This window comes from Budorcas taxicolor, chromosome 7, assembly GCF_023091745.1.
Source record: "Budorcas taxicolor isolate Tak-1 chromosome 7, Takin1.1, whole genome shotgun sequence".
Taxonomy (NCBI): domain Eukaryota; kingdom Metazoa; phylum Chordata; class Mammalia; order Artiodactyla; family Bovidae; genus Budorcas; species Budorcas taxicolor.
In genome coordinates, this window is record NC_068916.1 from 43266371 (window position 1) to 43402273 (window position 135903).

Consider the following 135903-nt stretch of genomic DNA (forward strand, 5'->3'; position numbering starts at 1 on the left):
TTTGAAGGAAAACCCTGGACATTATATCCTTTTATCTGTAGATAATTCAGCGTGTATCTCTAAAGCTGTGATTCCCAAGTGGAGATGTGGGGTGGTCCTGCCCCTCAGGGGTCACTGGGCCACCTCTGGGGGCATCTGCAATTGTTACCGCTTGGGACTCTCTTGGCATGCAGTGGATGTTGGCATTCACACACACACACACACACACACACACACTCATACACACAGAGATGCTCATACACACACACGCACAGAAACTCATACATACACACACAGATGCTCACACAGAGACGCTCACACACAAACAAATGCTCACATATACAACATGCACACACAAACACACAAAAGGTCACACACACATACACACACAAGTACAGGCTCATACCACTCCAGGCCAGCCTCAGCCATGATCCTTACCTGCCCCCTGGTGGCCACACTAGCCCAGGCTGAGCCATCCCCTAACCAATGCATGCTGGATTCCTGGTGTTGGGGACTGACCTTGATTTTGGAAGGACCCATCTGACTCCCAGCATTCCCTGGTGGCTCAGATGGTAAAAGCATCTGACTACAATGCGGAAGACCTGGGTTCAATCCCTGGGTTGGGAAGATACCCTGGAGAAGGAAATGGCAACCCACTCCAGTACTCTTGCCTGGAGAATCACATGGACAGAAGAGCCTGGCGGGCTACAGTCCATGGGGTCGCGAAGAGTTGGACACGACTGACCAACTTCACTTTACTTTCTCTGACTCCCAGGGGCCTCATTTCTCAAGTGGGGGCCTCAGCTGGGCCTCTGGAAAAGGGGTGGCCCTGGGGCCAAGAGCTTAACATTTCAGAGACCTACCAACTGGGAGGAGAGCCAAGGTGGGGCAGTCAGCCAGGAGAAGGGCCAGAAGGACCTCTGCCTCCTCGGTCCTTAGGGAGGGGGTAAAAGGGGACTTGGCATCAGAGGGAAGCAAGGGGGTCAGCCAGAGGAATGTGAAGGAGCAGACGGGTCTGGGGACCAGCTGTGCATGCATGTCTGTGAGAACTGTAGGGGGTGGGAGAAATGATAGGTGTGAGGGATGGGGTAGGCAGAGAGGATGACTGAGCCCTAGAGGGGTGTGAGTATAACCTGGCTCTCCCTGTAAGTTACAGCTCTCCATTTATAATCTGAGGCCACCCATATATACCCTGGAGTCCTCCACCTGTAACCAGGGCCCCCTGCTATGGCCTGGGGATCCAATCTATAACCAGGTGTTCCCCACTTATACCTTAGCTCCCCCAGCTATTACCTGGTGCCCCTACTTATAACCTGGGGTCTCCAGCTTAATCCTGGGGCCCCTCACTTTTAACATGAGCCTACAACCTTGGGTCTCCCAGTATAACCTGGGGCCGCCATCTATAATCTGAAACCTCCCACCTGTAACCTGGGGCTCTGTACCTATAATCTGGGATTCCTATCTATAACCTGGGACCCCTTGCTATAACCTGGGCCCCCCATCTGTAACCTAGAGCCTCCACATGTAACCTGGGGACCCCACCTAGAAACTGGGGCCTCTCAGTGATAACTTGAAACCCAACCCTGGGGCCTCCAACCCATAACCCAGCATCCTTAGTAGAACCTGAAGGATGGAGAGGGTGAGAGCATGCTGTAAAAGCTGTTTTTCTCCAGACTTACCATAAATATTCATACTTATTGCCTATGTCTATTAGTAATCCCATTTGTCACAGTTTACCGTCCCAGAGGTCAGGCTGCCTCTCTGGATCCAGAGTGTCATCTCTGACTGTTAAGTCTTTCCTTTTTATGGTGATTCATAAAGTAATAGCACACCTCACTTCCAATGGCCTCTTATATTTCATGACATAAGGTACTCGTAGGAAGCCCCATCCACATCAGCAGTGACCCGCCCCCACCCCCACCCCAACTCCCATCCCCACCCCAGACACTGACAACCAGAAATCCACTCTCCCGTCTCTGTGGACTTCCCTGTTCTGGATGTTTTCCATCAGTGGAATCACACACTATGTGATTCCTTCTGTCTGGCTTCTCTCACTGAGCATCGAGTTCTCAAGTTCATCCATGTGTGTCAATGCCTCTGTCCTTTTCATGCTGAATAATATTCCAGTATGTGGATATGCCATGATGAGTTTGTCCATCATCTGTTGCTGGATATGTGGGTTGTTTCCACTTTTTGACTATTGTGAATTGTGCTGCTGTAAACATACGTGTACAGGTTCTTATGTGGATGTATGTTTCTTCCTCTTGAGCAGAAATCTCAGATTGGAATTACAGGGCCGTATGGTGATTCAATGTTAACCTTTCAACTGGTTTTCCAACCTGGCTATACCATCTGTATGAAAGTTCCAGTTTCTACTCTGTATGTGAGACAGCAAAAGAGACACAGATGTATAGAACAGTCTTTTGGACTCTGGGAGAGGGAGAGGGTGGGATGATTTGGGAGAATGGCATTGAAACATATATAATATCATATATGAAATGAATCGCCAGTCCAGGTTCGATGCATGATACTGGATGCTTGGGGCTGGTGCACTGGGATGACCCAGAGGGATGGTATGGGGAGGGAGGAGGGAGGGGGTTCGGGATAGGGAACACGTGTATACCTGTGGCGGATTCATGTTGATATATGGCAAAACCAATACAATATTGTAAAGTAACTAACCTCCAATTAAAATAAATAAATTTATATTAAAAAAAAGATTTTTAAAAAAAGAAAAAAAGAAAGTTCCAGTTTCTTTACATCCTTGTTGATACTCCATTTTTAAAAAATCATAACCATCATAGTGGGTATGAAGTGGTTTTGTTGTTGTTTAGTTACTCAGTTGTATCAGACTCCTGGCAACCCCATGAACTGTAGCCCACGAGGCTCCTCTGTCCATGGGATTTCCCAGGCAAGCATACTGGAGTGGGTTGTCATTTCCTTCTCCAATGAAGTGTTACTTTTATGTTATTTTATTTATTTTTTTGTTTGAGCCCTGTGGCTTGTAGAATGTTAGTTCCCCAAACAGGGGTTGAACCTGGAGCCAGGCAGTGAAAGCACCCAGTCCTAACCACTGGGCCACTGGAGAATTCCCTGAAGTGGTTAATTTTAATAATATATTTATTTTAACCTTATATATCCAAAATTTATCATTTCAATAAGCAATCAATATGTTATTGAGTGTTTTCATATTACAGTTATTAATAAGATATACACATATATTGTTGTTGTTGTTTAGCCTGCTAGGCTCCTCTGTCCATGGGATTTCCCAGGCGAGAATACTGGAGCAGGTTGCCATGTAATCCTCCAAGGGATCTTCCTGACCCAGGGATTGAACCTGCGTCTCCTGCATTGGTGGGTAGATTCTTTACCGCTTAGCCACCAGGAAGCCCCATACATAAATATCATACATACTTTTTTCCCCTTCACATTAGGCCTTCAAAATTCAGTGTGTAGTGCTTCCCTGGTGGTCCAGTGGTTAAGAGTCTGCCTTGCAATGCAAGGACACCAGTTCAGTCTCTGGTCCGGGAAGATCCCATATGCCAAGAAGCAGCTAAACCCATGCACCACAACTACTGAACCTATACTCTAGAGCCCGTGCTCTGCAGTAAGAGAAGCCACTGCAGTGAGAAGTGCACACACCACAACAAAGAGTTGCCTCCACTCACAATTAGAGAAAGCCCGAGCATAGCAACAAAGATCCAGTGCAGTAAAAAATAAATACATTATATATATATATATATCTCCAGTGTATATTACACTCACAGCACATCTCAATTCCAGCAGCCACATTACAAGAGATTAACAGACACATGTGGCCAGTGGCTGTTGTACTGAATGACATAGCTCAAATTGCTGAGGACACAGCAGTGGCCAAGACATATCCAGCCTCAGCCCCAGAGAGTTCCCAGTGCAGTTCCAGAGACTAAAGAAATATGGGAAAAGAAATATATAAATAGGATAATTTCTGCTGGTGACAAGTGTTAAGAAGAAAACTAAACTTGAAAGGGGCTACATTCGAGGGAATGACCAGGAGGACTTCTTGGAGGAGGTCACATCTGAGCCAAGATTTCACCTTCATGTTCTCTTTCTGCAATGGTCACCAAACATTTCCTATGTCCTTCCATGTGTCCTGCACATCAGGAGAGGGGTGGAGTGAAGGAGAGTGGGATGCCAAGATTATCAAATACCCCCAGATTCTAAGAAAGTTGGGCATAAGTCAGCAGTTAAAAACATAGAAAATACCAAAAGGAATTTGACTTGGGCAGTGTTGCCTCTTCTTCATTTTCTGCAAGATTGTTTAGAACCAATGTTATTTCTTCTTAAAATTTTTTTTAAAAAATTTTGGGGGGTGCCCTGGGTCTTCATTGTTGTTCATGGGCTTTCTCTAGTTGCATCAGAGTCGGGGATACTCATTGTCAGGGGCTTCCCATATTGCAGAGCAGAGGCTCTAAAGTGCTGGCTCAGTTCTTGTGGCGCAGGGGGTAAGCTGCCCTGATGCATGTGGAATCTTCCTTGACCAGAGATTGAACTGGTGTCTCCTGTATTAGCAGGCAGATTCTCAATTAACCACTGGACCAGCAGAGAAGTCCTTCCTAAAATGTTTGATGGAAATTCATGAATGAAAACATCTGGGCCTTAATTGTCTTTGTTGAAAGGTTTTTCCCTACAGATTTAATTTCTCTAATAGATATAAGACTATGCAGATTATCTATTTCTTCTTCATTGAGTTTTCATTTTAGTGCCTTTTCAGGTGTTGGTCTATTTCCTATTGAATTTTGGGCATAGAGTTGTTCCTATATCTAATCCTTTTAGGTCACCTAGTTTTCTTGGTTAGTCTGGACAGTTTTAACAGTTGTTTTGATCCTTTCAATGAATAGTCTTTTGGCTTCATCAGTTTTCCTTGTGTTGTTTTTTTTGTCTATTCTGTTTCATTGGTTTCTGCTCTGCTCTTTATGATTAAGGAAAAGGAATTTGGGGCTAATCTACATGTTCTGATTAGGGCTGGCTTGTATGTTGGTGTGACTTGTGGTCCCCCCGCCCCCAAAGCCACAGCAATCCGCTTTCTGTGGGTCTTTTGAGAATCTGATGAAAGTCCTAGATGTCCCCAAGAACACACACAAGGACACACTCAATTTCACGCATAGATTTAGGCAGTCCACAGGTGTCAGGCTCAAAACTCGCAGCCTGGAGCCCAAATCTGACGGTGTCAGACAAGCAGTTTGTTCTGGCAAAATAATCAAGTGATAAAAAACAGACAGGTAAAAAAACCCCACAGGCCCGGAGGAATTTTCAATTTCATCAAGCCCTAGTATTTTACCATCTCTGTATTTTTCATCCAAAGCACTTTGCTGGCACTATGCCATCTGAGTACTGCGTTTTACCCCGTGAGATTCTTCAGGGTAGAGACGGTCCAACGCACTTCTCGCCCCGTCTGGCCTGAGAGACGCTTAATAAAGGCTTTCTGCCTTCAATTGGCCACTTTCGGCTACTTTTTGACCCTTGACCTCGCTTCAAACGAGATTTCGGGGGACAGGCCCTAGCAGGCGCCCACCAGCATCTGTTAGCCGCATCCGGGCCAGCGAGGGCTGCGCTGCCCCGACTCCCGGTTCCGAGGTGACCCTCGGCCTTCGCGAACTCCAACCCCAGCCTTCAACCCCTCCCAGGTCAACGCCACAGCCTCACCTTCCAGCGCCCGCTTCCCGCCCCCTCCACTTGACGGGCGTCTCCGCGGGCCAATGAGCGAGCAGTAACCTCCCCTGGGACGGGGCCGAACGAGAACCAATCCCCGCTCCGGGGCCCGCCCGGGTCCAAATGGCCCAATGGGCGGTGGCGGTAGGGTTCGCTGTGGGGGCGGTGCTGGTAGGCTCGGCCAACGGGCGTGCACGTCGGCGCCGCGGGGGTCGGGCCCGCGGCGGGCGTGCGGCGGAGAGGCGGCTCAGGGCGGGGGAGGAGGTAAACAAGATGGCGGCGGCGTGTCGGGCGCGGAAGGGGGAGGAGGCCCGGGGCGCCCGCGACTGAGGCGGGGCGCGGCGGTAGCGGCGGCGGGCGCCGGCCGGCAGAGCGGCCGCCTTGCATGGGCTGGGCCCCCGCGCCGGCCCGCCTGCTCCACGCGCGCGGCGGCCGCGGCGCGATACGCGCCGCCCGGGCCCCGGCAGCCCCGGGAGCCCCGGTCCGGGGCCTGCGGCCTGCGCCGCCTCGGCTGCCCGGAGCCCCGCGCGCCCCACTGTCCGCGACCGACGGCGTTCGGGCGGAGAGCGAGCGAGGGCTGCCGTTTGGGGCGGGGCGCCCGCCGGGGCCGCGCGGTCGCTTGGTGTCCCGGGCCGGTGTGCGGGCGCCCGAGCGGCGGCTGGTTCGGACGAGCCTTACTCCTTGCAGCCGGCGGGCCCCGGGCATCCCCGGCGCTGGCGGGAGCCGGCCGAGCTGGACGAAGGTGCCCCGCGCGCTCAGGATACGCACCTGCTGGCGTCTCAGGCGCCCCGGACGGCGGGAGACTCCCCCGAGCTGCGCGCCCTGCTCCCGGCAAAGCTCACCTGCCCAGCTCCGGGAGCCCCAGAGCTGGCCTGTGCGGGGCCCCGGGCGCGCGCCATGGCCCGCTGGTAATGGACGGAGCGGAGAAGACTCGGCCCGGCCGCGTCCGTGTTCGTTCGAGGGTCTAAAGTCCCTGGAGGATGACCTAGCACTTCCCAGCCCCACCGGCCTCCCGAGGGCCCCCGTGGACGCGCCTGCCCGCCCCAAAGCTCCGAGGTCGGGCGGCCCCCAAACTTGGGACGCTGCGCACGCCCGGCTGCCCGGGCTCTGGACCAGCCGCGCCTTTTGAACTTACGTTCAGTACAATCGTTTCTTTTCCAAGAGGGTTTTCCTTTATTATTATTTTTTCCTCTCTTTCTAATTTTTTCGATTTTGTTGACTTTAAATTTTGGAGAAGGGAATTTTGAGGCGGGACGGAGGTGGGGAGAAACAAAAGGAAGAACAGCTCCCCGTGAAGTTCACAAAGGGGATAAGGGGCCGCCTGCCGGAGTCGGAGGCCTGGAGTTCAGGATGGAGGTGGCGGACCCGCAGCAACTGGGTATGTTTACAGAGGGCGAGCTGATGTCGGTGGGGATGGACACATTCATCCACCGGATCGACTCCACCGAGGTCATCTACCAGCCCCGCCGCAAGCGGGCCAAGCTCATCGGAAAGTACCTGATGGGGGACCTGCTGGGGGAGGGGTCGTACGGCAAGGTGAAGGAGGTGCTGGACTCGGAGACATTGTGCAGAAGAGCCGTCAAAATCCTCAAGAAGAAGAAGTTGCGGAGGATCCCCAACGGGGAGGCCAACGTGAAGAAGTAAGTGCGGGCTTCCTGGGTGGGGACGCGCGCCGTAGGGCGGTCCCCTTCTTCCCCCTTCCCTCCCTTCCTCTTCCCTTCTCCTCTCGGTTACTTTCTTCCGTCCTCCGTTTCCTTAAGCACCCGAGTCGACCAGCCAGGAAGAGTCGTGGGCATCTCTTGGGGGACTTCGGTAAAGTCAGGATCGCTCGTTGCGGCTGGGCGTCCTGCGCTCTCAGCTGCTGCGGGGCCCTCCTCGGAAGGGGGCGCCCCTCTCTCCCTGTGCCCTCTTAGCTGTCCGGAGGGCTCAGGTACCCGGCGGAGGCGGCCAGCGTTGGTTTAGCTTCGGAAAACCAAAAGCAGTTGGGTTCCGAAAGGGCTCTGTCTGCCGCCAGCAGGTTTCCTCCTAGCGTGAGGCTGTTACTAGGGCCGGAACACGCCATTTGTTTACCCTGTTGGAGGGCGAAGCTGCGGTTGCCAAAAATAATTGTTTGCACCGGTTTATCAGTCTGCAGGGGCGAACTTGGCCCTTTCTCACTCGCCTGGGATGTGCCACAGGACACATCCACGACTTGCAGGCTCGGTGGCTCCTGAGAAGTGGGGGTCGGCTTGTGTCCAGACAAACTTTTTACACAGATTTTTTTCACGCGCCTGTCTGGCCATAGGCATCCCCAAGGCGGTGGGAGCCCTGCCTCCGTCCTTTTTGCTGGTTCTGGGAGGGGACACCCTCTCCTTATCTCTGCTGCCTGGGGATCCCACCCTACCCCAGCCCAGGGCTCTATCTAATGGGCCAGGCGGCAGGACTGGCTGGTGACCTTGGCCGGTCCTGGGAGTGCTGCTCCCTGATCACTCTCACCCCTCCTCCCAGCCCCCCTGCTCTCCGGGCAGTTTGACAGTGAGTGCCCAGCTGCTTCTGTCTGCTGTGGGACACCTGGAGAGCAGGGCAGTGGGGCCAGACCGGCTGCGGACCGTGTCCCAGCCACGGACCCCCAGCAACGGCAGGACCAGGCGTCCCAGGGCCAGCCCAGCCAGTTCTCTGTGCCCATCTGCCACCTGCGTGGTGAGGGTTAGGCAGGGGCCACTAGTGTCCTGGGTGAGACAGGCCAGGGGACAGTGGGTGCCAGTGCCCTCCTGCAGGCTAAGTTAGGCCACACTTCTGATCCAATCCCCACTCCCTGTTTCTCTGAGTCACCTTTTCTCCTTAATCCAGAAGTGTATGGGGGAGAGGTGACCCTCAGGCTGCCAGTTGGCCACCACTGCGGTTTGAGGGGCAGTGGGCTTCTGGATGCTGCTGGCAGAAAGGGAATCCCCCCACACACACATTTTCTCCAGGGCTGGTCCTTGTCCTCCTGGCTCGTCTTAGGCCTCATCCCTTGGTGTGTCCCAGGAGTGGGGTGCTGGACTCTTCCAGCCTGGACAAGCCCTCCTGGATGGAGTTGGCGCAGGTCACCCTAGTGTCTGGTGCCTTATGCTTTGCCGCATCCCAAGCTGGGAGGGGCCAGGCTCATTTCCAGCACCAACTGATATTTGGTTAGGGCCGCCCCAGCCACTGCTGGCCATCCTGGGGGCTTCAGAGAAAGTGGGGGACCAGAGGCGTGCACCCAAAACATCTGCAGATGCCCCACCCTGAGATGAGGGAGAGGTGTCAGGTGGATGAGTGCCCAGTTCTTCCAAAGGGTGACACACACCTGAGGAAGCCCCTCCCCATCTGCAAATGTATGTGCCCAAGGTCAAGATAGAGGGCGATCACCACCCAGGATTCCCTCCTGCTTGGCCACCCAACGGAAGGTCACGGCTCCCAGTTCTGGTTTCCTGAGCCATCAGCTGTGGTCTCAGGAACTGTGGAGACAGTGTCCATTGGAGGAAACCTTGGGGAGGCTGAGCCTGGGGAGGCAGGGTGGTTGGCATCCATGGCGGCCTGGGGGTCGCTGTGAGGTGCCACAGCTGCAGGGTCGGGCCCTTTTGTCCGTCTCAGCCCCAGAGGCTGGCCCCGAGCCGGCCGGCCACCTGCGGGCTGATGCTGAAAGGGCCTGCTGGGTGTGTGCCTTCAGGTTAGAACCCCCGCACCTCCTTTCTGAATGTTGTGAGAGTGAGCCCTGCTCTGAGCACCCTGTTCCCTTGTCCTGAATCCTGACGATACGCGCTCTGTGCGGGCGCTCAAGCAGGGCCCCAAGATCCAGGCTTCTGGGTCAGCCTTGCTGGCAGGCAGCTACAAGGGAGAAAAAAGGCTCCTTTGTCTTGGAGAGACTTAATAAACTCAACTCCAGACTCTTCTCATGGAGTGAAGTGTCCGGAACTTTCCAGACAAACCTCAGGAGTCCCGCAGCTCCAGTTGGGATGGGATGCATCCCTTAAGAAATGCAGTGTGTGACAGAGGAAGTCTCCCCTCCTGTGGCTCCTCCCAGGAGGGCTGCTGTGGTTTGTGCTTGTCCCTCTTTGTTCTTTTTTTTTATGTGTGTAAGTCACTCAGTCGTGTCTGACTCTGTGTGACCTTATGGACTGTAGCCTGCCAGGCTTCTCTGTTCCTGGGTTTTCTACTGGAGGGTATTGTCATGCCCTTCTCCAGGGGATCTTCCCGACCTAGGGATTGAACCTGGACCCCCTGCATTGGGAGCTTGGAATCTTAGCCACTGGACTGCCAGGGACGTCCTGCTAACTTGTTCTTGTTGTAGAATAGGAATATTCAGAAAAGCATCAAGAAGTGAAAAAGCAGTCGTCGTTTTAACATTGACACCTTCGAACTTCTCTTTACCAATCCAAGGACTTTTTAATGAAAAGGGTCATTTTCCATGTAAGTTGTATCTGCTTGTTTTTCTGGTCAGCCACAGAGGCCACGCTGCTGCCTCCCTGGCCGGGGGCAGCCCTGGGGCTTCATACCTGTACAGATGGTGGGTACATACCCCTCTGCCCCGACCCCAGGGAGGGCAGGTGGGCCCAACTCACAGGATTCTCGCCTGTCACAAGGTCCTATTCTTTGTGGGCTTTTCCATCAGCTGTTGAGAAGCAGGGACAGTCTCCGTGCTCCCGCCCCACGTTCCCTCTGTAAGAGTGCACCTCAGGGCCTGTGCCTGCTGTGTGCCAGATGCATGTGCTTGGTGAGCTGTGCAGAGCCGGGACTGGCAACTTGGGGCCCTGCCAGCCTCCTTCCTCATCAGCGTTCCTGGTGGTCTTGCCTTGCGTCCTGGCCCAAGTGCCCAGTGCCAGTCTCCAGGCTAGCAGTGGTGATTGGTGGGCTCTTGGACCCAAGGGTAAGTGGTTGGGATTGTAGCCTAGCCTGGACTTTCCTGGCCCTCGTTCCCATCCCAAGTGGCCTCTGCCAGGTCCTGGCATCTGCTGGTACCCCCACTACCCAGGTATTGGTAAAGCTTCCTCCCTGAGGCCAGCTGGCATCACCAGGGCACGGCTGCTCCTTGAGGCACCCAGGATCTCATTTTACATCGTGACTGAGGGGTGACTATATGCAGTGGAGCTCGGGGGCCATAGGGACACCCCAGGTTGGGGCGTGGGGGACGCTGGCCCCTCACCCAGAAGCCTGTTGGAAGTCACAGCCCAGTCGCCCGTTATCGTGTGTCTACTACACAGCTGGAGGTGGCATGTTCTCTGAACAGCTTTAGTGAGACACGTTTTACATGATGTGAAACTCAGCTGTGAGCAGGTAACTCAGGGTCAGGTACTTTACTGGAGAGTGCGACCACAACCTATCTCTAGTTCCGGAACAGTCCATGTCCCAAAAGGAAGCCCCATCCCCATCAGCAGTCACCTCTGCTCCCCCTCGCAGCCTCTGACAACCAGGAACCCACTCTGTGTTTGTGGATCGGCGTGTTCTGGACGTTTCCCATCAGTGTAATCACACGGTATGTGTTCTGTGTCCTCTCTGGTATCCTCAGGGGTGTCCACGTGGTAGCAAGTGTCAGAGCTTCTGATGCTGCCCGTGTATGTGTGGGGGGGGGGGGCATGTGTATCTGACCCCATCAGTGGATGTGTGGGTCATCTACTCCTGTTGCCCATGTGTGTTGACATGTGTATCCATCCCCATCAGTGGACATATGGGTCATCCCCTGCTGATGCCTATTAGGAATTGTGCTGCTCGGCAGTTGTGCAAGCACACATTTGTGTTGAACTTCACTTTTCTTGAGTTTCTCCTCATTTTCGTCTCTTGCCCCTCGCCACATGATTGGAAGCATCAGCAGAAGGACCGAGGGGTGAGGGGGTCTTACTCAGTGTCCCTCGGCCAGAGCAGCCATCACCCCTTCCTTGCTCTCTCTGGACCCGTCAGCATCTAGAGGGAACGAGGTGGCAGGTCCCGGGGCCCTGAGGTGGGTGGCCATGGGGGCAGCTGCCCTTCTCTGTGAACTCCAGTGCTTTAGGACCCGGCTCTTTCATTGCCCTCTGCTTGTGCGTGGTCAGCAAGCCCACCCTGAGTCCACTCTGCTCCCAGCACCACAGGCAGGTCCCTGTGATGCCCGCCCTGAGCAACTGCGGCTGGACCGGAAGGCTTGCTTCCTCTGATTTCACTTCCTGCATCCTGGCTGAGTGCCCGGCTTTCCTCTTTCTTTAAATAATGGTTTTCTTTTTCTCTGGCCAGTGGTGCTATTCCTAGGTGACGGGAACATCTTGGCCCCTGCAGGGCATGTTTCAGGGATCCTCCTGCATCCCTTCACCCACTCGGAGTGTGTGTCTGTGCTGTCTCTGCCGCGGTCCTGGCCTTGTGGGTGTGCAGTTCCCTTCTCTTAGAGTTTGATACTGTGACCCCTTCCCTGGTGTTGTGTGGCCCCTTTTTGGTGTTGACAGCAGGCTCACTCCCTCAGGAGGCTGATCATGTTGATTGAGGGCCCTGCATAGGGCACTCCCTCCAGAGCTGGCTTTCCTGACGTGGGGTGGGGGGTAGTGCTGTCCACTGCCTGGGGGGTCCCTCCTGCATTAAACTTTTCCTGCAGAGGAGTCTTACCCCTGTGGCAGTGGGCGGAAGGGGAGGCTCGGCTGGGTGGATGGTCCTAGGATGGGTACTCACTGCACAGAAGGCAGAACCTGGGCTTGTCCACGCCTGGGCAGGCCTGGGGCACCACTGCGCGTGTGGTTGGCAGCCACATCTGAGTTTGGAGACTTTGCACACTGGGACTGGTGGCTGCTGCTTGAAACCTGGCTGTGAAGCCTGCCTCCCCGAGGTGGGCACGTGTTGGCTCAGGTGTCAAGCGCTCCTTGTCTCCACACGTGGGTTTATGTAGTGTCTCTTTGGATGGAGAGGGGGCAGGCATTCACCTGGGCTCTCCTGTTGCCACGGAAGTCACGGTCTGGGTTGGGCCTTCCTTCGTGTCTCCCCTCCCGTGTCCAGCAGGAAGGCTGATGAGGATGGTCACCTGAGCTGTCTCCATGCCTCAGGAGTTCGGTCTGCCCTGGGCCCTGTGTCCCATCCCCGCCCCAGCCTGTGGGCTCTCTGTTGAGCTTGCCGCCATGTGCCGCTTTCCCCTCTGGGCTTCAAATCCCGTCCCTGCGGTGGGTGCCCTTGCTGGCCAGTTAGTCCAGCAGGCATCAAACACTGAGGGAGCTGTCCCGGGACCCCTTCCTGGGGCCCTCTCTCCTGGCACCTCTGCAAGGAGCTGCTGTATACTCCGACCAGGCAGCACGTGGCAGAGACCTCTGAAGGCCTCGTCACAACTGTCAGGACAAAGGCTTCCATTTGGGCAGCCTGGGTTGTCTACCTCTCTGTCGGATAGAAGGGGTGGAGAACTTATAGGCAGGAGGGGCCCTGAGTCACCACGGTTGAGCTCTGGCCCTGGGGAGCTGGCAGCAGGCTGGGAGTCAGAGCTATGAGGTGATGGGGGAAGGAAGCCTGGGAGCACAGGGCCACTGCCGACGAGTGCTGACGGGCCTGGAGCGTCTAAGGGGACCCCCAGGACAGGGTGCTCACGGACCCAGTGCCTGGCACACAGCAGCCTACGAAGGCCCATTGCAGGAGTGAGTGGGACCTACTGGTTCACAGTGGGTCCAGGCTGGGCAGGTTGAGGGAGGCCCTGCCAGAGCCAGGCTGGCGAGTCTGCTCCCACCCACCAGGACTCACCACACTGCCTTGTCCCCAGGGACACCCAGAGATACTGGGAGACATCATGGTGGTTGTGTCACAATGTAGGGGGATTCTTCACATCAGAGTCTGCTCCCCATATACCCACAGAGCCTGCACAAGCAGGGTCAGTGCCCAGGTGGAGCTGCCGTGTGTGTGGTCCCTGCTCACGCTGGACAGCAGGCTAAACACCTGGTGGTCAGATGGTGTGAACCCGGGGCCCAGCCTCTGAGTCACCTCCCCCCGCTTCAGTTCAGAGGAGAATTTAGATGTGCAGCCTCGGCCTGGAGGGGACCCTGGGCAGGGACGGAGCAGCCAGTGAGCTTGCGAGAAGCCACTGTGAAGCTGTGTTTCCTCCTGCGAGTGGAGGGCCTCCTGCGCACTGGTTCTGGGGAGCGGGGGCTCTGAGTGTCGGGTCATGATCCACGTGGAAGGAGGACTTACACTATGAGGGCCCAGGATCGTGCACTGGTCTGTGAGGGTGGGGTGTGGGTTTTCTGGAATAGCTGACCTTTTCATGAAATGTGGACAGTGGGAGGGGTAGGAGCTGAGTCTCAAGAGGACAGACCCTCACCGGCCCTGATGTTCTTATGTATCACACATGGGCTTCCTGGTGAGGACTTTACAAAACCTTTATTGAGGTATCAGTCACATATCATGCAGTTTCGTGGCACTTGGTTTCTTTTTAGTAATGGTCATCTCTGTGTAGGTCCAGGACATTCCATCACCCCAAAAAGAAGCCCTGTCTCCTCTGTCACCCTATCCTCTCCCCAGCCCCTGACAACCAGGAACCCACTCTCTGTGTCTGTGGATCAGCCTGTTCTGGACATTTCCCATCAGTGGGATCACACCCTGCGTGTCCTGTGTCTGCTTCTCTCACCAAGCATTGTGTTCTCAGGGCCCGTCTACATGGTAGCAAGTGTCAGGGCTTCTCTCCTTTTCAGGGCTGAGGGATGCTCCTGGGGGTGGAGGGACACTGGCAATGTGTTCACCCTTGGGCTTCCATGGATGGTGCTGCCATGAGCACATGTGCACAGGTCACGTGTTCTCAGTCCTCCAAGGCACATACCCTGAGTGGAGGTGCTGGGTCAGTTGGTGACTCTGTTTAGCATTCTGCGAAGCCTCCTCACAGACCTCTGACTTTTCCCCCTTCCCTACCACCGGCTCCTACAGGGAATCCTCAGGAGCTGCACTGGCAACAGGGTGGGGGTGGAAAGGGCTGTCTCTGGAGTCCCAGCTCCCACACCCCTTGTGCTGCCCCTGTGCGCCCTTGCTGTGGTCTCCATGCATCTTCAGTCCAAGTGTTGGATGTTCCTGGTCTTGTTGCCATGTTGAAGCCCTGCTGGGCTCTGGCAGACCTGGCACCCTCCGTGCAGTGCCTTCCACATGGTGGGTGCGGCCTGGGTGCCGGGACTCGGCTGACTACCCGTCCTCTCTCCAGGGAGATCCAGCTGCTGAGGAGGCTGCGGCACAGGAACGTCATCCAGTTAGTGGATGTGCTGTACAACGAGGAGAAGCAGAAGATATATCCTGCAGGGGGTGGGGAGGTGGGCATATTGTCAGTTTCCTTGGCCTTCCCCTCTCCTCTTGGGCTGCGACTCCCAGAGGCTAGGTCTTGGGGCCTGGGGTCCTGCTGAGGGGTCTGTCCCTGACCCACTGGATCCAGAATGACTGGGCTCTTCTCCACAAAGAGGTGTGGCTGGGGAGGCCTCGACCTGACCCTGGCTCCCACCCTTCCTCACTCCCTCCCCCTCCCCCCCACAACTCCAGCCTTCTCTTCCCCGGGGCCCCCATGGGCCTCTATCCCTCGCTCCCCTGGGGGCAAGGCTTAAGCTCCTCCTTGGGATGAAACAACCAGGGGCCTTCATGCTGGGCTGTGTGGGCTGAGCCCAGAGGCAGCACAGAGCTCCACAGGAAGGCCCTGGAGGATCCGTGGAGGGGTGGGGATCCACTGCAGTGCCCATGATCCCTCCCGGGTGCTCCCGCTCACTGCACTGGTGCAGCCCCACCCCCAGCATTTGTCTGTGTCCCAGGGTCTGTCCTGTCCAGAGCAGGGTGCTTGCTGCATATTTTCCTTAGCACAGCCCACGTACATGGTGATGGAGTACTGTGTGTGTGGCATGCAGGAGATGCTGGACAGCGTGCCCGAGAAGCGCTTCCCTGTGTGCCAGGCCCATGGGTGAGTGAGCTCGAGCCCCGCCGGTGCCCCCGCCCCTGCAGGTCACTCAGGGCCAGGGCCTTAAAGGACCTGGTCCTATGTTCAGAGAGCTTATTCTGAGCATGAGTGAGATGGAAGTTCAAGTGTGTTTTAAAACTCAAGGCTTTGGCGCCCAGTTTGCGACTGTGTAGCCTGGCTGCTGTGCGTGCCCTGCGGCAGCCCACCGACTCCTCTCTGCACATGCACTGCCCTGCATGCCCGTTGCCTGAGGCTGTGGGGCCTCCTGGTGCTGGGGGAGCCCCTGACTGGGCCTCACTGCCCCAAGGCCAAGTTCCCCTGGAGAGTCAGCCCCCAGTTGCTTGTAGGACTAGCTGGCCTGTGGGAGGAGGGGACAGGGGGCAGGGGCGGTGAGCAGCATGGCTCTTTCCAGGCCAGAGACTAGGGTGACAGCACAGCCCAGGTGGCTGGCCCTGGGTGGTGATCACAGAGCTGTGCCTGCAGGTACTTCTGCCAGCTGGTGGACGGCCTGGAGTACCTGCACAGCCAGGGCATCGTGCACAAGGACATCAAGCCCGGCAACCTGCTGCTCACCACTGGTGGCACGCTCAAGATCTCTGACCTGGGTGTGGCTGAGGTGCGTGGGGGGGCCCCGGGGCGGACAGGGCATGGGGTCCAGCCCCTGGGGCCACTTCCTAAGGGCTGCCTGGCGCTGCCACAGGCACTGCACCCGTTTGCCGAGGATGACACGTGCCGGACCAGCCAGGGCTCTCCAGCATTCCAGCCACCTGAGATTGCCAATGGCCTGGACACCTTCTCTGGCTTCAAGGTTGACATCTGGTCAGCGGGAGTCACGCTGTAAGTGCCCTGGGCCTGGTCCCTTTAGCCCAGGGTCTCTCTACCTCACCCACCCCAGCCCCAGGCACTCGGTTCAGACTCTAGGCCTTCACGACCTGCCCCTCCTGGCAGGTCCCCTATGTCTGGGGAAGCCATGGAGCCAGGGTCAGGAACTCCTGTGGGGAGGGGCACCATGCACTGGGACCAGCTGTTATCTTGCCCACCTCGGCCTTGTGCTGGTGTTCCCCTGTGCGAGTCACCCATCGCTGTTGGGGTGAGGCTTTCTGTCCTGACTCTTGGGGCTGAGTTCTTAAAGATACCACAAGTCGCCAGTGATGCTTGGCTCCCACCCAGACTGCCTTGCAGGCGTCTATCCCTCCATAATCCCAGCAGCAGTGAGGAGGCATGTGTTCTCCTGCCCAAGGCGAGTTGGCGCTGCAGCCCCATGGGGCAGCCAATGGTCTGGGCGAAGAAGCATCCGTTTTATTCCACTGAGAGCTCATTGACAGATGTCCCCTGACCCATCCTGTTAGAGCGCGCAGTCCAGTGGCTTTCCGTGTCTTCACAGTGAGCCAGCAGCACTGTGTGTTCAGACCATTGTCCTTACATCCCATCCCTGCAGGGGGTGGGGGGTGTGTATGTGCATTGGGGGTGGGGGAGTGTGGCAGAGGCTCCAGGGCCACAGGGCAGGCTCTGACTGGTCTGTCCTCCCGGGCCACAGCTACAACATCACAACAGGCCTGTACCCGTTCGAGGGCGACAACATCTACAAGCTGTTTGAGAACATCGGGAAGGGGGACTACACCATCCCGGGGGACTGTGGGCCCCCACTCTCAGACCTGCTCAGAGGTGAGGCCCTCAGGGTGAAGGCCAGGCTGCAGGTGTGGGGGCACCGAAGGGTCTTCCATAGACCACTGGCCTCTTGAGAGCTGAGCCATCTCTGTGCCGCAGCCGCCTGCCCCCGCCCTCCCATATGGGAGGTGGGCACAGCCTAGCCAGGCTTGGAGAGCAGCCTGAGTGGAGCGTGGGAGGGGTTGCTGGCTCCTTTGGGCTCTGCCACCTGCCCTGGGTCTTGGTTCCACCCTGTCCTGATTACCCATCCATACAGGAAGTAACAGTGAGGGGGGCGGTCTCCTGCAGGACCTCTTTCTGCTGCAGTTCCCAGGCTGCTCAGCAGGTGGCACTGTCCCCGCACACAGGGGCCTGACCCAAAGTGGCCCCCATAAAGCCACATCAGCATCCTGGGGTTTGGCTGAAATTAGTGTTTTATGTTTTTGTACACCACATGTGGCTTATGGGATCCTACTCCCTGACCAGGGATTGCACCCAGGTCCACAGCAGTGAAAGTGCAGGGTCTTCACTCCTGGACTGGCAGGGAGGTCCCTGGTGAAGTTAGTTTTGATGATAAACAGCACATCCAGGATATTGCCTGTGTGACTGGTACCGTCCTAGGTCCTCTGCCCACAGACCCCGGGCCTTGTGTAACTGACCTGATGCCCGGCTTGTGCCGGACACCTAATCCGTGCTTTAGCCTGTATGTGGCTTACAGATGAACAAGCAGCTTCACAGTCCTGCATGGCTCCAGAGCCTCCTGATGATGGAGTCACGCCAGTTCTCTGGTTGTTAGTGAAGGTGAAGTGAAGCTGAGCAGCTGCAGTTCAAGTGCTCTGCAGTGGTGCAACCCAGTCCTGCCCTCCGCATCAGGGCCACCCTGGCAGCCAGGCACTGGGGTCCCCCCCCCTTCCCAGGGTCTTACTGGAATGTGGGAGGTGACAGCCTCACCAACTCAGACCTTGCCCTCCCTGCCCAAGTGTTCCTTGAAGGCTCATGGCCCAACCCCCCCACGCACACACAAACCCCCAGTTCTAGCAAGGACTGATGTTTCAGACCCTCCTTCCTTCAACGGGGACTGATGGCTTGGAGTTCTCTCAGTTTTAAGCTTTCTTCGCTCCAGTGACACAGATGATGACCTGTTATTGCCTTCACTGTCATAAACACTTGAAACAGTCCCAAGTTAGGGGGACTTCCCTGCTGGTCCTGTGGTTCCAACTGCAAGTTCCCAATGCACGGGGCCCTGGCTCAGTCTCTGGTGAGGGAACTAGATCTCATGCCTCACCTAAGACCCAGCGCAACCAAATAAGTAAGAAGCAGCCCTAAGTCTGGCTGATGAGATGGCGGAGGGCATTGGTGTCCCTGTCCCCCAGGTCCAGGCAGTGTCTTGTCGTCTCTGCCTGGGCCTGCCTAGAGGTCTTGCATAGCTGGGCGGCGAGCCTCCTGCCCACAGGTCTCTGGAACACCGCCCCAGCCCTGCCCTCACTCTCCCACAAGAGGGCTGTGACCATGACCTTTCCTCTTCTGCACCACTCAGGCTCAGCTCTGAGTGCCAGCATCCCCAAGTTGCACTTTTCTGAGAACAAAACCCAGCAACACCTACAGGGCTGCCTTGCCCCTTCTGCATGTCCAGGTCCCGGCCAAAGACCTTCACACAGGTTCTAGGGTGTGTCCCTCTGGAGGCCCCTGGTTCTCCTCCTGCTGCCTTGGGGATTTCGGGTTCCGGTAGGAATTGCCGGTCATCGGCTTTGCTGGCCAGAGCCGGGCAGGCACTGCAGGGTCGACCCCTGTGCTTTGTCTTCCTGGGACGTGTGGACAGGTTCAGGATCCCTGGGGTGGGCTCTTGTCCTGTGTTCCAGCCTGCTCCGGTCTCCTTCCTGACCTCGCTTTGCAGCGGGGGCGGGGCTCCGCTCACAGGCGCCACGCCCTCCGCCCCCACCCCTCCTAGGCAGGGGCGGGGCCTCTGCCCGCGCTGACCCCGCCCCCGGCTGGTCTCCTGGCAGGGATGCTGGAGTATGAGCCGGCCAAGCGGTTCTCCATACAGCAGATCCGGCAGCACAGGTGAGTCCCTGGCCCAGCTGGGTGCTGGAGGGGGAGGGTGAGGTACAGGGATCTTGCCGGCTCAGTCTCTCCTGTTGGCCCCACCCTTCTCCATCTCTGCACGCTATGTAGTTCTCTGTGGGCATTGAGGGTGGGCCCATGTGGGGAGCCAGCCTGGACACCCTGATGCCCTGCTCCCACAGCTGGTTCCGGAAGAAGCACCCACCAGCGGAGCAGCCGGTGCCCATCCCACCCAGTGCGGACTGCAAGGACCGGTGGCGGGGCATGACAGTGATGCCCTACTTGGAGGACCTGCACGGCTGTGCCGACGATGTGGACGACGAGCTCTTCGACATTGAGGACGACGTCATCTACACTCAGGACTTCACAGTGCCCGGTGAGCCCCGATCGAGGGCAGGGCCGGGGGCTCTGCCCGAGGGTCCGGTGGCCCTTTTGGCGCCAGTGCCCTGCTGATGCCTGGCCTTCTTCCCCAGGTGGCGAGGAGGCGTCTGAGGCAGGGCTTAGAGAGAGAGGCCCACGGGAGAGCCCGTGCTCAGAACTTTCTGGAGAGGAAGCTGAGGCCAGGGCCTTGGAAGAGCTCCAGGCAGAGCCCAGGCCCTAGTGTAGCACCGCCCTGCCCGCGCCCTGTGCACCATGGGCTCTCGCTGACCCTGCCCAGGGTCTGAGGGAGGCTGGGCCACTGCCCCACCACCGTGTCTGCCATTCTGTGCTGCCCCGGGGCTGGTTCCACTAGCTCTGCATAAAGGTCCTGCCTGCATCGTGTGTGAGGTCCTGCTTACCTCCTTCTGGCTCGTCGGCAGGGCTTGGGTGTTTTCTGTAGAAAGAGCCTGTGTGCAGGGTGGGGTGTGGGCACGGACCCAAACTCCCAGGACATGTCAGGCCTCTGGTGCCCATGGTGGCTGGCTGTAGCTATTTCCCACTGGGGTCTTGGGGTCAGGTCAGAGACCCTGCTCTGGGAACCTCGGCCACAGCCCAGTCCAAAGTCAGGCCTCCTGGACCTCTGTCCCTGGCAGGATAGGATCAAGGTGTTCTCCTTTGGGAGGCACTGGGGCTCTGGGACAGATGTCTGGCTGGCTGAGTGTGGACCCTGCTGGGCCCCCCAAGCCCCGCTGGGCACTGACTACACGCTGTCTCTTCAGGCCTATACCAGAGGCCTTGGCTACTTTTCCTGCGTACGGAATGTTTGTCCAAGAGCAGTTCTGTGGGTCCAAGCTAGACCCCTAGCCCAGAAATGTCCCTACTCCAGATGGGGGACAAGCATGCTTCAGGATCAGGCAGCTGCCCCTTGCCGAACTGCCCTAGGCCAACGGCAGGCTGTGTTGGGGCTGCTTCTGCTTCAGTCCCATCTTATGATGTGCTCACCAGGGTCTCCCTAGTTTGTCCCTCGTCCTGCCACCCACCCTGAGGGGTTTTGCTTGGGCCAGTGCCCTTGGTGCCTTGAGGGCAAGTGGAGCAGATTCCTTGCCTACCGGCCACCCCCCAGCTCTGGTTGCTGTGCTGGAGGCTGAACCCTGGTGGTCTGAGCAGCGCTGTGGTACTCGGCGCCCGCCCACCCTGCCATGCTCTTGAGTTCTCACCTGAGTTGACGCCTGTACACATGCCTAGGGGGCTTCTGGCAAGGTCCAGAGGCCGAGTCAGGCCCCAGATGCGGCTGGTGGAAACTCATTCCTATGTGAGGACCAGACAGGCTTGAGGCAGCTGTGGTGGTTTCCTGGTATCCACGGGAGGAGGGTGTGCTGTGGTCAGCATGGGCTCCTGCACCCCTCCCTCAGCCTGCATGCAGCAGGGCCCCAGGACCAAGTGAGGGCTGGCAGGCCGTGCAGGAAGGCATGGGGTATGGAAGGCGCCCGAACCTTCCTCTGTCTTCTTTCGTGCCTGGCATGGAGAGCCAGGGTGGGCTGTTTCGAGAGAGAGATCGAGTCTGAATGCCTGGCCCGAGTACAGTCCTTTGTGTTCCACAGGGCCCAGTGGGCTCTGGCCTTCACCCAGGTGAGAGAGCTGAGACTCAGTTCCCAGGCCTCTGGTCCTCCACCACATTCCCACTCACCTGAGTGCAGAGCCCTGCTCACAGCTGAACGGGCAGGTGAGCGTGGGCTGACTCTGGTCGGTTGGTTCGAAGGCCCACCCTCCCGTTCCCTGGATGAGGCCCTGTGGCAGGTCAGATGGGACAGGTGGTGGGGGCCCTGGGTCCGGGCAGGAATGATGCAGAGTGTGTGTGCTTTGGGATCCCCAGTCAGCACACTCTGGCCCTCTCCCCTTGAAGGTCAGGTTCTGGAGGAGGAGGCTGGGCGGAGTACACAGAACCGGGTCCTTCCCAAGGCTGTGTGCGTGAATGGCACCGACGCCACCCAGCTGAATACCAGGTCGAGGGCAGAGCGCCGGGCCAGCGCCGCCTCCAACCCTGCCCGCAAGGCCTGCTCGGCCAGCAGCAAGATACGCCGGCTGTCGGCCTGCAAACAGCAGTGAGGGTGGCTGCCCGCAGGTAGGATGGGACCAGGACCAGAGGGGTCGGGGGTGGAGGAGGGAGGGCACATCGTGGACACTACTGTCTTGGTTTGTGTCATTGTTCCTGGGGTCTGGGTTGAAGTTGAAGGAAGTCACTTTCTGCAGAACACTGGCTACTTGGTGTGGGGCGGGGGCTTGGTGGGGGTGTGTGCAGGAGGAGGGCCCCTCAAGCTGACAGCCTGTTTTGCAGACCCGAGGGGCTTGCCTCCTGTCCAGCCCAGGCTGCTCCTGGCATTGGAGGAGTTTGGGGAGTGGAGGGGTGCAGGGGGCTGTGCTCTGACTGAGGTGGTCGTTTGTTCTCCCTGTTCCCTCCTCCCAGCCCTGACCACCCAGTCCACAAAGGGCATTTTGGGTGGGCCTCACAGTTGCTTCACCCCCATTGCCACTCAGGATATGAGCAGTGGGTTGGGGGCCTGAGGGTCCAGCCCCTGTCCATCCATGCCACCTCTCCCCGGGAGCTGCCCCTGAAATGGCCCCCACAGAACTTACTGCCGGTATCAGAACCAGTCAGGTAGGGTAGAAGCTCTTTGCAGGGAGGCCTGGATCTGTGGCACAAGGGCCCTACTTAATCCCACCAGGCGACCAGAGATTGCTGGGGTGGCCCCTTGAGGCAGCACAGCTCTCCCTGGCCAGTGGAGCTGTCTGACAGCACTGCATGACTAGGTCTCCATTTCCCCAACTTCTGGAGGGATCCAGGGAGAGCATGCTGCCTGTGATACAGGACCTTGCTTGGCCCAGAAATGACCCACCTGTGTCCTGGTCTCAGTCCGTCCCCAGGAGCCCGGCCAGGTCCTGCTCAGTCTTCCCGTCGACAGCTGGTCTGCTGCCCACCGCCCAGGAAGGCTGCCACAGCGCCCTCTGTGCTGACTCCTCCTCTGGAAGCCAGAGGGTCCTGGAGGGCTGTGGCTGGGGGACAGCAGGGACTGGGATCTGGCCTGCCCTCGGTGGCCGGTGGACACGACCTCCTGCTGACTGCAATCCTGTGCTGAGCCCCTTCCCCCAGCTAGGGGAGGAGGGAGAGGGCCCAGCGTGGCCCCATGCCAGCCTTCGCCATGCACTTTACGTTGAGACTACTGGTTCTCGTCCACCCCAACTCCTCTTTTTACTCTGCCACTGGTTAGCACCTCCCACACCTGGTGATGTGTTCATATCAACCGCAGCAGCGGGATGGGCATGACGTGCAGGCCTGCCTACCCAGATGCATGCCCATGCCCAAGGGAACCAGGTGGCCTCCTTGTGTTTGTTGTTTGGTTGGTTCCTTTCTATTTTTATTTTTTAAACAAAAAATAAAACAGGTGGATTTGAGCTGTGGTTGTGAGGGATGTTTGGGAACTATGGGTGGCAGCATGCTGTCAGGGGATCTGAGCCTGAGCCTGGGTCCCTTTGTGGGTCCCACAGTGGAGGGGCTGGCCGGGCTACCTGCTGGAGACCTGGGCCTCCTAGGCATATTTGCTTCTAGCCATGCTGGATCTCTCTGCTCTCAGCGGGAGCCCAGCCTCCCCAAAGCTCCCCAGGCCCCTCTGCTCAGCCCAGGGCCCACAGCTTCACAGCATCGTGGCTAGAGGGTGCCTCATCCCCTTCTCCCCACGACGTCTGCGCTCTCGGGTCCCCAGAAACAACCCAGAGCAAGCAAGAGTATGCAGTAAATGTTTATAATCAACCAGAAAACAAAACACAAACTCCATCACTGGATGGTACAGACTGCAGGAAGCTTCGGAAGGAGGGGCGGGGCAGGGCGACTCGGCCGCTGGCGAGGACTGCCCCATATTTTGGCAATAAATAAAGCTTGGGAAACTTGAAACCTTGACCATTTGGGTTTTATGTCTCAAACACTGGTGAGTCCTGGCAGCTCTTTGGATGGAGCGGTTACGGTTACGGGGCGTGTGGCCCGCTCAACATGCGGAGGGCGGGTGTAGGGTGCAGACACTAGGAAGGAGCGAGGTGGGAGGCGAGTGCAGGGCTGGGGGCGGCGGCAGCGGTTATTGCTGGGGGAGTGTGGGGGTGCGGACTGCCGCGAGCACTCGCCGCGGTGAGGTAAATGGCTTCGAAGGGTTGGTGGCTGCGGCCCTCCCAGCGAGGGACGGCTCAATCAAGAGATGAGTTTCGGCGACCTGCGGTCCTTGCGCTGTGTCTTGGCGCGAATTGCGGCACGTGCGCTTCGAGCGAATCTCGAGGCCTCAGTGGTCTCTGGAAGAGGCGCTGTGCACATGCGTGTTGCGCAGTAGGCCCGTATCACACCGTCTGGATGCAAGCCCTGCGCATGCGCTTTCCGTAGCTATGTGCCAGAGACGCGGCGCCGTGTGCTTGGCAACCCCCATCAACACCCCGAGGCTATAGTCTGGGACCAAGGGAAGTTGAGTGTGGCCCTCAGGACCCCAAGATGAGAATCCGCCACACTCCCTCTAATCGACTCTACCGAAGTGCCTGGAGGGGACTGTGCGTGCGCTCGTTGGGGCGCCTGGGGAACCGCGCTGGTGCTCCAGGCCCGCGGTCCCAGCGCAGGCGCGCCGGGGCGTCACACCCCAGGTATGTCCGGCACCGGGGCCCCGCCGGTGCCGAATAAGCTGACGAGGTGGGCGCGGGGCGCAGGCTTAGACCGGGCTGTGGTCAGGGGAAGTGGGCGCGGCCGTGGCCAACGCAGGGGCCACGCCGACTGACTGGGTCAGCCGTGGCGGGAAGAGCCTGTCGTCGAGGCTGGCCGCCAGCTTGTCCAGCAGCGCACCCGGGGTCCCAGCGCACAGGCCGGACCCCGGGCATCCACCACCGGGTTCCTCCTCGATGACGGGGATGGAGGACGTGGCTGGGTCGTCGCCTGCTCTGCCGTCGGGTGGGCAGTCGACACTGTCTCCGCGGCGCAGGGGTGCGCGTGCGGGGCGGGGGGCACCAGATTGGGCCGTGGATGGGGTGGAGGGCGCAGCGCGTGCTCCAGGGTCGCTGTGCTGCCGGCCCCGCTGCTGCCACTGCTTGCGTGCATGGGGGTGCGGGTGCGCGCGCGCCCTATGGCGCGCTGTGGCAGACAGGGCGTCGTCGAAGTGCGGGTCGTGGCGTAGAAACTCATGGAATAGCGCGTCTGTCTTCTCGTCGATGCTGTAGTCGCGGCGCGGGGCCCGGCGAGGCCAGGCACGCGGGCTGCGGGGACGGACGGGTGTCTCTGGCGCGGGGCTCTCGAAGCTGCAGCCCACAGTGGCCTCGCGGCCTGCACTCGTAAAGGAGGAGCGCTTCTCGGGCGCGCTGAGGGGCCCATCATCCCCCACGCCGCGGCCTTCGATGCTGGCATAGCCGCTGTCCATCTGCAGCAGCTTGCGTGGTCCGCCCGTCTCTCCATCCGCTGGCCGCGGCGTGGGTGTGGGTGGCGGCGAGGACGGTGGAAAGACGGGTGCGGCGCCCCCGGAGCCCGAGCCCGAGCTGTCGCCACTGCGCACCGAGTCACGGTCGTTGCCGCTGCTGCTGTGGTCTGAAGAGGCAGCCGCGTGCAGCTCGAGCGAGGCGCGCAAACTCCAGATATCGCGGTAGATGGTCGGGGCCTGCTCGAGCCCCGCGTCTCGCTCTCCATCTGAGTCTTGTAGCTGTTCAGGCCCCGCGATGATGCCACGCTCTAGGGGGGACTCAGGGCTCGCTCCTCCTGCAGCGCTCACCTCCTCGGCTGCCTCTAGCCTGCAAATCAGGCCGCAGTCAGGAGGCTGCATTGGGCCCCCTCCTTACCCCCGGCCCCGTGTCCCCTCCCCGCCCCCTCCTGACCACCCTGCTTCTCGGTCCAGGAGGATGGGCACAGGTGGGAACCCTCCAGGCTTGGCCGGGCTGTGGAAGATGATGTTTCTGAGTGCTGCCTGTCCACTTTGGCCTGGATGCTCTTGGGTTAACCCGGAGCCGTCCTGGCGCCTGCCAGTTCAACCAGGGCCTTACAGGAGAGATGGGAGGGAGGTTCAAGAGGGAGGGGATATATGTACAATATGTATATCTATGGCTGACTCATGCAGATGTATGGCAGAAACCAACATGATATTGTAAAGCAATTATCCTTCAATTAAAAATAAACATTAGAAGAAAATGTGACCAGGGCATCCGCTGGCAGTGCAGAGGGTTGGCCCCTCACCCTGGAAGAGTTAAGGCTCTTCTCAGGAGATGCCTTCTTAATAAGAACTTCGTGTACCAAGCGGTTGCTGGGGTTGGATTGGACCAAATGGAGTCCAACTGAGCCTGGACACCTGGGTGACCCCCCAGGGGACCGCCCCAGCTCCCCCACCACAGATTGACAGGGACCCAGGAGGAAGATAACACATAGAAAGTGTTGAACTCCCCGACCAGGAAGCACCCAGGACTTGGAAGCCTGCCCTGCTCCTTGGGTCCAGTTGTCCATCCTGCTGACAGGGGCCCAGAGTTTCCTGAGAGTTGCCCTTGGGCCGGGGGAGAGGGTGGCACCCCCAGAAATGGTCACAACAGTTTCTGAGTAGCAGCTGTCCAGCCCCAGGAGCACCAGCAAATGGGAGGTATCCTGGGTCCACAACAGAGACCTTCACGCCCTAGGCTTCAGCAGGAAGCAGTGGTTCTTTCCCACTTCCCTTCTGCGGTCTGTGCTGGAGAGATGGCCCCAGTGAGGCAGCCTCCAGGAGACTGTGGAGCCAGAGGGACTTGACCGCCCATCCTCGGGGCCACCTATGAGGGATGGGATGGGGCAGGGGCCCATAGGTCCACCCCAGCACCTCTATCTACTGAAAAATACCTGCCGAGACTGGGGGGCGGGCTGGTGGGGCTGGCCAGAAAGGGACGGGGGCTTGGGAAGACCATGGTGTCGCCCGCGCTGGCAATGTACTGGATGAAGTCCACGTGGGGGGCATCCCCTTCCTCCTGCTCCATGCTCTCGCTGGCTGCCCGCTGCCGCTGGAAGTGGTGTCGCTTGGGGGAGCCTGTGCAAAGGAAAGCCGACCACCTGCCTAAACCCCTCCTGGCACCAGGCCCACTGCCCACATCTGAGCCAGGCCAGCACACACCAGCCTGGGCCAGGTGAGTGTCTATCCCACCCTGTGGTACAGCTGGGAAACCAAGGTGCCAAGGGCCGGAAGACCAGGACCGAGCCCGGCAGCCAGGGTGGGCATGCGTGAGGTGCCAAGGCAGCAGGCAGGTGTGGCCAGAGTTAGGACTTGTCCTGGTCATCAGGTAAGACACCACTTGGCTGAAGGGTGAAGGTAGGGCCAAGTAAGGGACAGGAGAGGGGGAGAGGTGACGCTCTCTCCTGCCAGGTCCAGATCCTGCCTCACTGGTGGGCCAGGGAGACCTGGTGGTAGAGCCTCAGGGGTGCAGATGGTAGTAACCCAGCAGACAGGTTCTGCGTGCTTCCTGCGTGCATTTGCCTATAATCACCTCTGTAATTACACCAGAGGCCTAGCTCCACCTAGGCTCCCAGTGGGGCAGCAGGACAAGCCCTCCCCTTCCCAGCCAGGAGCACTCAACCAGAAATCAGCCCTCCCTCGCCCCATGGCGCTGGAGCCTGGCTCCAACAAGGGGACTCATGCTGTCCCTAATCCCCTCACCCTGCCTCCTGGCACTGGGACCAAGGGCAGTAGGTGCCCTAGCAGCCTGGCCCTGCTGAGCTCCAGTGAACAGCATTGGTCCCGGGAGTTGGTGCCACACCCCCCACTGCCACTCCCCCACCTGCATGGCCCTTGGGTTGAGGTTTAGAAGCCCTGTGTCCAGGGCACCATGAGCAGGGGTCTGCAGCATCAAAGGCCCACCACTTGTGGTTGTAAATAAAGTTTTACTGGCATACAGCCATACTATAGTACATGTCATCTAGCACATCTCTAGTACATCTCTCACTAGCACAGCAAACTGACTACAGCGCTAGAAACACACTGTACGAGGCCTCAGGGGAGAAGCTCACTATTGTCCGCTCCAGCTGGATAAGCCTTGGCTTTACTGGGGCACTGTGTGCAGCCCCAGGTCATCCTCCTGACCAGCTCATGGGCCAGATGCCCACTGGTGAGCAGATGATGCTGGCCAGTCTGGGGTGGGGACTGGGGACCACCTCCCCCCGCCCCCAATGGTGCAGAGCCACCTGCTGCTCCACATCCCCCTGGGACTCACTCCCCACCAGGGGCTGCAGCTCACCTCTTGTGTCCAGACTGGACGCCCGCTGGCTGGGCTCCAGTTTCCATTTCTTGACCTTGAAATAGGGGCTGGCCCCGTCCAGGCTAGCATGGCGCCTCAGGCGGGTGAAGAACTGCAGGACGGGGCCTGGCCCAGGGCCCGCCTCCCCAAGCCCTGCTGCAGCCCCCTGCACACCAGGCTTGGTGCTCCTGGCCCCAGTGTCCAGCTGTGAGAGAAGAGAGATGCTCTGAGACCTGCTGACTCCTCCCTGCTGCCCAAGTGCCCGCCTTGCTTGGGCCACTTGTCACTCACTTGTAGGGCAGAGGAAGAGCAGAGAGCTGGGGCTGGGTGGGGGCCACGCTAAACCAGGGGAGCTGGGCCTCCCCTCAACTCTCAGACCCTGCCTGAGAGGCTCTCCAGGCACAGGCCAGCTCTGTCTTGCTCAGCCCAGAACTAGACAGGGTAGGGGGTGTCCTGTCCCACAGCCTGGGATGGTCCTGACCATGCCCTCTCCAGCTGCTGGACAACCCTGGAGGAGGTGAGCCAGGTGCATGTGGGCCCCATGTATAACCTGCCCCTCTTCCTCCCAGGGTGGGGACCAGGAAGAGGCCCATAGGCTGACCCATGCTAGAGGGGGACAGAGGACGGGGGGGAGGCCTCACCGAGCTGCCTTCCCCGGAGTCACTGGAGGCCGAGGGGCTGATCCCGAAGTTGGCAGGGCCCACGGCCGAGTTGTAGGGGTCACCTGGCAGGGCGGAGCTGGGGCCCACGGAGCGGCCGGTGAGGGCCTTCCCCGGGGGCTGTGGGACAGAGCCAGGGGGGAGGAGGAAGCAGTGACAGGTCAAAGAGCATGGGTGGGTGATGGGGCGTGCTGGACCCCCACCCACTGAACCTGGCCAGGCCCCACTTCCCACCCTGAGGTGAGGGGCACAGCTGGGGGAGGGTGTGGGTGGGCAAGGTGGTGCCTGCTGGGTGGGGGTGGGGTTGTGGTCCCACCCCTGAGCTCCGGGCCACCTGACCCCTGACTCACCTGGAATATGGCAAGGCTGGCTTTGGGGGCAACCGTGGGGTGTGGTGTGGCAGTTGCACTGGCCTCGCCAGAGTCGCATTCGTGAATGGTGACGATCTTGAGGGGCGGCAGGTGCAGGTGGGTGAGGCGGGCATTCTTCAGGTGGTGGAAGTCCCCCTCCGTCAGGGTGTACCTGCGCCCAGCGCGCCTGCCTGTCACCTCGGGCAAGCTGGGCCCCCCCCACACACTCCAGTGCCCTCTCCAGCCCCACTGTCACTGCCCACCAGGTGCTGGGGAGGGCGGGGGCAGCAAGGCGAGTTCCCAGGTTAGCCGCTGCACTGGCCCTCCTTACCGGCGGCCCTTGTCCTGCGCCTTCCGACTCTGCTCAAACAGGGCTGCTTCATTGAAGGACACTCGGCGGCCGGTGGAGCTGGTGGACAAGAAGCGCTGGGTCTCGGTGTCTTGACCCTCCGGATCCTCCCCCCTGAACTCGGGGTCTGCGAGGAGAGCCAAGAGAGGGTGGGCCACAAGTGGGCCGGCAAGCGGCTAGGGAGGGGAGTGGTTGGGAAGGGAGCACAGAGGGCCCAGCTAACCACCAGGGGCGGGGCAGGGTGGGAGGGTGGACGGGCACTCGCTCATCCACTCACACACTCACTCACGCAGCACGCGCCTGTGAGCACCTACGCGTGGGCTTAAGGAAACAGAGATGAGTCGGAATCGAGCCGCGCCCAGTCTGGTGGGGGAGACAGACAGACACAGATGGTCAGGCGGCCCAAGGGGGGCAGCTGCGGGGTGGCCAGGTGTGGGCAGATAGGCTGGGACAGGGCCTGGCAGGGGGCCTCACCTTGGGCAGGGTGGGCACCGTTGTCCAGGTAGGTGGTGGTGGTCTTCTCTGCTTCCTCTGGGGCTCTGGGGAGCACAGTGAGAGAGCACAGTAGGCCTGAGGACCCAGACTGGCTGCCCTCCCTGGGACCCCAGCAGAGCTCCCAACAGGCAGCATCCCGAGTTCACAGGAGCCTGGGCACTGTCCTTTAGAAGTATGCCTGCATGCCTGCACCTGCTCTTAGGGGGGCTCTCATGGTGACCTGTCCCAGTTCCCCGGGGGGTGGGGAGGGGACTGCGCACCTGTGGAGGCGTCGGTGCGCCTCCCAGCAGCGCCTGCAGAGCAGCAGTGCACCCGACAGCACCGCGAGGGCTCCCCCGACAAACAGCGCCATCACCACCATCAGCAGCAGATAGCTGTCCAGGACTGGGCCGGGCTCTGCCTGCGGGGCCAGCAGGTCAGGGGGCAGGGCCAGTGGGCATGACCTCTGGCAGCCCTGCCCCCCCCTTCCCCCCCATCCCTCACTCACTGTAGGGCGATCCGTGGCGTTGTCCCACGTCGTGGTCAGGGCAACCGTGGCGGAGGTGGTGGAGGCGGCGGCCGTGGCCATGGTGGCCGTGGGCTGCATGATGAGGCTAGGAGGAGGGGTGGGGAGGCGGAGGCAGGGCCTGCTCAGCTCCAGCTCCTGAGTCCCCCCTCCCGCCTTCCTTCCCGGGAGCGGGAGCAGGGGCAGGGGCCCACACAGGGCAGTGACTCATAGAGTGGTGGTGGTGGGGGAGCCCCGAGGCAGCCTCCACCGGCTCGGATCAGACCTCCATGTCCCCATCTTTGAAAAGGAGGAGGCGCGTGCGTACCAATAGCCAACTTCCCCAGCCGGTGGGGCCGGCCCGGCAAGGTGGCGCGGGCTGGGAGCCCTGCCCAGGAGAGGGGAAACTGAGTCCCGAATCAGCTCACTATCGCCAGACCCCAGGGGTCCGGCCTGCCCCATCCGGGGAGCGGGAGGGGCTACCTCGGCTCCAGGAGCCGGTTTCCAAAATAGCCGGGGCTCGGACCATCCGCGGGGCTGTCCAGCCAGGGGAGGGGGAGGAGAGGCCGAGCCCCGGGACCCCCAGGTCACGACTCCAGGAGGTTCAGGACTCACTCCGCCCAGCGCTAGTGGGAGTGACAAGGCCAAAGGAGGCGCATCTGTTCCCAACCCTCAAGAATCTGGTTCCCATGGTGACTGAGCTAGCAGGCCGAGCTGGAGGGGGGGGAGGGGAGGCGGGTTGCCAGGGAGCATTGGGGAGGGGAGGGGACGCGGGGGAGGGAGGCCTCCTACAGGGGCGGCTGGAGCCAGCCCGGGGCGGCAAGATGGCTGCTGCCGCCGCCGCCCGCCGGTGCCGGCCGCCCGCGTGCCCCCGCCGCACCCCTCCCTGCCGGAGCCGGCCGGCTCCACGTCTGCCTGACGCTGGGGGCGCCGAGACAGGAAGGGTCTCAGATCTCAGCAGAGGGACTGCCTGGACGTTGCACCTGACCGCCCTCCCCAACGCGCCCTCCGGGTGGGAAGGACCGACGGCCGCACTCTGGAATGTCAGGGAACGGAGTCCGGAGCAAGGATGACCAGCAGCTCTGAGTGGGCACTGCGCGCGGCCCCTGCCCACAGGAATGGGAGAGACTGTGCACAGGTTCCAGCGCCCCCAATACATCGGGGTTTTCACCCTACTGGACGAGGGGAGGAGAGGACCGAGGCCCATAGCAGGGGAGGGGCATGGCAAAAGCCAGGTGTCCTCGGCACTTCGGGTCAGAGGCTGGTCGCGGGTCCCCTGCATCCATGGGGGAGGGGGCCCCTTCTATGTAGGTCGGGAAATGAGTTCAGGCTAGAGGAGGAGGTGGCAGAGACACAGGGACGTTGACAGGAGACCAGGAAAGACAGTAGGAGGCCCGGGGGAAGGGAGGTGGGCTTCTAGGGGGCAGTCGGGGACGTGAACCTAGGGCGGAGGTTGGCCACAGGCCACCCTCCGGATCGGGCTCCGGATCGGGCTCGCCACTGCGCCCACCCCCGCGTCCCCAACCGGCCCCGGAGATGGGGATGGCGAGAAGTGAGATGCAGATAACCGACTTCGGGCTTGTCTCAACCTCGGGCTAAGCCAGGGGGCGGAAATGCCACGGCTCTGGCCGAATCTCTCAAGGGGAAACACGCTGGGGAGGGCGTGGGCGAGGGTCCCTATCCCGGGCGCCGAAGTCCGGGTGCAGAGCGCCGAAGGTTAGCCCACACGCCGACCACGGCTCCTCCGCTCCCAGCCTCCGGTCTCGCCGCCTCGCGGGCAAGGGCCGGAGATCTCTAGCCAGAGCTAGCCATGCGGCCTCGCCCTGCCCCCCGCCCGACCCAGTGCAACCCCAGGCCCGCGCGCGCCTACCTCAGCGCCGGGGTGCGCGGCCCATGGGCGGCGGGCAGGCGGTTGCGCGGCGCTCCCGGCTGGCTCCGGCGCCCCCGGCTGGCTCCGGCGCCCGGTAGCCGCGGTAGCAGGAGGAGAATTTATGAATGGAGAACGCGGCGCGCGGGGGAGGTAGGCGCGAGAGGAGGGGCTGCACACGTGATCACGTTGGCTGCTAGCCAGCTCTGACCCGCTCGGTGCTGCCCGATCCCCGGCCGGCCGCCCCCAACGCGCTGGCCACCGCGTCTCGTTTGCTTGCTCCGCGCCGGCCGCCGCCTCTCCTTCCCTTCCGGAGGGGGCGGGGGGCGGAGCCTACGCTCCCGGGCGCCCCCTCCCCAGGCGGAGCCGCCTTCTCCAGAGGCAGCTGAATCTCCGTTCCAGGTCCACGGCGCACGATTCCTCGACCCTTCCCCTGGATCCCAGGGGACGGGGGAATCAAAGGGGTGTTGGTCCTGGGGCGCACGACTCCCCCTAGCCCAGTATCCTGGGGGTGCACAGACTCCTCGTCGATGGCTTTCCCAGTTTGGGAGCCTATTGGGTACACAGCCAGGGAGCTCCGGGGCACGTGTCCATCTTTCTTCCCTTGTGTGGGCTGCACTGTCAGAGTCGCCTTGTTAAGACTAGTAGAGATAATGGAACCCAACCTATTGTGAGTGCCACCAAACAGGACTACCCTGCTGAAACTCGGTGTCAGGTCAGCCCCAAAGCTGCTCTTTCTGACAGCTATGCATCATTCTTCTAGATGCTAAGGTCATCAAGCTACCACCAGCCTGGCTGGGGTCCCATCCATTTGCCCGGCCTTGTGTTCAATACAGCTCAATGGCTCTGCTTTCCTGTGCAGTGAAAGTGGAAGGACCATTCCAACCTCAGGGCTTCTGTACCGGCAGCTGCCAGGCCTGAACAACCTGCTCCCTGCCTTGCTTCCTTCAGCTCTTACTCCCACCCCATGTTCCCATGCCCTGCTACACTTGGCTTCTCTTCGAGGCCCTGCATGTTGTTGCCTGCTGCTAGCTCCTGTGTGTTGTGTCCCTGCTCACCTCCGCCTCCTGACCTCCCAGAGCAAGAGTTCATTTGTGTTGGGTCCCTGAGCATATCCCCAGGGGGAGCACAGTGGAGGGAACATGCGTGCTCAGTGGATGAAAGGGGAACACTGCCAAAGGAGGACAAGGGGCAGTCAGGGGGACAACTACCCAGGAAGGCTGGCTCTGGGCACGTGTGAAATGCATGTGCAAAGTCCCTGAGATCCCAGAGTGTGCGGGCTGAAGATGAACATGCCCGAGGAGCAGGGGAAAGCGTTTGTGGTTCCCAAGACAGGAGTGATATTGTCCCTCTTGGCTGTGCGTGGACAAGGCACTGTGGTGAGGCCAGGAAGGAGCCGTGGGGCCATCCAAGCCAGTAATGGCTGCAGTGGCAGAGCTGGGTGGAGGACCCTTGTTGACCCGTCCAGCTGAGAATTCCAGGATAACCCCAGGTTTGGGACCTAGATAACCCCAGGTTTGGGACCTAGATAACAGGTAGCCCCGTCCCCTTGGCAACTCTGGAAGGGGAATTAGAGACCTGTCCAGTAGATGGGTTTGAGGCGCGGATTAGAATAGGCCTCCATTCCAGTAGGATCCAGAGCTCCGAGAAGCACGTGGACAGGACGCACCCCTAAGAAATCAGAGTACAGGTTCCCTCTGCGAACATCCAACTAGGGCTAGGATGCCCAACGCATAGGGACCAACTCCCTAGGAGCCCTTCACAGCGCTGGTCTAGAGGGTCTGGCGGGGGTCTGGGCCCCAGGCCTCGGGCCTCCCTGGTGTGGGAGCCTCTTTTGGACACAGCACCTGCGCAGCCACGGGCCCAGGTGTGACACCTCTCCCCTGCGCTCTGCATCCGTCCGCTCCTCAGCCAAGGCTCTTCCCGATGTAAGCCCCAGCCCCGCGACTTCGCGTTTGCCCGGAGCCCAAGGTGGGGGGCTAGGACCCAACCCCTGGAGACGACCTGCCGGAGCGCGGGGGCGGAGCGGTGACGTCAGCGCCGCGAGAGAGGCGGCGCGGGCCGCGGTGACGGCAGCGCAGCCCTGGGCCGCCCGCGCGCACGCGCCCCTGCGTCAGCAGCGCGCGCGGGCGGTGGCGGGGCGGGGCCGCGGGGAGCGCACCTCTGGGCGCAGTGCGCCCTCTGCCGGCGCCCTTAGGGTTACAGCCAAGAGGTTCCCGCTGGACGTGTGCGGGAGCTGGACACTCTCTACCTGGGATGCCGTCCCTCGTTCGCCGCCTGCACCTCCCACGGTCACAGCCTGTTCTATCCGGCCCTCGCCCCTTTGTTATTTTTATGTATTTGTTATCTCCTAACGTGCTGCACAACTTATAAACTATGTTGCGCGCGTGCTAAGTCTTTTCAGTCGAGTCCGACTCTTTGCGACCCTATGGACCACCAGGTTTCTCTCTCCACGGGATTGTCTCGGCAAGAATACTGGGACTGGTTGCCGTGCCTCCTCCAGGGGATCTTCCCCACCCAAAGGTCGAACCTGCGTCTCCTGCATTGGCAGGCAGGTTCTTTACCACTGTTGCCACCTCGGACGCTCATATATTACGTTAATGTCTGTTAAACGCCCCCACCACCCCAAACTAGAGCAGGAACCTCGCTATTTCCTTGATGTCTCCCCAGCGCCTGACATCCAACGAGCGTCCCCCAAATCTTGAATTAAGTGTTTCCGTAACTTCTCCGCGCAGGCTTCTGGTCCTCAGGGTGCAGAGCCAGGTAACCGATCTCCCTCACTGTACCACCGGGCTAGGCGCGCTCGCCGGAAGGAAACTACAATCCCCAGCATGCCACGCGCCCAGGTGGTGCTTCGTCTTCAGCATCGCGGGCAGCGCGCCGGGAGTCGTAGTTCGCGCGTGCGCTCTCACCAGGATCCTTCTCCCAGAGTTCCTCTCGCGTCGTCCTCCTCGCCCTCCAGGCCGCTCGCGTTTAACAAGAGTAAGCTCGCCTCCGCGTTGCCTTCCGCTGTCCGCCAACCGTCATGCTGCCCTCCGCGTTGCTCCGCCGTCCGGGTTTGGGCCGCCTCGTACGCCAGGTCCGCGCCTACGCCGAGGCCGCCCCTGCTCAGGCCCCTGCCGCGGGTCCGGGACAGATGTCCTTCACCTTCGCCTCACCCACGCAGGTTCGGACGTCCGCGGTGCTCGGGACCCCATTCTGGACCCCTCCCCCATGTGGCCCAGGATCCGAGCCCCTAGTCCTCAGGTCGGCGATTCCCACTCCAGACCCGCAACCCTCCTCCGTGTGATCCGGGATGCGAACTCCCAACCCTCAGGTCGGAGACCCGCGTTCCAGACCCTCGCCCCTCCTCCGTTTGGTCCGGGATCCGAGCCCCTTCGGGTCGGAGACCACCGGCATTCCGGACCTGTGGTCTGGGATCCGAGCCCCCAATTCTCGGGTCGCCTGCCCTCAGCCCCTATTTCGACATGCACCCGTCTTCGCGGGGTTCAGAACCTGCGCCCCTTGGCCCTTCTGCCGAATTCAGTGTCTCCTCCCCTGGCGGCTCGCTGGTGGTGGTTTAACTGTATCTGTTTCCGCGAAGGCTAGGGTGTCTGGGTTTCGTCTTCAAGTACAGGAAGGTGCTGCACCCCTCCAAAACACTGGCCGCAGCGGAGCTGCCTGTGCGCCTCCTCCATCCCCCGCAGCTGTCAGTCTTGTTCTAGTTAACTACGGAGGACACCGACTACTGGGCCTCGAGGGACTGGCCTTAGGTAACGCTTTCTTCACGTATGTTCTCTAGGTGTTCTTCAACGGCGCCAACGTCCGCCAGGTGGACGTGCCCACGCAGACCGGCGCCTTCGGCATCCTTGCAGCCCATGTGCCCACTTTGCAGGTCCTGCGGCCAGGCCTGGTTGTGGTCCACGCTGAAGATGGCACCACCTCCAAATACTTCGGTGAGTCGAATGGGCACACCACCCCCATACGGGCAGTGGTCTAATTGTGGTTTGGGATGTAACTGCTCAGCAGTTGGGACTGACAGATTGGGGAAAGAGACCTAAGAGTGCTGCCTGGCAGGGGCCTTTTGGAGAAGGGGTCCTTGGTTCTGTAAAGGTCTTCCACAGCGTGGCTCCTGTCCAGCACTGGCATTCAGCTGGGGATCACCCCAACCTTAGCCCAGCTGCTGGGCAAAGAGAAGGGTCTCTGTTTCCATGTCCAGCCCCCAGTGGATGCTGCCTGTCCACCTGTGTGATGAGGCCTTTCAACCCTGGAGCCAGGTTGTAGGGTCAGCCTCCCAGCCTCACAGGGGCTGTGGGGCTGACTCTCAAGCTCCCTCTTCCTGCAGTGAGTAGCGGCTCTGTCACAGTGAATGCTGACTCCTCTGTGCAGTTACTGGCTGAGGAAGCCGTCACCTTGGACATGCTGGATCTGGGGGTGAGTGTCCTGAGGGAAGCTGGGGTTTGGTGGGAACAGGTGCTGGGCTGGGGTCCCTACTCAGCCCTCACCCACCCCTACCCCCTGCAGGCAGCCAAAGCGAACCTGGAGAAGGCACAGTCGGAGCTGTTGGGGGCAGCAGACGAGGCCACTCGGGCTGAGATCCAAATCCGCATCGATGCCAACGAGGCCTTGGTGAAGGCTCTGGAGTAGGCGGTGCCTGCCTCACACTGGTCCAGCCGGGAGACCTGGCGGGAGCTTGGCAAGGATGGCCTGGCATGAAGACCCAGCTCCCGGTGGGTGCAGGCTGACAGGGAGCGGGCCTGCGGGGAGCTATCCTGTTAATAAGCCGCTAGGGGGCAGCACAGTGCCAGTTTCTGCCCAGAGCGCCCCTTGGCCAGGGAAACAAGCCCGCTCTGGCAGGTTGGGTGGCTGGGGGCAAGCTGGGACACTTGCCCTGCCCGCGAGGAATGCTGTCCCCCTGGGGGGGTCTCCTGCCATCTGCACCACCGCTCTGCCCCTGCAGTGTCTGCTGCAGAGACCGCTGCTCCTAGCCACTGCCAGCAGACGGCCTGCCCCCTGCCCAACCCATATTAAAGACTTAGGATCCAACTTGTTTACGGTGATTTTATCCTGCTTGGTGGTGGGCTCCGGATTCAGCCCAGCGTCTTGCTGGCTTCCTGTGTCTGCCCACTGAGGTAGGGCGCTGAACGCTAGCTTCAGCTTTCCTGGGGCCGCAGGCTGTGTCCTGAAACATCCTGAGTGTCTGCAGTAAGCTGGGGGAGATGGGGGCACTGCTAGTAAACCAGGCTGGGTTCTGGCCTTCACCCCGAGAGGTTGGGGACAGGCAAAGGTCATCAGGCTGGCGCTGGTGGGCAGGGGTGTGGTTTGCCACTTGTGGGCTGGGCCTGGGCTGCCCAGTAGACAGCAGGGCTCCACCAGGTTCCAGACTGACGTGTGCCCCGCGGGCACCCTGCCCTAGCTGCACTGGGAAGGGGCCGGCTCTGCCTGCTCCCATGGAAGCCCCGCCCTGTGTTTGCCTCGCCTGTGGGTGGCCCCAGCTGGCCGGGCGCCCAGTCCCTGGTGGTGTTGGCACCTCCGTGGCACCCTGGCCCCTGGAATGGCCCCAGATGGGTGGGGTGGCTGAGCGGGGGCGGTCCTGGCACCTGGAAGCTTCAGTGCTATCCCACCTCCTTCAGCCAGTCACTCCTTTTTTTGCAACCGAGGGGTGTCCCTGGAGCTGGCTTCAGGTGCCCGGCAAGAGTCGCCTTGCCCCTTCCTGGCCCTGGGTCGGAGCAGACCAGTAGGAGATTCCAGGGAAGTGAATGTGTGGGAAAGCTCAGGCCTCCCTGTGTGTCACTGGCAGCCAGAAGGTGACAGAGAGGCCACTCCAGGGCTCTTCATTGGTACAGATGGGCTGTGCAGTCTTGTGTCATGGTCCCGTGCGAATGACTGTCCCACGGCTGTTTCTGAGGCTTGATGTCCCGGGAGCTACCATGCCAGCTTGTAGCTCTGAAGAAGGCGTTTGGCTAGGCTTGATCCTTCTGGGTGGGTGAAACGCAAGTGGCTGGCCCCCACTTGCCCAGGAACCCCCAGCTCAAATAAGGCTGGAACTGCCGTGGGGGCTCAGGTGCAGCCCCATCCCACCCCCTCCTCCACCCCCCCCCCACACCTCCCCCCAGCTTAGGGCACAAGTTTTCTGGTTCCCGGCCAGCTCCTTATCTGGTCTATAAATAAGAGTGAGAACACAGCAGGGGGCCTGCAGAAGGAGACCATCGCTGACCACTGAAGCAGCGGCCCTGACACCAGGGAACCTGCCTCCGGCATTCTGGGACTGGGACACAGCCGGGCCCCACAGTGCAGAGAAGGCCCCCTGAGGGATGGGCAAGGCTTGGAGCCTGGCCTGGGGACCCCTGTGCTGATAGACTGCAGGGATGGCCAGCACAGGCCAGGTCTTGTCCTGGGGTCAGGGCACCCGGGGTGGGAGTGGTCACAGGGCCAGGAACCAGGGACCATGACCCCCTACTGAGAGTGCAGGCTAGATGGTGCCCAAGAGCTCATCTTTCTTCCCAGGAAGGGATGCCCTCATACCTGGGGTGTGCTTGCAACCTGGGACCAGCAGCCAGGTGAGAGGGGTCTTCTGAGAAGGAGTCTGAAGCAGGCTGATCTGGCATGTTTATCAACTTGGACTTGTAAAGCCAGGCAGGGGCTGGTCCCCTCCTGTGTGTGTGACCCTCGGGGTCCCATGCCAGGACCAGCCCACTCCCTTGCAGGCAGAGGAACCCAGCCAGGTGAGATCGGAGACCCACCTGAGGCCTCCACAGCACCCCCACCCAGGGCCACCTGCTCACTTGAGGGTCCCACCTGGCCTGCCCACCCTGGAGTCCCACTGTGCTCAGATGCAGCTTCAGAGCCCACGTCCCCCATGCTGCCTCCCTGCTCTCCCTGAATGCAGGCCAACGGCCTGGTTCCACACCTGACCTTGGGGCCCTCTTTCAAGCCTCTTGTGTTTGGCGTGGACTTGCTCCTCCCTGGAGCTCTTCTGTCTCTGGCAAGCTCTTGTCCATCCCTCAGGCCCAGCCCTGATCCTGTGGGACTGGGAGTGTCTGGGTGTGCCTGTGACAGGGTGGGGGGCAGAGGCTGGGGGGCCTTGGGTGAGCAGGATGAGGACTGGCTCCATCCTAGAAAGGAGCACAGCCCTGGGAGGGGCCCCAGGGCAAGGGTGGAGGTGGAGGTGGTTGGGTCAGATAAAGGGAGGCACAGATAAGTGGATGGGGTGGCCCGGGGTCCCCCTCCTCTGGACAGAGAGGGCCCTGCCCTCAGTCAGGGTCACCCTTAGAAAGCCTCCTACATGAGACGACCTGCAGGGACAAAGCTGCAGACAAACCAATGGCTGTATGCCCTCGGTTTCATCACCTGTAAGATGGGTAGGGTAAGTACACCCACAGCCAAGGCTGGACACCAGCAGGTGAGCTAACCTAATGGGCTAATGTCGATCATCAGGCTTAGGTGAGGGCCCTGTATCCCTGGGGTTCCGGAGAGACCTGCCGTATTTTCTTACTCCATACCACAGGAGCTCACAAAGGTCACTGCCCTCCAGAGTCACAAAGCCCAGCAGGTAATGATGGATGTATAGGGCAGGCCTGGAGCTGGTGAATCGCTCCATAAATACCCTCTGAGGTCACCGTTAAGGGATGCAGGAGGCCAGGGCAGCTGGCTGGGGCACCCCCACTGCAGGCAGGTGACTCGGGCCTGTTTTCCTGGACGCAGGCCGCTGACTCAGGCCCCTCTTTCCCGTTCCCCAATGCGGGCGCCCCCAGGCAGAAGCACCGGGCCTGGGGTAGCAGGAAAGGGGCGGGGCAGCAAATCTAGCCGTGCACCCCAAAACCCTATGGCGGGGGCCGGAGTGCGGGTGCCCTCAGTCGTCAGCGTTGCCGACCGTGTCCCTTGATTCGTGGCATTCTAGGAGGGCTACACCCCCCCACCACCACCCGTTTAAAAGGGCGAAGCTTAGGGGGCATGTGGCCCAGGCCGGACGGTGCCCCAGGGCCCTGGCCGACAGGCAGGGGCGGGGGCCGGCCTGCGTCACCGCCCGCCCGGCCCCCCGCCCCCTGGCCGCCTAAACTCCACCCCGAAGGCGGTGCGGATAAAGGCTCGGGGGCCGCCCGCTTAGCCCCAGACCGGCTCCGCCACCGCGTACTCGTTCCGGACGTGGGTACACTCAGGACAGTTGGGACCTCGGACAGGACGCTCCCGGTGAGTGGGGGGCGGGACCCCACTGGCCGAAGAAGAGGGTTCTCATTCTAGGCTCTTAAGGGTGCCCTACTTTTCTTTGTTCTTCGAGCAGGCAGGGTTCAAGGTGTCTCCAACCCTGGGGATCCCCTTGAGAACCGGAATGGGAAGGACTCGGCGCTGCCGGCAGAGCCGTCTGGACCTCTGCCCCCGCCCCGCCCCCGGGGCACTCCCACTCCCCGCGAGTGACCTTGAGTTAGTTTCCGTTCTGGCCTCTGTTTCCCCGACTGTGTAGCCCCAGTCTACTGACGAAGAGGCTTCACGCTCTTAGGCTCCCTTAACGCCCACAGTCCCGTCTGACTGCCCTCTACCCCGGGCTGCATCGGCGCCCCCTGCCCGGGTCTCTGGGCAGCGCTCCCGGGCGGGGCCGGCAGAGGGCGCGCCAGCGCTGCTGACTCACCGCAGCCCCGAGCGGCGCGCGCGGGCGCAGCCGGGGACGCCGCGTCACGTCACGGCTCGGGCGGGCGCGACTCGGGAAGCGGGCCCGGCCCGCGGGACGGGGGTGGGACGCGAGGTGGCACAGGCGCGGGAGGGGCCGTCCGGCAGCGGCCACGTCACCGGGGTGCAGGCCCCGCCCGCAGCTCCACCCCTTACAGGGGCTTCACGCTTCTCGAGAGAGGGGGCGCCGCAGGCCGACCCTGCCGCGAGTCCTTCAGCGGGGACCCAGTCACGAGGCGCGGGGATCGCGTCCCGCTTCCGCTTGCAGCGGTTTCCCGGACGGGCACAGGGGGAGGCCCCGGCTTCCTATGCTTCCAGCTTTGGGCCGCCGCCTTATCCCACGGCAAACCACCCCAACCCGGGTTCTCGGGCCCCGAGCGCCTCGCCGCCCGCCCTTTGTTGAGGGTCCAGGCCTTATGAATGGCTGCGGCGGGGCGGGGCGGGGCGGGGGCGGGGGCAGGCCGGAGCGGCGTCGGCCCCGCCCCCGCCGCACTCTGCTTGGCCACAGGGTAGGGGGCGGGGCGGGGGCGGGCCCGCGCGGCCACGTGGGGCGGTGCCTCGGCGGCTCCCATTGGTCTGGCCTCGCTGCCGACTGGGCGTTCGGCGCACGCTGATTGGTCGGCGCGGGCCGGCGGAGTAAGTAGTGAATGGGAGGGGGCGGCGGCCCCGCCCCTCGGAACGTTGATACATTATAACTTTTTTTTCTGTTACTTTCACCCCCAGATCCTCTGGCGCGGCGGCGGCGGCTGTTGCTAAGGGAGGGGACGCGAGGGGAAGCACGGCCCGAGTAGCAGACATCCTTGAGCGCGGCTGGGTGAGCGGCGCCCCCTTCTCTGGGACCCTTCCCCGAGCCCGCTGTCCTGGAAAGGAGTTGGGAGTGTAGTCCCCACCTAGAAAGGCGCCCCGGCGAGCCGACGCGACCTCGGAGCTCCACTCGGATTTTTGATTCCTCATTCGCCTTCCACTCCTGGGAGCTTCTCCAAAGGGACGCTCGCTGCCTTCCGCTTCCAGGGACGCAGAGGAAACCAGTTTGGGATCTCTCCCCCAACCCGCCCTGCCCGGAAGCGCGGCGAGAATTGGCGGCGCCCCGCGGACCCCAGCCCCTCAGCGCGGGCCGGGGATGGAACCGCAGCCCGGCGGCGCCCGGAGCTGCCGGCGCGGGGCCCCCGGCGGCGCCTGCGAGCTGAGCCCGACGTCCGAGACGGCGCCCATGAGCCTGGCCATCCACAGCACGACAGGCACCCGCTACGAGCTGTCGGTGCCCCCCGACGAGACGGTGGATGGGCTGCGCAAGCGGCTGTCCCAACGCCTCAAAGTGCCCAAGGAGCGCCTGGCGCTGCTCCACAAAGACACGTAGGTACCGCGCGCCCCCAGCCCCCGCGTCGCCCCCTCGGGCCCCGGCCCCGGGGCGGGAACAAAGAGCGCGCCGCTCGGGGAAGGAAGGGGGCGGTTAGACGGGGGACGGGGGCGCGCCGCGCGCTCACGGGCGCCCTCTGCTCGGCCTGCGTGTCTCGGCCCCCTCCCCCGCCCGGGGTCGCTGCACAAAGGCGGTTGCGAGGGCGCCTCGGGTAGGGCTTAGGCGGCGTCCCCCACGGGAAGGCAGGAGTCCCGGAAGGAGTAGGGGTCCCAGCTGCGGGGGTGGGGTGCTCTGCGGCGGCCTCCTCTGCCTGCGACCCGCCGGCTTCCGCATCTGTTTAGCGGTCCCCTCTGCGTCTGGCTGTTTCACCCCCTACTCGCGTCTCTCTGCCCCCCTTTGTTCTCTCCACCGAGCGCTCTCCGCAGTCTACCCCTCCCCCCTGCCATTTAAATCGCCTCCAGGCCGGGGAGCCCTCCCTCCGCGGGCCTCCGGGGACACGCAATGTCCATCCCCAGCGGAGGGGCCCGGTGGGGGAGGGGAGGGTGGGGGAGGGTCTTCTTTGTCTGAGCGGCTGCGGCTTGCGGCTGGGAGGGAGGGAGGGAGGAGGGGAGCCCGCCCGGCAAAGCCCCGAAAGGCTAAGCGCTTGGCCCGCAGGGACAGCCCAGGCCCGGGTGGTTGAATTACAAGGGGGCGGCCCCGGGGTGGGGGGAGGGTGCCAAGGGGCGCGCTGTGCCTGGATAGTGAAAAAGTGCCTTGCTGAGGCCCAACTGGAGTGTCCCAGTCCAGAACTGGGGTTCCTTGGAATAAGGGGTCTGAACTGCCAGCATGGGACTCCCAGGGTCTGACCTCCACCCTCCACACAAACTCGGGGCCCTGGATCTGGAAACCAGGAAGGGGTGGGCGCGATGGACTCCTGTCTCTACCACATAAGCATAGCCCTCCCCCGCGGACTCTGCTTCCGAGTCCCTGCCTTGTCTCGGCGGCGGCATAGCCTCACCCTCTTCCTTCCTCCCCCCCTCAGCCGGCTCAGTTCGGGGAAGCTGCAGGAGTTCGGCGTGGGGGATGGCAGCAAGCTGACGCTCGTGCCCACCGTGGAGGCGGGCCTCATGGTAAATGGCTGGGGCAGCGAGCCCCGAAGCCCCACGTTAGCAGGCAGCCCCCTCCCCTGCAAGCACATCCTCCAGTACTGACGAGGAACCCTGTCCCTGCAGGGCTGCCCACCTCACCCCACCCCACCCCACCCCACCCCACCCCACCCCACTCCTCCTCAGGGCCCACCCTCAGGGTCTCCTCTTTTTCCTTCCTCTCTCTGTAGTCTCAGGCCTCCAGGCCAGAACAATCTGTGATGCAGGCCCTGGAGAGCTTGACAGAGACGCAGGTAAGACGTGCGCCAGTGCCCTCCCCACCCCTGGGGGCAACCGGGGGAGTGCCCAGCCACTCCGGAGAGCTTAGGGGTTGTTTGTGCTCCCAGGAGGCCTGTGGGAAGGGGAGGGGACGCGCCGCTCCGCCTTCGTGCCAGCTTGGCCTGGTCACCCAGCTTCCTCTTCCTCCTCCCCGCCCCCCCAGCACTCTCCACCTGACCTTGAGAGTCTTCTCTCCCACGGTGGCCTCCATGGGGGAGGGGGCCCAGCTTTCACAAGCCTGCCTGCGGGGTGACCTTGGCCCGTGCTCTCACACCACTCCCACACACGGGGGCCTGCGTCCCCAGCCCCACCAGCTTTGTCGTGGAGCTCCCCCTGCCCAGACTACGGTTTACCCAGGGCAACCTTTTTAACATTTCTGATGGGGGGGGTGGTTCTGGGTGACATTCCTTCCGCCTTCTGTGACCCCATTGAGAGGGGTGGGGAGTCACCCCTACCCCTCCTTCCTCTGGCCTTTGTTCTCTGCCCCAAAAGGGGAGGGGGTGGGGGCGCCCAGCCCTGGGGCCAGCACAGCCCAGACAGGATGTTAGGAAAATATTTAGTAAGCGCGGGAGGGCGATGAGGAGGAAGGCTGGGGCTGGCCCACACAGGGTTCCCGGTTTTGTTGCAGCTTTTTTTTTTTTCCTCCTTTCCTCATTTTTCTGGCAGTGGGGCCCTCCTCCCAGGAGGGTGACACAGGCCTCAGCTATCCGCCTGCTGCCAGGGTGGGGGTGGCAAGTCCTCGGCCTCCCTGGCTGGTCTGGCCCCCGGCCTCAGAACCTGCTCAGCGGCTTCCCTTCCTCCTGCCCCGAGGCCCTCGCCCCCTCCCCGGCATGCTGCGTCCTGCCCTTGCCAGCCCCTAGCACAGGGGAGGAGGAGGGGCCCTGGGAGCTGGGTGGTCCGCCATTGGGAGGGGCAGAGGAGTTGGGGGAGAGCCGGGAGCCAGCTGGGGGTGTGCTTTTTGGGGCAGATGTGACCTGAGCTCCCTGCTCCTGGTGGGGGGGGGCGGTGCTGTGGTTGGCAGGGGGCCCCTGGGGCGTGTTGGGTTCACATCCGCCCCAGGGTGCCTGCGTCAGGAGGGAGTAGGGGAGGCGCTGGGCGGAGTGACTGGGCTCCCAGCACTGCTTCCCTGCCTGGCACCAAGTTATGCCTGCCCCTTCGCCCTCCCCTGGGAGGAAGTTACAGGGTGGAGTTGGTGGGGGGGCAGCCACTCTTACAAAGCCACCCAGGCCCTTTCTGCAAAGGGCATCTCTGGGGCTGGGGAGGGCACATGCAGAAGGGGCTGCGGGGAGTAGGGAGTGCACTCTGTCCGCCTCCTCTGGCTCCTCCCCATGGCCCCCAAAGCAGGGAAGGTTACACCAGCCGCTGCCAGCAGGGAGGAGGTGGTTCTGAGTCATCCCGGCCTGTGTCATTTCTCAGAAACCTCCACCCCCCCCAACAATCCCGGCCCCTGGGGAGAGCACAGTGCTGGCGTGCCCCCAAAGGAGGGGTCCAGTGCAGATGGGATCTTATGGGCGCCTCACCTACTCCAAAGGGGTTGCCAGGTTGGAGATTCATGTTTGCATGGGCTGTATTGAGGCCTTGGGGGACTAAGGCCACAGAGTGAATGGTCAGGGCCCCCCCCACCGCCAGCAGAGGCAACGCCTCCCCCTCAGCTTCAGCCCCGCCCAGGACAGATAAATATTTATCTTGAGAAAGCAAAGGTTAGGACAAGAATTTGTCCAGGAATTCCACCCACTCACTGTCCGAGTAGCTTAGCTGGGAGGGGGCCTGAGCCTAGCCCCTGCAGTGTGCACAGGCAGAGAGAGGGTGGGGAGAGGTGTGAGCTGGGGATTGTTTGAGAGCAGAGATGCCGTCTGGGCCCCGCCCCCTCTGGCTTGGTTTCCCCTTGAAAGAACCAAGTTGGCCAGGGTGGGCCAGGCCCCCGTCTCATCTGCCTCTGTCCCCCCACAGCCCCCAGTGGCTCCTGACCTGGGCCGGGCTGGCGGAGGCGGCTTCCGGAAATACCGATTCATTTTATTTAAGCATCCGTGGCACCGACAGGGACCCCAGAACCCACAGAGGGGCGGCGAGAGGCCCCAGGTCACACAGCGTGGGGGGCCGGGCCGGGCCGGGCTGGGGGCACTGCAGGCTGGGGCCCTAGGCTTGACGGGCCTCTCTCTGCAGGTCAGTGACTTCTTGTCAGGCCGCTCGCCGCTGACCCTGGCGCTGCGTGTGGGGGACCACATGATGTTTGTCCAGTTGCAGCTCGCAGCCCAGCATGCCCCGCTGCAGCACCGCCACGTGCTGGCTGCTGCTGCCGCCGCTACCCGCGGGGACCCCAGCATGACCACCACCCCTGTGTCCTCTCCCTGCCGGCCAGTGTCAAGTGCCGCCCGTGTCCCCCCAGTGCCCACCAGCCCTGCCCCAGCATCCTCACCTGTCACAGCCGGCTCTTTCCGCTCCCATTCAGCCTCTACCACCTGCCCCGAGGTGAGTCTGGGGAAGGGTGCAGCGGGAAGACAGCAGAGCCCCAGATATGTCTTCTGTATCCAGAATCCCATAGTTTTCCCCACAACCTGGGCTTGTGTGGGTGATATCCTCGCCCTGAACCCCAAGGGTTACCCTCACACCCCAAGCTCATGTGCCCTCCTCCTCCATCAGCAGATGGACTGTTCCTCCGCTGCCAGCACTGGTGCCAGCCCCACATCTCCCACTGGAGGAAGCCCCACCTCTCGCTCCCGAAAACCTGGCGCAGTCATCGAGAGCTTCGTGAACCACGCCCCGGGGGTCTTCTCAGGGACCTTCTCTGGTAGGTGTCAAGGTGTCCCCATGAGTGGTAACACACACATGAGGGATGAGACGCTCCCCGGGGTGGCCATGCACATGCCTGGCTATGCAGCCAGCCACAGGTCCAATGGGGATGCACATGCTGAAGTCAGCCAGGGGTGTTCTATGTACATGTGGAACCCCGTGCTGCCAAGGCCACACATCCACCACTGCAGTGTCCTCATCTGTGTCTCCCCACAGGCACGCTGCACCCCAACTGCCAGGACAGCAGTGGGCGGCCGAGGCGGGACATCGGGACCATCCTGCAGATCCTCAATGACCTCCTAAGTGCCACACGGCACTACCAGGGCATGCCCCCATCACTCACACAGCTGCGTTGCCACGCCCAGTGCACCCCAGACCTCGGCCCCAAAACTACCTCCTGTGAGAAGCTGGCGGCCACGGCCCCAGCCTCCCTGAGCCAGGCCCGCTTGTGCAAGCCCCCGGGTAAGTGTCCCCCTTACACCCCCCCTCCATGGGTCTCTCAAGGCCCCTCTGTGTGCCCTTTCCAGCAGCTGAGCCCCCAGTGGTGGGGAGGGGGCCACCAGCTGCAGCTTGCCCTGCTCTGCCGGCGCCTGTAGAGAAGGGAGTGTGTGTATTGGGGCACACAGTGTCTTTGTGCCCTCCAGAGGGGGCTCCATCCACACTTCCTCCTCACCCCCCTCGGGCACCTTATCCAGATGGTGGGTGAAGCCACTGTGAATGGCCTAGTCAGCCTGAGGGAGGGAGGGGGTTAGCTTCTCCTCCTGCTCAAAGGCAGCTTGCGCCCCCCTGCCCCCACAAAACCCAGTTATTCCGGACACATTCCGAGTCCTTCAGAATTGTGAAGTGGGCCCCCGAGCCCAGGTCCTGAAGGGGAAACAGACACAACCTGAGCAGCTAATGTTTATGACAGCTGAGTCACTAAGGGCTGTCTTGGGCCAGCTCTGCCCTCACGGGGCTGACAGCCCCAGCTGACGGAAGGTTCAGTAGATATTCTTGTCCGGCTCCCTCGCTGGAGGGAGTGTCCTGGGTTGCGCGGCTTGATATCCAGGGGCAGCTGCTGGGGGTCCTCGCATTTGGTTGGGACTCTGGCCTCCAAGGGACCCTCAGGGTCATGCCCGCTGCGTCCTCTGCAGGGGACCGGCTGCGGCAGACAGAGAACCGAGCCACCCGCTGTAAGGTGGAGCGCCTGCAGCTGCTGCTCCAGCAGAAACGGCTCCGCAGAAAGGCCCGGCGTGATGCCCGCGGTCCCTACCACTGGCCGCCCAGCCGCAAGGCCGGCCGCAGTGACAGCACCAGCAGTGGGGGAGGTGGCGGCCCCAGCGAGGCGGCCGGCTTGGGCCTTGACTTCGAGGACTCCGTCTGGAAGCCAGAAGTGAACCCCGACATCAAATCAGAGTTTGTGGTGGCCTAGGAACCCTATCCCTCGCCCTAGCCCTGGGTGGCTGACAGCGTGGCCTCACACGGGAGGGCAGGCTGTCTGTCGGTGCAGCAAGAGGCTCCCCCCTCCTGGTTCCGTGTCCTTCTAGTGGGTTTTTTTTTTTCTTTTTTAAAATTTCAGTTCCTACCATGGTTTTCCAAACTCCCCGTGGACTTGGTTCTTGCCTCCTTGATTCGGCTCACACTCCCCGCCCCTTCCTACATTGCCTCATCCTTCTCCCGACCTGCACTGGGTCCCTCCCGCCCACCTTCCCAAGCTCCAAATATGTAGCAGTCTTTCCAGATGGTTGAGAGAGAGCGGAGACAAGGAAGCCGCCCCCCTCTTCCGTTCTGCCGCCCTCCCCACTCCTTTCAGGTTTAAGTCAAAAACGTAGATGCCTCATTATGCACTTTACAGACAGGGGAGGGGGCCGCAGAGAGGAGAGCCCCCACCGCAAACCCTGGCTCTCAAACCACCGGGCGAGGAACCCCGCGGTCAGGTGCGCGTCAACCGCGACCAAGCCCATGACGGCCAAGGATTGCTTCTCTTCTTCCATGTTCGAACTCTTGTTCCTGATTTCCTTTTCCATGTACCTTTTCCTGGAAAAGAAAAGAAAAGCCGTGTCAGGGGAGGGCTGGCCAGAGCCTGCCTTGGGCTGCGGGCGGGGTGTGGGACCCTTTCCTGCCAGGAAAGGAAAGGGGGGCGGAGCATCCGCCAGCCTTTGCCGCCGTCCACGCACTGTGCGTTTTCTCCCACGCCACCCCGTTTTTCTGCGCTTGGGGTATTTATAGACTTAATTTTCTGACTGAGCCAATAGTGGTTGGGAATCTCTTGAACAATAGGGAGAGAAATGGCTGGGGAGGGGGTCCGGGATGATGCCACACCCCCGGCCCTTCTTCCCCACCCAACCTGAGGGATCTGGGCCTGTGGACTGTGTCTGGGGGGCCCTTCAGCAGCCAAGAGGGGCGGGGGTGCTGAGCTGTGAAACCCCCACTAGGGGGAAAGCTGTGTAGCATTAACCCCCCGTGGGGGGGGTTCGCTGCTGGTCTAATTTGGACCCCCCCCACTCATGCCCGTGCCCCAGGGGCATCCCCAAGGCAGAGGGGCAGACCTCCCCACTATTGGGGCCATTTCAATGGGGGTGGAGTTATTTTTTCATTCACTTATTTTTTACTGATAATGGAGATGTTTGGGCCCTGCCCCCCCACCTGTCAGTCTTGTCCTGGCCCGCCCCTCTGCTGCGCAACACTCCCCCCAACCCTCTGCCTGCCCCTCCTTGTTAGTTGAACCCCAGGTCCTCACCCTACCCCAGGTTATGTGTTTAATGGTTTCAGATGTGAACATCTTGTGTTAACTGTAGCTCTGTACATTTTTTGTGGGGGGCGGTGGGAGGGCAGGGGGGGTCAGAGGGGAGGGGTCAAGGATTTTGTTTTTATTTTCATTTTTCAAAAAAAAAAGGGGGGCGGGTTTGTTTTTGAAACGCTGTGTTGGATATCTATTTAATGTGTGTTCTGATGGATTTTTTTTTTAACGATTTTAAATAACGTCTGTGCCTCCGCTGGTCTGAGGGTGGAGGCCCCAGGCAGGAACTGTCCACTCTTTCTGCCCTTGGGATGGCCCCTCCCCAGAAAGCATTACCCACCTTCGGGGCGGGGGTCGGGCTGTGGGGTGTCCCAGCACCTTGCGGGAGTTTCCTGTATGAAAACATGAAATTGGATAAGAAGCCTACACAAACACCGTGACTTCAAGGAATAAACAGAAAATGAAACACAAGTGTACGTCCGTCCTGCTCACCTGGAGGGTGGAGTGGTTATTGAAGGGGTTCTGAGTGTGAGAGAGGGTGGTCTTTCCCAGGAGGGCCACCAGGTCAGATGCTGGGGTAGCCCACCACCCCGGAGAGTGGAAGGGCTGCGGGGAGACGGGTGGGTCCCATAGCAGTTCCCACACCCCCTCCCCACCCTGGGGTGAGGGTGGGCAGGAAGCTGTCTGGCAAGGGAGGGAGGGGCAGGCCATTTCCCGGTACCCAAGGCCGGAAGTCCTGCAGGGTGTGGGCACGGGGCTGCCCGAGGGCTGTGTGCCCTGGGTGGGGCCTCAGTTCTAAGTGGGCTGCAGGCGAGCCCAGAGACTCAGTCTCCAGGGAAACCTGGCCACACACTTGGGGCCACGGGTTCCCCAGCCACAGAAAGGGGGAAGTAGTTACATCCGCCCGCCCACGCATGGGGGGCCGGAGTGGGCAGCCTGAGGACCCCTGGCCCAAGCTCCACCCCTGAGGGGGGGCGGGTGCCAGGTCTCCAGGACACCCATCGCGCCCAGAGTCAAGCCAGGGCCTTAGGACAGGTACTCAAGGCCCTTCAGTTTGGCTCCACCCTGGCCCTTACTGGACTCCTTTCGGCCTGCCAAGGCCTTGCATTCCAGCTCTCCCCAGCCCTGACCATTGCGATCAAGCCTCCAAGCCTTTGCTCGGGTTGTGCCCTACCCAGGAACACTCCTAGCTCCCCAGCTCTGGCTGGTAACTTCCCTAGTCTGCGTTTTCCACCACTGCTCACCTGGGGCTCCCTGAGCGCCGGGCCAGGTGGCAAGTCCCACCTTCATCCACTTTGGAGCTGGACAGAGACACCATAATATACTGAAGGTCGTTTTACATGTATTTCCTTACTTAGCACAGTCACCTAAGAGAACTAATTATCCTCCCACTTGGTAGATGAGAAAACCCAGGCCCAAAGAGAAATACCATTTGGTCCAGAGCACTGGCGGTGTTCGTTAAATTACTGAACACCGTCCCTAGGCTCATTTCCTGTAGCCAAGACCCAGCCTTCCTAAGCCCCAGTTCCAGGAGCCCCACCCAGGGGGAAGGGAACAGGTGCAGTCCAGGAGTGTCCTGGGAGTACTTGCTAAGGCCCTTCTGCCCCTCCTGCCACCCAGTCACCCCCAAATCATCGCACAACCAGGCCGGGAAGGTAATATCCCCGGGTCCACCTTATCCCTTCAGATCTTAAGGTCAAAAGTGCAAACTTCCCCTCTGGTTCGGAGAACCACAAGGTAGAGGTGGGAATGGGACAGTTAAGGTCGAAAACCCTGCCCACGCAGCCGGCCCCCCGGAGGTTAGGGCTGTGAACCAGCTGGCCACTGCAGGGCTGGGTTGGGGGATAAGGAAGGAGGGTGCAGATCAAGGCACCTGCTGAATCACAGGAGTTGTGTCTGCACGGTGCAGGGCGCGGGGCACTTGGTCTACTGCTGGGTACTCCTCAGGGCGCTGTCTGGCGCCCAGCCCTGCGGTCCGAGGGTCACAGCCATACCCGGGAATCCTAGAACCCCACCCTGGGTTGGTGCTGTGGCCCTTGGTCCCTTCCCGCTGTGCGGGCCTGAAACGCACACGCCTGCGACTGGGGCGAGGAGGGAGAGGTGCCCAGCCGAAGGGGTGCAGCGACCTGAGAGGCGGCGGGTCAGGCCATGTGGGCGTGGGTAGCACAGAAAGGTAAATTGAGGCCCAGTGTCGGCAGGGGCTGCGGAATCACAGGAGGCGGGGACAGCCCTGCACCAACCAACCCCTCCTCCCAGGGAGGAAAAAGTTGAATGGGAGGGGGCGGCCCCCGGAAGCCCGCTAGGATGGAAATGCGGCTTCCATGGCAACGCGCCGCGAACCGGGCCTGACGTCACTGTGGGGCTGGTGCCCCGCCCGCCCCCGTCCTAGCATTGAGAGGCTCAGGCCCCGCCTACTCTTGGGGCGCCTCATTGGTGGCCACCTCATCGCCGGTCTGCTCGCACCAATAGCCGCGCGGGATTGCTGCCCGGAGGCGGGACTGCGGCGTGGCCAGGCCGAGTGCGCAGGCGCGGCGCGGGGGCGTGCGCCCCGCCCCCACCCCCTTTTCCCTCTGGCCGCACGTCCGCAATTTGGGGGCGGGAGGCGCGCCCAGGGGTCTGACGACCGTTGCAGCTCTGAGACGGAAGAGGGGGCGAACCTGAGGGTGCCGCACGTGGACCCCCGCACGGGCGCGATCGCGTGCATCCGCCTTTCAAGCCCGGCCATTGTCTGTTGCCTCTTCCCCACGACCTTGTGTGCGCGAGCTCCGGGCTAGGGGAGCGCAGGGCGGGGAGCGGGAGAAGGGCAATTGGGCTGAGGCTCTGCCAAAAGAATAGGAGTTTGCCAACTACAGGAAGAGGGAAATGGTGCCCCATGTTGGTGGCACGGCGTGCGCAGATGTCTGAAGAGGTGAATGTGGGTGCATTTGGGAAACATCTGAAAGTCAGTTTGGGGGACCTAAAACAAAAGGCGACGGCAAGGACCCGACAGGAATGATTCCTCAACTCTGGCTTGGGGGCGATGAGATGGAGACCCCAAGGAGGAGGAGCAGATGGAAGGAGCAGAGGCCGGAACATCCCAGGAGGTGTCTGGTCTGGACGCTCTGCTTAGACAAGCCTGGGAAGGGACAGATGAGGCATTGTCTGAAGGGGGCCTTTGGTTCACAGTGCGATGTCTGGCAAGGGGGCTGCAGGGAGTTCTGAGGTTGGGGACCCAGGAGGGGTCATGGCGGCAGGAAGACCTCATCGCTGCCTGGCTATGCCTCAGTTTTGCTCTGACCAGTAGTCCACTAAGAGAAGGCAGCAATCAGTATGAACAGGGTAGCCTTTGCCAGGTGGGGAGGATGTGAGCCAAAACCTCTGGTCCGAGGTTATCCCTGGGGCTGGCTGGGGCGGACAGAGAGCCCCTACACTTAGATGGGGGTTGGCACTGGAGGTGTGGACAGGTGTGGCTGCCAAGGTGTGAAGTCCAGACAGAGGCTTGGATCCAGGTGCTGGCTCACAGATGGGCCGTGCTTCTAGGGTGATGAGGCAGCTGTGGGCAGGCAAGAGAAGGTCACTGGGGTCACGTCTTTTTGTTCAAGGCCAGAGTCCCCTGCGCGTGGCCAAATGGGTAATTGGGGCTAGCTGCACGGTTTTGAAATGCCAAAGGACGCGGCATTGAGGTGGCTTGGGAGAAAGGCTGGGAGAAGCCAGGTCCCTGGGGAGGTGAGGGTGAGTGGTGCCCCGCTGGGGCCAGCGCCAGCAGCCCCAGCATGGGGCGTGTGCCCCAGCACAGCCACCCCCGCCCAGGCCTGGCGGGAACGCCCTCCTCTCCAGGCACCTTGGGAATGGGAGTTGCCAAGCTACAGCCAAGGGTGCTAGGACTCAACTCAGGAGTCTCCCCTCCAGCCCCACCCACGGCCTCCCCCACCAGGCAGGGCAGAGGACAAGGAGCCTCCGGTGTCACTCGGGACAGGTGAGCCGCCCAGCTCGCAGGTGTGGGCGGGGCCGCTGTCACCTGGGGCCCTTTCCCGACTGGAGATGGCCCCCAGCCCTGGCCTGCTGCCTCGGTTCCCCTCACCCACGTGTGCCCCTCCCCCCTCTGAGTTTTCCTTTCCTGTGTCTTCCTGTTTCCCTTTCTTTCCGCCTTTCTTGGTTTCTGGGTCTGTCCGTATTTCTGTCGGAGTCTCCATCTCCGCTGTCTCCCTCTATTTTCGTCCAGTCTCGGCCTCACCGGCTCCTCCTCCCGACGCCTCCCCCACTTCCTCCCCCTCTTGGGGGCCCCCTCCCTCACCCCCGGAGTACATTCCAGCCTCCGCCCCCGCCTCGCCGCCCCTCCCCGGAGCCTGCTGCTGCAGTGGTGGGTTCCCGAGATGCTGCGGGTAGGCTTGAGCTGAAGTCAAAGGTCGGGAGCCGGCGGGGGGCTGGAGAGGGCACCCCCTAACAACTCTGGAATGTGGGCTGGGCCGGCCCCACGGGGTTGGGGGAAGGAGGTCGCGCGCCCGCAGGCGGAGACGGCCGGAGACGGCTGGCTACATCTGCCCTGCGCACAACCCACACCCCGAACGCTACCCACGGGCCTCGCGGAGAATCAGCCCAACCCCGGACGCCCACGCAGGGCCCCTTACTGCCACCAGACCCAGACCAACCCGCCTCTCAGTCCCACTCGCGCGCTGCACCCACTCTGCAGTCCACGGGAGAGGCTCATCTCTCCTGCAGCACAGGGACCCCCATACACAACGCCCCCCACAGTCCCAAACCCGCCCCAAACTACACTTCTGGGTACCACAACCTCAGTCAACTGTGTGACCCTCAGAACCCGCTCTCACCCAGGGCCAAGACCTATTTGACAAAAACCGCAGCATTGAAGGTCACATCAGGCAGCCCAAACTGAGACCCTCAGAGACGCTGCTCAGCGGAGGCGGCACTCAAAGCCGGGGCGCCCCAGCCACAGACACTGCCTACGCGCCCTTCCTCCTGCAGGCCCAGCTGAGCAAAGCGGCCACTGGGGTGGGCAGGTGCAGGAGTGTAGGTGCACCCTCAAAAAAAGTGGGGCTTCATCCTGCACGGTGGACCATTCCCTGAGCAGCCTAAGACCCAGAGTAAGAAGAAAAAAACTGCCCTAGGAGCCACTCCAGGGTAAGGCCTGGTCGCCTCACTATGACCCTTGCTGACCTGGGGAAGTGCTGCTGTTGCACCCATTCTCAGCTGAGGCACCCCAGACGCTGCCTGCCCTCACAGCTGGGCGCCCAGGCAGTCGCTGACCCTTGAAGGAGGGACGGGGATGGGCAGCAGGCAGGACAAATCCTGTGGGTACCTGTGTCTGCCAGCTTGGGTGTGGGGGCGGGGATGTGGAGGCTGCTATGTACGTCTGCCTGGACACACAGGTCACAGAGGTGTCTTTCCTGAGCCATTGGCAGCTACCCCAGGAGGGCAGGCTCTCTCCCTGGTTGCCACTCTCAGTGTTGCCGTGGAAACTCAACAGCCCCAGTCAGGGGTCCTTTGGCCCCTTTGCGTGTCTGTAGTGAACAACCGGGCTCCAGTGGGACAGCTCCTCCTGCCTCTGCAGTGGGGCTGTGGACCACACAGCCCTGCCCCAGTCTCAGAAACCCAGGGGGTTGCCTCCCCAGCATCCCTACCCAGGGAAGCTTTGGGGTTTCCATGAGCATGCAGTGGCTGCACCAGGCCTGCATTTCACACACACTTGATATGTCTCATGCATGAATGCATGCATTGGTGTGGGCCTCCAGGTGTCCCCTGGGTCCCTTCACAGTCAGCCAGCAGTTGGTGGGAGTTGTAGTCACTAGCATGGTCCAGGAGCTGCCTGACCTTTGTATTCCTGGGATGAGGAGCAGAAGAGAGGCAGCCATCACATTCCTGGGCCTTGAGTCACAGGGAGCTCCACCCAGGTGCCGGCCACAAACCCCTCCACCCCGAAGCCCCCTCCTAGGAACAGGAGGGAAACAGAAGCCAGGCTGCAGTCAACTGACTCTCCTGTGCTCACTGTGGGCAGCCACCTGGGCTTCCTAGGGATCTCACATGTGCCCCCTAAGCATGCAGGTGGGAAATGGTGGGCAGTTAATCTCTTCTTCTGGGCTTCTGGCCTCCTTCCTGTCACCCTCCTCTGCCCTAGAGGCCCTGGTTGCTGCTGACACAGCACACGGCATGTGCCCACCCCAGGGTCATGAGTCACAACACGCCACCAGCCATGGGCACATATGATCTGGGAGTTCTGGTCCCCTGAGTCATGCACACCCAGCCCTTCTGGGCTGATTCCACATCCTGGTTTTGCACATACTTTGGGGTCTGTGCACAACCCCTGTTCTTGCACATAGAAAATGACCATGCAAAAATGTTTCCATGTGTGCACAAGCATGCACACACCTCCATGCCACTTTGTACATACACATACACGTGAGTTCTGTGCACACACTTCCACACCCATGTGCACGGGCACACAGCGCCACTTTCATGCTCACACAGGCATGGTTCTCAGATCCTGTTTCTCCATCTCTGCACCCACGGGTCCCCTGCCCAGAGGCACACATGTGCACCACACCTGGCAACATACACATTCATCCAGTCCCCACTTCTCCCTCCCTGGCTCTGGGCCCCGGGGATCTGGGCCAGGCTGGTGGGCTGGAGTTTCTGCCTGGACCGTCCCACTTCCGCGCCCCCGCCGGACGGCCGCCAGCCAGGTGCCCCGGCCCGGCCCCCGCCTGGTCGACGGGGAGGGGGCGGTAATTACGCGGCCCCGGGGTCTCTCCCTCTCCACGTGCCTTTCATCCCGGCCACGCCCGACCGGAGCCCAGACGCTCATTACCGCCTCCCGCCCGGTCATTAGCCGGGGTCGGGGGAGGACCCGGCGTCCGGCAGGCCCGACCCAGCGGGGAGGCCAGGGGCTTCGGTGCGGGAGTGCAGCGGCCACGCCCTCGTCTCCGTGGCAAGGCAAGTGGGTGAGGTGCCCTGCCCCGAGGAAGCCGGGTGGTCTTCGCCGGGCCTGTGGAGGGGAGTATTGTGAGTGCGCAGAAGTAGACCTTCGGCCTAATCCCAGTCCCGCCGGGCAGGCGGCAAGCCGCGCATCTCGGCCACGAATAGCAGCTTCGCCCCCGCCCAAGGCTATTTTAATCCCCCTCTCCCCGACCACCCCAAGCGCTCGGGCGGAGGAGTGGGGTGGGGGCGCTGAGGGTGGGACGGGAACCCGCCCCCCCAACGCCAGTGCTCGTGGCTGTCGGCTGGACCTCGAGGCGGGCCCGGGAGCCCCGGGCCAGGCTGACTGCGAGGACGCAGCGCCCCCTTGTGTCCTCGGGGAGAACGTGGAGCAGGGCCGAGGCAGGGAGGAAGGTGGTCCTAGCCCCCTGCGACCACCCTTCCCACCCCGCCGCTCACGGGGACAAGCAGTCCTTGTTACACACTGAGTCACAGGGACACGCGGGTACAGATACAGGTATCACACCTGAGACGCATGCACACACTTCCCACACTGTGCCCGGGGCAGGCGCACCTGAGGACAGGTATCCACAGGTATAGGTCCACACTGCGATGGGAACCCAGAACAGTCGTGGGTACTTACTCAGCCCTGTACCAAGCAACAGCCTCGTAGTAAGTACACGCTGAATAACTGCTGGTGGAAAAATGAATGAACCAAGGTACTTCATAAAACCAAGAGAAGGCAGATTAGGACAGAAGAGTGGGGGCGGGGGGCAAAGAGTGATGAGGGTCCCCTGTGACTCCGGGGCCCCCGTCGTCTTGGCTGAGGCCAGGAGCCGCCAACCTGACTTTGCTGGAGGAGCAGATCAGAACGCCGGTGGAGGTGGGGATTACTCTCCGGCTGGGCATGCCTGGCCGGCCCTCCGGCCCCACCTTGGGTGCGGCAGGAGGGGGAGCTGAGCGATGAGTCCCTCTGCTCCTTTTAATAACCTCCCTGCGTGAGTGGCTGACGCAGCAGCTCCTGCTGCTGCTGACAGTTGTATGGTGGGGGCTGTGGTGTGGGGGACGAGGTGCAGAGAGACGACCGCCAGGAGTCATGAACTACTGCCTGAGCCAGGGAGGTGTCCCGGCGACCTTGTCACAGGAGACAGTGTCCATGCCCCCGGCCCTACTGTGTCAGCTAGACCCACCTGAGTGTGGGACCAAGTGTGGGGCTTGAGGAGGACTGGAGCTTGCCTGGTATGTGTGTGAGGTCTCTCCTCTCAGATTCCCTTTTTTTTTTTTTTAACCTCAATGCGGGGCATATACATCACGAGAAACGCTGGACTGGAAGAAACACGAGCTGGAATCACGATTGCCGGGAGAAATATCAATAACCTCAGATATGCAGATGACACCACCCTTATGACAGAAAGTGAAGAGGAGCTAAAGAGCCTCTTGATGAAAGAGAAGAGCGAAAAAGTTGGCTTAAAGCTCACCATTCAGAAAACGAAGATCATGGCATCTGGTCCCATCACTTCATGGGAAATAGATGGGGAAACAGTGGAAACAGTGTCAGACTTTATTTTTTTGGGCTCCAAAATCACTGCAGATGGTGACTGCAGCTATGAAATTAAAAGACGCTTACTCCTTGGAAGAAAAGTTAAGACCAACCTAGATAGCATATTCAAAAGCAGAGACATTACTTTGCTAAGGTCCGTCTAGTCAAGGCTATGGTTTTTCCTGTGGTCATGTATGGATGTGAGAGTTGGACTGTGAAGAGGGCTGAGCACCGAAGAATTGATGCTTTTGAACTGTGGTGTTGGAGAAGACTCTTGAGAGTCCCTCGGACTGCAAGGAGATTCAACCAGTCCATTCTGAAGGAGATCAGCCCTGGGATTTCTTTGGAGGGAATGATGCTGGAGCTGAAACTCCAATACTTTGGCCACCTCATGCGAAGAGTTGACTCACTGGAAAAGACTCTGATGCTGGGAGAGATCGGGGGCAGGAAGAGAAGGGGACGACCGAGGATGAGATGGCTGGATGGCATCACCGACTCAATGGACGTGAGTCTGAGTGAACTCCGGGAGTTGGTGATGAACAGGGAGGCCTGGCGTGCTGCGATTCATGGGGTCGCAAAGAGTCGGACACGACTGAGCGACTGAACTGAACTGAACTGGGATCCTAGTTCTCAGACCAGGGATTGAACCTGCACTCCTTGCATAAGAAGTGGGGAGTCCTAACCGCTGGACCAGCAGGGAAGTCCCTCAAATCCTTCTAACTTTTAGCAGAATGTCTGCCTTTGAAGACCGTCTGGAGCCCAGGAGTATTACCTTGGGCCTCTGGTCTGGGGAGGCAGGGGTCTGCACTAGCTTCTTGCACCCCATGGAAGGGTCCAGGGCCACAGAAGGTAGTGTGTGCCAAGGCCTGAGCAGGGGGAAAGGGGTGACCACAAGAGGAGAAACTGGGAACAGGCTTAGGGGTGAATATTTCTGCAATAGCAGAGGTCTCGCGACCCCCAGACAGGATAAAGATTCATGGGGAGGAGCCAAGTGGCACGCCCCTGGCACGGGCAGTGAGTGGGTTCTAGGTGTGCAAAACAGTGTGCCTTGAGAGGGGAGGGGACTAGAGCACACAGTGAAGTTGAGGGCTGAGCTGAATGTTGCGGTGCAGTGGAGACTCCAGGGCTGAGCACAGAGCCCAGCTCTGTGGGTTTGAGAGCCCAAGTTAAGGTCAGCCTGCAATCCAGAGCTGGGATGCACAAAAATGTCTGGCCGGCTGACTGTGGGGTATGGGTGCCATCTACCAGACCTGGTGAAGTCAGTGTTGGGGTGGGAATTAGGTGTGGATGCAGTCTGGAATTTGTAAGGAAACAAAGTTGGGAAGCAGGAAGAATTGGGGTCGTGGAGAATACTGGGGTATTCCATAAATGGAGTTGTCTCAGTGTCTCAGTGTTAGGATTTGGGCGGGCTTTGGGGCTGACCACATGAAGTGGTGTATTCAGGAGAGTTGAGGTTCTAGGAGTTCTGGGTTGTCCGTTAGGTTGGCAAGTTTATAAGGACTGATGCCGGGGTTCAGATTAAGGTGGGGTGTCTGAGAACTGGATCTCGGCTGATTCTGGGGACCTAAGTGAGGTTGCGGAAAAGGCAATGGCACCCCACTCCAGTACTCTTGGCTGGAAAATCCCATGGACGGAGGAGCCTGGTAGGCTGCAGTCCATGGGGTCGCTAAGAGTCGGACACGACTGAGCGACTTCACTTTCAGTTTTCTCTTTCCTGCATTGGAGAAGGAAATGGCAGCCCACTCCAGTGTTCTTGCCTGGAGAATCCCAGGGACGGCGGAGCCTGGTGGACTGCCGTCTATGGGGTCGCACAGAGTCGGACACGACTGAAGCCACTTAGCAGTAGCAGCAGCAAGTGAGGTTGGTTAGTCGGTAATTGCTGGAGCACCGCAAAACTAGGGGTTTCAGCCACCCCCAGAAGGTTCCCAGGAAATGCTCTAGCAGCATCCGCCAGAGCCCCTTTGTTCTCGCCACAGGCCAGGGGGCGGGCATGCGGAAGTAGGTCCCCTCCGCCCCGCCGCGAGCCTGCCCCGCCCCCCACTCACGGGCTCGGGGCTGCGGACCCGGCGCGTCTCTGTGCCCAGCGCCCACGCGCGGGAGGGGGCGGGACCGCTACAGGCCCGGCCCCCCAGTCATGAATATAAGGCACAGCCACGGTCTCCAGGGCCTGGGATTGGCCGGTGCAGCGCGGGGAGGAGAGCTCAGGGGCGGGGCCTAGGGGCGAAGTATATAAGGCCAGGAGCACAGCGCCCCCCTCCTCACTCGCGCGTTAGGAGGCTCGGGTCGTTTTGCTGTTCTGTCCTCCCGCCTGCGCCAGGGACCTGCCCAACTCAGTGGTGAGGGCCCTGGCGGCACCGGCTCCATGGGCCCAGGGCGGCGGGCGGCCTGCGGCTAGCTGGACGAGGCGGGGCGGCGGCGGCACGCCCTTGGGCGGGAGCGGTGCCAGGGCGGGCACCCCCTGGTGGGTGGAGGCGGGTGGAATCTGCCCCGCCAGCGGCGAGGGGCAACGTAGACCGGGTAGAGTCGTGGCCGGACGGCATTCTCTGTGGGCCAGGCCTTCCGCGAGCGTGACATCTCCGTAAAATGGCGGCCGCGAGCGGAGACGGTGCCTGTTGAAATGGCGGGAGCGCCGATGCCCGGATGGAGTGGCGCAGGCCGCGCGCGGGGGCGCATGCGCATGTTGGGCGTGGCCGGGCCAGGGCTCCTCCCCGCTTTCTTATTGGCGTTCTGCGAGGGTAACACAGCCCCGGTGCTACCCACGGCTAAAGTTTGGGTCCTGGTTTCGCGGCTGCAGGTCGCCTTCTGGCCTGTTACTGGCCCCTCAGCGGAAGCCTGTGTCCCATAAAGGGTCAATCTAAGCACCGCCCCACAATCCCGCCCTGCGTTGGCATCCCAGCACAGGCCCCCCGCGCCCCCTGCCACTCCCTGCACAGTACCCTCCAGTGGACCGAGCACTTCGCCATGATGTTCTGGTTAGGACTTAATCCTCCGATGTTTGCAGAGTGCGGAAGCCAGGGTGCACTCAGCCCATGGCAATGGTGGTCGATGCCCTCTTTAAGGGTCCAGTGTTAGACCTGTGAGGCTGTCATCAGGCTGGACTTTTGGGGTCCCATGGTCAAGTAGCACTGAGGAGCGCGGCAGACCCGCGGTTTGTACCCAGGTCTCGGAGCTCCCGAGTATTGACTGAGAGGGGTGGACTTGGCCCACGCACAGAGTAGAGGCAAGGGGCCCGAAGTGATAAAGGAATTAAGGGCTTGTTTGAGATGAAGTATTGGGTGTGCGCTTGGGACGGTTAAAGGGCAGCAAAATAATTTCTCACTGTTTCCCCCGTGAGCATATGTTACTTGTATAAAATAAAATAGGGAGGGGTGAGTTTGGAAGCCCCTGCAGGACCTGAGTATTTCAATGGTGTTTGCCTCAGGCCACCATGGCATCAGATGAGGGCAAGCTTTTCGTCGGAGGGCTGAGTTTTGACACCAATGAGCAGTCACTGGAGCAGGTCTTCTCAAAGTATGGACAGATATCTGAAGGTGAGACTGGTGCCAGAGGAGGTGGCTAAGCAGGGCTGCATACAGGGAGGGCGGGGTCCTGACCTTAGACCTCTCTACTGCACAGTGGTGGTCGTGAAAGACAGGGAGACCCAGCGATCCAGGGGCTTTGGGTTTGTCACCTTTGAAAACATCGACGATGCCAAGGACGCCATGATGGCTATGAATGGGAAGGTGAGGGGTGGCCACTTTGGGGTCCGGAGGGTCTGGGCTGCAGACCTAGGGCTGGAGGTGCAGAGGCTTACTGTGTTCACTCTTGGTCTCCAGTCTGTGGATGGGCGGCAGATCCGGGTGGACCAGGCAGGCAAGTCATCTGATAACCGATCCCGTGGATACCGAGGTGGTTCTGCTGGAGGCCGGGGCTTCTTCCGTGGGGGCCGGGGCCGGGGCCGTGGTTTCTCCAGAGGTGAGTGCCACCTGCGGGGATGAGGTGGGGGGCGTTGCTGCAGGAGCTCACACTTTTCCTCCTGTGCCCTCTGTAGGAGGTGGGGACCGCGGCTATGGGGGGAGCAGGTTCGAGTCCAGGAGTGGGGGCTATGGAGGCTCCAGAGACTACTACAGCAGGTGGGGGCAGCGGTCCTGCAGAGGGTGGGGGCAGGTGGAAACCCCCTGAGGTGTCCTTCATGCCCATCTATGTCCTTCCGGCAGCCGGAGTCAGGGTGGCGGGTACGACCGGAGCTCTGGCGGGTCCTACAGAGATAGCTACGACAGTTACGGTAAGTGGTGCTCCATGGGCTGGTGGTGGGAGTTCAGTGCGCCTCGGTGCGCTCTGCCATTCTCGATCAGAGCTGGTTATTCTGCTGACCCTATAAGGGACAAGACTGCCCTCTCGGGTCTCCGTGCCAGCAGCCACTTCTGACCAAGGAGAAAAGGGAGATCCAGGGCCTCCGAGCAGAGTGGGCAGGCAGCGTCCGTGCGTGTGGGCCATCGCCACCCTCGGCTGTGGGGGGGTTGGTTGCTCCTGAGGCTGCAGGGCTGGGCCCCCAGGGCCGGGCCAGGCGTGGACTGCTGCCTCTTGCCGTCTGCTTCCGCGCCTTTACACTGTGCCTGCTTCTTGTTCTCAGCTACACACAACGAGTAAAAATCCTTCCTGCTCGAGATCGTCCTTCCAATGGCTGTGTGTTTAAGGATTTGGGGAGCGCCGCTGCATCGTTAGTGTGTAGTGACCACGCCTCCTTGTGCCCACTTCTGTAGTCTTGTTGGTTCTGATCTTGTCAAACACAGCCTGACTGCTTCTGACCCCCAGATGGCCTCACTGCTGCCCTTTGCTTTTTAAGGAAGTGCATTCTGTTTTTAAGGGTTTTTAAATCATTTTGAAACGCACTTCCGGTTTTACTTTTAACCTTTTTACCACTAGCCAAGAGATTTTTTAGAAAATAACTGGGGGTTGTGAGGGTTTTGTTTTTGTTTTTGGTTGTGTTGCTATTTTCGTTTCTTTTCAGCGGGGTCAACCCCGTGAGGTTGCTCTTTTTTTGAGGTTGAACGATCGAACTCTGGATCGCTCTCTTTGTCGGAAGCTGAGCAAGCTGTGGCTTTTTTCCAACTTGGTGTAACATTTCTGAGTGTAGCGTGGTCAGACTGTGCAGGAGGCAGTGGAGGTGCCCGGGCTGCCTGCCTGTCCTGGGCGACCCACAGTCCCCAAGAGGTTCTTGACAATGTGTGTTTATATTGTCCTTTTTACCGGAAGTCATACACATATGCCATCACTGTTGTATTTGAAGTGGTTGAGGAATCCTTGTATGCCGTTTTCTTTGGCTTCACGAAGCTGATTAAAAGACTGTCTGAATGAACCTCGCTTTGAGCATCTCCCTTTGATCGCACCACACGCGTCCTGCTGCCAGCTTGAGGCAGGCAGAGTAGAGCAGAGCTGGCAGCTAGAGGACTAGGGCTGCCATCCTGCCTGCAGCTCCTAGAGGAGGAAGGTAGAGCCAATGATGCTGGCTGGGCCCCTGTGACCACTGACTGCCCCCACTCACTTAGGCGAGCAGGTGGGTGACGGGAGTGGGCTCTCGGACTGCAGGGCAGCCCCGGGATTCTTCTGGCCATGGCAGCTGGAGGGCTTGATGGGCGGGCAGCCTAGCAGGGACAGTGGACATGGGGGCGCCCAACACTGACCCTGAGCCCCTTAATCTAGAATCAGGCCAGAGAGCAAGCGGATGCAGACAGTGTCCCTGGGTGACCACAGACTGACTGGCTCATTAGCTAGCTTTCCTGTTGCTTTACAAGTTCTGAGCATTCTCTGCTAGCCTATGGAAGCTGCAGCCCCTCGGAGGACAGAAGTGTTGTGCGCCCAACAGAACCCTCTGAGACGCAAGCCGCTCCCTGGGCTAGCTCATATGTGGAGATAGTCCTGTCACCGAGGTAACTCCTTTTGCTCGTCCGCATTCCTCTTCTCTCGGGCGCTCATATGAAAGTAAAGCCATATTACTCGGGGAATGTTCTTTGACTTTTTTGCTTTTCTACTTTTTTTTCTTTTTTCTTTTTTTTTTTAATAAAAACAAGGTGGAACCAAAGGTAGGCCCCTGCCATTTGCCCTTCCCCACCTGCAGCCAGGTGAGCAGCCTGGGCAGTTGAGCTTAACCAGTAGGTTCCACTGGCTAGTAGGATTGGAGACCACCAAACGCCCTGTCTTTTGGAATCTTTTGTTCATCAATTGACTGTCTTTTCTAGACCTCTTTAAGTCGCATTCCTAACTAGTTCTCTATGGTGTCTGCTGCTGCCATGACATTTTTCTGAGAGCTTGTGCTGTTTTCTAAGCAGCTCCGTCCCAAGTGGGTGGCTGGCTCTGCTTAAGAGTGGAAGGTAGCCTGGCCCATCTGAAAGGCTCAGGCCTGCCCATGGCGGGGCCTCAGGTTGGCCCCGATGACTAGCTTGAGACCCTCCCAGGAGCTGTGGATTGTTCTGGGGGAGGCAGGGAGGGGAGCTCAGCTCTGCCAGGGGGTAAGGGCTAACACTCATTTGCTTTGGCAGGTTGAATGGAAGTCAGTGTGACCCGGAGGAAGTGTGGCCTGAGAACAGTGTTGACCTGGGGTCCCTATCCCAGGAGGGACCCTACCCAGGATCGAGCCAGAGGCACGGATGCCTGCCCTCGCAGCCCGTCGCCTGTAAGTGCTTCCTGGGGCGGGAGGCATGTGGCCCTTTGGCCCAGGCCCTTGCAGTGGGTTCTCCCCTCCTGGCAGTGTGATCCATTGGGGACAGCATCTTCGCCTCCTGTTGGAGTAGCCCTTGTGCTCCCCCCAATCCCTTCCTGTCTTTCCAGCAGATGTTTTACTGGCAAGGTTGGGGCACAGGGTTCAAGGTGTTCCAGGAGGACAGGCCTGTGGTGCTGGCACGGCGGTGTGTCCTCACCGGCGGTGTGTCCTCACCGGCGATGTGACAAGAAAGCGTGGAAGTCACATTTGAATAAAGGGATGGTGTGTCCACCCACAAATCTTGAGTCTCGTTTCGGGCGTGGTGTGGAGGGCGGACACTGATCCTGCATGGGGTGGTCCAGATGGAAGGGGCATGGTGGAGAGTCCACTAGAGAAAACCTTTTTCGGCCTCCATTCTGGGCATGAGCTGGAATCAAACCAGGAAGACCAGCTTGGCAGCTCATTGCTGCCTTGGGCAGTTCCCCTGGGACTGTTCTCTCAGGGTCTGAGAGGGTGTGGCCAGCCTGAGCAGAAGAGGAGGTAGTCCCTTGGGCCCCCCATCCCAGGGGGACAGGCACCTCTCCCAGAGCCCAGGCTGAGGTCTTGGCAGTGACCCTGGGCATTTTCATCTTTGCAGCCCATGAGGCTGACCTTGCTCCCAAGCTACTTGTTTTCTGCCCCGGTCTTGGGGTGCAGAACCTTAGGGTTGAGCCCTGGTTCCACTGCCTCGGGTTCTGGGCTGGTTATGTCAACTGCGAGCAGGGTGTGGCCCTGTAAGGTCCAGGTCACTGACTTAACCCCCGCTTCTCCCACGGGATGTGTTTGGTTTCTTCTGGTCCCCCCACCCCCAAAGGCAGGATGTTGTAGGTTCGGGGCCTGGATGTCTCCTCCACGGGAGGATCAGGCCCAGTGTGCTACAGCGCCGGTACACTGTAGCCCATGGCGAGTTGGGTGGGGAAGCAAGTGTTCCCAGGGCCCAGGTGGAAAGGAGGCCCGCCGGGTTCGGTCGCATCTGCCTCCGCATCAAAGTCCCTGACACTGGTGGGTGTTCCCGATAACTCGCCCCCGGCCCGCCGCGGTGCTCACGCTGCTGTCGGGGGACAGGGCTGAGGCTCACCCCTCGGGGGCAGGCTGAGCGAGGAGCCGGCGGGCTTGGGACGCGGGGAAACTTAGGGGCCCGGGTGAAGTGAGGTGAACGGCCGGGGGCGGGTTAGGCGTTTCCGGCTACGAGGCCACCCCCTGAATCCCATTGGCTGACACTGCCCCGCGCTATTGAATACAGTCCCTAAAAGGGGGCGGGGCGCAACTAGCGTTTCCGCCGGGCAATGGGGCCGCGCTTGCTGCCGCCGCGGCTCCTGCTGCTGTCGGCGCTCTTGCTGCCGCCACTGCTGTACGGAGCCGAGGACACGCCCCCGTCTCCACAGGCCACGCTGTCGCTGTCGCCGCCGCCGCCCGTCGTGACGAACGGGAGCCAGCCGGGTGCACCGCACAACGACACACACCCGGGGCCACTGGGCTCGCCGGGCTCGCCGCTGCTGCGCTCGTTCTACGTGGTCACGGGCCTCATCGTCGTAGCCGCTCTCTACTTCCTCATCCGGGCATTCAGGTGCGTCAGGCGCACGCCGCCGCCGCCGCCCGGGCGCAGCCAATCCTCGCGCGCCTCGCGCCCCACGTGCTTTGGCGCTTGAAGCCCAGTGCGCCGGCGTCACGTGGGTGGGTGCGGCGAGAAAATCACGTGATGCGCTATTTTTCTGAAGTTTGAGTGCTGCTGCTATTTTCCAGAGGGAGCCACGGAGGCGGGAGGTTGTGGGTTGCGTAGGGCACCGGGAGTCTCTGGAATACTATGACCCTCCGCCAGCCTGGAGACGAGCGTCGCGGCCACCAATCCAATTTGCGTCTGCGAGCTGGGGCTGGCCGCATCGTTCGCTGTGGTTAACGCTCACAGCCCGGCAGACGCTCCCGTGCCAGACCGGAGCCTGCCCCTCCGCTTTGCTGCTCCTGTTCAGTCCAGGGCTGGCCATGCTCCCCCAAGAGTTGAGGACCCTGTTGCTTTTCCCGCCTGCAATACGGGAGACCTGGGTTCGATCCCTGGGTTGGGAAGATCCCCTGGAGAAGGGAAAGGCAACCCACTCCGGTACTCTTGCCTGGAGAATCCCTTGGACAGAGGAGCCTGTCAGGCTACAGTCCATGGGGTCGCAAAGAGTCAGACACAACTGAAGCGACTTCACTTTCTTTCACTTTGGTTTTCCCGAGGCATACCCCCTGCCTGGTGCAGGCCCTTTGCCCCCTCCTCGGGCCCCTGATCTTCACATTTGGCGTCCTCTCTGGGGTTGATCTAAGCACAGCTGGGGTTGATCTCCAGAGAGCCTGTGTCCCACAGAGCTGACCATGTTCAGGCGCTCTCAACGGGCATTTTCTGTCTTCCTCAAACACTGTTGTGGGTGCACAATGCTTGTCTCCATGTCAGTCAGTGCATGCTATATCCATCGCAGAGGCCTCATAGAGACCTCGCGGTTTCCCTGGTGGTGGTCAGGAGCCAGAGCTTCTGTCTGAGACAGCTCTCCACTTGATGTTTCTGGCAAACCCTAATACTTTCTCTGAGACTCAGTCTTCTTATTTGTATAGTGGGATAAGAGCATCCACCCCACCCCACCCCCGCCCCCACCAAGGGTCCTAGCTCTGGGGCCTCCCAAGGGAGATGTCCACCTTTTGTTATTGACATAAGAGCAATTGATGATCGTTGTAACCATTGAGAGAAGAAATGCAATTAGGCCGGGAAAGTACACTGCAAGGCTTTGGGAATCATGCAGAGGAGGATTATGGGAAAAGGTGGGAAACTGGACAGGGGGTTAGCAGCTTCACGGAGAGGTCGTGAGAGAGTCACTGAGTGAGCCTGGGCCTGCTTTCAGATTGAAAAAGCCACAGCGGAGGAGATACGGGCTCCTGGCCAACACCGAGGAACCCACCGAGATGACCTCAATGGACAGTGACGAGGAGACAGTCTTTGAGACAAGGAACCTGAGATGGTAGGGTAGCACTCTACACACTTTCAGGGGCTCCTTGGGTGGGTGAGGGGTGGGATCAGCAGGAAGACAGTCAGGTGGACCGCCTGTGCCTGTGCTCAGTGTAGTCAGCACCCAGCAGCAGGGGTGGGCCTGGAGTGAGCACTGCTTTGCCGTCACAGGCTGCGTGGCTTTATCTGAGGCCCCTGTCTCACCGTTTCAGTTTCCCATTTCTTTAACATGGGAACCAGCTGCATGGCTGGAGTAGGTGAGCACTTCCTCTGCGCCTGACGGTGAAGGCCAAAATCAGTGTCAGAGATGGAGGATGCCTGCCAGGTGCTACCAAAGCTGGAGGATGGGTCTGAGACTGCCTCTCCACCGCCCAGCCCTAGAAGAGTGTCCCAGGCACAGGGAGCAGCAGACACAGAGAGAGGGCTGACAACTGAGGTGACCCAGGAGCTCTGGGCTCAGGGCCAGCGACTGCCTGAGCGGGATTGATGGCCCCTTTAACCCCAGCATGTTGCAGGCTCAGGCCCGGAAGCTTGGAGACTGTAGGACGATTCTGATTTTCCAGCCCCCCTCCCACCCACGGAGGGAGGCGTGGGTATGGTCCGCGAATCCCTCTGGTGTCTGCATTTCCTGGCTAGGGGACCTACCCCCTTTGCCCCCAGGTCGGGAGTTGGCAAGGCCTGCAGGCTGGGGGCGGGGGCTGGTATGTTAGAGGGCTCAGCACTGAGCCTCAAACACAGCTGGGTGGGGGCAGAGCGGGGTGGGCTCACCCACATTTCTCACCACCTTCTACCCCTCCTTTTCAGATGTTTGGTTCAGGAAGGCAGCATTTCCAGTGGCCCTGGGAGAATGATAAAAGGCAGGGGCCCTCCCAGTGCTTGGAACACCCCGCCTGGACCAGACAGCATGTGTGGAGCCCTCCCAGCGCACTGGAAGCCAACTCAGCCCTCTCTGCAGACAGGACTGCCCAGGTTACCGGGTGGAAGCCAGAGGGGCAGCCCTACACAGGACTCTGAGGCCCCTGGCCATGATGTGACTTATACCAGTCACCCTCTCTGGTGGGAATGCGGCAGCCCTAGGCTGAGGCCTGGAAGGCGGGCAGGCTGGGTGTCCTGTCTGGGGGCACCATTCTTCTGGGACGGGGACAATAAAGGCAGCAGTGCTTTTGTAGCCGGTACCCAACTCCACAGCGGGCCAGACCCAGCGCCCTGGCTCACGGGTGGGGCAGGGGGCAGCAGATCTGGGTCCATGTCAGCCTCATTCCTCCCACCTGTGACCATCTGGATCATCCCTAACTGTTCAGAGGGTCCCATGGGGAATCCCACAAAGAAGGGGTAGAGATGGAGGAGACCTGCCCTCACCTGCCTGGAAGAAGACCCTGCCACTAGTTACCTCTAGGTTTAGTAAAGGAGAACTCCTATTCTTCCACCAAACTGCTTAAGGGCTCCCCTTCCAGGTCAACTTCAGCCCAGGGCCCCTCAAGGGCAGTGTCCTCTGCCTCACCACACACTACTACTCCAGGGCCATTTCTCACAGAGCCCCAGGCTGCAGCATCCAGGTCTGGAGCCAGCCAAGGCTACCCGTGCCCACCCTGCCTCTCTCCTTTCAGCCTCCAGTGAAATCACTGGTGAACCTGATCCCCCATCCCAGGCAATCTGTGCTGGCACTCAGGCCCCTGTCCTGGCCTCCCGAGTCCCACGGGGACACTTGAATTCCACAGCATGTGGCTCAGTGCCCATCCTGGCCACCTCAGTCCCATATTTGGAACTTGACCCCCTTTCAGGCATCTGAGTCCCATTAGGGCAACTGATCCCCATTCTGGGCCCCTGAACCCCTTAGGGGTACCTCAGTCCCCATCCTGATCATCTCGGATTCATCCCGGCACCTGACCCCATGGGGGTGTTGCAGTCCCCATCTTGACCATCTGAGGCCCATACTGGTCACCTGAGTCCCACTGTGGTACCTTGGTTCCCATCTCTTGTGATGGGCTCGATGAATTCCTCTGTGGGCCTTGTTTCTAGGCAGAGTCTGGCTCTGGCCCATTCCACCCTGCACCCTATAAATTTGGTTGTGGAAAGTAGGACCAGTGTGGCTGGCCTGTAGCTCTGGCCCAGCCTGAGGTTACCCTCAGGCCACTGGCTGAAAGCATGGAGGCCACGTTAGAAGGAGCTGTCATCAAAGGGACCTGCCACCAGGTGGCAGCCTTGTGCTGCACAGTCTACCCAGGTGTGGCCTGAGCCAAACTTTTTACAGGTGGGGAAATAGCTTCTGCTGGGGCCCTGTTTCTCACACCTCAACTCCATCTTGTTGCCATGTCCACCATGGGATGGTCTGAGCTTGCTGCCCACTCAAGCCTCGTCAGTCCCTCTGGCCAGTCTCCCTCAGACCTGCTGACCCTTCCCACCCAGCCTGAGCCTGGGTTCCTGAAGAAACACCATCTCTGTCACAGTCAGCTGGTCCCCCCTCCCTCCAGCCGGGGTCCTTTGCCTTGGCCCCCAGTTGACTTCCTTCTCTGTTGGCAATGTCTCCCATCATGCCCCAAGGCTGTTCACAATTCCTCTTCCCCTTCTGATGCACTACTGCCACCTCCAGGAGGTCTTCCCTGACTGCCCACTACCATTCTTTGGGAGAGCCCTGTACAGAGTTGCCAGCAGGTCCCCAGTAGCCAGGGAAGGTTGAGGAACTGAGGCCACAGTCCCAGGGAGGCACTGAGATGACATCCCCCAGCCCAACCCCCCTGCTCTCTCCCCACCTGTTCCTCCTGTGCGTCTTTCCACGCATCTCTGCTTTTTTGTCTCTGTGTCTCTGTCTTTATTTGATTCTGAAGCGTTGCTCACCTCCCTATTGGTGACTCTCACCATCTGCACTGCCTCTCCCTCGGCCCCCCTCCGTTTCCGTCTGTCCCTCTCTGTCACTCGGGCTCTCTCTCTGCCTAACTCACTGGGACACGCTTTTAACAGGCACGCAGACACCGTCCATGCCCCCCCCCACCCTATGATCTGCGCCCCTTTCCCACAGCTCTGAGCGATTTCTCCAGCTTCAAAAGGCACATTAATTACTCTAATGAGGTCAGGAGAGACCCCACGCTCTGCCATCCGGAGCTGGGAACATACCACGTGCCCCCCCAGCCCCTTGCCTCCTGCCCGCCCCCCTCGGGTGAGAAGGGGAGCCCCGCCGGCTACCCGGCCCCTGTGCCTGTCAGCGCAGTCAGCGCGCGCACCCGCGCCCCCCCGCATTAGTGTCGAGTAATTGGCAGCCCCCGCCAAGGTTAATGCACTATTAACAGGAAGTTCTCGGCAGCTAAAAGCCGGGAGAGGGGCCTGTCAGCGCGAGATGAAAGGCCCTGGGGCCCGGCTGGCTGGAGGGACGTGTATGCGTGCGTGTACGTGTGCATGCCGGGTAGGGAGGCCTTCCAGCACCTTCCTCCACCGTGCACACTCAACGCACAGGCATAGGTATGACACACAGCGACGCATGCGGGATGCACACAAGGACACAAGCCCACTCTCGTGCACGGGTGTTGCCCTCAAGGCCCCTCCCACCACGTCCATCCCCTCCTCTCAGCTACCCGGGGAGTGCCCACTGTCACGCGGCAAACCAGCCCCTCGGCCCGTTGGGGCCACGTGGGAGTCTCTGGCTTTTGGGTGGCTCGCTGTGCGCAAGACACCCCGCCCCCAACTTCCTATCCCAATCTGGGGAATGGGGCCCGGTAGGGGCAGGAAGGCTGGACACCTTTGGCTCAGAAAGTGGGTAGCCAGTGGTCAAGGCCAGGCGTCTTTCCTGGAGACCAGGCTCCTCTGCTGGCTCTGATGTGGATCTCCCTTCAACGTGGCCCCAGCACCCAACAGGGCCACCTCCTGCTCACCTGGGGTCAGCAGGCAAGGGAGTTGTGCCCTCTGGAGATTCTGGGACCTCTCCCCTGATCCCCCGTTCTTCCAGTGGGACTCAGGGTCTTGCATCTCCTGCTCTCTGGGCTGTCTGAGCCGCTACCACCCTCCTGGCGGCCCTTCATGTCCAGGCGCCCACTGAGGCGTGGCTCCACCTACAGCTGTGTCGCCCTGTGGGCCATGTTTAGAGGTACCTTCACTGAAAGTAAGTGATGTCTAAAGCCCTGCTCCTTATCCTGCTGTCACAGGTTCTGTGCCCAGTACCCACATGGAGCTGCTGGTGGTGCCTGTGTTGGACCCAGTGGATCTGAAACTTGGCCATCCTTGTGGGAAGTTCTTTTGGACAGCAATAGTCTAGTTCCCAGACTGGCAGGTGGCCCTGGAAGGAGGGGTCTGTGTCCTGGGCCATGTGACTGGGATGGTTGACCGGGGGTAGGGAGGAGGTGGGGAGGGGGGGAGGAGAAAGGAGGGGCATTGCAGGGGAGGTGCCTGGTTGTGGGGGTTACAGGGATGTTAGATGTGGGCTGAGGTTTCAGGGCCTGACTGGACACTGGACACAAGGGTGGGAATTTTAATTGATCAGCAAGAGAAAGGGACAGGTGTGTTTGTTTATTCTTAGTAACAGCCTGGGGAGCGCTCCTTGAGACCTCTCCCACATGTCAGCAGATGCCTGCTTCCCACTGTCCGTGGGGACACACACCACACCCGGCTCTGACCTGGGTCTGTGGAGCCCTAGACCTGCCAACGCCCCCACCCTCCCAGCACCCCTTCCTGCCTCCTGAAAAACTCTTGAGCCAAAGCAGGTGATGTATTTGGTCCACTTTTTTCTGTAATGGGAAATTCTTCCCCGCATATTTTTAGCTTTCTCCAAGGCACTGCGGCCTTTGAAGGTTGAGGGTGCCCTAGACACTGATCCCCAGCCCTGGCAATTCTGCCGATGGGCTGGAGTGCCACAGGTCATGGGTGCTGGGTGGTGGGCACTGGACTTGGGATCAGTGGGCAGGTGATGGGGGGTGGGTGATGTGCTGGGGGTGGTGGGCAGTGGGTGAGCAGGGGTGGATGCTGGGTCAGGCTAGTGGGTGCTGGGCTGGGAATAGTGGGTAGTAGGTGATTGGTCACAGTTGTTAGGCAGTAGGCGGTGGGTGGTGGACCAGAGCTGATGCGCACAGGCTTGGGGCAGGTCTGGGCCTGGGTTAGTTGAGACCCTCCCAGAGTCTGAGGCAGACCTTCAAGCCTAGGGGTGCAGACCACTGAACAGGGACAGACCCCCATAAAAGACCCTGTCCTGGGTCTGAAGCTGAGGCCGACAGTCAGCTCTCAGTGACCCCTGTCCCTGAGTGAGCCTTGAACTAAGATTGACCCCTGTCCCCAGAGTGAGCCTGACCTCTGACCCTTGACTCCATGACCCCTGACCTCAGCTGACCTCCTGATGGCTGGTCTGGAGGCCAGGATGGCCACGCACTCTGGAAGGGGACAGAGCCTCCTGGGCACCCACAGCGGTCCCCACCAGGCAGGGGTCCCCAAGGGCAGCTGGGCAGCTGCGCCTGCAGCCCTGTCCCTGCCTCGCCTGGGGCCAGGCTGTGGAGCTGCCCTGCCCTCCCCTCCCCGGGCCCCATCCTCTGGGAGCGGCCAGCGGGCACAGGGAGGTTGAATGGGGGACGTGCGCTTTGTTCCTGTCCCCGCTTGGGCTCTGACCTTGAGAGAGAGACGAGAACAGAAGGAAAACGGAGCTTCTGCTCAAATCCTCTCAGCAGCGGCGGCGGCTCCCGCCTCAGTGGCCCCTGCATGCAAATGAGTCGACCCATCCCGGCCTCAGCCAGGGCATCCCCTTGCCCTCTGCCCTTCCGACACCCCCACCTCTGTAGGTCCAAGTCGTGCTGGGTGTGACAGAGGAGACCACCCACCCATGAGGTCTCATGACATGGGAGGGGGCTCTTGTCCCAGGGCAGTGACAGCTTCCAGGCTCCCCTGTGGCAGCCAGGCCTGTCCCCCTGTGCTCATGGCCCCTGTCCCTGAGCTTGGGCCCCACGCCTCCCTGAGTGGCCACCCCATCACTCCCCATAGAGCCAGACCAGCCAGCCTGGGTCAAGCCTGGCCTATGTGGCTGGAGCCCCAGACTCAGGCTCCAGTGGTCAGACGGACTGTTCCAGGTGAGCCTGGGCCAGTTCTGGTCCTCTTTCAGCCTCTGGGCCTGCCCTGGCCATGGCCGGGGATGGGAGGTGGGGGCATGTTCCTACCTTCCTGTGTGGAGCCCTCTAGGCCAGGCCTGGGACTTCAAACTCCGGCAGCTACAGTCAATGGACAAGTTCCAGAAGCCAGAACACCCCAAACAGATGGGCAGAGTTCCCTGGAAGGCAGAGGACAGACAACCTTGCAGGCGGGGCTGGGGTTGAGGAGGGCTGAAACACGGGGAGGACAGGCCTTGAAGGAAGAACTGAAATTTAACAGGAGGAAAGGGGAAGGCCTCCCAGGGAGTGGCCTGAGCAAAGAGGGGTAAGTTCCGGAAGAGAATGCTCAGGGAACATCTGGCACGTGCCCACAGCACATCCGAAATGCATTTACGATCCCCACCTGGCTGTGGTGAAGCTCTGTCCGCTCGAGTGAGTTTTCTGCAAGGAGTTCTGATAATCCCTCACGCATGACCTTTCAGCTCTAGGCTTCCAGACTGTGCCAGGCCAGGCCTGGAAGAGAGAAACAAGTCCAGAGAGGTAGAACCTGGCGGGGCACTGCTGACACTTTACAGCCAGCACTTGGTTGACAGTGTACCTTCACAAACTCAGAGTCTGGTGAGGGAGAATAAGAGCAGAAATGAACAGGACCCCAGTTCCTGGCCCACAGTCAGCTTCCTCGCAACCAACTTGTTCCCCACACCCAGGAGTGATCACTTTGAGTGCCCCAAATGGGTCAAGCACTCTAGCCCTCTGCTCCACCCTCTTGCCAGACACCCTTCCTGCCCTTTGCCCTGGTCAGACTCTCTGTCCTCCCACCTCCTGCTGGCCTGGACCCCAGTCTGGGCTGCTGGGTGTACTGGGCACCCACCTGCTATCCCTGGTACCCTTCGTGGCTGAGGTCAGGATTTCTGTTTCCTTTCCTAGATGAGGAGACAGACTCCGTGAGAACTGACCACCCCGGTGAGGGGGGTGGGTCCTGGGGGACCTGCAGGGAGGCAGCAGCAGCCGCTGACTTCCCATTTTGGGCAGTGAGACTGCAAAACCCTTCACCAGGCTGGACAGGGTGGCTCGGTGTTGGGGGAGGCTGGGTTAGGATTCTGGGGTCCGGGTTTGAGTGTGGGAGGGCACAGGGCGGTGAGCCATTTCTGGGTCTCCTGTTGCCTTTGCCGGGTTAACTCTGCAGACCAGATTGCTGGCTTGAATGGGAGGTGGTGGAGAACAACTCGGCGACCCTGGGTTCGGCCCCCATGATGACGAAGGTGCACTCAGAGCCCCACAGAGTTGGGGTGACAGGCGGCAGGACCTGGGGCAGAGGGTGCAAGCAGCCCGACCGGGGGAGGCCTCCCGGACGGTCTGGGCGGGGCAGGGGGATGGGGAGGTCGGGGCGCGGTTGGGACTGCAGCCCCCCGCCCAAGCCCCGCGTGGCCGGGGCACGGCAGGAGGGGGCGCCCGCGGCCCTCCCGGCGTTCGGGCGGGACAAAGGCCGGAGCCCCGGCCCCTCCCCGGCGGGTGCGGTGGTGACGGCCCGCGCTCTTAGTGTCTGAGCGGCCGGGCCGGCGCCCGGGGCGACCCCGGCGCCCCGCCCGCCGCCGCCTGACTTCTCGGCGCCCGAGGTCGCGCGCGCTCAGGCAGGGGCGGCCGGGGATCTCCAAGCGCCGGCGCGCCCTCCTCCCGCCCGCCCCGCGCCCGCCCGCTCGGCGGCGGAGGAGGAGGCGGAGACGGCTGGCAGGCGGCGGCCAGGCGAGCGCGGCGGCCGGACCGGGGCCATGGCGCCCGCGCAGCGCCCGCTGCTGCCGCTGCTGCTACTGCTGCTGCCGCTGCCGCCGCCGCCCTTCGCGCACGGCGAGGACGCCGCCCGCGCCAACTCGGACCGCTACGCCGTCTACTGGAACCGCAGCAACCCCAGGTGAGCGCGGCCGCGGGCGGGGACCGCGCGCCGGGAGACCCCGGACTCCCCCACCCCAGTCTGGCCTCCCACCCCGGGCTCGGGGCGCCCGTGCGCGCTGTCCCCAGTAGTGGGGGCGCCCGTTTCCCACGGGAGCCTCCAGGGAGTTCCGGCCACCGGAGTTTGGGGGACTCACTTTGCGTGCATCTCCCCCCGGGGCGCCCCTCCGCCTACAGGTTTGGGAGACTTGGCGCCCTGCATGTCTCGGAGCGCCGCCGGCCCAGGAGTTTGGGGATGCCCTCTGGCACCCTCAGAAGCCGTTTGGCCCTGAGTTCCCTCCCCGGTCTTGGGGGACCCAATGCTCAGGTCTCTCCGGGACCTCCGCTAGCTTTAGAGTTGGTGGGAATGCCCAGGAATCTTGTCACTGAGCCGCGCCCAGAGGTGAGGGACTGAGGTGGGGGACCGTGGCCCGGCAGGGGAGGGTTCCTCAGGCGCGTTCTGTCGGAAGCTCCCCAGATGAACTTAGGGAAGTTGGAATGTCCCTCCCCGTGGACCAGTGTCCACATTTGCTCCAGGGGGTCCCTGGTCCGGGGTTTCAAAGGGACGGAGAGGCTGAGGCATGGAGGAGGCTCGGGGTCTGTCCCCAGAGTCCTGATCAGGCAGTGTCCTCCGCTGTCCTCCTCGCACTGACTGGGAAACTGAGGTGTGGAGGGGCCAAGCAGCTGGCTCAAGGTCACGGTGAGGGGAGCAGAGCTGGGGCTAGGACCCAGGTGCCCCACCCGCCTGCCTGCAGACCTCCTCTAGGTCGGGTACTGAGTACGGTCTGGGGGCAGCGGGAGCCCCTGCTACTCGAGCGAGAAAAGTTTGCTGGGGACTGACCACATCCTGGTCAGCAGTGGAAGCCTTGGACCATCTGGGGTCTGGGAGGAGGGAGTGGGCTGGGGGTCCCATGGGAGATGGAATCTAGGGTCCTACAGCTCCCGGTCTGCCCCACCGTCAGGGTCACAGTCATATCCAGGCCAGCTGGGCTGCTCGTGGGGGCAGGGGCGCCCGCTTCCCTGCCCCCTGATCCTCTGCCTGCAGTCACTTTCTTTCGGTTTTCAAGCGCCAACCAAACTGCCTGCTTTCCAAGCCAGCGGTACCCCGCCATCCCCTCGCCGTCCCCTGCTGTCCTCGGTCCTTCTGCAGAAAGTTGCATAAGGGACTGTCTTTCGGCCAGCCCTGGGACCAGGGCAGCCTGTGTCCCAGGTCGGGGCAGGGAGCCCACGCAGACATCCCCCTCATTTGCCTGGTTGTGGGGTCAGCCCCAGGGCTGAGGGCAGAGAACCGGGGTCGAGGAGGGACAGCCGGGCTGCTGTGGAGCAGGTTCCCTGCACCACCCGCCCCACTGGTCACATGTGGGTTTGATTACGGTTCTTCCCTGCCGAGCAGGGAGCAGGGAGCCGGGAGCCCAGCGGGCAGCGCTTCCCCAGCCCAAGTTTTTGGTTTCAGCCTCAGAATCCCGTCCCAACGTGGCCTGTCCTTTGTTCTAGCAAACACCAGACCCGCCAGGAGCTTCCAGTGGGGACTGGGACGGAAGGGGGTTGCGGGGTCTAGTCGCTGCCCCACCTGCCACAGGGCTGCAGGCGGGATGCCGGCTGGGAAGGAGGCAGCCCCTGAGGCCGGCTCTGTCCAGCCGCTCAGCCGCCTCCTGTTGCTGACCCGACAGCTCTCTCTGACCAGCCGCCCGAAAGGACAGCCTCACTGTCCAGCACAGACCCTGGCGGTCAGGGCTGGCCTCTCCTCTGCCTCCTCCTGCTTGGGGAGTCCTGGGTGGGAGGTGACCTCCCCGACTTCCTGCAGCAGGGCCCAGGGTCCCAGAAGCCCTTCGCCTGGGAACCCCGGTTGGGTCAAGAATTAGGGCTCCATTCACCACCACGGTTGGGGATCTCTGCTAACGGGTGGCCTCCTTGGGAGGTTGGGTATACTGGGGTGCCCGGAGTGGAATCTGTGTCCAGTGACTGGGTGAGTGCCAGGCACAGGAGGAGGTTGCTGCCCAGCCTCAGGCTCTGGGGGCACCCGGAATGGACATTTCCTGAGGGTGCCCAGTCGCGGGGGCAGCTGCCAGGGTGCAGGGAGAGATGTGAAGTCGGTGGGTGGGCCTGATATGGGAGACAGTGCCTCGAGAAGAGACGAGAGACAGGCCTGTGTGGGGACAGGGGAGAGTGGGGTCGAAACAGGGAGACTGGTGGCGGCGGCCAACAGAGGAGCCAGGAAACGCAGGGACAGGCTGTGCAGAAAGAGAGGGGGGCACACACAATAGGCACCGTGCGTTGGGAAGGGGACCGAGCCAGGGCTGGGCTGCCTCAGGTGGGGTACTGTCAGGCAGCAGAGAAGCCACGGGGATGCATGCGGGCTGGTGGAGGACCACCAGGCCCAGGCAGTGCTGCAGTGAGGCCGGCCACCCTTGCTTGGCTGGCCTGTACCTGCGCCGAGGTAATGAGTGTGTGGCTGTGTTTCCCCAATTGCATTCTCCTGCTGTGCCGTGGATTTCCTGTGAACACGAGGCTGGCCGACGCTGCCAGGGAGCCCCGCACCCACCTCCACTGCCGCTGAAGGGTGGAGACTGGGTCCAGCCATGGACCCCTGCACCCTCACTGGCCGGCTGTTCAGCCGTCTATCTGTCTGGTCCCCGCCTGAGCTGGGCACTGTGGGTCTGGCTGCCGGGTGTCTCTGGGCCTGTCTGTGGCCGGATTGGCCTGGGCCGGGCATCCTGGCGGGCTGCTTCTGGGGACACCTCGGAGGCTCACTGGGCTGCAGGGCATGTCCACCCTGTAGCTGTGTGTTCTTTCCCATGCTGTTCAGGAGTCCTGAGTCCTGGGAGGTGCACAGCTGTGTGTATGGAGCACACACACTGCCCACCCCCACTGCCACACATACACTCAAGTGCCTACGTGTGTTTGGCAGCCCTGGCCCTGTGTGTCTGCACACGTTTCCGCATGTGTGTGCCTGGAGAACACATGTGTGCAGGGAGCATGCATGTTTGCAGCAGTGTGTCTGGGTGTGGAGTGTGCGTGTGTATCTGTGCATGCAGATCAACACCTGGGGAGAAGGTGTGTCTGTATGTGGGCTGCACGCGTGTCTCTGGAATGTCTTCATGGCGTGCACACACGTGTCTGTATGTACGGCATGGCTCTGAGGGCCCCAGTGCGGGGGCTGACAGCCCACACCAGAGGGCGGTGATCACAGCTTGCCCTCCGTGCCCACCTGACTGCTCCTCCACTCCCTCCTCCAGCCCAGGTGGGTCCCTGCTGGGGGTATGTCTCCGGGTCCTGTGGGCTGGGCTCCTTGCTGCCCGTGGTGCAGAGGGGCCATCGAGATTCAGAGCTGGCACCGGCAGGGACCCTCCTGTCCCTGAGTTCTCCACCTGGTTGGAAGTCTGCAGCTTGGGTGGACCCAGTGGTGCAGACCCTGACTGCCTGCCTGATTGCCCTTGGGTGTGGGCAGCGGCCATATTCCCATCTCAAATGACCAGGGGGAAGATAGTGACTAGGACTACGTCCTCCCTGAGGGGGTGTCGGGCACCCCTGGTGCCTGCCAGCCTTGCCCAGGCCTCCAGGGAACCAGCTTTGAAGCGGGCGATGCCATATTTTGCCACATGAGGATTTTTGGTTTTGTTTGAAAGAAGCTCATCCACTCGACTTAAGGGGGACTTAGAGAATGAGGACCCATGGACCTGGGAGTTTTGGGGTCCGAGGGTGTGGTCTGGGGGGCCATGGAGGGCTGGAGCTCGGACTCGGGGATCTGGGAAGCCCTTGGGCTAGTGGCTTGACTGCTCAGAGCCCCCTGAGTCATGTTTCCTCTGTGAAGTGGGGTGGCGGGCTGTGCCCCTCTGTGGATGGCAGCAGGGCGGGCCTGGTGTGGATGGGCGAGGCATGGATGTGACCCCAAGGGACCAGAGGCCCCCGACGCGGAGGGGAAACGGAGGCCATTCCTGCCTGCAGGCAAGCAGGGAGGCTCCAGACAGGCCCGCAGTGTATCTGCAGCAGCAGCGAGGTTCAGGTGGTTGTGCAGGGTGGGAACTGCAGTGCTGGGGTCGGGGGGGCCAGTTCTGAGGTGCCCCCACATGCTGGCAGCCTGGGCTCTGAGGCTGGGATCCACAGGCTCCCTTTCCCCAGCCTTGGTCCCTCCCCACGGTGGACAACTGCCTCTCACCCCCACCCTGGGCAGCTCAGCGTGCAGAGGAAACTGAGGCAGCAGCTGAGCTGAGGACTGGGGGAAGGGGAGGGACTGGCCTCTAGCCTGCCTGGGAGCTGGGCCCGGGGAAGGGGGAGCCATCTCTGACCTCAGGGCCCTCAGCAGATGTCCCCTGAGGGTCATGGGTCCCTCGAGGCCGCAGGTGCAGAGGTGGCCGAACTTGGGATGCACAGGTGTGTGAACTGGGGGTCTGGGAGGCAGGGTTCCTGCAGGTTCGATGGCTCGTTCTGCAGCCCCTGAGCCAAGCCCAGTGCAGGGTCCTGCCTCGGCAGCAGGTCCCCTCCCCTCACCAAGGCACCCAGCACGGATCAGCCTCAACCCTCATCCCCCTGGCATTGCTCTGGGGAAATTATCTGTGGTGGACAGTTCCAAAAGGAGGGCTCGACTGTGTCCCCTGCCCAGTGGGCCAGGCAAGGAAGGGCACAGCCACCTTTTTGCTGCCCCATTGTGGACACACAGCTGAGAGCTTGGAGCACACAATCCAGACTCCGAGCTCTGTGGGCTGGCCCTGGTTGAGGCTCACCCCCATACCCACTCCCATGTGGGGTCTTGCCTTCAAGGGGCTCTGTTTGCCACCCCGGCCACACACCCCCTCATCTCGCCTGTCTGCTTCATGGGTCGGGCTCCCCATTATGCCCCCATTTTATAGACCTAGGGAAAGTGATTTACCCATGGCCAGGAGGAAGTTATGTCCAGTGGGGGGACCCCCTCTGAGAGGCATGCACGTCTGGGGCTGGCTGAGGAGTGCGGAGACACCATACACACGGTGGGGGCTGAGGAGGGCGAGGTGACCCAGGCAGGCATGCCCCGTGGACTGGGCACCCAGGCCTCCTGCCTGAGACCAAGGCCCGGGGGGGTGTGGGCTGACCCTGCGGCCCTTCCCTCACCTTCCCCCTCCACCCCGCCCCATTTGTTTCACCTCCTGCTTCTCATGGTGGGGCCCGTGCCTCAGTTTACCCTGCACCCACAAGGCCATAATCGTCCTTTTTTGGCTGATGCTGCACTATCGTAAGGCCATGATTTTCTTTCCTTTTTCTTTAAAGCCTTTTCTTATATATTTATTTGGCTGTGCCAGGTGTTGGTTGCAGCATGTGGGATCTTCGAGCTTCTTTGTGGCACGTGGGATTTAGTTCCCTGACCTGGGATGGAACCCAGGCCCCTTGCATTGGGAGCATGGAGTCTTAGCCACCGGATCGCCAGGGAAGTTTTGAGGCCCTAATTTTCAGTGAGGTCCCAGCCTTGGCCTTTGGGAGCCCTGCTGTCCATTTGGGCAGGCCTGGGTGTCTCTTTGCTGGAGTCTTCATTGGCATCTCTGAGCCCTTTAGTAGGAGCTGTGAAATGGCTCAGACCAGGGAGGCAAGAGACAGAGAGTCGAAGAGTGAAGGGGACAGACTCCCCCGCCTGCCCACCCCTGCCTCAGTTTCCAGGTTGGGAAGGCAGCCCAGCACCCCACTCCCATTTTGGGTGAGACTTCTAATTAGTTTCTGTGCTGTTAGCATCTAATGACTTGACTGTCGCCTGACTGGAGCTAATTAGCTGCAGGCCGGGTGGTTGCCAGAGGAAGGGGTGGTAGGTGGGGTTGGAGTGGCTGCCTGCAGGGTGGACATTGGCAGGCGGCGGGCAGGGTGAACCACTGGGGGAGAAGGTGTAGAGGTTGGGGGCGGGGAGGTCTGAAGCCTCAGGGAGCCCTGTGTCTGGCAACCATCCCAAGTCAGTCATTAACCCCTTAGTGAGAATTTCGATCTGTATCTACTGCTCCCAGGGATCATTTGCATATCAGGCCTCGGCACTGGTGGAGGAAATGAAGGCTTTGTCTTGCTCTCACCAGGCTCAGCTTGGGGTGGGGTCCATCTCCCCTGCCTTGATGCTACCCTGAGCAGGGGTGAGGCGTCAACTTGGAACTGGGAATGCCAATGCAAGGCCGTGGCTACTTTATAGCAGGGAAGGGAGAAAAATGTCCATTTTGGCTCCCAGAGCTCAGGTGTGGGGGTGGGTGTGGGGGCTTCTCCTGGGATCCGCCTGCCTGGGGTCCTGGTTTCCCCACCTTGAGGCAGCTTTCTGCTCCCCATGACTCTATCACCTCGAAGACCTCGAGCGTTTGGCCTTTGACCGACTAACAAACATGTATTGAGCACCACTGTATACTGGGCTCATGCAGGCCACCAAGCAAGGTACAGAGAAGGAGGCTGACCCCCGGAAGGCAGACAGTGGACTGTGTAACGGTATAAATATAATGATGTCCAAAAGAGATGAGTTGGGGAAAGTAGGGAAAGGCTTGTCAGGCTGAGGGAACAGTGTGTGCAATGGCCCTGGGACAGGAACAGGAGCAGCCCCGAGGCTGGCATGGCTGGAAGGGAGTGAGCTGGGGAAGTCATGGGGCGATGAGGTTGGGGGTGGGGCCATATGAGGCCCCATGAGCCTGGGAGGACTGTGGATTTTGTTCTGAGTGATGGGGAGCCAATAGAAGGCTTTGAGCCAGTGGATGGCGAGGTCTGATGGACACTCAGAAAAGTGAGTCCTGGATTTTGGGGGGCCCAAGTGGGACCTGGGTGTCCAGCCTCTGACCCAGCAAAGCAGCCTTGGCCGCTGATATTCTAATGAAGGTGAGCTGGGGGGACCTGATGGTGCTGGTGTCAAGACGGGAGGAAGGCCAGCATGATGGGGAAAGTCAGGCAGGAGAAAGGGGAGACAGTGCAACCCACCTTTTCTCCAGAAGTGCCCTGCCTGGAGTCACAGTCTCTTTCAGGCTGAAGGGACATCCCTGGCATCAAGCCAGGGACAAGAGGGAAAACAGGCCCAGAGGCCAGGACCAGGACTCCCCCACCTCTGCCTACGGCTCCCTGTCACAGCCTCCTCGCAGGGCCTGCTGGGGTGAGGATGGGTCCCTGGGCAGCTGCTGGGCCGTGGCTGTCATCGATCAGTTGATCAATTGGGCTTTCAATGGGGCCGGGAAGGAGCGAAAATGACTTTTCAAAAAGCCTGGAGCAGCTTCTGCATCGATCGTGCCCAAGGGTCCAGAGGACATGGCTGGTCAATGAGACGCCTGTGCCCGGCCAGCCAGAGCGGCCCATGGGATGGGCAGGCTCCCAGCCCCACTCAGGGCTGCCCTGCATCTATGGGGTGCCTGCTGTGTGCACAGCTGAAGTTCTCCCATCCGCCTCAGGGACCATCTCCATGACAGAGTTGGAAACTGAGTCTTTGAGAAGAGAAGGCAAGACCCAGCTGAGATCCATCCTGGGTAGGAACAAGATGAGGTTTCTCAGCCCCCAACGGACCTGCACTGCCAGACACATTTATTCTGCAAAGGCCTTCCCATTTCTGCGGGAGGAAGTGGGCACCCTATTCCTGGGTGAACCCCGTGCAACAGGGAAGGGCTGGGAGTGAATCCACTCCCCCTACTCCCTGACCTGAAATTCTCTGAACCTTGACTTCAGCCACAGACTTGATATCATCATCTGGGGTCCCTCCTGATGGGTGGGGAAACTGAGGCACCATGGGCCGGTCCCCTGCCTGCCTTCTTCCCAGCTCGAAGGTCCCCGGAGCTCTCGCCCCCGCCTGACACAGTCTCAGGGTAGCGGGGGGCCAGCCAATGCCATCTGATCATCCAGCTGCCCCCTCAGGTGCCAGCTGTGCCAGTTAGTGCTCCTGGTATGGGGGCCGCCTTGCTCCCTTCCGCGGTCCAGGGCAGCTGGCACATGGGCACAGAGGCAGTGGCGGGGCCGGGGCCCCAGTGGCCTCGCCCTCCCTCGCTGCCACCGCCCCTCACCAGGCCTCAGTTTCCCTGCTGGTGTGAGGAGGGAGGAGGTGGGGGAGCCTGCCCCCAACCCTCCGCTGCCAGGCCTTTTATGTGCTAATAATCCCTCTTGGGAGGCCCCCTTGTCCCCCCTCGGTCCAGGCCGCGTTTACATGACAGGGACCCAGGGGACTGCATCCCGGAGATCTAAGGGCTCCTGGCGCTGTAGCTGCAGGCATTGATGGAAGGGGAGCTCCCTGTCCCTCGCTCAGCTGACCTCCATCCTTGCCTGATGAGGCTGGGTCAAGGGGCCCCCCAAGGAAAGGGGTACAGGCTCTGTGACAGCTGAGGAGACCTCCAGGGCCAAGGCTGGGAGGCAGAGCTGGTGGGCTAAGGCATCAGGGTGGGGAATCAGGGAGTTGTGGGGTAGCTGCCAGATTTTGGAGGCTCTGGAGGGAGGATGAAGAATGTCACTCAGGGTGGAAGGGGTGGGGCTGAGGGGGGGGATCAAACCCAGGGCACCCCTGAGTTGGACTGAGGGATGGGGGTGTCTGAGCATCCTTCATGTCAAGCCCCGCCTCTCTGGGGATACAGGAGAGGGGCTAAGCTTGTCTCAGAGAGGCAGGGATAACTGACCTGTGTCCCAGGTACCCTGGGTCTTCTTGGCAGGCAGATCTGCAGAAGGAAAACAGGAGGCTGTCTCTGGGGATGGCATGGAGGGCTGCCTGGAGGAGGGGGCATTGAAGTCAAGCAGTTAAAGCTTTTGGAGTGGGACTTCCTGGTGGGGGGGATATCTTGTGCCAGGCCTGTGTGGCTGAAGGGCCCAGATGTGGATTCTGCAGGGAATTGGGGGTCTGGGGGGCTGTGAGTCACAGGGCGCCTGCTTGGGTGCATGTGGTTACCCAGAATGCCTGGGGGCAGGCCCTCTTCCCTGGGACAAACCTCACTGTGGGCCTGGGGCTCAGGGCTAGTCTAGGTCTCCAGGCGCCTGCTCTGGTCTTGGTGTGGCAGGGTTGTTGTACCAGGCAGGAGATCATGGGCTCAGACCCTGGCACCTGACTGTGGGCAGTGTGTCCCCCCTACACACAACCCCTCGCCCTTCCCCCATCTCTGACTTACTTTTTTCCCCTGCACTGACCCATCACCCACACACCCTCCCAGGGTTCCCCATCCCCCTATGCTGACCAGTGACCCCTCCCCATTTACCCTTTCGCTGACTCTGCGCTTGTCTCCTGCACTGACCCATCAACTCCACACCCTCCCCGGGCTCCCCATCCCCAGGCCCCGCCCCTTCCCTGCGCTGACCAATGACCCCTCCCCATTTACCCCATCCGTTAACTTTCCCTTTTCTCCTGCACTAACCCGTCACCCTACTCCCGGCCCCTGCTCCGCATCCCTGAGCCCCCGTCCCCCCGCACTGACTGCCGGCCCCGCCCCCAGGTTCCACGCGGGCGCGGCGGACGACGGCGGCGGCTACACCGTAGAGGTGAGCATCAACGACTACCTGGACATTTACTGCCCGCACTACGGGGCCCCGCTGCCGCCGGCCGAGCGCATGGAGCACTATGTGCTGTACATGGTCAACGGCGAAGGCCACGCCTCCTGCGACCACAGGCAGCGCGGCTTCAAGCGCTGGGAGTGCAACCGGCCCGCGGCGCCCGGGGGCCCGCTCAAGTTCTCCGAGAAGTTCCAGCTCTTCACGCCCTTCTCTCTGGGCTTCGAGTTCCGCCCGGGCCACGAGTACTACTACATCTGTGAGTAGGGGCGGGCTCCCTCCTCCTCCCCCCTCTCCTCTCCCCTCCCCATCCCTCCTCCTTCCTCTGCCGGGGCCTCTGGTCTCCATCCTCGCCCCCTCGGCCTGGCCTGCGGGTCAGCCTCTATCTAGGCCGCTGAGCCAGTGGCCCCACGGTCAGTTCGTCTTACCCTGAGACCAGGGGGGCCCACCCCATGTTGCACTGAAGCCAGAAACTAGGCCTGCCTACTCCTGTCGGGGAGGAGGGATGGAGGACACACCGTGAACTGGGCGGGCATCTCCTAAGCATACCTCCTCGCCCCCCACCCCCGCCACCCCCCCTCGCCCCCCACCCCCGCCACCCCCCCCCTCGCCCCCCACCCCCGCCACCCCCCCCTCGCCCCCGCCCCCCCCCCACCCCGTTTCTCCCCCTCGCACCCGAGAGCCCAGATTCCCAGAGGAATGTGGAGGCGTTTCAAGGTCGGAGGCAGCCTTGGTCCAGGTCCACTGGGCATTCATGCCGTGCTGTAGGCCTGGGGGGGCGAGCAGGTAAACTGTCCCCGCCTCTGCTGGGGTTAGGGCCTCCCGAGGGGCCCCTTCTTCCTCCTCCCCCACCAAATGCCAAAGGCAGGGCCTGGCGTGGCAGAGTGTGCCCAGGCTTCAAGTTCGCAGTAGCCAAGCCTCAGCAGCCCCTAGTCTCTGAGAATCTGAGAATGAGAGGGTCCCCCATAGCCCCTGCCAAGATGGGGGCCCAGGAAACCCACCTGGGCCCAAGGTGGTGGCTCTGAGGGGTTGTGCGGCCCCATTTCTCAGCGTCCTGGAGGCTGATGGGGAGCAGGTGGGGAGGGGGCCTGCACCCCCACCCCCCAACCCAACTCCCGCCCCAGGCTTCTGGGAGGGACCCAGTGCCTCACCACCCTAGTTCCCGCTGAGTCAAATTAAACTCTACGAGGCTCCATTTCCTCCTTTCTTTGCTCTATTTGGATTTTTTCCTTTTAATTCAGGGAAGAAGAGGGTGGGGGAGGGGAAGAAGGTGTTTAAATTAAGTCCCTGTAATGTAAGAAAAATTACATTTTTCTTTCCGAGATGGGAGTTTCATAAAGATAATTATTGTAATTATTCGTCCTATCTCTGTGACGAATGTTATTTTTATTACGTGCTTTTTATCTTCATCTCCCAGCACGAGGGACTTCTGGGGGGCAGGCAGAGGTGACAGCCACAAAGAGGACCGGCCAAGAACACAGGCGGGGACGGGCCTGGCCGCAGCCATGTGGTGCCTGCACCTGTTCACCTGTGTGAAGTCCGCCACCCACGGAGCCCTAGGCCTCCCTCCCTGTCCCAAGCCTGGCCCCCAAGCCCCTCTTTCCTGACTCATGGCCAGTGCTCTTGGACCTCCCCTGGCCCCCAAGTGGACCAAGAAGCAGGGAGCCCTATGGTGGAATTTTAGGTGTGAGGACTCAATGCACTTCAACCTCCAAGTGACCCCGGGCCTTGTGGGTCACTGTCCAAGGGAGGCCGGATGCTGCTTCCTTCCCAGGCCTAGTGGGCTCAGGCAGTCACCCAGTTGGGGCTTCCCTGGTGACATAGTGATAATAAATCTGACTGCCAATACAGGAGACGCAAGAGATGTGGGTTCGATCCCTGAGTCGGGAAGGTCCCCTGGAAGAGGGCATGACAACCCACTCCAGTATCCCTGCCTGGAGAATCCCATGGACAGAGGAGCCTGGTGGACTACAGTCCATGGGATCACAAAGAGTGGGACACGACTGAGTGTGCACGCACACCAAAGCACCTACCTTGGGCCACATGAGGCCTAGATAGGGGGTGACTTGCCAACATCGCAGATCCCTAACAGCAGGGATTTGATCTCACGTCAATCATTTGTTTGTTTGTGGGGTTTTTTGCTATTTGATTTTGTTTTGTTTTAGTTTTGGCTGCACTGTGTGGCATGTGGGATCTTAGTTCTCTGATAAAGGATCGAAGTCCTGGACCACCAGGGGATTCCCTTTATTTGCTTATTGAAAACACACATTTTTATTCATCACCTTTGAACCTTGCCCTGTGCTGCCCTGGGGTAAGATGGAGTCAGACATAGACACCCCACCCCCATCTCTGGGGTTAGGAGTCAGCGAAGTGAGGGGCAAAGGGAGCATGCAAGAAGACTTCTGGGAACTCATGGGCATTATGTCTAGGCCTTTGATGTATGGTGAGGAGTTTTATGTGTGGATTCCCCTACCTGGGGTCAGGCTTGGGTCACGGGCATGGGGAAGGAGATGCAGTCCCAAGAGGTCCCAGGCACCAAGAGTCCCCTGCCCTACTAATCCCCAACCCCTCTCTTCCAGCTGCCACACCGCCCAATGCTGTGGACCGACCCTGCCTGCGACTGAAGGTTTATGTGAGGCCAACCAGTAAGTGCTTGGGGGTCAATGGGGTCCTCAACTCACAGAACCCACTGAGTGGTCAGTGGAATCAGGAAGGAGGTGGTGACAGCGTACCCTAGGGAGTCCCACAGCCTCACCAATGGCTGGGACTGGCCCTGCAAATGGGGCCATGTCAGACCTTCAAGAATGAAGTTTTGGGGCTTCCCTGGTGGTCTAGTGGTTAAGAATCCTCCTGCCAGTGCAGAGGGCGTGGGTTCGATCCCTAGTCTGGGAACATCCCACATGCTGCAGAGCAACTAAGCCTATGTACCACAGCTATTGAAGCCTATGTCCCTAGAGCCTGTGCTCGGCAGCAAGAAGAGAAGGAGCCAAAATGAGAAGCCCACACAACGCAATGAAGAATATCCCCCGTCTGCTGCAACTAGAGAAAGCCTGTGTGCAGCAGTGAAGACCCAGTGCAACCAAAAACAAATAAATTTAAGAAAGAATGAAGGTTGAAGTCTGCAGCTGGGCCTCCCTGAGGCTGAAGCCCTCTGTACCCAGAGTGGACTTCAGGAAAGTTCTCTAGAATACTCATGTTCTGAGCTCTTGAAACATCCTGATACTCAGAGGGAAGGGGGATTCCCATGGCCTCACCACTTCACCCGCCTCCAGGCACATTTACTGGGCTCCTGCTGGTTGCCACACTCTGTATTGGAGGTGTTGCCCCAGAGGTACAGGGACATAGATCCCTTAGAGCAGGGTCATGATCTCAGGTCAATCATCTGGTTACACTGTTTTTTAATTTTTGCTGTTTGATTTTATTTTGTTTTTGGCTGCACTGTGCACCATGTGCAATCTTAGTTCCCCAATCAAGGATCAAACCCGTGCCCTCTGCAGTGAAAACCTGGAGTCCTAACCACTGCCAGGGATGTCCTGAAAAAGGTGTTTAGCAACATTGGGTCTTGAGGTCTGGGAAGCAGGGTGGGGGTGGATGGGCCTGCCACTGACCACCCTGGCTCTTTGTCTCCCTACAGACGAGACTCTGTATGAGGCCCCCGAGCCCATCTTCACCAGCAATAACTCCTGCAGTGGCCTGGGCAGCTGCCAGCTCTTCCTCAGCACTGTCCCTGTGCTGTGGACCCTCCTGGGCTCCTAGCCCGCCACAGGACCCTGGCTCCACCTCAATGGCCCGCCTCTGAGACCAAATAGAGACGCCGCTCCTCCCGCCACTGGTGCTGCTCTGTGAGGTGGGGCTGTCCACATGTCCCAGGCTGGCCGGGGCAGGGGCAGCCAAGGCGCCCCCAACCCGTGCCCAAGAGGCTGGTTGTCCGCCCAGCTCGTGGCCACACTGTCTTGTCTGGAGGCCCTGGTGAACCAGGGGACCTCTTGGCAATGTTGGATTTTTGTTTTGTTTTGTTTTTAGTGTATTCTTCATGGTTGGATCGGAAAGACTTGAGTTTCTAATTTAATTTATTCCTTGCTGTCGCCTGTGACTTTGGGAAGGAAACAGAATGGATGGATGGGGCAGGGGTTCCCAGCCCACTGGGAGAAGGGGAACCAGGGACCCCTGGCCTGGTCATTCCATTTGTTGGTCCTGGCTGGAGGTGACTGTGTAGTGGACCCCCAGGTGCCCTGGGACAGGCTGGCCTGAGGCAGAAAGGGCAGGCAGGTAGTGAGTTCCCCTGACTCTGGTCCATGGGCCCTCAGACCCCCGTCAACCCAGTTCTTCCCTCCTCCCTCCCGGTCTTTGTCTCCCAGAGCAGAAACCACAGGGTTTCACTGGAGGTCACCATGGAGTCCTGATCCTGGGAATCATAGCATCGTAGTATCTTAGCGATGTCTTAGACCCCCTCATCTGCTCAGCCTCGCACAATCACCCCAGAGGCAGAGAAGACGTTACATTTCTGTAAATAGAGCCAGCAAGTATATACTGTGATTTATTTTTACTGTATTCCTGAGGATGGACTGGAATGTTTCTTTTTTTTTTCTCACCCCTTCATGTGGGGGGAAGGGTCTTTTATTTTGGTGGGGGATGGGGTAGACTTTTTAGCGTAGAAGCTGCACTTCGCAATAAGCTCCTTTGTCTGTCAGACCCCCTTCCCTCTCCTCTATGACTAATGTTTGTAAGAAAAAAGGAAAACAGGACAAAACAAAACTGGGGGGAGGGGGACGTTGAACATCACCACCGAAAAGAGAAACCCCTTCTGGAAGACACTTTAATGAAGGAAACAGCTCATTTATACAGATTTCATATTTCTACCCGCCTTTCCTGATCTGTGTTTTATATATATTATATATAAATATATATGGTGCGTGGCCGCTGGGAGCCGGCTCAGGCACGCCGGCGGTGGGGGGGCTTTTGTAGGGGTCGTGGGCGGGCGGCCTTGCCACGCCTGGAGCTGGCGACAGGGCCTCCCCCAGTCCGTCACAATCAACTTTGGATTCTGTATTTTTTTATAATAAAATGAGCATAAGCATCCAGGGTGTGTATTTGTATTTGGGGCCTGCCAGTCCTTGTTGGAGGGGTGCTTTGAGCTCATAATTTGGGGTTGGGTCTGGCATCTGCTGGGGAGCAGTGTCTGCAGACCGTAGGGCTGATGGCGAATCTTTGCTTCTGGATGTGTGTCGTTTGGGTGCAGGGCCCCGGCATGAGCATTTGTGGGGTGCTGTGCCTGTTTTCACCTCCCTGGGAAATGGAAACAAGCACCTTCTCCCCGGGGCAGCTATGGGGAGGCCGGGAAGAGGCGAGGCTGCCTTTAAGTACACAGCAGGGGCTTATTAAGTATCCACCACCTGATGCACCTGAGCAGGTTGGAACCCCCAGGCCCCAGGGCCAGTCGTTTCCCGAACCCTTCATCCATGCTGGGGGGCGGTCCCCAGGTTCTACGACAGGTCTCTTAGGATCCTACCAAGTTCTATGTGTGGTGGTCCACTGCCTAAGACTCTGAGCTCCCAATGTAGGGGGCTCGGGTTCGATCCTGATCAGAGAACTAGATCTGACATGCCACAGCTAAAGATCCTGAGTGCCACAGTGAAGACTGAAGGTCTCTCATGCCACAGCTAAGGCCTGGTGCAGCCAAACAATAAAACAATGAAAAAAAAAGTTCCATCATCTTGGTCACCAAGCTCTGCCAAAGTGTGACTTAGTGTCCCCAGTGACTCCAGGCCAGCGTGGAGGTTTGTCTGTCATCTCGAATTCTCTCCCAGCTTCCCGGCGGCATGTATCAGAGGGTTGTGGAGTCCCAGGGGCCTTCACCCCAGCCTGGCCCAGAGAGGCACAGAGTGTGGCTGAGGGAGGGGGCCTTAGGGCTGCTCTTCGCCTCAGTGCCACCCAAGGGGACTGTAGCATCCCCAGCACAATGAGTGGAGAGGGAAGGCGCTGGGCTAATTAATTCGGCCGTGCTGGGTCCGGCGACAGGGGCTGCCTCTTAATGAGGCCAGCGAGCGACACAAAGACCCCTGTGTGCACCCCACCCGCCCTGCCCAGCATCGGGGGACACAGGGTGGCCACTGTGCAGAGTGCCATGGAGGGAGAGCCGAGGGACCCCTGCACTCCGAGGCTTCCTTTGCCCACCTTTCCTGAGACCCCTCACCCAAACACCCCAACTCGACCACAGGGCTGGAGGGAACTGGTGAGAGAGGGTTAAATGTGAGGATTGTGGGGCAGAATCGTAGCAGCTCATTTTGATTATTACTAAAAAATTTATTGAGATATAATTGACATACCACACAAGCCATCCGTTTCAAGTACAATTCCACAATTTCTATTCATTTACAGGGTTGAGCAACTATCACTACTATCTGATTCCAGAACATTCCATCACCCCCAAAATAACCCCACTCCTGCCCCAGCCCCTGACAACCAGGAACCCACTCTCTGTGTCTGTGGATTGGCCTGGATGTTTCCCATCAGTGGAATCACACCCTGTGTGTTCTTCTGTGTTTGCTTCTGTCACTGAGCATAGTGTTCTCAGGGACCATGCATATGGTAGCGAGTGTCAGGGCTTCTCTCCTTTTCAGGGCTGAGTAATATTCCAATCCGTGGAAGGGTGGCATTCTGTCCATCCACCAGTTTATAGACATTTGGGTTTATAGACATTTTAGCTATTATGAGGATTTTGTTATTTCTGAGACAAAGTTTTAACACAAAAGGTAACCTGGGATGGGTAAGTACAAAGAGCTCTGTTCTCACACTGGGGTATTTGCACATGTTACCCCAGCAGACCACACCTGGCTCTCTCCCCAACCCCCTTTAAATATGTCCCATGTCCCCTCTTGACCTCCCTGGTCAAGCAGAGTGCCATGGAGGTCAAGCAGTCCTCACCCCACCCCCTGCTGTCAAATCTCTGATATTTTTATTTGTCCGTCCATCTTCCTTATGGGCTGAGAGTCCCCAAAGGAGAGGAGGACTGGTCCACAGTTGTGTCTCCCCTGGGACTTGTCATCTGCCATGGGCATAGACACACATACACACATATACAGAGAAACCACACAGCCTTGTCCATCTGTGTGCCCCCTGTATGGACAGGTGCTTGCACTTGGGGCCTAGGTCTCTCAGGAACCAGGCCGTCCATCACTGGCCACTGGTAATGGCCTTGAAAGCCCACACCAAGGTGCAGGGTGGCCCCCACTCCTGGGGCTGCACTGGCCACAGCAGGTATCCCAGGTGGCCATGGATATGCGGGTCCCTTGTGTACCTGGTGGTTCCCCACGGAAAGAGGGTTGGGAGGTGGGGTGGGAGAACCCTGAGGTTCCCCTCACATCATGACTGTCACTCTTCGGTGGAGCTGGGCTTCCTGGTCGGGTACCTCTTTGATTTGTGGACATCTTGGTTTGGGGGATCAATGCCCACAGTCACAGGAAGTCACCACAGCCCCTCCCCTCTGGGTCACTGTGTCCCCATCTATTCTGAGAAGAAGCCCCAGACCATGCCTTGGGCCCCCAACTCTGGGACCATGACGGAAGGGGCTTGCACATTGCCCTCCGGACTGATGGGGACCACTCTGGCTTTCAGGGGGTCTGATCAAGTCCCTTGACCACAGGCACGCAGTGGGTCATATCAGAGGAAAAACCACTGTTCCAGAGGCCCTGGGCTCACTTCCCCTCTCCAGGTGCCTCCACCCCCTCCTCCTGCCTGACACCTGCTCCCTCAGGGACCCTCTGACATGATGCCCCACTGTCCACGTTTCCCGCATCAGTGTCAAAATCCCCAGCGAACATTCAGTGAGCACCTCCTGCGTGCAGTCAGTGCTGAGCCTTCCCTCAGTCTGTGGGGTCAGGGCAAGGATGCTGAGTCCTGCCCTGGTGGTCTCTGGGCCCCATATTTGGGGGCATATGGGTCGTGGGAGGAGGCTACAGTGATGGGCACCCTGGGCCTGGTTGCAGGTGGCCATGCATAGACAAATGAAAAGTGAGTTCACAGCCTGGGAGCCCCCAAGGAGCCATAAACCACCACAAGATGACACACAAGCTGGAAATTAAGAGGCTGCAACTGGGCTAGTGAGGCCGGTGGGGCTGAGACAGGCAGTTGTGGTGGGCGGGAGGCAGGAGACCCTCCCACCCTCAATTTCCCATTATTGGACCTATGCTGGAGATGATCACTAGGGCTGGGGTTGGGTGTGGACGGGGGCAAGGCAGTTGGAGAGGGGAGGGAGGGGCTCAAATGGGGGGCTCAGGGCAGGTGAAGGACAGGGACAGATTGCTGGAGATTCAGGTCCTTCTTTGCATGGTCTTGTGGGAGGCTGGGAGGGAGGGGGCGGGGCAAAGAGATGGCTAGAGGAGTGGTACACAGGAGGCTCTGGGGCAGGACTGGAGGCCAGGAAGGAGGAGTGAATTCTGGGTGGGGTCTGCTGAGCCTGAGGCCTCAGCTTCCCCCCAGGGAGGTGTTCAGGAGGCCACTGACCCTCCCTGTCTCTTCCCTGCACTGTCGCCTGCTGCAGAACCGCACCCCAGCCATCCTCTCCTCGCTCTCAGGAGCCAGCTGGGAACCTCGGCGTAGAGGCAGGGAGGTTGGGGGCCAGACCCCTCTCTCTGAGGGAGAGAGAGAGACTTTCCCAGGGGGCTGCCCGCCTGACAGCCCCTGACTTGCCCCATTGATCCCAAAACAGAGACTGAGGCCCAGAGGCGATCTATGGGCCCTAATGGAGATCCAGTCCCTGGGGAAGGGAATGGACGAGTGGTGGAGGAGACCCCTCTCCTGTGCAGAGGGGGAAACTGAGGCCCCACAGGTCAATGAGGGTGGATCCAGGGTGAGCCCCAGGCCTCCCTGGGGCCAGGAGTTGGATCTGGGTGACTCCACCAGTTCCAGCCCCTCTGTGCAAGGATGGTGCGCAGAGAGGCAGAGGGTGGAGGTGGGGTGGGGGTAGGGGCTATTGTCTATGGCGTTCCCAGAGTCTCTGGTCCACCGGGCCTCCCCCCTCCGCGGCTTCCCTGATTTAGGCGTCTGCACTGACCTGTTGAGGCAGCGGAGTGGGGTCGGGGGGGAGGGGACTGAGGCAGCCTCCGGGCCTTGTCCCACCCGCACGGCGCCCGACGGGAGGAAGAAGAGGCAAGAGGCGATGCTGGGCCCCAGGGACCCTCGGGCGGGTTGGAGTGGGGGCCGGAGAGCCAGCCGCTCCCCTCACAAAGTTTGCGGGTCTAAGTGCTGAAAAGCCTCCTGCAGCCCCTGGGATCGGCGGGCGGGCGGGGGGGACGGCAGTAGGGACTGAGGCTGGGGGCGCCCCCACCGGAAAAGGCCTTGACCCTGAGATAGGAGTGGCATCCGGGCACCCCACCCCACGCCGCGGAACCCAAGCTCCCGGCTCCCGCACCCCTTCCTCTGCTCCAATTCCTGCGTGGCTCCCCAACACTTAGGACAGGGCCCCACCCCTCTAGTGAGGCCCCGCCCACTGCGCCCCGCCACCCAGGCGGGTCCCCCATCCCACCCGCGCCACGGTCCCCTGCGCGCCTTCCCTTGCGAAAGGGCGTCACTTCGTCCGCGAAGACCCCATTCTGGGCCTCAGTTTCCGCGTTTGCGAAGTGGGGGCGTGAGCTCCGGTGTTGGAGGTGGGGGAGGATGGGCAGGCATGGTCGAGCAGTCGGCTTCCGCAGGACTCAGGTTTCCCCAGGTGTGCGAAGTGGTGCAAGGCCTGAGTCCCAGCCTCCTATTCAGCCTCTCTCTCCACTGGGACACCCCGCCCCCGACTCCCCGCTGGGCCTCAGTTGACTTCTCTACTAGCAGAAGAGACCCAGCTGAGACTCATTTTACAGATGAGACGCCGAGGCCGGAGGAGGGGCCCCACAGCTGGGACATGGCCGTCAGTGAGGGGTGGATGAGAAGGGAGGCAACCAGCGGCTCAGGCGGGTCCGGAGTCTTTATTATGGGCAGAACCCTCCGCATCGGCTCCGCTGGAGCGCCTGAGCCGGCGGCGCGCGGCGGCAGGACCGGCGTTGGGAGTCCTCCTTAAGCTGCAAAAATGAGAGCCTGCTATTACCCTGCTGCAGGGGGCACGCCGAAAGGGCCCTCCCTCCGCGCTTCTGCCTCCGCGCCGCCCGGCAGGCGAGCCAGAGTTATGGTTTGCAATATCCTGCTCCCCTCCTGGCCGAGTGTTAATGACGCAGCGCCGCCCCCGGCCCCGCGCACCCGGGGGTCTTTATTAGCATCATGCATCATGCCTGCAGCCCCGCTGAGGTGAGACGTCCAGTGGCCAGGAGGGGAAATTGAGGCACAGAGAGGTTAGTGCCCCACCTGGCCGAGGGTATAGCTGTAGGTATCAGACAGACTGGGGTTTCATCATAGTGGCCTCTGCCACCCACCATGCTTGAGTCATCGGTCTTCTCAGAACCTCAGTTTGCTGACCCAGAAAATGGTGCTATAGTGCCATGGTGGGTTCTCTGCCCGGGGAGGGGGGGGTTCTTTTATTTTTTTAAGTCTATTTTTTAATTCCTTTATTTATTTGGCTGTGCCGGGTCCCAGCAGAGGCATGCAGGACCCTTTACTTGAGGGAGTGGGACAGAGGATGAGATGATTGGATGGCATCATCAACACAATGGACATGAGTCTGAGAAAACTCCAGGAGATAATGAAGGACAGGGGAGACTGGTGTGCTATAGTCCATGGGGTTGCAAAGAGTCGGACACCACTGAACAACTGAACAACAACATGGGATCTATCTCCCCAACCAGGGATTGAACCTGGGCCCCCTGCATCAGGAGGGTAGAGTCTTAGCCAGTCTTCCCTGAACCACCAGGGAAGTTCCCTGCCTGAGGGATTCTCCATGACCAGAATGGCCCCATAAAGGCAGGACTTTCAGTTCTCCCCCACCCCCGGTGACCCCAGCATCTAGCACAATGTCAGTCAGCCCCCACTGAACATTTGTTGAATGACTTACTGAATGTGTTTGGTGCATGGACTCCAACTTGAGTGCTTCTACTCACCAGCAAGGTTGGCGGCGCTGGCCTCCTTCTCTGGCGCTGGTTTCTCAGGGAAGGCCTGGGTGTGGGGAGGTAGTGGGGAATAGCCTCTCTCAGATGAGGGGGGCAGAGGGGGCACCACAGGAGTCAGCCCTGCTGGCTGGCAGATCTTTAAATTAAAATACATATATACACCAGATAAATAACCCATCCCACATCCTGGTGACAGGCAGTATTAAGTCGCCCGGTTGGAGACCCTGCAGCAGTGGCTGGGGTGGGGGTTGGGGAGGCGTTGCTGGCTTCTTGCCCCTGGACCACCCTTCATTCTATTGGGGAACATCTCAGCACCCCTGGAGCCTGCTGGGGACCTGGGGGGACTTCAGGGGTCAGAGAGCGAAATCTGGGTCTGAAACCTGAATTCTGAGCCCCAGGGTGTGCATCCAGGACCTGGTCCTACTGGATAAGACACCCTCCGCCCCACCCAGTCCGTGGCACTGGATGTGGGGCTGGGACACAACAGGTTTGAATCCTGGTTGGGCCCCTCCCCTCCCAGAGGTAACAGTCCTGGTAACCCCCCGACCCCGTCAGGTTGGCTGTGAGACAGACCCCCGTCTGTGTTCAGGGGGAGGCCCCTGTGGGGCCCACATGGCTGAGGGGTGCTCCCAGGCCCCATCGCTCTGCCTGAGCACCGCCCAGAGGGCTGGAGAGGGCAGAAAGGGAGTTTTCAATTAAGGAGCAGCTAATCACCCAGCAAGGGCCGTTCTGGGGCCCAGTAAATCTATTATGAAAAGCCTCTAAATGTATGTAAAACCGGCCTCCACAATCCTGGGATTAGGCCTCCGGGAGGGGAAACTGAGGCGCGGGCTGGCTGGTGGATTAGCGGAGTGAGGCCCCTGAAGGGTTGGGGGAAGCTGTCCCTAGGGGTGGGCAGAGGGGGAGTAATCTCCCTCTGCGGAAGCCAGGACCAGTATTCAGCAAGGGTCTGAGGCCCAGATAGACCCGGAGTGAAGGTAAAGGTTCTGCCTGCAATGCAAGAGATGCAGGTTTGATCCCTGGGTCTGGAAGATCCCCTGGAGGAGGGCATGGCTACCCACTCTAGTATTCTTGCCTGGGGAATCCCCATGGACAGAGGAACCTGGTAGGCTACAGCCTATAGGGTCGCAAAGAGTTGGACACGACTTAGCAACTAAACAACAATTCCTTTGTGCCTTTACTGAGCACCTGCAGTTTGCCAAGCCCGGTGCTGAGAGCAAAGCGTGAACAAGGAGGAGGGAGCCTGGTGCCTGGGCAGCTTGGGGTCTGTGTGCGTACATATGTGCTCAGTCGTGTCCGACTCTTTGCAACCCCATGGACTGCAGCCCACCAGGGTCTTCTGTCCATAGGATTTTCCATGCAAGAATACTGGAGTGGGTTGCCATTTCCTTCGCCAGTGGATCTTCCCAACCCAGGGATCGAACCTGCATCTCTTGTGGCTCCTGCACTGGCAGGTGGGTTTTTTACCACCAGCGCCACCTGAGCAGCTTAGGATCTGGTGGGAGATATATGTCCGCTGGACGAAGGATGAATCCATGAAGAGGTTGCCGCAGGTAGAGTCAGTGAAGGCTGGAGACCAGGAAGGGCCGAGGTTGGCATTGGAGGAGGCCGGCAGATAAGAATCTCGCCTCTCCTTCTGAGGGGGCAACAAGAGAGCCCTGTGAGGCTTTTAGCCTAACTGGCCCCTGTCCCCCTATCCCTGTCCCCCTCCCAGCATCCTTTGCGAAACACTGACCCTCAAAGTCCACCTCCCTCTGGGGCTCAGTTTCCCCAGTGTGATCCCCGCATTCCCGCTGACCCCATCTGACCTTCATGCTCCACGAGTCTGCTAATTATCCTTGGCCCAGCTGCTTCCTCCTCTCCTCCTGAGGTCGTTGATCCCTTCCTACAGAATCCCTTCCAGGCACCCAGGTGCAGGCAGAGGAGGAGGAGGAGGCGCGCCCTGCCCAGTGGCCTGAGCACATGGCAGCGAGCCGTGTCTACTAGCCTTGGCAGCAGCCAGTGGGGCCTTCTCTGGGCCCCTGGCCTGGCTTTGGTCCAGCCACCTGTATGTACCTGCCTCCCAGGTGCTGGGAAATGAACAGAAGGCCGGTGGTTCCCATGACTCAGCTGGGTCCAGGCCCCAAAATTCCCCCAGCCACCGGCAAGGCTGTGTGGTCAGCGGGGATGGGGAGGCCTTGGTGAGGCCGGCCTGGGGTATGGGCCTCAATGGGCTGCCAGCCCTCGCTGTGTGATGTAAGAGGTCGTGTGTGTCCTCCCGTGACTCAGTTTCCCCGCGTTTTCATCAGCGAAGGCTTGAGGCTGTTCCCAGCACTAGGGGGTGTAGGGGGGGGGCCCCAGGTGCCCGCCCCATCGGCCTGGCCGTCAGTCAGGCCCGCGGGGCCCCTTCAAGTCGTCACGGCCCAGCAGTGGTCGCGGGAGGGATTATTCTGGCCTGTCCAGGATGGACTCAAGTGGAACCAACGCTGACGAGCGGAACGCGCCCCTGCGGGCCAGGCCGGCCTGCCTGCCTTTGTCCGCCGCCAGCCCCGCCTGCCTGCCTTCACAGACACCGCCTCCAGCACTGCACAGCACAGCCCCCAGCCCGGCGCTCAGCTATGGCCCCCACCAGGCAAGGCCGACACAAAACTCCACTGGGCCTTTGGCAGAGCAGCTTCTGGCCTGGAGCCTTGGCTGAGCCCCTTCCCAGCTTCAGTTTCCCCATCTGTAGCATGGGTGTGCCAGCCATGACTGCCCGTGGGTAGTCTAAGGATTGATGGGGCCGTGTGGGCAGAAGCGGGAGACGGGGGCAGACACCCTCCCTGAGCTACTGCAGTTTTCCCAGGGGTGCTCGGCCCAGCCCTGCGCCCGATCACACCACTGAGCCTTTGTCCAGGAAATTCGAGGTGGCAGGGAGAACGGATCTGCTGGAGGCCTGAAAGGAGCCGAGGCAAATGCTGTTGACCCCTGACCCCGGCCCCCTAATCCCAGGGTTGAGGCCCTCACTGGGAGGGGCCCTGAGAGATGGGCCCGGGTGTGACCCTCGCCCCAGGCACCAAGGGGGGCTTCCGGGTCAGGGTCATAGGGTCTTTGGAGAACACATCAGTCCCCTTGGCCACGTGTCCGGTCACCACCCTGCAGAGGACTGCAGAAGAAACTGAGGGCCAGCAGAGCTGTCAGCAGCCCCAAGGCCCTGCCACCTCCCGGCTGGTGACCAGAGGCCAGCAGCTACCCTTTTAGAGCCTGAAAACGGGAAGGTCTAGAAAGGCTGGGGGCCTTGGAAGGCTGCTCACAGCCACACTGGGTATCCCAACTCCTAAGTGGCTCTGTGCCTCAGTGTACCCCTCCAGGCTGAGGGATGGCTAAGAAGGTACATGGCCCTGGTGTCCCTTCTGGGAAGGCCCCCGCAGACCCTGGCCTGGAGTGAGGGAGGGGTTTTCTGATTGGACTGCCCTCTGATCTAGATCCCTCCATTGCTCCCACTCATGTCAAGACAGTTTTCCCCACCCAGACAAAGGCTGCAGAAACAGTGATGAAAGCTTTGGCCATCAAGCTCTGTGGCCTGGCTTCTCATCTCAGTTCCCCTTCCCCACGTGTGAGTCCACGGGTAAGCTGCCTTCTTCTCTGGCCCTCCCCCGGTGGCCAGGGCTGTTGTGAAGATTAAATGAGGAAACGCAGTAATCAGGCTTAGCCCGGTGCTGGGCATACAGCTGGCACTCAATAGATGCAGCTCTGGATGGCGCTGGACGTCCGCCCTGGCTCTGGTCCTGACCTAGGGCCACCGTGCATGAGCGTTCTGCCTCTCTCTGCTTCTACTGGCCTGGCAGGACTGGCTGAGGAGAGACTGAGACAATTAATAAGCAGATGCTTGCTAAATGCCTGAGGAAGAACAGGGTGAAGGGATGAGGGGAGGCGGGTGTCCTGGCTTCTGGCAGCTGAGGTGACTTAGACTGCCGGCTCCTTGGAGGCCCCCTCTAGGAACCTGCACTGAAGATTAAACGATTCCCCACCGCCGGCTGGCTGCGATGCGTTCACACGCTCGGGCGCCCCTGCACTCCCCGGCGGCCGTGTGTCTGTTCCACCCTGCCGAGCTGTTCCCCACGATCAATTTCAATTTGGCCTGGTCTCTGCCTCTGCAGCCTGGCCCTCCTTGGGGGCTGGGGCTGGGGAAGGGGAGGTGGTGGCTTCCTCAGCCTGCCCACCCCCAGGTCCCAGCACCTGTGTCTGGTGCCAGTTGCTGTCCCCTTTCTGGGCCTCAGTTTCCCAGAAATAATGAAATGGGGAGGGGAAGGCAGCCTGGGGTCAGGCCTGTTTCATCTGACCTTCTGCATTTCTTGAGTGCCAGCTGTGTGCCAGATTCTATGTGGGATGCTGGGAACATGACGGGAACCAAAGTAGGCAAAATTGAGATGGGCTTAATCAGGGCAAGTTAATTGGGCCTGGAGGGGTTGGGGGGGGGAAGGGTAGCACATGCAAAGGCCCTGAGGCAGCCGGAGGAACACAGGGAGGCCTGTGTGGCAGAAGCAGGTTAGGATATCAGGCAGGGGAACCATGGAGGAGCCCAGTGACAGTATTACTCAATGTTAACCAACAGCATTTATTTAGTGCCGACTGTTTGCCTCATCTCCCTGGGCCTCACAACTACCCTTTATGTGCTCAGTTGTGTCTGACTCTTTCGCCACCCCATGGACCATAGCCCACCAGGCTCTTCTGTCCATCGGATTTCTCGGGCCAGAATATTGGAGTGGGTTGCCATTTCCTCCTCCAGGGGATCTTCCCCACATCTCCTGTGTCTTCTGCTCTGCAGTAAGATTCTTTACCACTGAGCGCTTGGGGGAAGATTGAAAATTGAAGCCAAAGAGGGGGTCTCTGGCCAGGATTATCATCTAGCAGAGCTGGGGTTTGGTCCCCACTCAGATAGTACCAGGGTCCCAGGCAGGACAGTGGTAGGGCCTGTCACTCCCTCTGCAGTGCACTGTCAGCCACCATGCTGCACCCCCCCAATCCAGGCACCCCTCTCCTCCCCCCCACTATCCGGGGGCTCCAGGCCCCCTTTAATTTCTGGGGTAAGGAAGGACATAAATTGGGTCCAGAGTCCCTGGAGTTTGACTTGAATTCACCTGTCCTTCTGGGTGACCCTGGGTCATGCCTGTCCCTTTTGTGCCTCCGTTTCCCACCTTGTAACAAGAGACTGTGGGAGACTCTTTGCTCTCAGACTAAGGTGGAGGAGGGTATGAAGTTCCCCTCTCCTGGCTTTGAACACACCCTGCAGCCCTGCTCAGGCCTGGACTTGCCTGTGCACCTGGCGGGGGTTGACCCCCCCACCCCCGCCGCTGTACGCCCCGGGGAGGGGGTACCCCCGGCCCCAGCCAGAGTGGTGCGCCTGGTCCCCGCGCGCATACCCGGTTGTGCGCCCAATGGCCCTGCGCCCTCCCTGGGGCCCGACCCAGGCTATTTGCCCAGCGGCCCCGTGCCCTCCCTGGGCCCCACGCGGCTCCGGCTTCGGCCGCCGCTAGGTGGAGCGAGGAGGCCGGTGGAGACGCCGTGCGGGAGGACGCGCGCTCCGAAGCGCGGAATCCCGGGAGGGCTCCGCGCTGAAGCCCCTTGCCCTGCAGACAGGGAAGCGCGCCGCCCCCCGGGCGGGACAGCCTGGGAGGGGTGCGCGTCGGGAGCGGAAGGGCTGGACCCGGAGCGCTCGATGAGGTCCCACCACCGACCCGACCTTGATCTCCGACTCCTGATCTCCGACTCCTGAGGATGCTGGTGTCCGGGGAGGTTGAGGCTGCCTGCCTCCAGCGTGCACGGGCATTCGAGAATCCTTTTGGGTCCGGTCTTCAGGACCGGCTTCCCATCCCCAGGCAAGGACTCAGTGTCAGGACAGACAGGTGGGCTTCTCTGAGGAAGTGGCCTTGCAGCTGACCTGGAGCCTGAGGGATCCTGAGCAGGCTGAGCGTTCTGCAGCAGGGGGTCAGCTTCTCCCACCAAGGTGGGCTGCAGGCCACCCCCATTCCAGACCTTCCTATGCCATAGGAGGGGGGTGATGCACTTTAGTTTTGTGCAGAGGGTACTGGGGAGCCATGGTGGGTGAGAGCAGGAGAGTGGTATTGTGTAAGTTACTTTGTTTCCCAGCTCCCAGCACAGGCAGGGTTGAGTGCCCTGGTGGGCCAGGGGGAGGCTGGGGGGTCCAGGTAGGGCCTGGGCAGGGATGGAGCAGGAAGGCTCAAGATGTGGATGGCCTGAGTGGGCTCAGGTGTTATCGTCAGCCCCAGGCTGTCGCCTGCCTCCCAGAACCTCGGGGCTGGATCCATCCCCAATAGGAACCCCCAGCCTGCCCCCAACCGCCCCCCGCCCCCGACCTCCACTCCCTCCTACCTGCACCAGCTCCACCTGCCCTCTGAGGAGTGGCTTCTAGCTGCATCCTCTTGGAAGACCCATCTCTCAGAAAAGGAAACTGAGGCACAGAGTGTTTGGTCACTCACAGCACATCTGGGGCTCCCTCTTTGTAATTGGAGCTTCCCAGGTGGCTCAGTGGTAAAGAATCTGCCTGCAATGCGGGAGATGCAAGAGACATGAATTCGATTCCTGGGTCAGGAAGATCCCCTGGAGGAGGGCATGGCAACCCACTCCAGTATTCTTGCCTGGAGAATCCCATGGACAGAGGAGCCTGGCAGGCTAGAGTCCGTGGGGTTGCAAAGAGTAGGACATGACTGAACCACTGAGCTATGTAATTAGCACGTGTGGGTTGCCTTTTCTGCAATGAGCACATGTGGTTCCCCTTTTGTACAGTTAGCACATGTGGATCCCCTTTTGTGTAATTAGCACATACAGGGCTCCCTCTGTGTAATTAGAACATGTGGCTTCCCTTTTGTACAATTAACACATATGGGCCCCCCTTTGGTACAGTTAGCACATGTGGGTCCCCTTTTGGGTAACTAGCACATGTGAGATTCCTCTCTGTACAGTGGTCACATCTGGGGTGCATCTGTGCAATTAGTGCCTTGTGGTCCTCATGACCCCGTCTATGTCATGAGCACACCTGGGTCCCCACTGTGGTGTGATTAGCCCATCTGTGTCCTGGACCACAGAGAGGCCACATTGCCCTGGCACCCCTGCTTGTTTCCATTGTGGGGAGGGGATCCCCCCAAACAATGCTTCGTTCCCCCCTGCACACCAGCTGCTCTGGGGGCAGCTCTGGGGTCCCAGCATTGTTGAGCTGCCCTGCTCAACCCCTGTCATGTCCCCAGCCGCTTTCCCACACAGGTTCGTGCACCGAGAGCCAGAAATCTGACACCCACCTTCTTCCCATAGGCCACCTCTCCTCCTTGCTCCCTGCCCCCCAGCCATCCTGTTCTGTTTGTCCCTGCCTCAGGGCCCTTGCACAGATGTTCCCTTCCTGTGTGGGACAACCCTGGGCCAGCCAGGCAAAAAGCACCCACCTCCAAACATACACTCCCCCACATGCCGACCCCATTCTCATGTTCAGTCCAACAATATTTATTAAAAATGAGGTGGGGGTTGTGTTCCTCTCCCTCCAGAAAGTCACTGTCGACTTTAGGAGATAAACGTGCTTGAAAAAGGGCTATCTCATACACTGACAGGGTGAGAGGTGTGTTCTTACCCAGAAGAACTATAATTGTACACACCACGTAGTTCACATTTTCTAAGTGGGCAGTTCGGTGTTTTCAAGCCCATTCACTCTGTTGTGCAACCATGACATCTGTCTAATTCCAGAACATTCTATCCCCTTCAAAAGAGACCCTGTCTCCATCACCGTCACCCCCATCTCCTCCCCCAGCCCCTGACAACCAGGAACCCACTTTCTGTGTCTGTGGATCTGCCTGTTCTGGACGTTTCCCATCAGTGGAATCACACCCTGTGTGTCCTTCTGTGTCTGCTTCCTTCACTGAGCATCATGTTCTCAGGGTCCTTCCATGCGGTAGTGAGTGTCAGGGCTTCATCCCCTCTTCATGGCCGAGTGATGCTCCCATGCCTGGATGTTCCCATTTCATCCTGTCCTTTTCTCCACATTAGTCAAGGTCCTGATGAGATCCACGTCCCAATATCATATGTAGGCTGCTGGAACTGGCCCTTCCTCCCTGTGGTCAGCACTTCCAGGCTGGGGTCCCACAGGGATCCACAATTTTCCCCAACCCCCCCAACTGTTCCCCTCTAGTACAACACACATGGAATCAGTGCGCTTCCCTCATGCAGGACTCTGTTCTGGGCGAGGCCGGATGCTCCCTGCTTCCCGGGACAACCAGGGCACTTGTAAAAATCCCCAAATCAGACCGTGACCCTCCTCTGCCTGAATCTGTGCTCCCGACTGCCCTCAGGGTTAATCCGGATTCTGGGGCATGGCCGGATACCCCTGCTGCCATAGGCTGGGGCTGCGTCATCCTCAGGAGGGTCCTGGCTCAGATGGGAAGGGAAGGGTGGGCGAAGGCTGGGTGTGTGAGATTGGCCCCATTTCCAGGTAATGAGACGGAGGTTTGGGTGGTATGGTGTAAGTCGGGACTCCAGAGAGTGGGGTCTCAGCTACTCTAGGTGATGTCAGCTGAACCCCTAGACATGCGGACCCTGCTACCCACCCAGCATCCCTGCCCGGGAGGAATGGCCCTTGTGGGCAGCTCAGCATCTGGCTGTCGCCTTCCCGACGGTGAGGTGGGGATGGTGCTTGTCAGAGACTCTCAGACCTGCGGGAGCACCACCAGCCTAGTGAGGGTCCCCAGGGCCCCCGGATGGCCCGCTGTCCCTCTGCCCCAACCCTAATGGGATTGACACTTTTGAAGTTAATAGGAAACCAGGAGGCTCCCACGTAGAGAATAGACGAGAGGGCTTAGAGGGGCCTTTGTGAGCCGGGCCCGCGGTGATGAAAGTACCGTGAAATCCACGGTGTCACCGATGCCCCGTGACCATGACAGGCTCCTTTACTGGAAGAAAAGAAGGGAAAATTCCTCAAGTAGTTATATGTGTGCATGTGAACATACATGTACGTACGTGCAGTGGCAGTGGCCCTGCTAGGCCTGAGGTGCCGTCTCAGCAGAGCGCTCACCCCTGGGGCCTCTACGTCAGGCAGGACGGTCCAAGATACTGGGGACTTTTAGCAACCAGGAGTTCCCAATTTTCAGGCTCAGCCTGAGTCAGAGGCCATTTGTCACCTAGGACAGGAACCCCTGCTCACAGCTTATTGCTCTCTGCTTGCATGCCTTTGGAGATGGGAGGATCACTACTATGCAAATCTTCTAGACAAAGCCTCCTTGCATGTGGACCTGGTTGAGGGTGAAGTTATGCCTTACCTGGGGGTGGACATCCAAATTCAGGGAGGACAGGGACACAGGACGGAAGGGAGTGCCATGGTTTCAACATTATTGAGATACTAATATATCTTACTTTTTTTGTGGGGGTCTTTATTTTTTGGCTGTGTTGGGTTTTTGTTGCTGCACATGGGCTTTTTCTAGTTGCAATGAGCGGGGGCTACTCTTTGTTTCAGTGCTCAGGCCTCTCTTTTCAGTGGCTTCTCTTGTTGCAGAGCATGGGCTCTAGAGTGCAGGCTCAGTAGTTGCAGGACACAGACTTAGTTGCCCCACGGCATGTGGGGTCTTCCTGGACCAGGAATTGAACCCATGTCCCCTGTATGGGCAAGTGGATTCTTATCCACTGGACCACGAGGGAAGTCCAAGATACATATCCTACAGTTCATTTATTTACAGTGTACAGTTCATTTGTTTCACTCTATTTACAAGGTTATGTGTCCATGAACACAATCAATTCTAGAACATTTTCATTCTTCCCCAAAGAAGTCCTATCCCCATCAGCAGTCACCTCCACCCCCTCCCCAGCCTCTGACAACCAGAAACCCACTCTGTGTCTGTGCATTGGCCTGTTCTGGACGTTTCCCTTCAGTGGAATCACACCCTTTGTGTCCTGTGTCTGCTTTTCTCACTGAGCATTGTGTTCTCAGGGTCCATCCACGTGGTAGCCAGTGCCACAGCTTTACCACTTTCCAGGCTGCACGGTATTCCTGGGTGTGGAAGGACACATGTGTTTATCTGTCACCATTGATAGGCGTTCAGGCCATTTCCCCTCCCTTGGAGTTAATGGAGAGAATGCTGTTCTTTTGAAAACCTTTTAACCATCCTATGCCTTGTGTGTTAAACCCTCATACAAGGTCAAGGCCCCCTGAGGCCAAAAGTAAAGTATGGGTCCCAACCCAGTGAGGGCGTCTGCAGCTCCAGGGGAAAACCTCTGTGGGGTCAAGGGTATGGACCCTGAGTCTCTTCAGGTGACCCTGGTGTCTGCATCTGCCGAAGGGCTCCAATAGCACTGTGTGTCACAACCTGGGGACAGCATCTGTGTCCACACCTGCTTTCACTGAAAGGTGGCTCGCATGCTCCTGCAGACGGGAGTCTCACCACTGCTCTGACTGGAGGGCAGGCCGAGTGAAGGGGGTCTCCCCGTGCCCGTGACCCCTCTATTTTCTGTCCAGACTCCTAGGAGGGCAACTTTCTGCCTGTGGTCCCCAACCTGCCCGCCCTGGGGGTGGACCCACCTGATGCTTGCAGCCTGGTGGGGGCACTAAATTCTCTTTGTCCACTGGCTGGGCCCTCCCTGGACCTGCCCCACTCTGCCCATTGTGCTAGGCAACCTGCACCCGACAGTCCCCAGGGAGGAGGGGGGCTGCATAAGTCCCTGCCCTCATCCACCCCCAAGTGTATCCATCTCCTTCTTTTCCTAAAGGAGGTCCTGGAGACCGAGTGGAGACTGTGTGGGGCAGAGGCCAGAGAGGTCATGGGGGCCAATGGCCACACGGTGGGTTGGAGACACAGAGACAGAGAGACACAGGAGCAGCTGGGGCCAGGTTGAGGTTTCCAGGCTGCGAGCTTCATTCTCAGCTCCCAACCCCCGAACCCCATGCCCTGACTGACCATGACCTGTTCTGTGGCCTCAGGCAGAAGGCCACCTGACCCCTCTGAGTCTGGGATCAAGGGTGAGCTGGTACTGCCAGGTCAGGGCTCCTGGGAGTTCAGGGGCCACTTCATGGCCACTCTCAGTGTCCGGAAGCTCTGGGTGGCCCCATCTGAGCACCTGCTGAATGCCAGCCACAGCCTCAGGGACTGGGGAAAGTGCTGGGACACTTTGGGCTCTGCCAGGCCTGAACACCCCAGGCCCCTAGGAAGGGCTGCTGGGCCTGATCCTGGAGCTGAGGGGGGACCCTCTTCTGGTTTTTTTTTTTTTTGGCTGCACCATTCAGGATTTTTGTTCCCACACTGGGGATTTTTGAAATATAATTAATTAATTTTGGGCTGTGCTGGTCTTCGTTGCTGTGTGGGCTTTTCTCTAGTTGCGTTGAGTGGGGGCTACTCTCTAGTTCAGGCGTGCAGGCTCTTCACTGCGGTGGCCTCTCTTGTTGCAGAGCACAGACTCCAGAGTGCATGCTCAGTAGTTGCGGCACACCGGCTTAGGTGCTCCGAGGCATGTAGAATCTTCCCAGACCAGGGATCGAACCTGTGTCCCCTGCATTTCAAGGCAGATTCTTAGCCATTGGACCACCAGGGAAGCCCCTGAAATGAAATTTTAGAGGATGATAAACTAGGGATTTCCCTGGTTGTCCAGTGGTTAGAACTCTGTGCCTCCCTTGAAGGTAGGTGTGGGCTTGATCCCTGTTTGGGGAACTAGGATTCCACAGCTATGTGGCATGGCCAAAAAAAAAAAAGATAAAATAATGAAGACAGAGCAGTCCTGTCCTCAGGGAGCCTGCCGTCCATGAGCTCCACAAGCTGCCTCTGTCTCTTTCAGCCCTGGACTCTCCCTGTCCATCTCAAGAAGCTCCAAGGGAAGGGGCAGGAGGCCTTCCCAAAGGAGGTGTCATCTGAGCTGAGGCCTGAAAGGAGAGGAGTATCTTGAGGTGAGTTGTCCAGAAAGCATGAGAAGAGCAAAGGCCCTGAGGTGGGGGCACAGCTGGGTGTGTTTGCAGGTCTACTGGGTGGCAGGTGTGGTGGAGTGAGGGGGTAGGGGAGGGAGAGGTTGGCACGAGGAGGCCTGTGAGGGCTTGGGGAGGGTTCCAGGGAGGAGTTTGCTTCCTCCCCCCACTCTCTGAGGTCCCTGGGCAGCCGTGGCAGAGTTTGGACCAGGGGAGGGACATGATCTGGTAGTGGCCCATCAGGAGAACCAGGCACAGAGGGCTGCCTGGAGGCGGTGGAAGGAGACCAGGGCAGAAATCCTACCAAAAAGAACTTGGGTGGTGGCTCCTGTGCCTGGTGGTGAGGGTCCTGGTGCCCACAGCCACTCTCTGAGAAGAGGGGCCCAGCTGCCCTTCCAGCCCTCAGCTGTTGTCTGAACTCTGAGGGAGCACCAGGCCCAGAAAGAACCCGGGGCCTTGACCAGCTGCAGCGGGGGCAGCTCCTCCCTGCCCTGGGCAGGTGAGGGGGGCCTGGTTTGCAGAGGGCCCAGAATGTTGCTGTGGCTGGCACAGCAGTGTGTCTGCTGGGGGAACGGCCCCGTTTGAACCCTGGCGTAGCCAGCCAGCCACCTCCACCTGCTAGTTCCTGCAGCATTCAGCTTAGTGGCTCAGTCACATCAGGCTCTTTGTGACCGCATGGACTGTAGCCCACCAGGCTCCTCTATCCGTGGATTCTCCAGGCAAGAACACTGCAATTTCCTGCTCCGGGGATCTTCCTAACCCAGGGACTGAACCTCCATCTCCTGTGTCTCCAGCATTGGCATGTGAGTTCTTTACCACTGAGCCACAAGGGAAGCCCAGTGTCCAGTGTACAAATGAAAAAACTGGGGCTGGGGCTCTGACCTTGGCCAGAGGCATCTTAGGCCTGTCTGCATCTTAGACCCTGTCCTGGTTCTCAGGCCCTCCCTGGCCCAGGACGCTGTTCCCTCCTGGAACACCCGGATTGAAATTCTCAGGCCGTGCACGCCAGCAGAGAATCCATAATTCATTGTTTAGACAGATGCCTTTCAACCGCTATGTGGCAGGGGGTTGGGGGAACAGCGGGAGGGGGGCTGCGTTGGGAGGGTCACCCTTTTCTCCTGCACAAAGGTCAGCTGCAGACTGTTGCCAAGGCAACGGCCAGCTTAAAGATGGAGGCTTAAGGAGAACAGATATTCCCCTCCCTGAAGTACCCAGTGTGAGGGGCCTGGTTGTAGGCTCTGGGGGTGGGGGGGGTGGGGGCCAGAGCCCAGGGAGGTACAGAGTGGGGGCCCTGGGAGGAACGTGGGGAACGAGGGGCAGATCTCAGCCCTGCCCCTGCTGGGTCTGGGGCCTACTGAGACCCCCTGAGCCTTGGTGTTCTCAGTGGTGAAGTGGGAACAACAGGACTCCCGGCTCCGTTGGTGGTGGAGTCACCTCCTGGGCCCTCCAGCGGCTCTGATGCAGCCAGTGGGACCTGGGACTTAGAGGGCATCCCTGTCTCCTGGGGGTATGTCCCATCTGAGCAATGCCCCAGAGGATGAGCTAAAGCATGGGAGGGGCCAGGGTTCTCCTTCCCTGATTCCGGAGCCCAGTGCAGGAACCCTGCCAGCCCTCTGGGTCTGAACAAGACCCGAGGCTCAAATTTGCAAACCCGAGGGCAGTGACCTCCATGGAGAAACCATACCCCACCCCGCCCAAGAGGGATGACGGGGCCTGAGACCCTTGGGTAGCAGCCACTTCTCACTCTGTGGGCTCCCAGGTCCTTCAGAGCCAGCAGGAGTGGACGTGAGCAGCCCTCAGCTTGGGGACCACAATTGTGGCTGACATTACTGTTTGACTGTTACATAAAAACAGCCTATCTGCACAGACATCTCTCCCAGAGAGAACTTTGAACTAAGGTGTGCGCCTCCTCGCAGGCTACAGTCTTTCATGACAGCTTTAGTTAGCAGTGACCACGTCTGACTCCTGCGATACAAGGGACGGAATTAGGAAGGCAACCTTTTCATTGAGATGAACGTCACACAACATAAAATTAATTTTTTTCAGGCAAATAATTCTGTGGAATTTTGTACATTCACAGGTTTAGGGTTACTAACCATCACTTCTATCTGATTCCAGATCACCCCATCCCCCCAAAAGGAAGATTGTCCCCATCAGCAGTCACCGTCTACTCCCGCCCCAGCCCCTGACAACCAGGAACCCACTCTCTGTGTCTGTGGATTGGCCTGTTCTGGACATTTCCCACCAATAGAATCACACCCTGTGTGTCCTTCTGTGTCTGCTTCCCTCACTGAGCATCGTGTTCTCAGGGTCCGTCCATGTGGTAGCAAGTGTCAGGGCTTCTCTCCTTTTCAGGGCTGAGGATGTTCCTGTGTGTGGAGGGACAGAGGCACCTTTATGAAAACCTGTGCTGAATCAGGCTCTACGTGCTGATGGCACCTACCACCTAGGTGGATCAGACCTGCCCCAGGAGAGTAGGAGGACCCAGGACAGTACACACAGCCACAGGGGCCAGGGTCCCTGCCCAAGGCTGTTCTAGGGGTTCTGGCCCCAGCTCGGGCTTGGGGGGTCAGCAGGTGGATTAAGGGGACCGACAGCAGGTTCTCATGTGTTTGATGAGTATGTATATACTGTGTGATAGGCACTGCTCTGGGTACAGGGAAAGTAAGGCTCCAGCTTCCTCTATAGGCTCTGGGGGAGGGTCTAACCTGCCTCTCCCAGCTTTTGGGGGTTCCAGGCATCCTGGGCTTGTGGTCCCATCACCCCAGTCACTGCCTCCATTGACACGTGGCCTCTTCTGTCTCATGAGGAAGCTTGTCAGTGGACTTGGACCACCCTAATCACTTGGGGCTTCCCAGGTGTCTCAGCAGTAAAGAATCTGCCTACCAATGCAAGAAACACAGGTTCAATCCCTGGGTCTGGAAGATCCCCTGGAGGAGGAAGTGGCAACCCACTCCAGTATTCTTGCCTGGGAAATCCCATGGACAGAGAAGTCTGGCAGGGTACAGTCCACCGGATCTCAAAAGAGTTGGACTTAACAATTAAACAACAAATCAGAGCAAGGACCCCAGGACCTTGACTGGCTGCAGTGGGGGCGTCTCTACTTGGGGAATTGCTCTTTACCAGCCTGGCCAGCTATTCATCTCCTCTTCTCTTTTCTCTAGATCTTTAACTTAAAAAAAAATATGGCCTGTGTAGACCAGAGAGTCAGGTTGAGGGGCATTCAACTCCAATTCTAAAGTCAGAGTCACCCCCACCACGTGGGTCAGGACACCAGGAGGCCTTCGTCCTCTGGCAGAGCAGCGGGCCCTCCCATCTGGGACCTGTGGGGTTGAGTACCAGCAGCTTCTTCATTTCCATATTTTAAAAACTTGTGATAAGATACACATAACATTAAACCTATCACTTCAATCATGTATAAGTACATAGCTTGGTGGCATTAAGCATATTCACACTGTTGTGCAACCAGCCCCCCATCGTCTCCAGAACTTTTTCATCTTTCCAAATGGAAGCTCTGTCCCCATGAAACACTAGCTCCCTCTCCCTTCCCCTACCCTGGCCCCACCATCTACTACCTGTCTCTGGATCTGACTCCTCCAGAGACCTCCTGTGAGTGGAATCATACGGTACATGTCCGTGTGTCCTTCTGTGTCTGGCTTCTCTCACTAAGCATCATGTCCTCAAGGTTCGGCCACAGTGTAGGAGGTGTCAGAACCTCCTTCTTTTTAAAGGCTGAGTAATATTCCAGTGTGTGAATGGACCATCATCCATGGATGGACATGGGTTGTTTCCACCTCTTGGTTAACATGAATCACAGTGCTGTAAACATGGGTATGCAAATATCTTTTTGAGACCCTGCTTTCAGTTGGGCAAATACACAAAGGTGGCCCAGAAGTGGGATAACTGGGTCACTTATGCATCTATGTTTAATTTGTGGGGAGGGAGCGCTGCTAACCTGTTTTGCACAACAGCTGCCCGTGTTGTGCTCTGTCAGCCGTGCACCGCCCCTCAGCCAGCCTGGCTGCCCAGCACTGTGGCAGAGATGCCACATTTGATTATTGAGTTTTTACCTGCTATTTTTATAATAAATACCGATGTGGGGCACCCTCTGTAGAGGAACCTGTTTGGAGACACACCTGCTTGGGGGCTCCCTGTCAGGCGAAGCTCCAAAGCAGTACTTTGGAGGGTGCACACCACGCCTAGACAGTGTATTAAAAAGCAGAGACATCACTTCGCTGAAAAAGGTCCTTCTAGTCAAAGCTACGGTTTTGCCAGTAGTCATGTACAAATGTGAGAGTTGGATCATAAAGAAAGCTGAGCACTGAAGAACTGATGCTTTGGAACTGTGGTGTTGGAAAAGATCTTGAGAGTCCTTTGGACTGAAAGGAGATCAAACCAGTCAATCCTAAAGGAAATCAACCCTGAATATTCATTGGAAGGACTGATGTTGCAGCTGAAGCTCCAGTCCTTTGGCCACCTGATGCAAACCGGTGACTTATTGGCAAAGACCTGAGTGCTGGGAAAGATTGAAGGCAGGAGAAGGGAACAACAGAGGACGAGATGGTTGGCTGGCATCACTGACTCAATGGACATGAGTTTGAGCAAACTCCGGGAGATAGTGAAGGACAGGGAAGCCTGGGGTGCTGCAGTCCATGGGGTCACGAAGAGCTGGACACGAGTGACTGAACAACAACAACATCATGCACTGCAGCCATTCAGCATCCTCTGGCTCTGGCCCAGTGTGTGGCTTTCTGGGGGCAGCTTAAGCAAATGACCACAAATTGCATGGCTTCGAATGACAGGATTGATTCCCTCCCAGTTCTGGAGGCCAGAAGGCAAAGGTTCAGGTGTGGGCAGGGCTATGCGGACTCTTGAGGCTCCTGGGTGCTTTGGGCCTCTTCTAGGGTCTGGCAGCTTCCTGATAATCCTGGGCCTACCTCAGTTTGAAGTTGCAGCACCCTGATCTCTGCCTCCACTCTCACACGGTCTCTCCCTGTGCATCTGTGTCCCAGTGTTCTTCTTCCTACGTGGACACCAGCCATGGCATCAGGGCCACCTTCATCCCTTGTGATTTCATCTTAACTTGATCATGTCTACAAAGACCCGATTTCCAAATAAGCCCTGGATCCCAGTTCTGAGACTTGGGACGTGGACCTATCTTTTGGGGGCATACACAGCAACCCACAATACTGAGGGATGAGAAAACCCACCTTTATAGATTAGAACTGACTCTGCTGCTGCTGCTGCTGTTGCTAAGTCACTTCAGTCGTGTCCAACTCTGTGTGACCCCGTAGACGGTAGCCCACCAGACTCCTCCGTCCATGGGATTTTCCAGACAAGAGTACTGGAGTGGGATGCCATCGCCTTCTCCAAGAACTGACTCTAAGTTTGTGTAAATTTCATGTCAATGCCCTTGGGTGGGAGGAGTCAAGCAGATTCTTATATGACAGTAAGATCTGGCCAGAGGAGCCTGGGGATGTGAGAACTCTGAAACATGAAATGAAACATGAAATCCTAGATGAGATCCAGGAACAGAAAGAAGATATCAGTGGAAAAATGTGTGAAATCAAAGAAAGGCTGGCTTTCTTGTTAGGGAACTCCCCCTTCTGTCAGAGTTTCCCATGGGGAGCTGGGTGTCAGGAACCCAACAGGCTGGCTTTACAACTTTTCTGAGAATCTCAAATTATTCCACAATAGACAGCTCACTTGAGAAAGACATCCTTGGATCGTCTATAGATAAAGTCCTAAAAGAAATTTCAGATAAGTTTCTTTTTAGTTTTGAGATGAGGGAATCCTTTTAAATTTTGCTCTCAATGCCAGAAACCATCAAGAAAACAAACAAACAAACAAACCCTTCAGGGACTTCCCCGGCACTCCAGGGTGGTTAAGACTCCATGTTTCTACGGCAGGGGGCTCGGATTCCATACCTGGTCAGGGAACTAAAATCCCACGTGATACTTGGTGTGGCCAAAATAAAAGAAAAAAACCTTCAACTATCAAATCATTGAAAAGTTTACAACAAATTACATATGGGTAAACATTTGGACACACAATTAATATCATTAATGTAAAAAAATCTGCTGTGAATCAGCAAAGACTGGCAACCCAGGAGAAAAAATGGGCAAAGTCAGTGAAAATGAAGTTCTCCATGCGAGAGATGTTCAGCTCAACAGCCAAAGAAATCACTGAAAATAGATGTCTTTTTCATTTTTTTCTGTGTTTTTTTGGACAAGGCTGAATGACTGATAGAGATTTAACTTGGTTACACTCTATACATCCTTCATATATTATACATATTGGTTAAAAAAAACAATTTTTTTAACAAGCGGTCTGAATCATCTATTTTTAAAGATTTAATGCATGCTCAGTGAAATAAGTCAGAGAAAGGCAAATACTATTTGATCTCAGTGCCAATGTAGAATCTGAAACAAAAACCAAGCTCACAGATGCAGAAAGCCAATGAGTGGTAGATAGAGGGGGTGTTCAGGGGAATTAGTTGAAGGTGAAGGGGTTCAGAAAGTGCGTTATTCCAGTTACGAGATTGGTAACTTACAGCTTGGTGATTATAATCAACAGTGCAGCCTATATTTGAAAATTGCTAACAATGATCTTTAAAGTTCTCATCAGGAGAAAAAATAATTTGTAACTTGGTGTGAAAGGATGTGAACCTATTACGGTGATCATTTCTTAATATACACAAATATGGAATCATTCTATATACCTGCAATTAGCACAATGTATACGTCAATTATATCTCGATTTAGCAAAAAAAAAAAAAAAAGGCAACATAAAAAACTGTTTAAGGGCAGTTGGGGTGGGGGCATGTTGCTTCTCATATCAACATCAGCTTGGGTCCTGGGCTCAGTGGTTCTACTTCTAGAAGAACGTTGTCTGAAAGCCGCAGCATTCAGGGGGCAGCGTTTATCCAGGGCTGTGTCCCCGCCAGTGACCTGCATGTTCATCTCCAGGGATCCTAAGGATTCACTCCCTTCTGTGTAGAGGGATCCCCAGCAGCCACTGTAAACAAGGGAGTCTGGCTGTGAGAGACGCTGTCCTTGATATGCTGGCGTCAAACTCGCCAAACAGCATGTAAAACACTTAGGACGCGCCCCAGCCATCGCCGCATATATCCCTGGCGTTCATCCCAGAGAAGTGAACATTCACGTTCTGCTCACAGTCTGTGCAAGAACACGCAGGGAAGCTTATTTTCTAAAACCCCTAGTGGGAACCAACCCAGATGCCCTCAACTGGTGACTGGCCACGCTGGCTGGGACATGTGCACCACAGAATGTTCCTATGCACGATGTAGGAACCAGCCACAGGGACAGGCAACACAGTGTGTGTAACACGGGTGCCGTGCGGAGCTCTGAGCTGCACAGTTGCATCTACAGAACAATCTCAAGATGAGAAGAGACTGAGAATGGACTTGGGACTGGGGGATGGGTGGGGGGGCGGTTACAGGAATCTGCACGGGAGATACAGTGATACAACCAATTCATACAACCTATATACAATGGATAGAAAGACGTCTGCATCCACCCAGCCTTATGTAGCATCTTAGTATCAGATGCCTGGTTTTGACCGTGGAGGGAAGCTAGGTGATGGGTATATGGGCCTCTCCGTGCTGTCTCCACATCTTCATGCGATTTTGTCATTATCTCCAAATAAACAGTAAGGAGAAAAATAACAGCATAAAAAAATACGATCCTGTTTGTGTGAAAGCACAGACTCCCTAACAGGGTGTTCCCGGGATGGTGATGTCCATGCAATCTAGGGGAATGTCTCCTTTCTCCCTTTTCTGAACGCTCACAGAGTTTTTCCACAGGAGGTATATTTGTTTACCATACCAAAAAAGAAAAAAAGAGCAATTTTTCATTTTTTGGAAAAGACGCACCTGTGTTCTGGCCAGCCTCCGTGTGTGTGTCATGTCCCTGGTGCCCGAATGGATGAATGGGAGCCGCATTACATGTGGTCCCCGCAGATGCGACAGTGTGATTTAACACTTGTCACAGCTTCCTGAGGAGGGTCACACAAGGGCAGCAGTAACCCTGCTCCGACAGGGAATTAGTGTCAGCCCCGGGCTGGGGTGCGAGACTGGCCGCCCAACGCCTGCCCTTTCCCTGGCGGGCCGGCGACCCCTGAGTCTCCCTGTGGCTCTTTTTCCTCCTGGCCATGACAATGGGGTATCGTAGAAAGCACACTGAAAATAATTCTAGACCAAGCCACAAACTCTCACTCGAAGGTCTTCACCCAGGACCCACCCTGGCACCGAGGAGTGTATGCCCCCCTGCCCCTCCCCTCCTGGATCTGTGTGCGTGTGCGTATGTGTCTGAGCACCTGTGTGTCTGTGCTCACCCACTTTTCCTCTCCTGATTAGGAGTATTTTGCCTGCTGATTTGTAACTTGCTTACCCCCTAACCATGTCTCCGGAGCTACCACAGCTCTTCTCTCATGAGGATGGTGCTGGGAAGGAAGTTTCGGCGGCTGCAACCATCCTCCTTCCGGTCCGGGCAGTGGCTTCATGCTTGCTGGGACTTCTCCCAGGAGGCAGCCCCCTCGCCCCCCTCCTCCAGGGATCTGAACAGATGTCCCCTGATCGCCCTCCAGGAGGATAGCTCAGGTCCACACGCCCGCTGGCCATGGAGGACAGGAGAGACCGGGCAGGCGAGGCTGATTTAAAAAGCCCCAGAGGTAGGTGGTTACTCTAACAGGAGTGGGATTACAGGTGATGCGCGGCCTCTTCCTCCCCCAGGTGTTTTTAGTGGTCTTGTATCTTCTGCCACCTGCTGCCTTGTCTCTGGTCTGCTTTTCTCTCCGGAGCCTTTGTTTCCTTCCCTCTGGCCAGGCGGAGCTCTTTCATACAGCCTGGGAGTGTGGTGGTGTTGAGCAGTGTGGTTTGGGGGTGACAGGACAGTCTCTCCTCACTTGATGGCCCCGGACCCAGCAGGGCTGATGGTCTGCCTTTGGATGTAGAGAGGATGAACAGCTTGGGGTGTCCAGGTTGGCTGCCCACTCGGTCCCCTGCTCAAGAAGCCTCACTCAGAGTCCTTAGGACCTGGGGACCTTCACCCCAGTCCCCTGCCCACTCCTTCAAGCAGGAAATTTCTGTGTCTTCTTTTGAGATTCCTACCCCCATTCGGCTCTAGGCAGAATACTTCTTTCTTTTTACCCTTCTGGAAAATTTCCTGCAGATTATATTCAATTCTCCATAAACACCCTCTACACATTCATCCCCAGCCACCAGGCAGAGCCCCCTAGATCTGATGCAGACGGGAGAACAGGCTGGTGTCTGGAGGGGGCCAGGAAGGACCCACCACAGCTCGGCTTGTCGTATGACCGGGGCAAGACCCAGGCCTTGGCGCCCCGACCCCAGGCATGATGCTGTGCAGGGCCCACGGTCAGCGGGACCCCAGGCGTCCTGGAGGGGGTTGGGGTGGGCGAGGAGGGGAGGTGGGGGCACAATGGGCCCCTGAACCCTCCCCCGGGGTCCAGTTCTCCTGAAATCAGATGGACACGGCTGTGGAAAGCTGAGGCTTGTGTTGCGGTGAGGCGCTCGATGCACAATGAGGGCTGTCGTCCCAAGTTTTCTGCCATCTCCACGGCCACCATGGAAAGCGGGGGCCAAGGGCCCTTCCAGGCCGACTGTCTTTGTCCCCTTTCTGTGCATCCCTTGGGAGAGACAATAGGGACACCTTCGCTTCCACCCTCTGGACAAGTCAGGTGACAGCTCTTGGTCTATAGCGGTCACGGTCGGACTCTTGCCATGGGGCACTTGGGGGAGGAGTGGGAGTGGGGGTGGGGTGGCTGGCTCTGTGGGTACCGACACATCCCTGCCCAGCAGAGTCCTGACCTGGGAAAAGCGTGTTTCCCGCGGGGACACAGGGTCTCCCTCCGAGGCCAGCTAGGGGAAGGTGCGGGCAGTGACTAGCTAGGAGGGGCTGGAAGCCAGGCGGACTTGGGCTGAGGGTGGCGACTAGAAACACGGGTGATTATCTGACTCCTACAGATTGGGGGCTCCTTCGGGTGAGCAGGTGGGAGGGGGGCTCTGGAGCCCCCAGCCCAGCCCAGGCCAACTCCTTGGAGCTGCCTGGTGCAGAATTACAGAACGGCGCTGAGAGGCAATGAGCACAGCCCCAACTTCCACCATGGTTGGAGACCAAAGACTCAGGCAACAATAAACTAAGCTTCTCCTTTTTTTATAAAATAAGAAGCCCGCTGTCCCCCATCAGCCGGTCCCGAAAATCCCTGGGATTGGCACATTTCCGACCAGAGTCTCTGGTTCTCGGGGCAGAACCCTTGGTGGACATTTCACCCCGGAGGTGCCGCTGCTGTCCTTCCCCTAACCTCCAGCGTGGCCGTGGCATGGGGATCACAGCTCCTGGTGTCGGTGGTCCTGGCCTCCCTGCTAAAAACCTGCAATGGTTACACAGAGTCAGGTTCCATGAATAAAACACGAGGCCAGCCTGGCGCTTCCTCTCCCACAGTGAATGTATAATCAGAGCAAACTGCAGTGGCTGTGGCGGTGCATGGGGGCCGTGCCCCAGCAACAATCATTGATTCGTACCCAGTGGCTGATGGCCTGCCGGTCGGTGGGTTATCCTCGCTCTGGTGCGTCTGCCAGGACCGGGGCTCTGAGGTGTGCGTTAGGTACCCAGGGAGCCCCCAGGGCCAGGCAGCACCTTCTTCCTCAGGGTGCCTGTTTCATGGAACTGGGATTGTGGGTCAGGGGAGGAGGGGAGAAGCTGGCAAACAGGGTCGATTTCTCAACCGAGAGGTGGTGGCTGTTCCCCCCAGAAGAGCAGGGGCGGAAGTCCCCGTCTCTGTGAAGCCCTGGGTGGAGTGTCACAGCCCCACCTGTGGAGAATGTCCTCCAGCCGGCAAAGTGGGCCCTGTCGGATGCCTGGGCTTATGGGACAAATTCCCCCCTGAAGTGGGTCCCCTGAAGTTTTTTTTTCCCCATTGATGTGAAATTTGCATAAAATGAAAGTAACTGTTTTAAAGTGAACAATTGTGTTTAGTACCTTCATAAGGTGTGCAACCATCACCTCTACATAATCTCAGAACCTTCCATCACCCCAAAGGAAGCCCTGTCCCCATCAGCAGTCAGCCCCCGACCCCTTCCCCCAGCCCCTGAAAACCAGGAACCCTTTCTCTGTGTCTGTGAATCTTCCTGTTCCTGGCTCCCAGGAGCTTCCCAGGTGTACAAACAGCGTCATAGAGACCTGCTTCCAAACCATGAGGGGGGGCACCCATTGTTCACCTGGAGCTGAAAATGTAAATGGTGTCAGAATTGCATCAGGGCTGTGGGGGAGATAGAGCCCCCACCCCCTGCCCTGTGCCTTCTGGGGTGGGAATGGGCGCATGTGGATGCCAACGGTTACAAAGGGACCCCTGATTCCCAGCACATGTCTGGGCCCCCATCTCCACCCCAAGTCAGGAGGGCTTTGGTCAGGGCAGGAGGACTGGTGGCTGTAGGGCAGGGGTCCCCAGTCTGTTTGGCACCAAGGATGGGTTTCATGGAAGACAATTTTTTCCACAGATCAGGGCAGGGGTTTGGGGAGTTGTTTCGGAATGATTCAAGCACATGACATTTATTGTGGACTTTATTTCTATCATTATTACATGAGCTCCAGCTCAGATCATCAGGCATCAGATCCCGGAAGTTGTGGTTCAGTCACTCAGCCGTGTCTGACTCTCTGCGACCCCATGGACTGCAGCACGACGGGCTTCCTTATCCTTCACTATCACCCAGAGTTTACTCAAACTCATGTTAATTGAGTCAGCGATGCCAGAAGTTGGGGACCCCTATTCTAGGGGACAGACATAGCGTAGGCCTTAGCTGGGTGTCCACTGCCCCCCAGAGAATGACTCCTTGGCCGCCCCTGGGACCAACCTGGGTGACTGCTTCACAGGACAAGGAACACTGTGCTTGTAAAGCATTTTCTGAACATTTGATTACTCTTCTGACTAATATTAATACACTCCACTTTTTTGGAGAGTCTTAGAGTCACAGAAAGGTTGCAAAGACAGCACGTGGCTGCCCTATGCCTGTCCCCAGTGCCCCCACTGATAGCAGCTCACCTTGACCTGAAGCGTTGGTCACAACCAACAGGCCAGCACGAACTGCTGAATCAGGGCTCGCCGACGCCCACGTATAGTTCCTGACATCCTCTCTGCCCCAGGGTCCCTCAGGCTCCCCCCATGACAGCCAGGTCTCCCGCCTTTGGGGTCCCTCTGGGCTGTGATGGTTTCTCGCACGCCTTGTTTGCTGCCCTGGGCAGTCATGAGAAGGCTGGGTCAATTCTGCAGATGCCCCTCTACTGGGATTTGCTGATGTGTTTCACATGGTCAGATTGTGGTAATGGCTTTTGGGGAGGAAGACCAACACATCACGCATACTGACAGTTGATAAAAAGCACTTAAATTTTTTTAAATAAAATAAATTGAAGTATACTTGATTTACAATGTGTTAATTTCTGCTGTACAGTCAAGTGGTTCATTTATACACATAAGAGGCTTCCCTGGTGGCTCAGACAGTAAAGAATCTGCTTTCAGTGGAGAAGACCCAGGTTTGATTCCTGCATTTGATTCCTGGGGAGAGAAATGGCAACCCACTCCAGTATTCTGGAGAATCCCATGGACAGAGGAGCCTGGCAGGCCACAGTCCATGGGGTCGCAAAGGGTTGGACACGACTGAGCGACTAACGCTTTCACTTTCACTATACACACACATATATATATACACATTCATTTTTATATTCTTTTTAAAAAATTTTATTTGTTTGCTTATTTTTGGCCGTGCTGGCCAAAAATTTTGTTGCTGCACGCGGGCTTTCTCTAGTTTCAGTGAATAGGAGCTACTTTCTAATTTCAGTGCACCAGTTTCTCATTGCTGTGGCTTCTCTTGTTGCAGAGCATGGGCTCTAGGACATGGGCTTCAGCAGTTACGGCTCGAATGGTCCAGAGCGCAGGCTCAAGAGTTGTGGCGCACGGGCTTAGTTGCTCTGCAGCATCGGGGATCTTTCCGGCAATCAAACTCGTGTCTCCTGCGTTGGCAGGCACATTTCCATCCACTGTACCATCAGGGACATCCATCCTTTCAATATTTTTTTCCTTTATAGTTTATCAAAGGATATTAAATATAGTTCCCTGTGCTATACAGTAGGATTTTGTTTATCTATTCTATATATAATAGTTTGCGTCTGCTAACCTCAATCTCCCGATCCCTCTCTCTCCACCCCTCCCGCCTTGGCAACCACAAGTTTGTTCCTCTATGAGTCTGTTTCTGTTTTGTAGATAAATTCATGGAAATGATATCATATGGTATTTGTCTCTCTCTGACTTACTTCACTCAGCATGATAATCTCTTTTCTCCCCTTTATTTTGGCTGCACTGCACAACTTCTGATCTTGATTCTCTGACCAGGGATTGAGCCCATGTCCCCGGTAGTGAAACTGAGGAGTCCCAAGCACTGAGCCAGCAGAGAATTCCCTAGCATGACAATCTCAAGGTCCAGCAATGCTGCTGTGAATGGGATTCCATCATTTTTTATGGCTGGGTACTATTCTGTTGTATGCATGTACCACATTTTCTTTGTCCATCCCTCTTTCGATGAATGGTGAACATTCAGGTCGTTTCCTTGTCTTGGCTATCGTAACTAGAGCGGCAATGAACATGGGGTGCATGTGTCTTTTTAAATTATAGTTTTGTCTGGATATGTACCCAGGAGTGGGATTGCTGGATCATATGGTAGTTCTATTTTTAGTTTACTGAGGAACCTCCATACTGTTCTCCATAGTGGCTGAACCAATTTGTATTCCCACCAACTGTGTAGGAGGGCTCCCTTTTCTCTACACCCTCTCCAGCATTTGTTATCTGTAGATTTCATAAAAACAATTTTTAAATTACAAACTTTTTAAGTGGTAGAGATTTTGGAGAGAACAAAACTCAGAAAACAGCAAAAAAAAAAAAATCCATCAAACTAACTATACATATACAAACGTGTAACATATAAACATACATATGTATATATTTTAAAAAATTAAATCTATAATTTAAAGGTTGAGACCATAGCATAATACTGAATTAAAAAAAACAGGTTTATTAAAACACAGTTTACATATCATACAATCCACATATTTAGAATGCACGATTCAATGGTTTCTGGAAATATTACATTATCAATTTTTTAAAAATTACGTCAAATATATATATCATAAAACGTGCCATTTTAACCACTTTCATCGGTACAGATTCTTGGTATTTTTTAAAAAACGTGACAATTTGGCGTTAGTCCCTATTTTCAATATCCTGCTGAAGATAAAGATGTCTTTCTCTCGAGTCAATTGAAAGTGCAAAGTGAAGTGTTAGTCGCTCAGTCGTGTCTGACTCTCTGTGACCCCATGGACTGTAGCCTGCTAGGCTCCTGTGTCCATGGGATTTCCCAGGCGAGAATACTGGAGTGGGTTGCCATTTCCATTCTCCAGGGGACCTTCCCGACCCGAGTTGATTAGCCATTTGTATATCTCTTCTTATTAGCCTCCTGCTTGTCTTTGCCTTGGGGACCTGCTGGCTCCCCACGGTAAGTGATGAAGCCTTTCCCAGCCAAGCCTTGAAAACCTGCTTCCGTCCTCCACTCCGCAGCCTGGCTCCCGTCCTGGGAAGTAGGTCAGGGTTTCAGTTCGTGGTCTACTTCCAAGGACTCTGGCAGCTGTTGAGGGGAGGGTTGGAAAAATACCTTGGGAACGGCTGGACCATGAGGCTTGTCGGTTTCCTGTCAGGTTTGGAGTGACATTAGCCGGTGTGTGCGGGTGTGGCGGGTATGTGGGAGCCGCCAGCGGTGGTCCTCAACCCTTCTCCACGACCCCTCCCCGACCCTGCTGCCCTGGACCCTGCATTCTCAGCCTCTGGCTGGTCCCTCTGGAGTGCCTCCTGCTTTCCGGCTTGGGCAGGAACGTGTATAAAGTGTTCTGAGAGGCAGATTGTGTTTTCATTGTTTAGGACAGGCTGTCACTGAAGTCTTAGGTCCTTGGAGCCAGAGGGATCTTGAGGCTGATACCTGGGGCTTCTCTCCACAGCCGTTGGGTTTCCTATGGGGGCTGGAACAAACCACTGCAGTCGTGGTGGCTCAAAACACAGCTTGATTCTCTGACAGTCCTGAGGTCAGGAGTCCAGCTCGGGCCTCATGGGGCTGAATCCAGGTGTGGGCAGAGCTGATCCCTCTGGAGGCTCCAAAGGGGCTCCCCCTTTTCCAGCTTCTAGAGACACTGCATCCCTGGCTCACAGCCCCTCCCTCCCTCCTCACAGCCAGCAGAGCAGGCTGTCTCTCTCCAGTCTCTCTGCCTCTGACCCTCCCCCTCCCTTTTATGAGGGCCCTCACCGTGTGAGATGATGCCTCTACAGGCCCTGGGCCAGGGAGCGGACACCTCTGGGGGCTGAGTTCTAACACCTGCTCCAGGGGTTGGGAACATTCTGTCCGGGCTCTCGGCTCCCTGTCTCTGTGGCCTCGAGACAAACTGCGTACAAGGCTCTTATGAGCTGGGTGTGCCTGGGGTCTGGGGAATGCCAGGCATGACCAGCGGGCAGACATGGGGCCCCTCCATCCCCTAGGGGCTCAGACTGAGGCCCAGGCCTCAGAAGGTGGGTCCGGCCTGGTGTCAGGGGCACAGGCCAGCCCTGGGAGACTGGACGGGGCAGAGAGGCCCCTGCAGGCCGAGTCTGGGGATCCCGTCCAGAGAAGGGCTGGAGAAAGCTGGGAGGCGCTGCAGAGGCGTCAGTCCATGAGCCCAGGGCCCGGGGTTTGTGAGCTGTCGGGCCTCACGCCATGCTCTCTCCTGGCCATGGTATATGGCTTCAGGCTGGTCTTTGAGCTGCCTTAGCCCCTCAGCCAGCTGGAAACTGGGTCATCGCAATGGGAGCCGATAACCAAGGAGCATGACTCGTGGCTGGGCTGTGGGAATCAAGGTGGACCCTGGGGCCTCAGCATTGCTGGAGTGTACACAGCTGGGGTTGGGGCCCACACAGGAGATCAAAGCTCCCCCAAAGGCCCCCTCAAATCTGTAGGGGTAGGGGGAGAGAGGTGGTCCCGGGCAGGAGCCAGCCTGGGACCCCCTCAAAGCTGCAGAATTCATGGGCAGCTGTGGGGGAGCAGGTGAGCATCCTGGTCCAGGAGGTGAGACTGGGCACCAGGCGGGGTCCAGGCAGCAGGAAAGAGCAGGCAGGTACCCAGCCAGCCCTTGAGATCCTGAGCGTGATGCCCTCAGCCCTTATCACATCATGGGGCCACATAGAGCTGCGTGCTGGGGAAGAAGGGAAGAGAAGGCTTTGGATGCCCATGTTAGCTCCCAGCATGTGTGGACCAGTGTCCTTAGAGTTCAGGTTCTGTTATCAGTTGAATTGTGCAACCCCCCTGCCCCCCAAAAAATTCCAAAGCTGAAGTCATGACCCCGAATCTCAGCGGTGAATCTGTGTGTAATGGGGTCTCTGCAGGAGGAGTTAGTTAAGGGAAGGCTGCCCAGGAGCAGGTGGTCTTGATGAAGCAGGACTGGGGGCCTCATGTGAGGGATGCTTGGACACAGACACACGGAGAAGGGCTATGCGAAGGCGGAGGCAGAGTTGGGGTGAGGCCCTTTACAAGCCCTGGGTGACCAGCAACCCCCAGGAGCTGGGAGACAGTGGGGTAGGGGGAGAGAGGTGGTCCCTGGCCAGGAGCCAGCCTGGGACCCCTGATCTCTGGCGTTGTTCAAGTCTGTGCTACTTTAACTGAACACAGGTGTTGATTTTTAATGTTATTGCGGAAGACATACCTGTTGTCCATGTTCCGCCCTCAGGGGTCAGGGGAGAACCGAGTGTGGACGCTGTCATCAGCTCGGTGTGTGGCTTCCCCAGGGGGCCGTGGGGCTGGGCTCCAGGGGACCTACGAACCATCCCACTCAAATGCACACCTCGAAGCCCCGGCCCCCTCATGCCATCCGTTTGTCACAACTAGAGATGTTTCAGACTCATACACATGCTCCAATCGCATTGGCTCGGGTTCTCTGATGTCCGAGGGTCCCCGGTGATGTCCGGGCCTCTTGTCTCCTGGGCCCCCCTAAGCTGTGATATTTCGTGCCCTGGGCAGACAGGAGGGGTTCATTGGCTGTTTTTCTTGTGATTATCAGCCTGGGAGGTGGTTTTGGGGAGGGGTCCTTAGTCCACACCCACCTTTGTGGTTCTCCTGTGAACTCGGGTCACATATCCTCGGGATCCAGGTCCCGGAGGGAGACCCCAGGACACACACCAAGCATCTCTAATGTATTTCACATTGTTGATAACTGGGCTCTTCCGTTTCCTAAACTTATTTTGTTCTGGTATTCTGTATGTTTTACTCATATTTTACGACCTTTAAAAATGAAAGGATGCCACCTGTATCTGTAATTCTAAAAGAAGTGTCTCCTTCGTCCTGCTTTTGAACTTTAAAGGGAATCATATTATGAAAAAAAAATTAAAGGAAAACCTCAGATCTCAGAATCTGAAAACAAAAAGTAACATTTTTGTGTCCTTAAAAAAAAATTACTCAAATGTTTGGTCATTCATATTGAAAAAAAACTTGCCCTTTCTTGAATTTCAGAAGTTAACACTGCTTTTAATAGCTGGTGGCCTCTCTCTAGGACATTTTAAAGGAAACTGCATGTTCTTTAAACTGAAAAAGGCAGCACTTTAGCTGAGATGAGTTTAATAGAGGTTTACCCACAGCCATGGGTCTCACTTGGGCAGTCCTGCCTCCAGGGGATGCTAGATGATGTCTGGGGTGTCTGTGGTCTAGGGGGGCTCCTGGCATCAAGGTGGTGGGGCCAAGGAGACTGCCCCACACCCCACAGTGCCCAGGATGTCCCCCCAGACATCCTGAGGGGGGGTCCTCAGGAACCCAGAGGGGTCCAGAGGATGACCAATGGATGTCAGCAGCCTCAGGGGATGGCGCAATCCTGCCCTGTGCTGACAGAGCCCACCCCCATGTGTGTCTGTGTCCAAACATCCCCTTTTTGTAAGGACACCATCCTGTTGGCTTAGGACCCTAATTACACCTGCAACAGCCTTATATCTGAACAAGGTCACATTGTGAGATTCCGGGGCTCAGGTCTTCACGTGTGGACTTGGGGGTCAGGCTCAAGCCCCACCGCTACCATCTCTTGACACAGTGGACTCGCCACTGCCGAGGGGGTCTTTACCTTGTCAAGGTCACCTGGATTCTAGTCCTGTCCTTGCCAGCATCTTTGCGTCAGCACCATCAGTCTCAAGAGGCAGAAGCAGCATTTAAAAGCTTCCTTTCAACTTGCCACCTCCATCCTGGGGCCGGCATGGTCTCTGGAGTGGCCTGGAGCAGCCCCAAGTGGCTCCCTCCCTGATTCCAGACGCGGTGCCCCCAAGGACAGGCACATTCAGGGAGCGCTGGCCATGCCCAGGCCCCCCTGAAGCCAGCATGGGGGTGGCGAAGGCACTGCTGCAGTCAGGTACCTTGTTTTAAGCCCCCAAGGGGCCCAGCTGTGGCCTCCCTCTGGCCTGGAGTCCCACAGTCCCGGAGTCCCACAGTCCCATCGAGGCTATGTTTTCAGAGCAGCATGTGTCCGTTACTTCCGGAACCTTTGGTTGCCAGTAGAATATTGAAAGTGAAAGTGACAGTTGCTCAGTCGTATCTGACTCTGCGACCCCATGGATTGTAGTCCATGAGATTCTCCAGGCCAGAATACTGGAGTGGATAGTCTGTCCCTTTTCCAGGGGATCTTCTCAACCCAGGCACTGAACCCAGGTCTCCTGTATTGCAGACAGATTCTTTACCAGCTGAGCCACAAGGGAAGCCCAGCAGAATATTAATGCCCTCTTTCATCCCACAAGGACACGGGCATTGTCTCTGTGTAGGGCACTCCGGGCCTGACACGGGTTTGCGGAAACATGACATGCTGAGGGGTTCTAGATGCCTTACAGGGCTCGGTCCCCATGGAGCTGGGCCCCATCAAGGATAACTGCAGTCTGGCACCCCTGAGTTCCCTACTTGCAGATCTGGGTGGAGGCAGGCATACTGGGAATGCTGAGGAGGAAAGGGGCTGGTGGGGGTAGCCAGGGCTGCTCAGAGACCCCCAGTCAGATAGACAGCACCTGGTCCTGACTTGAGTGTGAGAGGAACACAGTGTCAGAAATGGTGCATCCCCCCCAGGAGGAAGGACCTGCCCGCATCCCCAGGCATCCCGCTTCCCACCCCATCTTTCCCCTTGGAGTGGAGTCACACAGGTGTCCACTCACCTCTGTCCTCCCGCAACCCTGCTGGCTTGCAGAGAGAACTGATTTCTGGAGTGTTGCCCTCATTTTTTAAAAATGCATTTTCAAACTTTTTACTTGAAATAATTATAGTCACAGAAAGGTACAGCAAAATACACAGGTAGTTGTGTATGTAAGTGTCCTTGGCCCAGCCTCCACCAGTAGCGACACCTGGTAACCGTGGCACCGGGACCCTATAGCTTCTGGTAGCAGATCCCCAGAAGGAAGCTGATACCAGAGTAAGCAGAGTAACTAGATTAACTAGGTACTAGTATGTATAGATAGTAGTTGGATGCAAGAGTCAGTGAAGGGCTGACTCATTGGAAAAGACCCTGATGCTGGGAAAGATTGAAGGCAGGAGGAGAAGGGGGCGGCAGAGGAAGAGATGGTTGAATGGCATCACTGACTCAATGGACATGAGTTTGAGCAAACTCCGGGAGATGGTGAAGGATGGGGAAGCCTGGCGTGCTATAGTCCAGGGGTCGCAAAGAGTCAGATATAGTGACTGAACAACAACCAGAGTAAGTGGATGGCAACTAGATTAACTAGGTACTAGTGCACACAGATAGTAACTAGACACCAGAGTAAGCAGATGGTAACTAGATCACCCTGGTACTAGAGTGCCCAGAGAGTAACGAGATCCCAGGAGAGCCAGACGACAGAGTAGCTGCCCTGCAGAGCATCAAGTCCAGGATGCTGCTACTGGCCCAACCCCAAAGCCCACTCGGTTCTCCAGGTCCATGTGCGCCTCTCTTTGTGTTTCCCTGCCATCTGGAGAAGGCAATGGCAACCCACTCCAGTACTCCTGCCTGGAAAATCCCATGGATGGAGGAACCTGGGTGGCTGCAGTCCATGAGGTCGCACAGAGTCGGACATGACTGAAGTGACTTAGCAGCCATCCGGTCACAAGCACAGATGTGAGTCACACCTCCTGGGGTCAAGTTACAGGAGGATGTGGGCTCACTTCCTGCGCCCCCTGCAGGCCCGCCCTCACCTGGGTGCCCTCCATCCTGAGTGCCACTTCCACCAATGCCGTGGGTGCCTGAGGAGGACCAGGCAGATTCTGAAACAGGTGGCTGGAGGATTGAGAACAGCAAGTGCAGTGTGTCTGAAAGTTTGTTCTGATTACCTTTCCTCTGTTTCCCTCACCCCTTTATATTCTGATGTATGGTGCTGATTAAAGCAGGCATCAGGGCCTAGGACTTTCATACAGAAAAGGTGGGGGTAGTGTTTATGGAAATATTCACAGCTACATTGTACCACCGATGAGGTGTGTGTTGATGAGTGGTGACTGGTGACACGGGGCAGCTCTGTGGCTGGCGATTGGTGCTAAACCCTCTAATGAGGACACAGGCTCCCTAACGATGGGAGACGCTCAACACACAGATCCAGGCAGCCCAGGAGAGCTTTGCACATGGGAGATGAGAACGTGGTTGGTCCTCAGCTGGAAATGTGATTTTTCCTCCAGTTGCCATCACTCTGACGGGCGATCCTGGGGTTTCACACTCTTCATTGATCAGTTTCACATTCAGAGAATGAAATTCTGGATGGTAGGGAGATAGACACCTCCCAGCACCATCCCACTTCGTTTTGGCAAGATTGTTGAGAGAAATCATCTGGTCCTTATCGAAAGAATTAAGAGCCTAAATACACCACGGTTCAGGTCATAAGCTGACCCGTGAACCGTGGCAAATACAAAATATGACTCGACTAAATTAACTAGACACTTGCAGTTTTCATCTCTTAACCAGATTTATGATGGCCTCTTCTTTCCTATGACAACTTTAGATGGATACAAAAAGTAGAACCCAAACTTCTAAACAGGCTCTGAGTTGGGGGTTGGGGACAGGAAAATTTCATGGGGACAGGGTTACAATTTGGGAAGACGGAAAGTTCTGGAGATGATGGTGGGGATGGTTGCCTGACAATGTGAATGTGCTGAGTGCCACTGAACTGTGTACTCAGACAATAAATTTAAATTATGAGTGTTTTACCATAATTTTTGAAAACTGCCCCATATAAGAATTAGACACAGAAATAAATAACCCTTCTCATCCACCTTGAATCTATACCACGGAACTGAGGTGCACCTGCCAGATGAGAGCCAAGTGACAGTCCCTCTGCCTCTGGTGTGCAGCCCGGTTCCCACCGGAGTCTAGTCGGGAGTGAGGACCTGGCCCCGTGCTGCAGTTCTGGGTCCTTCGTGCAGCTGTCGGCCGGGAGGGGCGGCCAAGGTTCTAGCGGACTTAGAGAGGCAGAATCTTTATTTTTGCTCAGTGTGTCTTGTGATATGTGAAAGTGTACGTCACCCAGTTGTGTCCGACTCTTTGCAACCCCATGGACTGTAGCCCACCAGGCTCCTCCGTAGAAATCTCCAGGCAAGAATACTGGAGTGGGTTGCTATTTCCTCATTCAGGGGATCTTCCTGATCCAAGGATTGAGCCCCAGTCTCCTGCATTGCAGGCAGATTCTTTACAGTCTGAGTCACCAGGGAAGCCATGGTGTTTTGGGTGGAATGGAAACAAGGTTGCGGTGACCCTGAGAATTTGAGTTTTTGGTGCCCCATCAGAGGGCTGGCTTGGAGCCTGGGCGAACTGGGAGGGGGACGGTCAGCGCTGTGTCCGTGTGGACGAGCTGCAGACAAAGAGGAAAGTTACTGCCTGGAACAATGTGAGATAATATGATAGAGGACCTTGAAGAAAACAAATAAAAGACGGTTGTAGATTTCCGACGTCTGGGAGAAGAACAAGGAAACAGAAAAAAAGCAAGAAAACAAACCCTCACAGCGGCGCTTGTTTGAAATGCAGATGACACTGTGCAGCCTGCCCTGAAATGCCTAATAGTTAAAATGAAAGGCTTTTTAAAAAAAATCAAAGGCAAACAGGATGGAAACTCAACGGGGCCTAATCCTTGACTCTTTGTTGAAGAGACACTGCAGTGCGCCGCCCTCTCTGGTCTGGGGACGTGGGGATCTCCATGAAGTGGGGGACACAACGACAAGAGAACAACTGAAGGGGGGCCACAGCGGGGTCACGTTCCCAGCAGGGTGTCTGCTGCCCTCTGAGCCGAACAGTGAACACAGTGGGAGGTGTCCCACTCGGTATGGGAAATGCTTGCTGGTAGGGATGAATTTAGAGAAAAAATATTTTTTATGTGGTAAAATATACATAACATAAAATGTACCATTTTTAAGTGCACAGCTCGGTGGCATTAAGCACGTTCACACTGTTGTGCAACCAGCCGCACTGTCATCTCCTGAACGTTCTCATCTTACCAAACAGAAACTCTGTCACTATGAAACACTGACTCCCCAGCCCCCAGCCCCACCTCCTATCTCCTGTCTCTGTGGATCTGACTCCTCTAGGACCTCCTGTAAGTAGAATCAGACAGTGTGTCCTTCTGCGTCTGGCTTCTCTCACTGAGCATCACGTCCTCGGGGTTCATCCCTCTTGTAGCAGGTGTTGGAACCTCCTTCTGTTTTATGGTGCAGTAACATTCCAGTGTGTACATGGACCACATTGTGTTTATCCATCATCTGTCCATGGACACTTACATTGCGTCTACCTTTTGGCTGTCCTGAATGGTGCTGCTAAGAACATGGGTGTGCAGATATCGCTAACAATTCCCTAATCTCCCTTCTTTTGGGTTTGTATCCAGGAGTGGGACTGCTGGAGCATATGGCAATTCTATGTTTAAATTTTTGAGGAACCTCCAGACTGTTTCCACAGCAGCTGTACCTTTTTACATTCCCAGCATTCATGGAAGAGGTGTCCAATTTTCCTGCATCCTCATCAAGTTGTTATTTCCTGCATTGTTGTTGTTGTTTAGTATTTGCCATCCTAATGGACATGAGGTGGTATGAGTTTTCGAACTCTGTTCTTAGTAATACGACCAGGCTCAATATTTTTTACCTCTATAAAGGTGGGTTTTGAAATACGTAGAATGGGGATTAGAAAGCATGGGTAATTTTCTTATTCCATTGTCCACAAAGGCAATTTTTTTCAAAGGCTTAAAACTACACACATTGATTATCTCATCGTCCTTTACAGTCCTGCAGGTCAGGAGTCTAACATGGGTCTCTCCGGCCGAGATCCAGGTGTGGGCAGGGCTGTGCTTCTTTCTCAAGGCTCTAGTTTGTTTCCTGCCTTTTCCAGCTTCTAGAGGCATCTCTGTCCTTGTCTGGTGACACACTTGTCTCTCCAGGGGTAGCCAGAGTGCTCTATAGACAGGGTCTGTGGCCAGGTATTGTAGCTGCTGCCCAGTTAGCATTTCATCTGCAGGGCTAGTCCCTGGTCAGGACAGTGCCGTGAGTGGCATTGAGTTCTGAGCCCCGTGAATGACTGTTCAGGAGCCAAATGCACATGGCTGGTTACTGACGTGCTTGACTGGACCCGTCTCGGATCTCAGGAAGGAAGATTTTGAGTGAAGAGAAAAATCAAGCTGTTTGCCAAAATCAGTTTGGGAATGCTGGAAGATGGCAGGCGGGGTGGCTGGGCGGGGCTGGGGAAGATGGGATGGGCTGACATTGGGAGCTGGCAAAAGACATCATGGGATCTGCTGCCTCACCCCGGGCTTTCCCCTCCTCCTGCTGTGGCCCCTGCCCAAAGGGCAATGCTGACCTACGAGGGGAAGTTCAGGAGATCTGTCTGCTACAGACAGACGGCTGCCTTTCATTTGTTCAGACACCAGGTGGAGGGCACACACTAGGTGCAGGCGCTGGGCTTGTCCCGAGGACACCCCAGGGAGCGAGCTGACCCAGGCGTGGCTACTTCCAGGGCTCTGGCAGGGATGCAATTAGTCTATGGCTGTGGGTCTCCCCTGAGGGGCACTCTGCTTCCCTAGGACCGGGGGCCATGTCTGGGGACATGTGTGGTTGCCATGACTGAGGGTGCCCCTGGCATCAAGTGGGTGGGGGCCAGCGATGCTGCTCTATCCCCCACAGTGCCTGAGACACCCCACTCCCCTCAACATCAGCAGAACTGGGGGAGAAGCCACTCTGGCATTAAACTGGTTAGCACACAATGGGATCAGTGCTGAGCAGAGCACACGGCTCCTTCACAGAGGTCAGTGGAGCCACGGATGACACCCGAGGTCAAGTGAGGAATCTGGGCTCCCAGGACAGCTGGCAATGGGGCAGCTGTGGGGAAGAGGGTTAACACGGTGTGGGAAACAGCAGTTAGCTCAGTGGCACTTGATGACCCCTTGGGGCCTGGACAGAGGCAGACACGGATCACAGAAGAGCTAGCATTGTATAACTGGTCTTAAAACTTTTTACTGTTTTTTATTTTTATTTTTAAGAACAATACAGGGAATTTCCTGGCAGTCCAGTGGTTAGGACTCTGAGTTTTCACTGCTAAGAGCCTGAGGTTGGATCACTGGTCGGGGAACAAGGATCCCAGAAGATTTGCATTGGGGCAAGCAAATAAATAAACAACTTTTAAAATAAAAGAACAATACAGAAGTAACACAAGCCAAAGGCAATGAGGACAAAAGGAAGAAGATGAAACCCCGCTGACCCTTCCTTCAGTTCACTCACACCTGGCTGACATCAGCATGAGACAAGCTGGAGTCTATGGGGATGTGGGCATGTTCAGGTCTTGTTGTTTTAATCAGGAGCATGGTTCTCCTTGGACTTTCGTGAATTGCAGGTGTCTTCTAATAACCACGTAAATACTCATCTTTGTCAGACATGGTCATACCACATACCTGCTGAGTGCTGGCTAGGGCACCTGGGTGCCAGGCTCCAGCCAGCTGGCTGACTGGGTCATGCAGGCTAGTTCTCTGCTTTAGCTGAGCCAGTCTGGCTCTGCCAGGATCTGGCTGATCCTGCCACGTGGTTAAGGGGATGAAAAGGGATGTTGGAGGTCCCTGACCACACCTGGTCTGCCATCTCCCGGCTATCTCTCTGTCTCTTGATCTCCATGGGTCCCCACCTCTCTCGGCTCCTCTTCCTCGCCTTTCAAATAACAGCTATTTTCTCACACAGAGGTCTTGAGCGGTCTCTCTGAGTGCCCTTTCATCTCACATCCTCAGGGCCTTGCTCTCCGTTCCCGAGTACTAATTAAGGTATTTTCCTAAACAAGCCCAGTTGCATCTCTAAAATGAGTTCTGGTGCCAGCCAGTGAAATTAATTTCTTTCCTAACCATCCTCTATGATACAATAACAAATGACATGCCGTCTCTCTTCGGTGGAAGGTCAGTGTCTGGGGAAGATGAGTGTATAGACAAATAATTACATTACAGCGTGAACCAGTGAGGCTTTGCGCAGTGGTGCTGCGGTGACAAATACCCCGAAGCTCAGCATCTATAAACAACTAAGGTCCATTTCTCATGGACACTAGCGGGACTGGGTTGAACATCGTTCCCCCCTAATTCACTTCTACCCAGAATCTCAGAAAGTGACCTTGTTTGGAAACAAGCCTTTGCTGACATTAATTTACTGAGAAGAAGCTGTACTGGATCAGGGTGGGCCCTAAATCCAATAGCTGGTGTCCTTATAAGGGAAGACACAGGGACACCAAGCAGGGAAAAGGGCCATGTGAAGATGGAGGCAGAGACGGAGTGGTGTGTCTACAAAGTTAAGGACAGTCAGAGCCCCAGTAGCTGGGAGGGGGCAGTTTCTCCAAGTCCCCAGAGAGAACCAGCCCAGCCCACTCCTCAATCTCAACAGCTCCACAAATGTGAGCTCATGGATACCACTGTCTGCATCCAGGGGTGCTCATCCACCAGAGCTGACAGGGTTCCTCTGTGTCACTGTCTTCCTTGATCTCAGGCCCAGCTAGTGAGGCAGCCAGCATCAGCAGTAGAGCCAGTCCTCAGGGTGGACAGAAAGGGGAAATGGGGACATGCATACTTGACATGGCGCTCTGCTCATATGTCATCAAAGCAAGTGCCCTGACCACGTCTGTATCAAGTGGGCAGGATGTGGGCATGGAGGAGAGAGGACCACACAGATGGAAACAGTGCCAGTGAGCACCAAGCTTTAGGTTCAGACTGGCTGTGGTCTCAGAGGGAGTACCCAGCTTCCTGGGATAGGCTCCCAGGAGGGTTTCCTGAAACTCGAGCTGGGATTGGAGGGGGATGTGGCCCGAGGAGCATGGAAACAGAGGAAGGCAGGTGATGCAAAGAGGGAGCTTTGCCTCAGTAGACCAAGAGACACCATGCAGCAGGCACCAAACATGGTGGCTTAAAACAACACCTTCTGAAAGTTTTTGTGGGTCAGGGGCCTGGGCACGCATGACTGGGTGTTCTGCTAGGGTCCCCATGGTGATTCAGATGTCACGGTGGCTCTGTTGCATCCGAGGCTGGGGCCTTTTCCAAGTTCACAGGTCATTGACTGAACTTCTTTCCTGGCACTCGGGGCATCTTTCCTCCCTGTGAACCACAGGAGAGCCTCTGTAGCCTCTAGGGGACCCTAGTCTTTTCCCTCTTCTAAATGGCTCCTTCTATCTGGCCAAGCCCAGCCACGATAATCTCCCTTGTAATTAACTACAGGTCAACTGACTAGGGACCTTCATTCCGCTGGGAAAATCCTTTGCCTTTGCCAGAGTATCAAAGATCACATCGTAGGTTTTACCCATACTCAAGGGTGTGAGCTGTTGTGGACTGGCTTAGGATTCTGCCTGCCACAAAAAGACACTGACAGTGAGGGCAGGGGAAGTCCAATCGCACCACAGCTAGAGGTTTGGCTGCTAGCTGTTGGCACTTGTGGTCTTGGCAGGAGCGATTCAGGATGTGCAGGTACCTTTCTCTTTGGTTTTTTCCTCGGCCCCCAGAGTCTCAGCCAGCCTCCCCTCTTTTTTACGCGCTACAAGTAAGGGTCCTGAGTAACAAAAATACTGCTCTGGGTTACACAGGGACGATGTATGGATGGCTTCTGCTGTGACTTCTCAGCTGCCTCCCAGTATCCCTTCTCCCCCAAATGGAAGACCCCTGTTTTTAATTGGGAAGGTGGTTCCCAGAATAAAGACAGCTCTCCCAGCTGGCCTGCCCCCTAGAAGCAGGGGCAGGGTCTGTTTGGACCCTATGTGGGATATGGGACAGAGTTGGTACAACAAAGGTCTATGTGACTCAGGCCGTCCACTGCCCCTCGACCCCCTGTGGTGGGCAGATGGGCCCCAAAGATGTCCACCCCTTCCTCTCTGGAAATTCTGTATATATCATGTGAGATGATAGAGGGGACTCTGCAGGTGGGATGAGGTTAGGCACCTTAAGATAGGGAGGTCACCCAGGATGTGCTCAGTATGGATTACTGCTCAGCAACAAAAAGGAAGGCAGTCCTGATTCGCGGGTGGGCTCAGAAGCATCTCCCAGGTACTGTGCTGAGGGGGAAAACAGCTCCAAAGTTTCCGGGCTGTGCTGTCGCCTCTATAGAGCATTCTCAGGATGACAAAGACAGAGAAGAGTCCTAGAGCCCAGGGGTAAGGCATGGCAATGAGGTGGGGGGCAGTCTATGTGGGCGGGGTAGCTGGAGGAAGCTCTCTATGGAGACAGAAACACCCTGTAACTGGGTTTGTGGTTACAGGAATCTACACAGACTGTTCCCATGTTACTGTCCTGGTTTTTACACTATAGTTACATAAGCTATAACCTTAGGAGGAAGCTGGGTGACAGGTACACTGTTTTTGCAAATTTCTGTACCGTTTTTGCAGATTTCTATGAATTTATAATTACTTCAAAATAATAAGTTGGAAAACCCCCAAAACCCTCCGAGAGCACATCCAAGCCCCAAGGGACTCTTGCGTGTCACTCCAGCCTCACACCTTGGTCCTGACCTCACCAGGCTTCACTCACTTCCTCTGTGCAATTGGGCCTGATGCTACGCCAGAGCCTTTGCAGTTTCCTAAGCTCTGAAAGCTTGCTCTCAACCCATTTAGGCGTCAGGCTTCAGGGTTAAATGTTATTTCCTTTATCCTGACCCCCGCAACCCCGTCACTCCAGACAAAGTTGTCTTTGTTATTCTCAGGGTTCCCTGTACTTTTCCTGTATAAACTTCCTTACAACCTGTATTTATCTTATGGTGCAGTGGTTAACACTCTGGACTCTGCAGCAAGACTTCCTGTTTTTAATCTTACCTCTGCCTTAGATAGATGATTTAACCTTTTTCTATCTTGGTTTCCTTGTCTGTACTATGGCTGGGTGCAGTGATGCCCAGTAATTCACGTCTGCTGTTATAACCCTTTCCTCT

General features: G+C 58.4%; 7 protein-coding genes across 13 annotated transcripts; 6 read left to right on the forward strand and 1 right to left on the reverse strand.

Moving 5' to 3' along the window:
• Positions 1–6267: 6267 nt before the first annotated feature.
• STK11 (serine/threonine kinase 11) lies at positions 6268–23531 on the forward strand. 2 transcript variants are annotated; one of them, XM_052643342.1, is made up of 10 exons: positions 6268–7310; positions 14789–14872; positions 15437–15526; positions 16007–16139; positions 16224–16360; positions 17061–17188; positions 19174–19231; positions 19414–19607; positions 21500–21713; positions 22503–23531. In XM_052643342.1, exons 1-10 carry the CDS (start codon positions 7021–7023, stop codon positions 22723–22725), a joined length of 1551 nt encoding a protein of 516 aa, XP_052499302.1. In that variant the 5' UTR covers positions 6268–7020; the 3' UTR covers positions 22726–23531. The 2 variants fall into 2 exon arrangements, with proteins under 2 accessions (XP_052499302.1, XP_052499303.1); XM_052643343.1 differs by having other exon boundaries at positions 6270–7310; positions 21495–21713; positions 22503–22629.
• A 796-nt stretch (positions 23532–24327) lies between these two features.
• Positions 24328–30280, reverse strand: CBARP (CACN subunit beta associated regulatory protein). The gene is made up of 9 exons (XM_052644226.1): positions 30182–30280; positions 29955–30094; positions 29674–29738; positions 29182–29326; positions 28851–29022; positions 28483–28620; positions 27842–28046; positions 26457–26640; positions 24328–25390 (listed from the first exon to the last, which is right to left on the reverse strand). Exons 1-9 carry the CDS (start codon positions 30278–30280, stop codon positions 24328–24330), a joined length of 2211 nt encoding a protein of 736 aa, XP_052500186.1.
• A 4675-nt stretch (positions 30281–34955) lies between these two features.
• ATP5F1D (ATP synthase F1 subunit delta) lies at positions 34956–37070 on the forward strand. The gene is made up of 4 exons (XM_052643607.1): positions 34956–35211; positions 35827–35980; positions 36370–36458; positions 36549–37070. The coding sequence occupies exons 1-4, from the start codon at positions 35071–35073 to the stop codon at positions 36669–36671; spliced, it is 507 nt and encodes a 168-aa protein (XP_052499567.1). The 5' UTR covers positions 34956–35070; the 3' UTR covers positions 36672–37070.
• A 2273-nt stretch (positions 37071–39343) lies between these two features.
• On the forward strand, positions 39344–49044 carry MIDN (midnolin). Of its 4 annotated transcripts, none has more exons than XM_052642971.1 (9): positions 39344–40214; positions 41412–42041; positions 43067–43154; positions 43361–43423; positions 45399–45527; positions 45612–45917; positions 46092–46236; positions 46455–46700; positions 47372–49044. In XM_052642971.1, the coding sequence occupies exons 2-9, from the start codon at positions 41809–41811 to the stop codon at positions 47647–47649; spliced, it is 1488 nt and encodes a 495-aa protein (XP_052498931.1). In that variant the 5' UTR covers positions 39344–40214; positions 41412–41808; the 3' UTR covers positions 47650–49044. The 4 variants fall into 4 exon arrangements, with proteins under 4 accessions (XP_052498931.1, XP_052498933.1, XP_052498930.1 ...); XM_052642970.1 differs by having other exon boundaries at positions 39777–40214; positions 46089–46236; XM_052642973.1 differs by lacking the exon at positions 45399–45527 and having other exon boundaries at positions 39419–40214.
• Positions 39978–41091, forward strand: LOC128051014 (basic salivary proline-rich protein 2-like). The gene is made up of 3 exons (XM_052643518.1): positions 39978–40173; positions 40306–40431; positions 40541–41091. Exons 1-3 carry the CDS (start codon positions 39978–39980, stop codon positions 41089–41091), a joined length of 873 nt encoding a protein of 290 aa, XP_052499478.1.
• A 10582-nt stretch (positions 49045–59626) lies between the features above and the next one.
• Positions 59627–68243, forward strand: CIRBP (cold inducible RNA binding protein). Of its 3 annotated transcripts, XM_052642574.1 has the most exons (11): positions 59627–59742; positions 60828–60936; positions 61022–61128; positions 61222–61360; positions 61437–61518; positions 61603–61670; positions 63201–63315; positions 63925–64058; positions 65510–65691; positions 66995–67111; positions 67903–68243. In XM_052642574.1, the coding sequence occupies exons 2-10, from the start codon at positions 60834–60836 to the stop codon at positions 67073–67075; spliced, it is 1011 nt and encodes a 336-aa protein (XP_052498534.1). In that variant the 5' UTR covers positions 59627–59742; positions 60828–60833; the 3' UTR covers positions 67076–67111; positions 67903–68243. The 3 variants fall into 3 exon arrangements, with proteins under 3 accessions (XP_052498534.1, XP_052498535.1, XP_052498537.1); XM_052642575.1 differs by lacking the exons at positions 65510–65691; positions 66995–67111; positions 67903–68243 and adding an exon at positions 64214–64378; XM_052642577.1 differs by lacking the exons at positions 65510–65691; positions 66995–67111; positions 67903–68243 and adding an exon at positions 64217–64378.
• A 6677-nt stretch (positions 68244–74920) lies between these two features.
• On the forward strand, positions 74921–88259 carry EFNA2 (ephrin A2). The gene is made up of 4 exons (XM_052644387.1): positions 74921–75060; positions 84449–84762; positions 87083–87148; positions 88138–88259. The coding sequence occupies exons 1-4, from the start codon at positions 74921–74923 to the stop codon at positions 88257–88259; spliced, it is 642 nt and encodes a 213-aa protein (XP_052500347.1).
• Positions 88260–135903: the final 47644 nt, after the last annotated feature.

Bases quoted from the DNA above. Each gene is read 5' to 3' on its own strand.
- STK11 (XM_052643342.1), top strand. From the start codon at position 7,021: ATGGAGGTGGCGGACCCGCAGCAACTGGGTATGTTTACAGAGGGCGAG. The intron at 19,232-19,413 runs GTGAGTCCCTGG...CTGCTCCCACAG, and splicing joins CAGCAGATCCGGCAGCACAG to CTGGTTCCGGAAGAAGCACC. The intron at 21,714-22,502 runs GTAGGATGGGAC...TCCTGGTCTCAG, and splicing joins GTGAGGGTGGCTGCCCGCAG to TCCGTCCCCAGGAGCCCGGC.
- CBARP (XM_052644226.1), bottom strand. From the start codon at position 30,280: ATGCAGCCCACGGCCACCATGGCCACGGCCGCCGCCTCCACCACCTCC. The intron at 29,327-29,673 runs GTGAGGCCCCCT...CTCTCCTCGCAG, and splicing joins CGGTGCCCACCCTGCCCAAG to ACCCCGAGTTCAGGGGGGAG. The intron at 28,047-28,482 runs GTGAGGCCTCCC...CTTCTCTCACAG, and splicing joins ACTCCGGGGAAGGCAGCTCG to CTGGACACTGGGGCCAGGAG.
- ATP5F1D (XM_052643607.1), top strand. From the start codon at position 35,071: ATGCTGCCCTCCGCGTTGCTCCGCCGTCCGGGTTTGGGCCGCCTCGTA. The intron at 35,981-36,369 runs GTGAGTCGAATG...CTCTTCCTGCAG, and splicing joins CACCACCTCCAAATACTTCG to TGAGTAGCGGCTCTGTCACA. The intron at 36,459-36,548 runs GTGAGTGTCCTG...TACCCCCTGCAG, and splicing joins TGGACATGCTGGATCTGGGG to GCAGCCAAAGCGAACCTGGA.
- LOC128051014 (XM_052643518.1), top strand. From the start codon at position 39,978: ATGTGGCCCAGGCCGGACGGTGCCCCAGGGCCCTGGCCGACAGGCAGG. The intron at 40,174-40,305 runs GTACACTCAGGA...TTCTTCGAGCAG, and splicing joins CGTACTCGTTCCGGACGTGG to GCAGGGTTCAAGGTGTCTCC. The intron at 40,432-40,540 runs GCGAGTGACCTT...TAACGCCCACAG, and splicing joins CCGGGGCACTCCCACTCCCC to TCCCGTCTGACTGCCCTCTA.
- MIDN (XM_052642970.1), top strand. From the start codon at position 41,809: ATGGAACCGCAGCCCGGCGGCGCCCGGAGCTGCCGGCGCGGGGCCCCC. The intron at 42,042-43,066 runs GTAGGTACCGCG...TCCCCCCCTCAG, and splicing joins GCGCTGCTCCACAAAGACAC to CCGGCTCAGTTCGGGGAAGC. The intron at 43,424-45,398 runs GTAAGACGTGCG...GTCCCCCCACAG, and splicing joins AGAGCTTGACAGAGACGCAG to CCCCCAGTGGCTCCTGACCT.
- CIRBP (XM_052642574.1), top strand. From the start codon at position 60,834: ATGGCATCAGATGAGGGCAAGCTTTTCGTCGGAGGGCTGAGTTTTGAC. The intron at 63,316-63,924 runs GTAACTCCTTTT...TTGCTTTGGCAG, and splicing joins GAGATAGTCCTGTCACCGAG to GTTGAATGGAAGTCAGTGTG. The intron at 65,692-66,994 runs GTGCGTCAGGCG...GCCTGCTTTCAG, and splicing joins TTCCTCATCCGGGCATTCAG to ATTGAAAAAGCCACAGCGGA.
- EFNA2 (XM_052644387.1), top strand. From the start codon at position 74,921: ATGGCGCCCGCGCAGCGCCCGCTGCTGCCGCTGCTGCTACTGCTGCTG. The intron at 75,061-84,448 runs GTGAGCGCGGCC...CCCCGCCCCCAG, and splicing joins TGGAACCGCAGCAACCCCAG to GTTCCACGCGGGCGCGGCGG. The intron at 87,149-88,137 runs GTAAGTGCTTGG...GTCTCCCTACAG, and splicing joins GGTTTATGTGAGGCCAACCA to ACGAGACTCTGTATGAGGCC.